The sequence below is a fragment of the Prunus avium genome, chromosome 5 (assembly GCF_965620075.1).
Source record: "Prunus avium chromosome 5, drPruAviu1.hap1.1, whole genome shotgun sequence".
In the NCBI taxonomy this organism is placed as follows: domain Eukaryota; kingdom Viridiplantae; phylum Streptophyta; class Magnoliopsida; order Rosales; family Rosaceae; genus Prunus; species Prunus avium.
Window position 1 is genome coordinate 10,566,323 of NC_142288.1, and position 144,179 is coordinate 10,710,501.

The following is a 144,179-nucleotide window of genomic DNA, read 5'->3' on the forward strand; positions in this document are numbered from 1 at the left end:
CCCCTTGAAGCGATTAGGTCGAGCATGGATGCACTTGGAGGTCGCGACTTCTCCCACTGCTCCACACTTCCCATTCTTATGATTGAGGTTGCCATCTCTCTCCATTTATTATTGAGCTATAATAAATTGCTAAAACAAACATAGAAAACTTGAAACGGAATTAAAGGATTACGAAATATAAAAAAAAAACTAAAAATGAAAGGGAAAAATCAACACAAGTCCAATTCCATGCTTCAAAGCAACAAGCACCAATGGGTTGTGTAAGCTGGGACTTAAACCCAGTTCTCTTGCTTGTTGGGCAATTGTCCTTTTCTGTTGGACTACAAACACAACTGGTCCATTAACGTCATTAACTTTAAAACAAGAAATTGTCTAGAAAAACATGAAAATGAAAAATAAAAATAAAACAAGTAGGGAAAAGAAATAGAACCAAACTATGTTGCCAATCCCCGGCAACGGCGCCAAAAACTTGTTGTGTAGATACAGCTGCACCAAAATGGATTCAGTTGAATCCTCAACTTGTGATACTCGCAAGTGCACGAGCCGTTGGTAGTTTAGCATATGTAAGTGCGAGGTCGATCCCACGAGGATTGGTGATTGAATGATCCAATTCATTTTCCCTACACAAAACAGAAATGAAAAAGAAATGAAATAAATAAAACAAGGAAGAAAGAAATAACTAACTCAAGCAGATAAGTTCCCAAGTTCAATTAGATTAATGGATTGATTCTAGCTAAAGTATGATTAAGCCATGGTGTGTGGTCATAACCTTGTGTTCCTAATTCCCTAATTTGATCATTTGTTGTCTAACCTAAAATTAAGCATTAGGAACCCATTAAGCATAGAAGAACAATTTAAACAACCAAGCATGTATCTAATCCCTGTTGTCGAATGTCCATACATACTCTTCCTATTCATAGTTCAATTCGAATTAAAGCATGGTGTCTACTCTTAATTCAAACCAAGATAGCTAACATGCAAGCCTAAATGGTGATCAATCATTCAAACTAGCATATTAACTTATAAGCATAATGAATAAGAACAAAAACCATAATTGAAACTTGGAAACTAATCAAACTTGAAACTAAAGAAAAGAATTTACATAATGAAAAGTAAAGTGGAACTAAGAAAAACTTAAGGAAAATTTCAACACAAAAGATTTCATTACAACAATTGAAAACTAGAAAGAGAAACTAAGAGAATTTGAGGGAGAGAAGGGAAGGGAGCTCTAGAGAAGTGTTTGAGAGCTCCCCCCCTTGGGGTGTGTTTACAAGCTTGGGAAACCTCACTATATATAGGCCTAAGGAAGCTGAAAATCTGAATTAAGTATGGCTAATGCATACAACACTTGTTTTATAAAATCTGAAATGGTTGATGCACTTCACTAATGCATACAACACTTGCATTATAAAATCTGAATTGGTTGATGCACTTCACTAATAAATCCCACCAGCAGCCCTAGCTCATCTTCATGTCACCATGACCAAGCTTCCAACCAGAAATAATAGCTCATCCTGAGGTCAGCATGACCAGCAACTTCAAGGGCTTACGAATTGGGCTTCCCTTAAGCAAATTAAGACTTTAAGCACTCAAACTTGAAGTTCAGAATGTCTTCTTTCCAGCCATATATCATTTGGGCCAATCCAAGGTCGGAGGAGGAAGTTAAGGGCAAAACAAATTGCTAACTCATTTTGCGCGCTGATAAAATCCATCCTGAGCATGGCTCTGTGTTTGCTAGGTAACAGACTCCACAATTATCCAATGGGGCTGAATTTCGGATATGTTATAGTATACAACCATTGGAACAACTTTCATGAAGAATGTGGCCTCATCCGAGCTATGTAGGTTGCTGAAACAAAGCTTGCAATATGACCTACGAAACTGGGCTGGCAGGGGACTGTAGCCAAAATTGAGTTTGTCTTTAAGCTCTTCATCCATTCATCCAAATTAGGCCCTAACATGCATGGATTGCATCATTTACTATCCAAAGCCATCATTATTACCTAAAGCTCAATGAACTGAAAGATAAACACAAAAAGGATTAAAAGCACAAGTTTAACTCAAAAACATAACCAAATCATAAGCTAGAAGGGTACAAAATGATATACAATTATGAACCGATCAAACTGGGGGCCCAACATCCTGTATTCTACACATCAAAAGCCCTCCTCGATGCATAGACTCGTTAACCGAAATTGGAGAAGCTCATTTTGGCATTTATAGTTTCCTCAAGGAAGCTGCGACCTTACTACCAAGCTCATTGGATCATCGTCATGACCGACTTCCCTTTGAGAACAATTCTCCACAGCCCTGATGCTTCTCAACGACTCATGAAATGGGCTATATAACTAAGCCAATACGACCTCTTCTACTAGCCGAAGACTGCAAAAAAATCTCAGGCTTTAGCAGACTTTGTTGCAGAATTCACTCCATCGGCCGAAGAAGAAAAGCTGGTCAACAAAAACAAGGAAAGTTCGTAAGTAGACAAGACCTTCTCCGCCGAACCTGACCAACTCAAAGATATGTGGCAGTTGCGCATAGATGGAGCATTGAACCAAAAGGGATCTGGAGCAGGCGTTGTCATAATCACCACTGATGGAACCTTGTTAGAGCAAGCTATCACGCTTGGCTTCCCGACCTCGAACAACGAGGCAAAGTATGAGGCATTGCTCGCTAGCTTGCGCTTGGCAAAGGAGCTATCAATCAAGAAGCTGTCTATCTACTCAGATTCCCAGCTGATCACGAATCAAGCCTCAGGTGAATACATGGCAAAGCACCAAAAGATGATCTTGTACCGTGACAAAGTCCAAGAGCTGTTGAAGGCATTTCCTACCTTCACCATCCAACAAGTGTCTCGAGCAAAGAACGTGCACACAGACGCATTGGCAAGCCTAGGATCAGCGCTGGATACCCAGTTCAGACACTCCATCCCAATCGAGCACCTTGACCAACCAAGCATAAAAGAGGCAGAGCATCCAGACTTGATGCAGATTGATGAGGATCCTAGCTAGCAAGATCGCATCATCGACTACCTGGTGAACGAGAACTTGCCGAGGGACAAATCCGACGCTTGAAAAATCAAGCAGAAAGCTACGAGATACATGAGGAACAACATTCTTGTTCGTAGATCGCTTAAGGTGCTTTGCAAAATACACGACGGTGAATGTGAGAATCACGCTGAGAGCAGATCACTTGCCTAAAAGGCTCTCAACATAGGCTATTTTTGGCCCACCATGCACCAAGACTCCACAGAGTATGCTTAAAGATGTGATCAATGCCAACGCTATAAACTAGTACCCGGCGTGCCAACCAAGGTGTACCATCCACAGAACAGTCCATGGCCATTCATGCAGTGGGCCATTAACTTGGTGGGACCTATGCCTCCGGTACCTGCCAAGAAAGACATGATGATCGTTGTCGTTGACTACATATTAAGTGGATCGAGGCTGAAGCTCTATCCTCGACCAAGGAAGCTGATGTCGAATGATTTATCTGGAGGAACACCATATGTCGATTCGGTTGCCCACAGTTGATAGTCACTAACAACGGCACACAGTTCGTGGGCAGGTATATCTCTGCATTTTTTACGAAATATGGCATCAAACAGCACCTGTCAACTCCAAGATATCCGCAAGGCAATAGCCAAGCAGAGGCATCCAACAAGATCGTGCTAGATTGCCTGAAGAAAAGACTGGAAGGCGCAAAAGGAAAATGGGTCGACGAGTTACTAAGAGTCCAATGGGCTTATCGCATGACCAAAAGGAGATCGACAGGCGAGACACCATTTTCCCTGGCCTGTGGGACCGAGGCAATCATCCCCTCACACATCACAGTTCCATCCATGAGCATTGAAGTGGATAGTCTTGACCAGAACTATAAGCAAATGAAAGTCAACCTTCATCTACTTGAAGAAGAACGAGAGAAGGCCATTGTTCAAGTTGCAGCTTACCAGTAGCAGCTAACATCTTACAACAACAAGAAGGCCAAGATCAGACAATTTCAACTTGAAGATCTTGTGCTCAGAAAAACTTTCATCAAAGCACCAAGGCAAGGGTCAAAGAAGATGAAGCCCAACTAGGAAGGCCCTTACATGATCAGCCAACCTGGGGGCAGAGAAAGCTACACCCTTAACACTCTAGAAGGGAAGGAAATTCTGAGACAATGGAATGCCCACCACCTTCAGAGGTACTATCCATGAAGCTCCTCACTTACTAGCTAAACTCCAAGCAGGTGACAAGCCTCCCTCACCTTCATTGAAGATAAGTTACTTTCGATGTTATCCTTGTTGTCCATCTCTTTTATTCAATAAAGCGATGTAATCACACCAACATCAATACAAGTTCGAGCTTTTTCAATGGAGTATCTTACGAGAGTTATCGACATGTCTTCGGACATAGGCCAAACAGGCCACTCTCATCTACATGTCTCTAGACACACACTTACGGGAGCTATCGACATGTCTCTGGACATAGGCCAAACGGGCCACTCTCATCTACATGTCTCGGGACATTCACTTACAAGAGCTATTGACATGTCTCTGGACATAGGCCAAACGGGCCACTCCTATGAGAGCTATCGACATGTCCCCAGACATAAGCCAAACGGGCCACTCTCATCTACATGTCTTCGAACACACACTTACGGGAGCTATTGACATGTCTCTGGACATAGGCCAAATGGGCCACTCCCACAAGAGCTATCGACATGTCTCCAGGACATAGACCAAACGGGCCACTCTCATCTACATGTCTCCAGACATACACTTACAAGATGCAATGCAAATTGAAGTTTGAAAAACAACTTAAAATTCCATAGCAAAACGGCCAACCGGCCAAGTTCAACAAGAAAAAAGATGGTCGACTAAAGACCACTTATAGAAAAAAAAAATTACAGAGTTCAAAAATGGGAAAGGAGACTACATCTACTAGGGGGCTTCAGCAGATGACCGAAGTCAAGGTAGAGCAGCTTAGCATCTTCATCTTTGATGGGACAACTGGGAGAAGCACCGTTCATGCAGTCCAAGTATCCCAACTTGTACACATTAGTAGCAATCTCATGCTTGGACGCCTCCGTGGCGTCAATATGGATGTCAAACTTGACCAGCAGCTTATCACAGTTTTGGGCTAGAGCGGCATACTTGTGTTCGATGCGGAAGTAGGCCTCCTTGCGTTTGAGCAGGGTAGCAACAAGAGACTTGAGCTCGCCATCTCTTTGGCCAAGAGAACTCTTCAGCGCAGACATACCCTCCTTCATCTTAGACATCCTGGCATCATGGCGAATCCGCTCTTTCGAAAGCTTGTCAGTCATATCAACATTCTTCTTCAACAGCAGATGAGTTTCACATGGCCCAGACAGCACAAACCGTCCCATTCTGAAGATGATACATGGCAATTTCTTCTTGCTTATCTAGGGAAAGGCTCAAGAACATGCCAAGATCGCCAGCCTGATGTATATGATCAACCAGCTTGGAACAAGCAGATGGACTTGACAGGAAGTTTGTTTTGAGTAAATCAAACACATGTTCATCCCCAGCAGAGCTATCACCAGCTCCCCGACCAGCAGTTTGCGAAACTGAAGGACTCTTTGCTCAAGCAGACAACTTTCTAGCCCTCTTAACTGTGTCCTGCAATATTGAATTAGCTCCGCGCTTGACTATTCGTGGCTTGGCAAACAAATCGTGATTGCTGGACAAAGGCACGGTCTTCTCAATTTGATCCATGGATCGGCGCAAACCACTCAAACCTTACTTCTCAGCAACCTCCTTACAGGGCAGATCATAGGTTTCGAGCAATTCGGGTGGAGACTTAAGCAGAATGTCCCGGACCTCTTGCATGCCATTAACCTTCTTGCTGTTCACACCGACGAGGCTCTTGATCCCAATAGATTAAGAATGAGCAATTCCCACGGGGACCTTCTTGGCAGATGAGACCCCTCTCGAGGAAGACTTGCTTGTGGCAAAAGGAGGTCTTGGTTTCTTTCTCTATGGAGACGCATCCCTTGATTGTAAGGTTGCGACTTCATCTCTAATGGATCTACTACTAGCATTCCTCTTCTTAGGGAGCTCAATCGAGGACTCCTCCCACTCAGCTGGCAGATCTTCTAGGTCCAAGCCATGCAACTTCCATCTTTCAACATCTTCGACAAGGGGGAGACCACCAGCCTCTTTCAGATGTTCGCTCAGCAACCAGTGCCACTCACTGAACCTAGAGGAGATGTTCTGAGCTTGCTGAACCTCGGTGACGTTTGGGCAGAGATCGAGCTTCTTGCGGATGTCATTTTTTGCAAGCAAAAGGTGGAAGTCAGTCAGGCATACAACAAAGAATTCCAGAAAGACTATAGTAGATCATAAGGGTACAACTTACCATCATAGAAGGTGAGAGAAATGAGCGGATCATCGCTAACCTCCCTCTCCCATCTGCCGCTGACTTCTAGCACGTCCGTATGCCATACATGATCGCCTTGACTTAGACTGTCAAACAGATTGGCATTGCACACACAAACCTAAGCATACTTCTCGTAGTGCCTCACCTCGAAGAAGTACAAGAATTCCAGCACAGTCAAATCTAACTTAAAAATGCGGCTTAGATTTTCAAAGCAGATTATCGCCCGATACACATTCGGAGTACACTGGCTTGGAACAAACTCCATGGCGCATAACACCTCCCTAACGAACTTCGACAACGGAATCGTAAAGCCTAACGAGAAGTAGAAGGGACGGAACATGATAATTCTAGCTCCTGGATTGTTCAGATCCACATGAGGTACATCGTCGGACAAGGGCTTCGCCAACTTGACATGCACGTCCTTCAAAATGGCAGAGTCAAAAATGGCACTCCATGTTTTGAATTGGGCCTCGGTGGTGACACAGTGCAGATTGGCCACAAATGTCTCCTTGTGTACTTTGGAGCCACCCCACAAGTACAAGGGCACTTGCGAGTTCGGTGATCGGCTTCACCCGTCAGAAAACATGATTGCTGAACAACTGTAAAAATAAAAAGAAAATCACAAGTCAAAATTCCTAGTTCGTGGCCCAACAAAAAAAAAACAATAGCAACAAAAAACAAAAAACAAAAGTCCAGCTCATGCACATGGCCCAAGCCAAGGAAGGCCCAACTCCTCTCCAGCTTCAACTTGCGCACCATTCCCACACCTGCCAGCTCGAGCACCCCTGCCCAACTTATGTCCCAGCCCAGCTCGCGCCTTGTCGCACTCTAGCCCGACCTACGCAGCGCACCAACTCCAAGCACTCCACGGGCTCCACCCACCAGGCAGCCACCGCTGGCAACTGTTGCCGCCGCCACTTCACTGCCAAATTCCACCGAGCTAGCCAAGGGGCTGAGATGGCGACAAGCAAGCTAGACCCGCCAGCTGGTCCTCCTTACTGCCAAAAATAAAATTAAAAAACACAGAAGGCTCGAATTAATCTACCTTGGGGTGCACTCTCCTCCTTGATAAGCAATGCGATCTTTCAAGAAATCTCTCACTGACAGAAAATAGAGGAAGTGTTTTTGCAATTTGAAAAGAAGAAAGGAGGAGCCATATATTTAAAGAAACTAAGGTTCCTTGACCTACTGGGAAGCCAACTTCAGAAAGTTAGCAAGTCAAAGACCTCCTATACTCAAGAGCCCAAGTCACAGAAGGAAGCCCAGTTGCAGTTGTTCAGCCCAATAATTAATTCACACCTCCTCCATGCCACCATGCGCCATGCAGAAGTTGGGGGAGCATTTGTGGAAGCAAATATTCACATATCCCAGGTCAAATAATTAATCCAATCAATTTGGGAATTATTTGACTCTTGCCATAATTGGGGATTTGATTAAAATCTAATCTAATCAAATCTCTAATTAACTCAATCTCTCCAAATTGGGGAAGAATAATATTTTTCCATTTGTGGAATTATTCTTCTGAAACCCTATCCTCCAAGGCTCCTATAAAACATGGTTGTACACAAGGCTTGAGGTAATTCTAACCCTACGTCTGAAAATCTGCAGAAATTCCCTCTCACAAACCCTAGCCACCACACCCTTTCTCTCTCACACACAAGGCTCCAACCATGACACACAGCTTCGACCACCCGGTTCTCCCCTAGAGAAATCTCCGTACACTTTGGTAGCTACTGTTTTTCCTACACACAGTCGACCTAACTTAGGCATCGGAGGGCATTTGGCCAACACCCCCGAGTGTGGTCTTTTCACTCCGTGTTGTTTTGCAAGGAGAAAGAGAAGCGAAGAGGAAGAAGGGATCTTCAAATGAATATTCTCTAGGGACGAAAATCACTCCCACACCTAACTTACAAAGGTGTTGGCATCTAAATATTTTTTAAGTATGTCAGCTTCATGGATCTGAAGATACTTGTGAACTCTCAGTCTTCTCACACCTATTGTCTTGGCTGCTCAGGTATCCCCTTGATCAACTTTCAATTTGTTGCAATTTGTTTTCCCCTTATTGTCTACATATGCATACTCCAGCCGAACCAAAGGTTGTTTTGTCCTTACCCTCATCCTCACAATCATACTGCGTTGTTCTAGTGACTCATGTTTCCCCTTTCCTTTTTGAAGCAAGGTAATTTCCATCTTCAACCTTTCATTTTCTGTAAAAAGAACATTGTTCTTCAAACATTCTGCATCCAACATGACAATGACCTCTCGCAATCTTCTTTGCATATCATCAATGTCCACCTTATTATTTGAAGGTCCTTCCTGGGTGTATTCCATCAATTGAGTAGCAACTGAAATGCCTTAATAGGATCAAAGTCATCAATAGAATTTGTGGGTGTCTCAGATGTCCTCCCACCACTATTTGTCATTATTTCCTCAATCTGTTTACCTTAAGTTTGCGTAGTGTTTCCTCTTTTGGCTTAATCTCCTACGTAATTTAAAATCAAATGTAATGACTCAGTTTTACATATACATAACTAGTACCCAAAAAAAAAAAAGGAATAAATACACGTACGTGTAAGGCATTTATTGGAATATATTTCATTCTTGCATATAGTTCCAATAAATTCCATTTCATGAAATTTGGGGAAGATTGTTCTCTTCCTTTTATGGGTTGAGTTAACTTTATAGGTTCGCATACCCAAAACTGTAAAAAATAAGACTACATTAATAAGCACCAATATATTATTTTATAGTAAGAGATTGCATGTTATTAAAGAAAGGAAAATATTCTTACCATGAAGCCAACTAAGCAACCACACGCACTTTTCACAGAGTTCATATTCAAAAGAGAGTTTTCTAAGTACTGTGCCGTAGTAGTCACCCATGCATATGCATGCATCCTGTCCAAATCCTCTACATACCCAATCATTTTTTTTCATCAGGTTGTTTCCACTATTACAAAAAAAAATAGTGTCACACAGAAATATAGACAGACTAGACGTAAAAATCACTTTCCTCCACACTACCATGCAACTTAACCAACCTCAATATTTGTTTCTCCAAAACCCTTGATGTATAATTTTACTACCTAAAAATTAGATAGTTAAATTCAAGAAATAAACTTACAAGCGCACAAGGTTAATGCAATATAGCCAAGGCAAGTACAAGGTCGTTCCCACAGAGACGGAATAAAGTCTCAAGTTGTTGTGAATTCTAAACTAATTTAAATCCTAAATTACTCTAGACACCCTAACTAATAAACTTAAAACTAATGACTCAACTAAAACTTAATAAAGGAGTTTTGAAAGTTGGTTTTGAAAGATTTCCTTTAAAACAACGTTGAAAACAAGAAAATAAAAAGACAAGATAATGAAGAAAAACGTGAACTAAATAAGTTTGTGAAAGAATTTAAAGAAGCTTACCAAGACAACAATTTCACCACAATTCCCCTTATCCAAACCTTAGCATGCATACTATCAAAATTTCCAAGTTATGTTGATGATTAGTTCTCCAAAATTATGATTAACTCTTTTTAAAGCAATTAACCACTTCTTCTTACACGCAATTTATCCTTGGTGTGAGGCATAAATATAAACATATAAAAAGACCTTAGGTTCAATGAGAACTTCACACAATCACACAAACCCCTAAAAGTATGGTGTTTACCTTAGGCGCATTTATGAATTTAATCACAAGAAGCAAAACTCATATTAGGCATGGTGTATACCCTAACATGCATCAAATTACTTAACCAAAAACCTAGATGGTAGCTAAGCATCAAGATCATTAGTTAAGAAAATAAGCACAGTGATTAAATTTCAACAACATGGAAATTCTAATAGCATGACGTGACTAAGCTTTGAATAATTAGTTACATTGTGTATTAGTAAAAGAAAATTAGTTACTCATAATCATGGTAACAAAGCAAAAATAAAACATGGAGAAAGAGATAAGAAAAACCCTTAGAGTTTAGAGGCACGGTCACTCTTCCTTGCTCCACAGTTGAATTCCGAAATTTTTGGTCTCTCCTCTGAGTCCCCATGACCTCCCCTCTTAAAAGAACCTAAAACCAAGTTAGAATGGGCCTAAACAAGTGGCCTTACATGAAGACTTCATTTCCAAGTCAATTCCTAACTAGAAAAGGTAATTAAAACTAAGTTTCCTAAAACCTCCAGGAAACTGCACGTGATCCTCATTGCGAATGCGATTTGAACACCATCCTGACCTCCAATTATTGCATACGACCACTCTTTGGAAAGCTCTGGATGTCTTCTTTTCAGTCATATGTCATGTGCCTCAATCCGATGTCGTTTGAGTGAGTTATGGCCAAAATACCCTTGCTGACTCAGTATTCTCCGGGAATTGGTTTATGCTGAGTTGTCTAATTACAAATGGCCACCTTAGCAGTCTTCAAAATTTATGAAAATATTCATGGACAAACTTCAAGATGCTGTCCTCCATCTCCAATTGGAATCATGTCAAACTCTATTACAAGGAATATTTGGCAAATTTATACATTTCATGGGTCATAAGCTGAAAAACCAGAAAATAACTAAACTCAGCATCTTTAGTCCAAATTAATTCACAAAACTAAGTAAAAAAAGATATAAAATCATGTGAAATTATGAACATATCAACCCATTTGCTCACATATTTGTAACCAGCAAGCCATCTTTGTAAGAAACCATTACCTACTATTTACTTATAGTGCTGAAAATTGATTTCTTCCCCTGCACATGGCAACCCAAACAATAAAGACATATCATTTTCTATTATCCGTTCAGTTCTTTCCCCAAACACAAAAGCCCTTTTTCCTTTGTTGAAACATTTCAAAATGGAAACAATATCATTATCCGATTTCATGCATGCATCTTCAATCATGAAACCATCCCAGTAACATCTAAACACCCCCAAAAAGGTGTTCTCCACATTAGCTCAATATGTGGCTCCCTCATGTTATCTCTCATTCGTTCCATTACACAATGAAACTTCAACAAGTCCGACCTGTATTCCAAGTTTCGAAACTCCTTCCTAGCCATAAGGAACTTGCAAAAAAGACCCAAATTGTCTATGTTCAATACCAAAAAAAAAACATACATATGCTATAACAATCAACACGCAAAATATACCTAAACCCTCATTCCCAATAGAAATACCCCCCACACACAACCTTATATGCTACCAAATAGAGCAGATGTGGCAAGCAGGCATGAAAGCTAACACAAAAACAGAAAGGGAAAAATACCAACAACAAAAAAAAAACCAAGCAAAGTACTAGCAAAGTAGCAAAAACCTGATTAAATAAACCATCCAAATAGATTATCCACATTGTTATAGTTGTGTCGTTCACAGGTAAACGTACATGTGCTATTCGTACCAATTCCAAATATTACATATGTGATGGGTTTTGTGATTCCAAATAAACAAACAAAACACTACAGAACCATTCACTTTGAACCCCCTTGAAAAATACTTGTCATACATAACAGAACCCTTGTTCAAAAATATTTTCGCACTACGACTAAAAATGCTACAAACACATTCCCTAAACACTAAGGTAGAAAGGCAAAAAAAAACCTCAAACTAGTAATAAACTAGTTCCACCATTTCAAGCAAAATAAACAATCGTCAAAGGTTTCTATATGTTCTTTGGTAAATATACAACATACTTGAAATACAAGCACTGCAACAAACGAAGATGCTGCAATTGATGAAGACGGAAACCCCAAATGACGGAAGATTCCAACCGCAGCAATTGACGGAGAAGCAAGGTTAAAAAGACCCCAATGGCAAATTCCTTCCATACTTACAACAATCAACCCTAAATTGAAATCCAAATATCTCTGCATTTAAGAAACATGAAATCAGCATAAATTGGTTTGACAGGAACATGATTGATTGTGGAAGACATGATTTTTTTCAATTTGTATCGTGTGCTTGTTGTCTGAGGGTTTATGCGTATTACTTACCTGATTTATGACTTAGGGGAAAAATCGAAACCACAACATAATTTTAAAAGTTAAGAAAATAAAATATATACGACAGAAAATTAATCCTACATGGCACAAAAGTCAAAGGACTTGGATTAATAGCAACAAGTGTGTGGATTGCACCCAACTTTTGTCATAAAAATTGGACTTATCCCGAATTTTCTATAATATTTAAGATGATCAGCATTCCAGGGGTGAGGAAGTGACTTGCCGTTAGAATCATGAAGTTGATAAGTACTGGGTTGGCAAACCTTAATGACTTCATAAGGTCCCTCCTAAGTGAGGCCAAGGGTACATTCGGTGGAGTTCTTAGTAGCCAAGGAAACCTTGTGCATGACCCAATCACCAAGTCTGAAGGCGCGAGGTTTCACATGGGAGTCATAGTATTTGGCCACACACTGCTTATAAGCAAAGTTCTGAATGTTCGCCTGCTCCTAAAGCTCCTCAATGAAGTCCAAGTTTAGAGTCAATTGTTCCTCATTTGCTTTGGCCCCATGCATTGATGTTTGGTAGGAGAATTAGCAAATCTCCACTTGAACTACAGCTTATGTCTCGAAGTGAAGGAGAATGGTGTCTCTCTAGTAGAGGTGTGAAAAGTGGTTCGGTAGGACCATAAGACTTCCACGAGTAAGTCATGCCAAGTACCATTTTCTTTATCAAGTTTCATCTTCAACGTCTTCTTGATGATCTTGTTAACAGCTTCTACCTGGCCATTGGATTGTGGATGGGCAGGAGAAGCGAAGAAAATATGAATCTTGAGATTGGAGAAAAATTGCTTGAACTTGGCAATGTCAAATTGCCTACCGTTCTCTGTGATGATGACATGAGGTATGCCGAAATGACATACAAAACTTTGCTAAACGAAATTTCCAATGCGACCCGCCGTTATAGTAGCCAAAGCTTTGGCTTTGGCCCATTTGGTAAAATAATCGACAACAGAAACGGCGTATTTGACCTTGCCTTTTCCCTCCGACATAGGACCAATGAGGTCAAGTCCCCGTTGGACAAAGGGCCATAAGCTAGCCAACATCATCAAGAGTTTGGCAGGAGCCTGAGATATAGTAGCGAACCGTTGGCACTTGTCACATTTTTTAGTGCAGGCCTAAGCATCAGAATGGATAGTTGGCCAAAAATACCCATGCCGAATTACCTTGTGAGCAAGGGATCGAGCGCCAAAATGATTGCCACAGATGCCTTCGTGGATTTCACGAAGAACATAGTTACCTTCTTATGGTGTAACACATGGAAGGTACGGTATGCTGAAACCACACTTGTACAAAGCTTCGTTGATGATCAATTACCAAGTAGAACAATAACGAACTCGTCGTGCTTCGACAGGGTTTGCATGCAGGGTTTGGTTTTTTAGGAATTGGAAGATTGGGTCCATCCAAGTGGCGATGTGGTCAATGTTGCGAACTACAAGCATTTGGGTGATGGGCGCATCCAAGAGCTTGACATGGATATTGCGACCAAGGCTACTGTCAACTGCCGAAGCCAACCGTTCCAAGGCATCAATGTGGCTATTCTTAGATCGGAGGATTTGGCTGATTCGGTAAGCACTGAAGGTCTGCATGAGTTGATAGGTATACCAAAGATAAGTTGTCATAGATGTGTCCTTGGCAAGAAAGTCATAATGGACTTGATGAATGAATAGATGTGAATCACTAAAGATTTGAATATGCAGAGCCCCAAGCTATCTGGCTAGCTGAAGGCCAACCAAGAGTGTTTCATATTCTGCCACGTTGTTTGAAGTTTGGAAGTTGAAACAAAGGGCATACTCCAGAACCACCTTATATGGGGAAGTGAGCACCAATCCTACAACACGACCTTGTGAGTTGGAGGATCCATCAACATGAAGAGTCCAAAGTGGCTCACTTATATCAAAGTTTCCTTCGGCAATATGGTGAACCAGGTTCGGTACAGGAGCAGATTTGTTGATAATCTCAGCATGTCCTGGAGGGTAGAGTCGGTAAATTCTAAAATGAAATCAGTGATGGCTTGACCCTTCTCAGTTGGTCGTTGCTTAGAGTGAATGTCAAATTTTTGGGTTTAGGGTAAAGCATAAGAACCTCGCCAGGTTCTAGCTTGGACAGGAGGGGCACATTTCTCATATACTCATTCAGTTCAGCAAAAGCTTTATCGCATTCAGGAGTTCAGATGATGTTGCATTTTTTATGATAGGACCCACCTCGGATTCCCCCTTGGAACCCGTGACGAACCTTATTCCCTTTCTTGGTTCTAGCTTGGACAGGAGGGGCACATTGCTCATATACTCATTCAGTTTAGCAAAAGCTTTATCGCATTCAGGAGTTCAGATGATGTTGCATTTTTTATGATAGGACCCGCCTCGGATTCCCCCTTGGAACCCGTGACGAACCCTATTCCCTTTCCACATCCAGCAGATGTCAAACTCATTTACTAAAACACCTTTTTCTCTTATTTTTCACCAAAAATAGATATTGACTTCTGCCGAGGATTCAGCAGAGCCTCCCTTGTAATTGGTACTTTTCCCCATTTACTTTCACTTGTAAAAACGAGTATAAAGATATCTCCCAACCTCCAGCATGCACGAGATAAAGGCACACACCATCAACTAATAGTTCTGTAGACCTCAAGCCTTATTAAAACTTCCAATAATAGGCACCCCATAGACAAAACTTAAATTTACAACTCAAGAGAACAGGGTAAGGGAAGAAACAAGAAAATTCATACGATAGAAGGTGGCGGAACGAACATGATCGGTGCATAATTACATATCATTTTGTATCCTTATAACTTATGATTTGGTTTTTTTTTATAGTTAAACTTGTGCTTTTAATAAATTTTGTGTTTGTTTCAGTGTAATAAGCTTGAGACTCATTAAATGCATTTTGGAGACAAGTTAGCTCAAAATAGTGTTTGTAGATCAGTCAACTTCACGGATTAGACTGTACTTGCTCAAGAAGAACTAGATAACGAGCCATATATCATTGGAAATATGCGGAAGTCTAGTTTCTGGAGAATTTCACGGTTCATGATTCCGAGTCTTCTAGAGAAAGTTATGCAAGTTTTGGCAGCTTAAGGTCAAATTCGGCAGTATCTGCGTTACTGGGCCAAAAATGACATTTGAAGGTCTTTCCGATGTTTTCTTGAGTTGTGCTGCATATGCTTAAAAAGATAATTCAAAGGGTTTGAAGATCCAGATTTTTCCAGATTTTTTAGGAGGGAATATCAAGCCCAAAACAAGCCACGAGCTGACTGCAATGCATTGTCAATTCCAGTCTATTTTCGGTAGTCAACTTGCAAGGCCCAAAACGTACACTTGTACTACTCAGATGGGAATACATTCTTCATAAAAGTTGTTCCGATGGGTGTCTATTATGACATATCCAAATGTGAGCCCAATTGGATACATATTGAAACCTCAGGCCTTCCTACACCAAGCCTGGTTCAGAAGAATCATTTCTTTTCAGCAACCAAAAGAAAACCACATGGGTTGGCAGCAAAAGGCAGCCACAATTGAACACCTTTGAAAACCCATGTGAAGAAAGCTTCAAGAGTAGCAAAAGAAGTATGGGATGGAATTGATTCCAACCACACTAACATAGACAAGATGAAGTGAGAGTTATGGGTTGTATTAAAAGAGGAATGGTGGTGTTGGAATTCATCATGATGTTCCTCCCTCTTAGCCCTATAAATAGAGAAGTCTTCAAGCTTCATAAAACACCCCCAAAGGGGGGAGCCTCCATCCCACACTAACATAGACAAGATGAAGTGAGAGTTATAGGTTGTATTAAAAGAGGAATGGTGGTGTTGGAATTCATCATGATGTTCCTCCCTCTTAGCCCTATAAATAGAGAAGTCTTCAAGCTTCATAAAACACCCCCAAAGGGGGGAGCTCTCAAACACTTATCTAGAGCTCCCCTCCCTTCTCTCCCTCAAATTCTCTTAGTTTCTCTTTCTATTTTTCAATTGTTGTAATGAAATCTTTGTGCTGAAATTCTCCTTAAGTTTTTCTTAGTTCCACTTTACTTTTCATTGTTATGTAAATTCTTTTCTTTAGTTTCAAGTTTGATTAGTTTCCAAGTTTCAATTATGGTTTTTGTTCTTATTCATTACGCTTATAAGTTAATATGCTAGTTTGAATGATTGATCACCATTTAGGCTTGCATGTTAGCTATCTTGGTTTGAATTAAGAGTAGACATCATGCTTTAATTCAAATTGAACTATGAATAGGAAGAGTATGTATGGACATTCGACAACAGGGATTAGATACATACTTGGTTGTTTAAAATGTTCTTCTATGCTTAATGGATTCCTAATGCTTAGTTTAGGTTAGACAACAGATGATCAAATTAGGGAATTAGGAATACAAGGTTAGGACCAAACACCATGGCTTAATCATACTTTAGCTAGAATCAATCCGTTAATCTAATTGAACTTGGGAACTCATCTGCTTGAGTTATTTTCTTTTCTTTCTTTCTTGTTTTATTTATTTTCTTTCTTGTTTTTCTGTTTTGTGTAGGAAAACTGAATTGGATTATTCAATCATCAATCCCTGTGGATTCGACCTCGCACTTACATATGCTATACTACCGAACGGCTCGTGCACTTGCGAGTAGCACAAGTTGAGGATGCAGCTGAATCGATGCAACAGAACACAGATGATGCCTCAATGAGGAGTGGTAGAACTCAGCTAACCATATCCTTGGGGGGCGCAAAATAGAGAAAATGTGAGTGGACAAAAATAAAGTTTTAACATAAGTTATATCTGAACATACTAACCCCACCGTAGTCAATTCAAACTTTTAAAACTCCATTCAAATTTGGATGTATTCAATCACGACTTTAAAAGACTTCATAAAAGTTTGGGTATATTCAAAAACTCATCGATTTTAAAGGAAATACAAAATGTGGTGGATTTTGTTTGATTAAAGACTAATTTTAGGCCACGACAAATCTTTGTTTCCCCTCAAAATATTTTTTTATAGATATATTATTTTTTTGGGAAATTTGCAAAAATACTACCTGATATATTAAAGAGGACCTTACAGGACCTCATTTTTAGGTCCTTAGGTGAGCGGGATTGTGGACTTATGAATGTTTTATCGAATGCTTTTACTTTCCAAGCATGTGTTTATAATTTATTACTCGGATTTCACTTCAGATTGTTTAAAAATGATTATGATTGTGCATAAATAATGAACGACTTGGAAAGTTGAGAAAGAAATTTGGAAACGGTTGTAGAACAGATTTAAGGAATGATTTTCAAACCCACTTATGTACCTTGGTTGCCTTCGGTTAGGTATATAAATAAAAAATCATAATATATAAAAAGGCTTAAAACATCATAATAAAATATATAAAACATTTAAACATTTTTTTAAAAAAATTAAAAACTTGTTTAAGAATTATATAAAAATGGAAACAAATAAGCTATGTTGCACGGGTACGGATACAAATACGAAAATACGATATGGTACGATACAAAAATCTCCAAAAACTAGAATACAACAATTAAAATAATATATTTTATTAATTTATATGAATTATTTTTAAATTAACATATTAGTTATATTCTATCAGTCAAATATGTTACATTTGCGGATGCTCTAAGGCCTAAAATGTCAAAAGGAGTTTTATTTATTTTGGGTATGGGCTGAAAAGGTATTATCTTTGTTTTGGGGATTGGGTTTGTTGCTGTGGGCTTAAGGGCCCAAGTGAACTTGTTTTTTTCCCTTCGCACGCATCAGCTTCTTCCTGACGCGCCGCCTCTGCAACTCCGAAGTTTTTCTTCATCTTCGCTCCAACTTCCGTCGTTTGCTGCTGCCGCTGCCGCCGTCGTCTACTGCCAATACGACACCCAAAGTCCGAATTCCTTATTTAACTTAGGTAATTTTATTTGCAAAGTCTTATATATTTTGCTGTGAAGATTGCACAATTTGTTACCTGCCTCTAGTGGATGGTAATATATTATTAGTGAAGTGATTATTCCATTAATTACTGAAATACACAGATGCAATCCACAAAGGAGCAAGTGGTCTAGGGTTTAGGGTTTATAAATTACGACTTATTTTTTAAAATTTCCTCGACGTCACGACGTCGTTCCACAGCTGCCCGACAACTCCCTCCCTGCTGCTGCCCGATAACTCCCTCCCCCAAATGAGTTTGAACACACAATTCAACCTTCAAACCCTAAATCCCCAACCCCTAATCCTACCCAACCTTCACCCAATCCGACGGAATTCCCTCTCTCTCTCTCTCTCTCCACTTTGTCTTGTACAAATACATACGACCGAATTGGTAAAACTAACTGAAGAAACTTTGACATCAGCAACCGCAGAAAATACGTCCTCTAATAATAATCGTTTTCTCTTTGCTGTTTAAAGGTCAGTCCCTTTGCTCTCTTTAGTGTTCTTTCTGCAATTCATTTCTTCGTTCTTCTTTGGGCCTTCTAATTTCTACAGTTCATTGTTACAAGGAACAAAATTTCTGTTCTTTGCATTATTATAAATGGACCAGTCTGATTTGGTGTTCATGTGTGATTAGTGGATTGATTGTTTCAATTTTTAGTTTTACTTACGTTCTTTTTGGTTTTCTATTTCAATTTTGGATTTGATGTTCATTAGTCATTTTAAGTTTGAGTTTGGTCATTGAGATTGTATGGTATGGACCTTTTTGTGCTCCACTATGAATGAACGTTTTGTTAATTAATATTTAAGATCTTTCTCTTTAAACTAAATGCTTTGCACTTCCACATTTCGCCCCTAAAACTAAAAATTCCTGGATGCACCACTGGTAGTGCATATCAACCATTGTATTTACTGTGCATTCATTCTTGACATACTGTAGACAAATATATTTAGTTTGGAATTCGGTTGGGAGGAAATTGGATTATATACCTATACTTAATCAAATTGGATTATATATATAGCTTTGTGAGACTCTGTTTCTTTCAGTTGATTGGTTTTACTTTTGTGAGGATGCAGCATATGCATCGTTTGCTTTTTCTTTAATCTGTTTTGTTTATAAAGTTAAGACTGAAAGGATTATCTCTGCTGCAGTAGGGTAGAAGGGTAGAATTATGAGAGTGAAAAAGCAGAGGAGGCACAGGAAGATAGTGCGGTTCTACACAGCATGCTATGGGTTGAGACAGCCGTACAAGGTGCTATGTGATGTGAATTTTGTGCATCACCTCGTCGTCAATCGCATTACGCCTGCTGACAAGGCCCTCTCTAATATCCTGGGTGCCCCTGTCATGCTTTTCACCACCAAATGCGCTATCAGTGAGTTGAAAAAGCAAGATCTAAGGCATGTTCCTTCCCATTCTCAGGCTCTTGAAGCTGCAGAGAGCCTCATTACTGCAAGGTATGCCTCTCTTTTTCTTTCTTTGGAGATTATTTCATTGTTTCTTACATGGAACTATGTTTATTTCTCAGGTGCGATCATGAGAGAGCCATGAGTGCTGATGATTGCATCATGGATATTATTGGGCAGAATAATCCCGAGCACTTCTTTGTTGCTACTCAGCAGGCTGATCTTCGTGAGAAAATTCTCAAGGTTATTGACTCACTTTATTTCTTACTATTATTTTGGCAGTTGTCATTGTTGGTGTTACTTTTTCCACTGTATATCAGTTGTTGCTCTCACATTTACCCTCATAAATGGCATCTTTGCGTTTGTTAAGCAATCTGGTTTGATGCACATTACATTTGTCATATTGTATATCCTTAAGCATGTATCCATGGAGACATTTTTTCACTTGCAGATACCAGGTGTCCCTGCTATATATGCTCTGAGAACCGCTCTTTTTCTTGAGTCACCATCTGCCGCCCAACGGCAATTTGTCAAAACTTCTGAAGAACAACGCTTGCATGTGACTGACTTGGAATATAAGATGTTGACAAAGGGGACAAAGAATATGTCGACTTCTCATCAAGAAAAGGATTGCTCTGATGAAGATGGTTTTGGAGATCAGAACTTGGAAGTGCAGGCTGTAGCAAAGAAGCATACTGCTAGGAAAGGATTGGGTGTGAAGGATAAAGTTCAGTTTAAGAGAAAGAAGGCAAAGGTATTACCAAACTCATTTCTTTCATTTTCCTGTATATTTATTACTTACTTTTTTTTTCTCTCCTTCTACATGTCTGCTTATACTTAATCTTATGTAAGGTGTTAGAGTTCACCCCATCTAACTTTTTTGATATGGACTGCACATAATATTAAGTAGAATGTTGGAAGGACATCTGTTGTGTTTTTATGGATTATGAAAACTCTTAGAATTTTTAGTATACACGGATCATTCTTTATGATGCAGTATATGTTTCAACTCTGTTCCCCATCTTGCTTACCAAGATATGTATCCCAGTTTTGGCTTGTTTAACTACATAATGCCTGTCTTATGTAGTTAAACAAGGCAAAACTGAGATATTTATATCAAGATATCATATTATGCAAGTAATCGCATGAAAAAATTATTTTTCACTAGGAAGATGCTTTGCTGGATCTACATAAAATTTTAATGCAATCTTATTCATGCACCTGATACTTGAAGGAAGATAATAATGTATGATCATAGTTAGAAGCCAATTTTGCTGATTACTATGCAAGTCTACAATGTTCACCCAATTCTATCTTCCTCACTTTCTATGCATATATATTTTCCTGGATGGGGAACTAGACTCTAATGAATGCTACAAAAGTGAGTAGTGTTAAAGAACTAAGATAAAATAAGAACTGTTTAATCGTACAGCCTGTAGTTACCTTATTCGGTGATTAGTTATTCATTTCTTGTTCTGTATTCAAATTTATTTTGATAGCTCTTTTGTAATGGACAATGTTGAATCAAAAGCATTTGCAAGCCAGATGTTTCTGAGCATGTAATCATTTAGCTGATGTTCAGTGTGTTGACATGTTATTTTTTTCAAATTTTTGGGGAAATTAAATAGAAAATGATTGGGATTAATACGTTGTCGATGCATATGCTAATACTGTTAGAAAATGGTTCCTTAAGATGCTGTTTCAATGTTTATGACTTTACCCTTTTTATTCCACCTTGCAGGGTCCAAATCCCCTTTCGTGTAAGAAGAAGAAGACTTTGAAAAACCCAGATCTTCATTCAGTACAGGTGAGCTTGCAAGTATTGTTTATAGCATTCCCCGCTACTGGCTAGTCATTAGTTGAGGCAATATTTTGATGTCTCACTATCCCTTATAAAAATTGCATGCCTAGAACTATTAGCACATGTGGCCCAAGATGAAACTGATTGATATCTCACATTAGTTTACAAAGCTCTAAACTACAATGTAGAGTCACCTGGAACATGGATAGAAACATGTTCTGATCTTTTGGAGAAGAGATGAGACATGATCACTTTCTCTTGCTTTGTGTGTCTTTTGATATTCTGAAGTTTCATGCAGGAAAGGAAGGATGGAGATGCTACTTTGAGGAGTCGTAAGAAGCGGAATAGGTCGCGGAAAGGCAAAAGGCCTGTCGAGGCAGATGGTTAATGTTCCTTGGCTAAAAGTTTTGAAATTTGGCTGGCTTTCACTGGATGACGGGTTGAATGAGCACGCTGTACTTTGGTCAATTTGGAGGGAGATGATATTTTGGGTTATATTAGCTTGTTTGTGTCTCCTTCAAAGTTGGGAGTTATTTTAGCTTATTCATGTTTCCTTCACAGCGAAAATGAAGGGAGCTGTTCACCAAAAAAAAAAAATGAAGGGAGCTCGCTCACACATGAAGCCAAAGTTATGATTTACATTAAACAAAATTCAAAAGCAAGTGTACCCGTTTTGTTTTGATTTTTTTATATTATTATTTATTAAACAAAGTAGACTCAAAATAAGTGCCACAGTAGAGGGAAAATTTAAAAAAGGTACCCTTTCAAAAACAGACACAAGGAAAAACGCTACCGTTGAAAAAGAAGCCTTTAGATATTCTTTACCTCTTATAACAATAATATCATTGTTTTAGATTTCAATTAAAACCCGAAAATCTGCTTTCTTAATTGAACATTTACAATACAAATGTATTGCCGCAATTTCAGTTTGAAGAACAGTAGCGTATCCAATAGAATAAGTGGAACTTGACATTTATTTTTGGGCTCGTCTGGTAATATTTTCAGAAATCATTTTCGCAGGATATTTTTAGAAAACAAAAATGAGAAAATGGAAATGCATTTTGGAGATTCGAGAATTTGGTAGTTAGTTTTAAAAACAGTGTCGAAGCACAAAAACAATGAAAACCGTATGGGAATAATTCGTGAAAATGATACATGCCTTGGGCTTGACCATTTTAAAATTCTGTTTTTGACATAATTTTTTCATGAATTTATATATATAATTATAAATAAATAAAATTCATTTTCTATTATGCATTAATAAACCAAACATATTTTCCTAAACTCAACTAGATAAAATTTGATAAGAAAAAATAGTAACAAGTAACCAAAACACAATTCCATGATCTATGTGTTCCTCCAAGTTATCATCTTAAAGACTAGCTGAAAAGGGTATTCATAGTCATACAAATCTCTGGACAAAATATTACAAAAACAATATAATGAATAGCCTTGGGTAAAATCACGCCACAAATCTACTGCAATCTTATCTCTAGTGGTCGCAATTTCACCATCAACAATCATGTCTTGTACTTGAAACTCTTCAAACATCCTATTATGAAATGCTTCCATTTGTTGAGGCCCAAAAAATCCAAGGCTATGCCCAAATATATTCTAGGCCCAGTACGATACCTTACTAAGAAGAAACCAGATTCGGGCATGCGAAAGTTCGTCATTCACGCTCGCACGAGTCACGATCCATGTGCCATGCCAAATAAATATGTAATTCGCCACGCTAGAGCCTATAAAATGCACTGGCTCTATAAGCCTATGCTAATTATCCTATCAAGCATCATGTCCCTTTTAAACGCGACAAAATTCAAGCACGCCAAGTGAAAATCATTATTATTACACCTAGCCACTCTACAAGCTTAAGTGGGCCCAAGCCACGCAAATGTCCGGGGCTTGCTTGAATGGGTTGTGGTATGGATGGTAATAAGTTCTCATGAGGCTCATTGATGGATCGAGAAATGGAGGTTCCGGGTCACTTGGGAGCCTCGGAACTCAGGCCCATTTCTTAGGCCCAAAAACATGGGTAAGCACAAGAGAGAAAATATCCCAACCAAAATGGCCCACTAAAATTAACCAAAATAGCCCATTACTTAATTAAAAATAGCCCATTACCTTAGATAGCCCACGAAGCCCAAATGTTTGGTGAATTTAGCCCACTTATTGTATAACTTGATTTTCCATATTAAAAAACCCATACAATTTGAATAAAGGGGATCCAAAGCCCTCAGCACTTGGCTGAAGAGGAGAGCCACAAAGAAGCCAAGGGATCCACACGTGAAGGGATGCTGGGAGGGAAGGAACAAGTTTTCAAGCAAAGCATCCAATGGACCAAAAGATATTGGGGCGCAAGGAGCTACCCTTCGAACCAGCATGTATGCCCAGTTCTTTCCCTCTTCATATCTGACCATGAAAAAGGGAGGGGAAGAGAGGAAGGGGATATCTGAAAATAGGAATGCTTCACAGAGACAGCCGCGGGAAAGGGGGCCTTGAGCTCCCAAAATCCCTGATTTTATGCAAAGGAGCAGAGTAGATTTCACCAAAAGAAGATGATTGAAAGGATGAGGAGAGAAAGGAAGGGAAAAACTTGGCAAAATAGGTTGGAAGTCATTTGGGTTTTTTGGAAACAGATGGCTTCCAGCGGCTATAAATAGGGCCTCTTCTACCCAACGAAAATCATCCACAACCAGAGAGCAAGCTTCCGCTTTTACTTTCAAAACCAACAATTTTCGTGCTTAGTTCATCTCCTTCCTCAGTTTTCCTTCTTGCCATGCTGTTCTAACATTTGACAGAGTCACTATCAAGCTGCCGGAAGAAACCTTAAACCACCCATTCCCATCTTTCTCCCCCTTTATCAAATCTTCTTAGAATCCCTTCCTCTTTCCCTTAGAACCCCTGTCTCTCATAAGAACTCACAGCTCTCTCTCTTTGAGTGCTAAATTCATGACAATTTTGCTCCCATGCCACAAGCCTCTCATGCCAAGCTAGAAATTTTATCTGTAAGTTGTTGCTATTTTCGTTGGTGAAGGTAACCATGGAGTTTCCTAAGGCTTCACTACCCTTTCGAGACATTCTTGGGGCTTGATTTTTGAACTTAGACACAGGGGGATAATTCCATCAGTTCGCTCCTTACAGCGGCCCAGCCCATTTGTAGCTTCCGGAAGAAAAAGTCCCCTACACCATTCTAATAAAATTATGTAACACACAACATGCAATAGGGATTTGTCGTTTCCTATGTGGACAATATTGTAATTAAAAAATAAAGAAAAATAAATAAATCAAAACAATAAATTAAGACCGATATTCGAGTTTAGGGAAAACCAGTAATTAAACCAAAATAATTTTCGGAGTAGTAGAATTTCTCTTAAAAAAAATTAGGAGTAGTAGATTCATGGTTGTGAGATATTCCAAGGAGAAAAATTAAGAATTAGTAATTTTCATTTTACTACGTTGAAGTTTACTGAGTTTTAGCTTTCGATACATCAAGTTTTTTCGTCTCAGCCGCATACATAACGTTTATTTTCATATCATTTTCATACCTCTGTTAGTTTGACCATCATGTTCTCCTTTAAATAATGACGTAGCAATTAGTGTTGCTATGTAGACTCACCCATACGTTTCCATGTGGACTAAATAATGTAAATATGTTTAATTAATTAATTAGAATAATAATTTTTTTTTAACTGTGCTATGTTCCCACTCTCTTCTTCGCCTTCACTCTCCTGTGCGTGCTCACTCTTTCTCTATTCTTCCTTTCCAATCCTCTTTCTTCTCCTTCTCCATCATCCTTAATTTACCAAAATGCCCTTCACTCTCCCCAAAATTCCATCCATGTCTTCCTAGCAAACCTCCCCAGTTCCCTCAACTATGGCCTCCAGGACAAGTATTGGGCTTTTGAGCCCGATTCCCGGCTTGGTAGCGACGCGGACCATGAAACCCCAAAGACCCATTTGCCCAAAAGCCTTGAACTTCTACCATATCCTAATAATGCATTGATCAAACAGTACATTGTCAAGTACTGGATTTTGAGGGACCTGATGACCTATTGGGAGCGAAGAACTAGGTTGCCTACCTAGAAGGTTTTCGGTCTTGTTGAAGCGGACATAGTTTTCATGCTGTTTTTGCAACTTTGAGTGCGGAATTACAGCTGACTATGGCTTAAGGAGCCTCGAGGAACAAGGCTAGGAATGATGACTATGAAAGGCATATGCAAGTAGTTGACTTTGTGAAGAACACCAAGACTGGATCAACTTCAATTTCTTTTTTGCGTCAAGCTGCATCACTTGGTTTGGTAAGTTTGTTTGTACCATATCTGATCCTCCACTCATCAATTGACACGTGGATCACTTAAACTCCCCAAGTGCCCAAGGCTCCGAACAATCAGCATCGGCTATGTTGTGAATTTTAGACAACCTGAAAAATTGAGATTATAAAGATTAGTCTAAACACAAATTATACTCGCAAGTGCACAAGGTCAATCATAATATAGCATGGCAAATACGAGGTCATTCCCACGAGGATTGAGTTCAACTTCCAATTAGTCTAACTTAATTTCCTTCACAAAATACTTTAACTACTCTAATTATATAAACAAGAAATTAAACACGTAGCATACTCACGTAAACACAAAAGGGGTTTTTGAAAGAATGATTTAATTAACAACGAAATTAGAAGACAAAATAAGTAGAAAATAACGAAACACAAGGATGAGAAATTCAAATTGATAAAAGCACTAGGACAATGAATTCACCACTAGTAATCCGATCTAGCCTCTTACTCACCTACCTATTTACTAACCATTTGATGTCGCCGCTTAGTTTTCCTTTTTCATGAATTACCTATGGTATTTAGGCTAACTCGTATATTCCTACATGCAATTCGCCTATGGTATTTAGGTCAAATATCAACACATAGAAACTCATTAAGATCAATGAAAACCTCGAACAAGCATGTAAACCCTAGGAGTATGGTATTTACCCTAGACGAATTACAAATCCTAATCACATGAAGCAAGCCTCAAATTAAGTATGGTATTTACTCTAATTTGCATCCGATTACTCAATTAAAAGTCTAGATGGTGATCAAGCATCAAGATAATCAACCAAGTTATTAAGCACAGTGATTAAGAATCCAACATCAAACGGCAATCAATAGATAGGTAAAATAAGAAAACTAGATTATCATACTAGGGCTACATCATGCCCTAGCAAAAGGAAATTAGTTACACATAATCTTAGAATTCGACATAAACAAAAACATAAGGAAGAAACAATAAAACTTAGCCAATGGCGGTACTCTTCCGGTGTCTCCAATTTCTCCTGGTCTTCTCCGTCCTCTCTAAGGAGTTGCTTCTCATGCTTAAATAGGACACCCCACGTCTATTCCTACCCTAGCTGGGCTTTTACAGTAGCCCAACAATAAAGAAAAACCTAATTAAAACATAAATCCAAAATGGGTAAGTACTTGACTCCTCTTCCTACTTGGACTGGGATAACATGTCAGTTACTTTGCTTGCACGTTTGGGGTTGTTCCTCCTCCAAGAGAAATCGGGAAAAATATGTAAATTGTAGATTTTTGTCTTATCTTTCCATCCATATATCGCACGCCTTCAGGAAAAATCAGGAAAGTCTTCAAATGGTCATTCTTCCACAGCAGCACAGTTTTGACGGGATTGCATCTTATGCTGACTTAACTTCAAAGACTGCTCTCATTGGCTGCTCCGAAAATTCTAGAAAAATTCCACAATCATCTTCAAGATCTTAGCTTTCATCTCCAATTGGTCTTGTGCTAAAACTCCACCAAAAAGTCATATTTCCGTTGAAAACAAATTACTTGCTCTAGAAACCTGAGAATTGAGAAAATAAAGTAATAAGTCCTTTTTAAACCAAATTCTCTTACAAAAACTAAGTATAAAGAGTATATAAATATGTAATTTTATGGACTTATCAGGCTACCGATTGTATTGTCTCAAAACAACAAAAGGTCGCTATAGGCCCAGCACAATCTACAATCAGTATTCCCTACCGATTCTGCAGAATCAACCTCGAAGCACCCGCCCGAAATATCTAAGGACTCGTGTCAACCTCATAGGGCCCTCCCATGAGTCCCACATCGAAATTAAGTACTAAGAGCATGCACAATCCCCTCTATAAATAGGCCCCTTCACTACAATACAGGGGTAAGACTTTTTCAGCTTGACTTTTATACTAATATATTGTCAACAGCGAAAGGTCTTAGAAAACAAACTTACCTTAGCATCGGAGGGTCTTAGGCTGGTTCCACACCGGTTCCATAGACTTCACGAATCTCGTCTTCCTTCCATTCAGGATCAGCATCTGAGGACAGGAAGAACCTGCATCCAACACTCAATCGATCTCTCGATCGTCCATATCACTTGTAAGTTGCACTCATCTCTATCTGTTCAGTTTTGGTGCCAACAGATTAGCGCCGTCTGTGGGAATCGCTTATCAATTAACCCATATCTCAAAAGCTCTGAGACCGAAAAATGAATCTATCATCGGCCCTTCCTATTGATGGCCCCATCCTCGGCATCGGTGGTGAGCCAAGTCTAGCTCCATTGCTTCAAACGCCACGAATAACAACGCCTGCCCAGCCAAACACTCTGGAGGCTCGCCTGGAGACTTTACAGCAGGAGATGGCGAGAATGCAGGAGCACAACAATATTCTCTCCTCTAAATTGGATGACACCCAGAGGCAACTGCATGATCAGCAAACGCACTCCACCCAGTTGCAGGACGGTCTGGAACGAACCATGCAGCTTCGGCAAGAGAAATCGTTTAAAAGCGTGCGGAAGCCCAATGCCCAGGATAGAGGGAAACAACAAGCCGCAGGCAGGCCATCTGCCTCCCGAAGACTGTTTGTGCCCTCCCCAGGAGAGCGTCGTCCGGAATATCAAGTTTACTCCGATTGCCGTGATAGGATCAACGATCGGCGCAAAGAGCGACAGCCTTCGCCCATCCCTATCCAGGTAAAACTCAAAGATCGACGCCTGGAGGCGCTTGGACCAAAATCCCCTGTACGCCGAAGGTACGGCGCGATCGGTCTGGAAGAAACGGACGAATCAGACTATGTTCCAACTTCAACAGGGACCACAATCTCCCGCCGATCGGCAGGACATTCAAAGGAGCGCCATTGAACGAATCGGGAAGACGATCAGCATACCGGAGGCTATGAGAGAAGCCCAAACCGAACGGCAGACCAGGATGTTCAGGGCCACCACACTGGCCGGGGCACAGGGAAGGAGGTAAGGGAACCCTTCGGTGATGATCTTCCCTTTACCGATCCTACCATCCGTCTCCTCCTCCAGAAGATGAACCGCATTGAGGAGGAACAGAACCAGGCTCGGACGCCAACGTGGGGGAAGGTACAACCAGGACCGTTCACCAGTCGCATCCGAATGTTCAGACACGACAAAAGAGGTCCAAGCACTCTGAATATCATTCTACTCAGGGGTGGAAGATCCAGTTACTCACATTCATACCTTCCAGTCAGCCTTGGGTTGCAAAGGGCTAACGGACGAAGGCCAATATTTACTATTCCCCTCCACCCTGACCGGAGCTGCTCTGAATTGGTTCTACCGATTGGAACCAGGTACGGTTGACTCTTTCGATCAGTTGAAGCAAACCTTCCCCAACCATTTCATGATTCAGACCGATCGCCTGTATTCTGCCGATGACCTGTATACCGTTCGACAGCAGGACGATGAGCCCCTGAGGGAATATGCGGCTAGGTTCAGCCACGAGTATTCTCGATGTCCAGAGACTGACGATAGGGCAGCCTTCGGTGCCTTCAAGAGCGGCCTTCGGTCGTCTCAGTTTCGCTATCTGGTCCACAGCAGCAACTGGACCACCTACGCCGAGCTAATGAAGCAGGCAGCTATCCATGTCAAGGCCGAACATTTCAATTCCAAAGGTTGGGCTTCGGCCCCACCAATCAAGGCAACAACGGCCGATCGGCCTTCGACGCAGAGCTATGACCGATTTCCGGCGAATCGGACCGTCGGTTAGGCCCCCTACCGAACGGTACCCCCAGCCTCTGCTCCTTACGAGACACGAAACAAACGGAAAGACCACTTCCGGGATCGGCAGGACAGCAATAAAAAGGGGAAGGACTCCGGTAGGCGAAGCGACTTCGAAGATCCGAAAAGGAATCGGCCGGAGGAAATTTTCACCTTACTCAACACCACTTACGAGCATGTCCTCCTAACAGAAGGTGAGATGATACCGAAGCCGAACAACCGAAAGCTTCCTCGGCAGAACGAGAAGGACACAGGGGTCTTCTGCCGATACCACCAGTAGAATGGCCACGATACAGAATCGTGCATTGCCCTTCGAAAAATTGTTGAACGCCTCATCAACGAAGGGAAGCTGGATCAGTACCTAAACACCAAAATGGCTTCGGATCAGCCCTCGAATCGGCAGATCAATATGATCAGTGGAGGGGTACCCATCGCCAAAACCAGCAACCGATCCGTCAAGAACTACGTTCGTGCCGTTCGGCACCCCCAAATCCTTAGCGTGGCGGAAGGACGCAACGACAAGATCCAACGAAATGGTTGGGAACCTATCACCTTTTCCGAGGAAGAGGAACGAGGCATCATTTTCCCCCACTCCGATCCCATGATCATACGAGCCGATATTTCGGATTTTGATGTGGGCCGAATCCTCATCGACACCGGTAGTTCTGTCAATGTACTATTCGCCGATGCTTTTAATGCCCTCGGCATAGATCCTCAGCATCTGAACAAAGATATCACCCCCCTCCTAAGCTTCTCGGGTGATGTGATCGAACCGATCGGCAGTGTCCTGCTTCCGTTCGCAGTCAGCACCATTCCCAGACGAACGGTCATCTATACCCACTTTCTGGGGGTCGATTGCCCAACAGCATATAACGCCATCATCGGCAGGACGGCGCTCACCAAGATGAAAGCCATGCTATCACCACACATGCTCCTCCTCAAGTTCCCCACCCACGTTGGCGTAGGCCAAGTGCGAGGAGATCAGTTGAGTGCACGGACATGTTACGTTTCGGCAACGAAGGAATCGGCAAGAGCTACTCTTCGCGAGGCATACTCAGTTTCTACTAATGTGACTATACCAAACGGCAAGGGGACGGACACACTGGATGATCCCCGAGATGAGGTCGTCACCCCACAAGTGCAACCTGTTGAAGATTTGGAATCGGTCATCCTTTCCGAGGAAAAGCCCGACCGACAGGTCCGAATCGGCACCACCTTGAGCTCAGCACTACGGGCCGATTTCATTGCATTTTTGCGCGCCAACACATAAGTCTTCACCTGGTCATACGATGACATGCCCCGCATCGCCCCAAACGTCATCAGTCACAAGCTTAGCATTTGTCCTACTTTCAAACCCATCAGACAGAAACGGTGGGCTTACGATGCCGAACGGTACGAAGCAATGAGAATCGAGGTGGAGAAACTACGAATAATCGGCTTCATCCGAGAGATCACTTACCCGATTTGTCTGGCAAATTCGGTCCTGATCAAAAAATCGAGCAGCGCCTGGAGAATGTGTCAGGACTATACCGACTTAAACCGGGCTTGCCTAAAAGACAGTTTTCCTCTGCCAAGGATCGATCAGATGGTGGACGCCACAGCAGGCCATGAACTTCTTAGCTTCATGGACGCATATTCAGGCTACAACCAGATATTCATGAGCCCTACCGACCGCGAACATACGGCATTCATCACTGACAAAGGACTTTACTGTTACAATGTCATGCCGTTCGGACTGAAGAACGCTTGGGCAACATACCAGTGCTTGGTCAACAAAATCTTCTCTGAACTCATCGGCACCTCAATGGAGGTTTATGTGGACGACATGCTAGTCAAAAGCAAAACAGCCGATTCTCATCTCCACAACCTCTCCCTTATGTTCAGCGTCTTAAAGAAGTACAACATGCGTCTCAACCCAAACAAATGTGCTTTCGGCTTCGGGCAAATTTCTTGGCTTCATAATCAGCCAAAGAGGCATTGAGGCCAACCCCGAAAAAATCAAGGCTTTGCTCGACATGCAGATACCGAAGACACAGAAGGATATTCAGAGTCTCACTGGGCGTGTCGCCGCTCTGGCCCGATTCATATCCAATGCTACCGATCGGTGTGCCCCTTTCTTTAAGGCCCTCAAGGGAAGCAAACGGCAGATTGTTTGAACTGCCGAATGCGACCAAGCTTTCCAGGACCTCAAGGCCTATATGAGCAGAGCACCCTTATTATCCACCCCTCTTCCTAGCGAAGAACTCATTCTATACCTCTTTGTTTCGGCAACAGCACTCAGTTCTGTGCTCATTCGCAAGCCGAACGGCATAGAGCTTCCAATTTTCTATACTAGCCATGCTTTGCAGGACGTCGAGCTTCGGTACCCCGAACTGGAAAAGCTCACCTATGCTCTCGTTTTCTCAGCTCGAAAGCTTCGGCCATATTTCCAGGCTCACAGTATTACCGTTCTCACCAATCAGCCTCTGCGCCAAATACTACAATGACCCGAGACGTCCGGTCGGCTAGTCAAATGAGCCATTGAACTCAGCGAATTCGACATCCGCTATCACCCTCACCCTGCTGAGCAGGGCCAGGCCGTAGCTGATTTCATCTCCGAGTTGACTACGTCCGAGGACGCAGATCCGAGGGATGTCGCCCCTAGTTCGGCTTCGGCAGTACCAGTCGCCCACCCGACCAAGGGGACTTTTCTTCCATCGATTCCCATATGGACTCTCTATGTAGACGGCTTGTCCAACCGACAAGGCAGCGGAGCCGGCTTAGTACTAAAAGCCCCTGATCAGACAACCATCGAATATGCCATCCGTTTTCAATTCCAGGCTTCCAACAATGAAGCAGAATACGAAGCTCTTCTGGCAGGCCTTCGACTCGCTAGGGAGATGGGAGCTCAACAACTAAAGATATGCAGCGACTCACAACTTGTTGTCAATCAGATACTGACTGAATTCGAAGCTAAGGATACTTCGATGGCTGCCTACTTGACACACGCTCGCCGATTGCTTCACCACTTTGCTGTGTATCAAGTTCAGCAGATCCGACAACAGCCACGCCGATGCTCTATCACGCCTTGCATCGGCAATCGACGACAATGTTGGTCGCCATGTGCCGATCGAAATTCTCGCTCGGCGCAGCACCTCTGACGCTGAGGTACACGCTGTTCGGCAGGATCCAAGCTGGATGGATTCAATCCATACTTACCTTACAAGCGGAATGCTACCAAGCGACAAAATCGAGGCCAAAACTCTCCGCCGCCGATAGGCACGATACTTAATTTTGAACCAGATTCTCTATCGGCGTGGTCACTCTTTACCGCTGCTTCGGTGCATGACTCTACAGCAAGGTAACTACGTTCTACGAGAAATCCACGAAGGAGCTTGAGGGGACCATTCTAGCGCCCGATCTCTAGCCTTCAAAACCATTCGCCAAGGGTACTATTGGCCGACTCTCCATGCCGATGCCACCAAACTTGTCCAAAGGTGTGATCATTGTTAGCGTTTCGGCTCTATCCCAAAACTACCTGCCGAACCGCTCACTCCGATTGTCAGCCCATAGCCCTTTGCTCAATGGGGTTTAGATCTCATCGGCCCCATGCCCCAAGGAAAGGGACAGCTTAAGTTCGCCATCGTCGCTGTCGACTACTTCACGAAGTGGACCGAAGCCGAAGCCTTGGCAACCATCACCGCAGCCAGGGTTGAGCATTTCGTATGGAAGAATATCATTTGTCGGTTCGCCCTCCCGAACGCAATCATCACCGACAACGGTAAACAATTCGACTCCTCTCAGTTTCGGCACCTATGCCACTAATTCAACATCAACTTGTTCTTCGCATCTCCGGCGCACCCACAATCAAACGGCCAGGTCGAAGCCATTAACAAGATCATCAAGAGGACACTGAAGAAGAAGCTTGGGGCAGCCAAGGGAGCCTGGCCAGATTTGCTCCCAAAAGCGTTATGGGCCATCAACACCTCCTACCGACGATCGACTGGCGAAACACCGTTTTCCCTTGCTTTCGGTACCGAAGCTGTTGTCCCAGTCGAAATCAACGCACCCACGTGCCGAACGACATCTTACACGCTAGAGAAAAATGAAACTCTTCTTGCACTCAACCTGGACCTCATTGACGAACACCGTTCCCTGGCTCAGCTTCGGAATGCTGCCAACAAATAGAGAACCTCCCGCTACTACGACTCGCACGTCAGACGCCGATCGTTCAAAGTGGGGGACTGGGTTTTACGCAAAGTCTCTCTCGCCACCAAGGACTCCAACGAGGGCACCTTTGGCCCTTCATGGGAAGGCCTTTATGAGGTCGTCACCATCTGCTGACCGGGAACTTACCGATTGCGCGGTATCGATGGCCAAACCCTCGGCCACCCTTGGAACGTAGAACATTTGAAATATTTCTACAAGTGACTGTACCTTCGGTCATCACTTTTTGTACAAGTGAACGTACCTTCGGTCATCACCTTTGTATTCGGCATCAATTTTCACAATTTCTATTCTATACATACGGCGTTACCATAAACAACAATATTTTATTCAAAATCAGCTACCTACGGCATGCACACATAAGAATACGAAAGTTGGCAAATTAAACCGAATCAAAATTAAACTTAGGATAAAAAGGCCACCAAGGAGCCATCTGTCTTAAACAATCGCCGTTCGGCATGTTCCAAAAATGTTACATCTCCAAAATATGAAATTAAAAATCAACAAGTCTACAAAGCGGGGGGCTCGACATCAGTAGACGCAGGCTCGGCAACGGTCGAAGCTTCGGCAATCGGTGCGCTGGTTGCGATCGGTGCAGGATGGCTCCCTTCCTCCTCGCTGCTCGAATCGGTGTCATCGGCTTCTTCGGCATCAGCATCCTCTCCTTTATATGCCTCCACCATCTCTTTGGTCACCCCTCCTGGCAGCGGCGGCGGATCCCGGAGGAAGTTCAGGTTCAGCTTCTTGTCAGCGTTGTACCTTTTGAATAGGTAGACAAGGTCGTCACATTGTTCCATGACTTCCTTGTCCACTAGCAGCGTGAACTCCTCCGTTCTTCAGTAGTCAGCAACGGCTTTCGCCTTAGCCTCCTCCACCACTTTGGCATGCGACCGCTCGGCCGCATCCATCGCCACCTCTACTGCCGCCTTGGCCTCATGGGCGGCCACCACCTCCAGTTCGGTCGCCGCAAGCTTCGACGCCAGCTCTGCAATCTTAGCAGCGTTCTCCTCAGCATGCCGATCAGCCTCTTGGAGCATCTTCCCAGCATCGGCTATCTTCGAACGGCCCTCTTCGAACTTCTTTTGGTACCGTTCGGTAGCATTAACGGCTCGCTTTGTGCAAAGCCACATCTCCATGTCAGCCTACAAAAATAAAGAATCCAGTAAGTGTCGATCCCACAAACACTTGGAAACAAAACAAAATTTCTACCACACTTACTGCAGCCTGAAGCCGGAACGCTCGTCCGGTCTGCTCACGCAACGTCTTCATTGACAGTTGCTCTATCTCGGAAAGCTCCATTTGGGCTCCATCAATCATGGAGTTGATGAACAGCACCCCCTTCCGAGGGCACGCTATGTTAACCGGACCCTCTTCTCCCTCCCCTTCGTTGTCAGGAATCAGTACAGAGGTCCCCTTGTTCGGCCCCCTAGGGTTCTTCGGCATCGGCATTGTATCGAGGGCACCCTCGATCTGCCTCTTGCCTGTCACCTGGAGATGGACCTCTCGGACGACCTCTGCTTCGGCCACCCTTTTCTCCCGACGACGATCGGCCACCGTCATCTCGTCCGCCGAAGCCCCTTCGGACGCCACTGCAGCCTTCTTCTTCTTCAGTCTGGGGAACTCGCCTTTCCTCTGCTTTGGCGCCCCGTGGCCCTCCAACCGCCTCCTGGTCACCTCACTCATGGGTCTCCCACCTGCCATTGCATACAAACTGAAGTTACATGGGAAACGGCACATAAAGACGAAGGAAACGGCACAACTGCCGAACGGCATCACTTACTCTGTCCTTTTTCTTCTTCCTCTTCCTCCCTTGACCTTCAGTCGTATTTTGCCTTACCCATCAAGTCCACTTTGAATAGGTTCCGAAAGTATAGCAACTCCCTGAAAAAGCGATCTTCTTCGGCAACCTTCACACGAACACGCTCGATCGCTTCCACTTCACGGATCGGAGCAGCAGGCCGTTTCAAGGACACTGAAACAAAAACACAAACGGTCAAAAAAAAAAAAAAAAAAAAAACACTACACTACTGCCGAACGGCAGGTTCTACCCTACCGACTGTCTGAAAGGTCGTAGGAATACTCCTCTCTACAATAACTCCCGGTGCCGATTCCCAATCACCGGAGACAATCACCCGACGCTTGCGCTAGGTCTTTTGGGAGCTCGGCACCCCAACAACGAAGTGCCCACGTTGCCCTGCCGATAGACAGTTGGACGGAACCCACCCCCCTTGATCGGCACTCTTCGCCCTCGTCACACTATACAGCTGGGCCCACTGTTCGTAGCTCGGCTCCCCCTCGCCAGTCAAGCTGAACGCCGTTATCGTCCTGAGCAACGTAATCCAAAATTTTGGATTATACTGCCCCGGCGCATACCCAATCGCCGCCAAAATCTTCTGCACCGAATGCCTCAACTGCAGCCGAAGCCCATGCTTGAAGACATCGGTGAAGAAGACCATGCCCTTGTCATTATCACTCAATGACTCCAACGGTGCTGGAATTCGCATCCCTACCGAATCAGGGATATTGTACTCTGCCTGAATCTTAGCCAGCTCAGATTCGGTCAGTGTGTTCGGCTCTAAGTGATCTACTCCGAACACCAGTTCCTTCGGCTTCGCCATCGGGATCCGTTGCCTGCCACTGACTACCCTCAGCACCCCCTCCCCTGGTGCAGTAACGGACACGCCACCCGCATCGGCCTCACGACTCGAAGTCGAAGGCTCGCTACCTTGGGGCAATCCACACGAAGTGCCACCAGCTTCGGTGCGCACTCCTGCCCCCTCCACTATTTCACAGCTCGAAGAGCTAGCAGATTCGGCACTCCCACTCTCTTCGGCAGAACTCCCCGAGGACGAATCGTCCTCGAATGTCCTCGGACTACGACTACGCTCGGATTCGGTATCTGACATCTACAAACAACACACGAAGGGAAACTAAGGGCCATGCTAGAATCAACAGTCCTATTCTACCTCCTAAATACTTATGTTCATACTTGTTCATGCTCGTTCATACTTTGTTCATACAAAATTCAACGACATCAACACTTTGATTCACAAAAAATCAAAAACACGGCAACATACCTTGTTTGCACGGTGGTTCAAGCACGCCGGAAATCGCCTGCTTAGCCTTCACACGGTCGCTGGAAATCGCCTCTCACAAGCTCTGATTGCTCTCAAAATCTTCAAGTATTCCAACTATCGTCCCTTCCTTACATTTATAGGACGAACCTAGCATCGGGAAGCGAAGCGACGCATCGGGATATGAAACGACACGACTCTTCATAGCCATGCCGACACGTGTCACGCATGCATAGGGGAGCCCAAGCGTTGTCATTCGAAACGTTTCCAATCCTCAGAGACGCTTCAACTTCCCGAACGTTGCAGCTCTAGCCACCTTCCAGCACAACTCCATTAGCGAACGGCAGGCGCACATTGATGAGTTCTCACTCACCTCTTGTGCCGAACGGCAGGCGCACATTGATGAGTTTTCACTCACCTCTCGTGCCGAACGACAGGCGCACATTGATGAGTTCTCACTCACCTCTTATGCCGAACGGCAGGCGCATATGGATGAGTTTTCACTCACCTCTCGTGCCGAATAGTAGGCGCACATTGATGAGTTTTCACTCACTTCTTGTGCCGAACGGTAGGCGCACATTGTTGAGTTTTCACCCACCTCTCGTGCTGAACGGCAGGTGTTCCTAAAACAAGACTTCCACCTCTCGGAACAATCGGTACATCATGCCGTCTCTTTTCCAAGCTCACTCGCTCGGGCACTTGGGGGACTACATGCCACCATCGGCAACAATGAGACCATCGAGTCCGGATCAGAATGCCGAAGACAGATTCAAGTCCCCAACCGAGAAGCTTCTCAATCGGTAACTTGGGGGACTACTGTTTGTACCATATCTGATCCTCCACTCATCAATTGACACGTGGATCACTTAAACTCCCCAAGTTCCCAAGGCTCCGAACAATCAGCATCGGCTACCGATGGTATTGTCTCAAAACAGCAAAAGGTCACTACAGGCCCAGCACAGTCTACAATCGGTATTCCCTACCGATTCTGCAGAATCAACCTCGAAGTACCTACCCGAAATATCTAAGGACTCGTGTCAACCTCATAGGGCCCTCCCACGAGTCCCACATCGAAATTAAGTACTAAGAGCATGCAAAATCCCCTCTATAAATAGGCCTATTCACTACAATACAAGGGTAAGACTTTTTCAGCTTGACTTTTATACTAATATATTGTCAATAGCGAAAGCTCTTAGAAAACAAACTTACTTTAGCATCGGAGGGTCTTAGGCTGGTTCCACACCGGTTCCATAGACCTCACGAATCTCGTCTTCCTTCCATTCAGGATCAGCATCTGAGGACAGGAAGAACCTGCATCCAACACTCAATCGATCTCTCGATCGTCCATATCACTTGTAAGTTGCACTCATCTCTATCTGTTCAGTTTTGGTGCCAACAAAGTTCACTTGGGAGTATACAATCAATTTGCTGCCACATAACATGGAATTTCTCATGGGACACATTCATGGGCTCACCATTTTGACATGTGGTCACAGATTGTCTTCGAAGTTGAAACAAACAAGAACTATTATGAGTAACAATATAGGTTTTCTGGGCAGGATCCCAGACATCACTAGCAATATGACCCTTGAAGTTAAAAGATATCTTAATGAAGATGGAAGATGGAAGATGCAATCTGTGTTTTTGAACTTGCAATATGGAATCTATGTTTTTGCACTTGCAATGTGTTTTGGAACTTGCAAATTGTATTTTGGAACATATGGTTTATGCTGTCTTGGAACTTAATGTACACACTTTGTTTTGGAAATTAATGGTTTGTACACATGTTTATTTTGTTTTGGAACTTAATTTGTGTTCTTAATGGATAAGTGTAATCTTTGTTTTGCCTAATTTGGTTCAGTAAATGCTAGCAGAGAAGTTACACTAATTTGCACCACTTCATAACATCATCAACACTAAATTACAAGGTAGAGAAGTTATATGACAAATTTCACTAAACAAACCTTCTAAAACACATTTCATAATTCAAACATGCTTCATCACAACAAACATAAACAAGAAAAACAACACAACCACACACATATTTCTTGATTTTTCTCGACTTTTTGTATTTTCCTTTTCCAATCTATCAATCTTTCTAAGCAACCAAAGTATCACCATCTTTGAACATTCAAAAATTTTAGGAGCATTCCTACCTTCAACTTTGGACAGACTAAATCTCCTTCCCGGGTTAGAATTAGTCCATGAAGTCTGAATCCTTGCCAACTGTAGGGGTCTTTTTATTCCAGTAGCCTGACGAATGAGCTTGGGCTGTCGTAAAGAAAGGACAAATAAGGTTGCCCCTGTATCTAAGTTCAAGGACCAAGCTCCAAGAGAGTTTTGAAAAGTTTGTGAAAACCTTAGAAAACACCTTGGATTCTTCTCACCAATAAACTAGATGAATGTGACAGATTAGCAATAGTATGACTTGGCTTGAGGAGCTTGTGGCATGGGAGCTAAGCCTTCACGAGTTTAGCAATTGAGAGAGACGAAAGCTTGAACTTCTTATAGAAACTAAGGTTCAAAATGGGGGAAGAAGAGAATTAGGAGGATTTCTGCCTAAGGAAGAGAGGAAGAGAGGAAGAGATGAAAGTAGAAGATAGGGTGTCTTGAGTAAATTCCCAGCCGCTTGAAAAAAGCTTGGTCGTGCTCTGGATGATCGTGTGTTTGCTGGGTAGAAGCAACTCCCTTTTATAAGCACTAGAACCCTCAATTTTATCACAACCTCCTTCTTCCTTTTCCTTCACTTCCTTCCATTCACTCTTATTTGGTGAAATTTCCCCAACCAGAGCGCATAGGTACCAAGTCCTTTGAGGTTCCAAGATCTTTACTTAGCTGGACTTCTTCATGTGGGTGAGGCACCGCCCACTTTTCTTCTTGGTTTTCCTATTAGAGCTTGCAAAGGAAAGGAGAATAGATAGAGCGTTTGCCTAACGGGTATTCCTCCTACACGTATGAATTTCCTTTGGTTTTTGCAATGGCTTCTATTTGACTCTGTTATAAAGCTTTGACAAGGGCTGAACATGATGCTAGATATTTTATTAGGTACTAAGTTGTGCTTTTCCTAAGGCATTGGGTCATTGACATCTTATTTCCAGCAGTCAGCTAAGTCTTCTATGGTTTCGTCAAGCTGTTGAAAGTAGCTTATTTGCTCTACTTTTTGACAAGATGTTGGATACCTTAGTTGATGTGGGGCTTTCCTAAATGTTGCAGACCATTACATATTCTCCTAAGGCATTGGGCCACCTTTTTTTTTTCTCTCTCTCTCTATTGCTTATCCATGTGTTTGGGCCCAAGAAATGGGCTTGAGTTTTGGTGCTCCCAAGTAGCCCAAAACTTCCATCCCTTGAACCCTCAATGGTCCTCGTGAGTGCTCGTACCCATCCATACCACAACCTTCTCAACAAGCCCCAGATATTCATGTGGCTTGGGCCCACTTGAGCCTGTAGCTTGGCATTAGAATAACGATCTTTTTGCTTGGCATTGCGTGTTTATTTGGCATGTTTATGCTTGAGTTCCATGGTGTGGTAATAGGTTGTGACCGGGCCAAATAGCACTTAACAGGTTAGTGAGTGTGGGTTTACGGAGCCGGTATGTTTTACTAGCTCATGTTGACCCCTCTGCGTGGCGGGTTTGCGTGTTTGCTTGGCGTGGCACATGACCCACAACTTGTACCAGCGCTTCTGACAAATTCTCATATATCCTAGTTGGGCTTCTCTCACAGTTAAATATTGCGCTAGGCTAGAATTAAGCCTGGGCCCAGCCTTGGATTTTTGGGCATTAACACCAACTTTCCACAATGACACCAATGCCTTCCTTTTCCAATCTCCATCTATTCTTCGATGAACTAGCGCGCCTTCAATATCAACTAATTAAACATGCGTAACTTCAATAGCAGCAATGAAGACCCAAATTTTGCTCCCCTTGTCGTCAATTGATGCCAACCTTCAATTCTTAGGGCATTGAATCAGCTACTTAGGGAAAAATTAGGGAAATATGGTCAACTTTTGCGGATATATAACCAAAGTACTTGAAATGTTGTAGTTAACAAATATACCCACATTTTTCTACCATGTGGCTACCACATAAGCAAAGATAACAATTTATGTGACGAAATGACAGAAAAGGGGAACGTTGGATGCAAAAGCAAGGCACATGGAGCATATCAATAACTAAGTCTTAGTGCATGTTTGGCATTGCTTATTTGGGATGATAAGTGATTTTTTAAAATTTTTGGGAAGCCTAGCTCGTTTGCTAAACCATGAGAAAATCACTTGTTAAAATTGCTGTGAGAAAAAGCTATAAGGGACATGGGGTGCTTTCATTTTTTGATTATGCGGGAATCAGTTTCGAAGAGGTGCTAGGTTTAATGATTATGCGAGAATTAGTATCAATAACACTTTTAACAAAAAGTTTACCAAATGCCAAACTACTTTCTCTCATAGCTGATTTCTCTCACAGCAAATTTGACAGCGATTATTTTCACAGCACAACAATGCCAAACTTTTATCTTCTATATTCTTCTTTTGTTTTCAAATTTTGAAATATTTTTGGTTAAAATATTCATGAAAGAAAATCATGATGGTATAAACGAAAATTAACTTAAGAAAAATTAGACACAAAAAAAACTTAAGAGTTGAATCATTCTTGAGGGAAAAAAACTGTTTGAGTTCGGGGTATATATGAATGGTTGTATTTTGGAGGGCGAAAATTTTAGCATCGGAGATTCGGAGATGGCAGCAAAAGTAAAATTCAAAATCTTTAGGGGTGGATACTGAAAACCGAACTTCATTCTAATTGTTATCCCGCGTAGGCGTAGCATATAAGCCAGTCTCGCAGATAATAAAGTGGGAGTGTAGTGTGACACATTACACAACAGAGACACTGCTACACCCGCTTTCTCTCTCTCTCTCTCTCTCTCTCTAAATTTTCTGCAAAATTTGGGGATCTAACGATGAATCGGCACCACGACCCCAACCCATTTGACGAAGAAGTGGTCGAGGTCGAGGTCAATCCCTTTTCGGTAATTACAGCCAACACCTTTTCTCTTTCTCCATTTTTAACTGTTTTGTTCTTCTTCTTCTTCCTGTTTAGATCTGCCCTCTATTTCAGTTGTAATTTGAATTCCTGGATGTTGGGTTTTTTTTCGGATCTGGATCTGAACCCTAGGTTTTCAATATTCCGACACTAAAGTGAATGTTTTTTTTTATAAAAAATTTGAAACAATTATATGTAACCTATAAAATGGAGTTGAGAATTTGAAATAACATGTGGGTTTGCAGTCTTACTCTCTTAATGACAGTAGAAACAGAGCCAATGCTCACTATGCAAGAGTCCCTAGCTTAGAGCAAATTTAATATGTTGAAATCCAGTCTTAATTTCGAGTTAAAATGCTTAAGAAATCTTAAATGAGTTAGGTTTTTACTTCTGTTAATTTGAATGAACATTGAAAATTTAATCAGAAGTTGAAAAGTTATACCTCATTCACTTCAAAGTCAGCTTTGCGGAAAAAAAAGAAGAAGATGAATTTGGGATACATTTCTCAACATATTCATTAAAATTAAAAATTATACAATGTCCTGGTCAATTTGGAAGAGAGGTATAATGTACAGCTTAGCGATTGATGTTTGGTTTTGAAGCTTTCTAACGTTTTCAGGCAGTAAGTTAATTAATTTTCAGTTAAAGAGTATTTTTTGTTTTATACTCTTGTGTTTTTTTCTTTTCTTTGAAAATTGTCTATCACTGAGTCCCCTTCCCCCTTTTACCAAATGTTGTCCCTTTACATTGTTCTGGCCTTCTCATTCTACTGTTTTAGTGTATTTAATCTTTTGCATTTTTCCCATAATGTATTTATTTAAGGGAGATTCACTATTATACCCATTATAGGAGCCCAAATTATAAAAATACCCTGTATGAAATCTTAGAAACACACCCAAAGCCCATTTACAACATAACAAAAAGACTTTTAACTTGTTTTAAATTACAAAAGTGCCATTAATTTCTTAAAACAAACCCAACCCCAAAACCTCATAAACAAGCCCAAAACACTCAACAGGGCATCAAAGTAATTTAATAATCAAAATTAAATTCAATAGGGCCAGCTGTCATTTTTTGGGTTTTTTTTGGGTTTGTTTATAGAAATTAAATGGTATAGGGTTTATTTATAGTTTTAGTGCTAAGAATGGGTATATGACTAAATATCTCTTTATTTAATAACCTAGTTATGATTTTTATTATTGACGGGAAAAACCTCCCAACCTTAATATCAACATAATAGTCTTCATGAATTATAGATTTGTACATATTCTGAGAGTTTAAAGAACGTTTCTCATTAACGTGTACAGAGTTCAAGCTATCTTGATTTTTTTTTATGTCATTTGATTTTGAACCTCTGCTAAACATTTATGAAACCATGATGGTTGACCATTTCAGTGATGCAACATGATATATTAATGGTGAATTGGAGTTGTTTAACTTGCTTCCAAAAGGTTAATTGGAATGGTGAGGGTTGCTAATGCAGTGCTTTGTGCGTCCCTCGCATCTTTATGAAGTCTCAGTTCTTTGTACATGGGCATTTTAGAAGTTATAAATCCTATTCCATGTCTTTGTGCATAAGCTATTTGATTGTCAGGCTGCTTTTAGATGCAAATAAGCAAAGTTAAAGTCATGTTGCCACTACATTGTGTGGTGCAATTTGCATTTTCTAGGATACCATACAAAATCACTTTTGGATTTTAAGCCATACGGCTTCATGGTTAAGGCATGCTTATCAAGACTAGTAAAAAGCTTAGTTGATATGTATTTTTCTTTTCCTTATAGAAATGTTCTAAATATGCCATAATTTGAGAACTTTGCAGAATGGTGCTGGTGCTCCCAAGTCAAAGTCACGTGTTCCACCATTGGCATCTGAACCTCTGGGTTTTGGGCAGAAGCATGATGCAACAGTCGATATACCATTGGATACAATGAATGTAATGTAGTTTCTTTTTCCTATACTATTTTTCTCTACTTATTTAGCTTGGTTACGTATTGTTCGGTATGTATCTACAGGATTCTAAGAAAAAGGCAAAAGAGCTTGCAACTTGGGAAGCAGATCTCAAGAGGAGAGAAAAGGTTAATTGTATAAATTTTATGAGTGATTACTTATCTATAGGTCTGCCTTTATTGTAAATCTTTTAAACTGGAGTTTATTGCATTACGAATCTATAAATTGCGCGCATATCTGAAATGTTTCCTGTAATAATCTCTCATTTGTGCTATTCCTTAGTATCTCTCAAGTGTGCTGCTTAATGTGTTCCTATATTTTGTTTTTAATAGTGTTTGTATTTACATTTAACTTTTACAGGATATTAAACGGAGAGAAGATTCTGTTGCAAAAGGTAAGCACTATGAATATGCAGCCTAAACTATTAGTAATTTGGGTTTTTTGTTGGCTTTTCTTAAATTATGAGTAATTACTTTTTCCTTCTACTTTGTGAATCAGCTGGTGTCCCCGCTGATGATAGAAATTGGCCTCCATTTTTTCCACTTATTCACCATGATATAGCTAATGAAATACCAGTACATGCTCAAAGGCTACAATATCTGGCTTTTGCAAGTTGGCTAGGTAATGGAAGTTTATTATGCAAATGTGTTGCTATGCAGTTTTACTTGTATTATTTCCAAGTGTTAAGGTTGCCTTCTTTCGGTGTGCCCATATGATTGCTTTTCATAACCAGCCTTTTGGTTCTTTTATTCAGAAAAATGGAAACTGATTGATCAAATGGATGTAGCATTAAATTTTTTCTACATGTATTTTCTGCCATCAGTTTCTACGTGTCGTGCCCAGAAATACATATCCTTCTGATCCAAATAGCACACTTTTTTTTTGTTGCAAGACTGATTATCACATTTTATTTGATCAAAATAAAGGGAAAGCTCAAGAATAATTTATTTGTTGGAAATTTTTTGACCTAATTATATAATTCTGATCTAAAGTTAAATTGTAAATAGAAATTGCACTCTTTTCTTCAAATAATTATATTTTAATAGAGTCAAAAAACGATATATGAAGAGACAGCTCCAAATTTGTTAACTGAAAGAATTCTTGTTAAGTTATTATTAATAAATAAGGTTATTAATGGATATTCTTACTTTTTAGAAGGATATTCTTTTGTTTTCATTGGAATTATATATAACAAAAGTATATTAGAATTATTTTCAATAGAGATGAGGAAAAGTTATTTAAAAAATCAGTGGAGATTAACTTAGGGCATTATGAATGTGGAAAAATATTTCAGATAGTCTGGTAAAATTTAGGACTTGTCTTGTTGAGAGGGAAATGGGCCATTGTGTACCAGGACACACCCTCATTTTTGGTTATGCTAACATGTTTTCATTATTAAGGACCTCATAGTTAGGGGTGGGCATCAATCTGGCCGAACCGATGAAACTGGCTGATCCAAACTGTAATTACCAGTTTGGTTTGGTTTTGACCAAGAAAAAGTCAAATGGTTTAAAAACCCAAATGGACCATATATGGTTTGGTTTTCACCTTTTGTAAACCGACCTAAACCAAACCGGACCGTTTATGTGTATATTCATTTATTTATATTTTATTTTACATGTGTAATACTCTAATTAGATAATAACTATATATGGATATTTGTATTAAGATTAGTTATGAAATTTAAAGTTTTATGGCATGTTGAGCTTTAGGATGGTTTTGTACTCTAGAAAATGATTGAAGTATGGAGCAAGTTGTGAATTTGTGGGGTTGTAATTGGGTTAACAATGTTGAAAAAATGCAAAAGAAAAGAGAATTGGGCTTAGGCCTAAACCGGCTGAACCAAACCAAACTATCTTAAATTGGTTTGGTTTCCTTCATGAATTTTGTCAAAGCCGAACCAAACCAAACCATTATATTGTAATTGGTTTGGCCGTGGCTTTGAGGTGAAACCGATCCAATTTGGACTGTGCCCACCCTACTCATATTAATGTTATATAGCAATATATTATGCCTTGTTTTTTGTTTTTAAATATATTTTGGTAATGCATGTAAATAGCAGGATGATATGCCCGTCTAATACTTAATAATATTTTCTTTGCAGGCATAGTTCTTTGCCTATCTTTTAACGCAATTGCTGTTATTGTTTGTTGGATTAGAGGCGGAGGTAAGCTTTTCAAAGCTTTACAAAGTGATGTTTCATTATTTGTAGATTATATGTAGGATTAGCTCTTTGTCTATGATGCTAATTAGAGCTTCTGATGATGTTCATAAACTGCAGGTGTTAAAATATTTTTGCTTGCAACGATCTATGCTCTACTTGGATGCCCTCTTTCATATGTTCTGTGGTACAGGCCTCTCTATCGTGCAATGAGGTAAATATTTAAAGAGGGATTTGTTTCTAGTTTCTAGATAAATATAGGATTTGTAGTTCATCCGGAGCTCACAGAGAAGCTGCTTGTTAGCATAGAACTTTTGGCACTACATAGAAATATTTGTCAGAAATATCATGGATCATAGGCATAGCTAAGACAAGCTAATAACCAGATATAAAAGAATAAGCATTTGCATGTCTCACAAAATTATCTTTGTCTTCACTGCTTGTGCTGATTGTTGAGGGGTATTTTTTCCAACTTGCAGGACAGATAGTGCCTTTAAGTTTGGTTGGTTTTTCCTGTTCTACATGGTATGTACTGATACTGTATCCTTTTGAATTCTTACTGCTTAGCTTATTGATCTGATTTGTAATCAATTTCATGAGGCAGCTCCATATTGGGTTTTGCATTTTTGCGGCGATAGCTCCTCCAATTGTCTTTAATGGGAGATCATTGACGTAAGTTCTTCCCTTTACTTTTTTGTTTGTGTCTTTGTTTCTTGAGTATAATTTTCTATAGTAAGATGGTTGGCAAATGATAATTTAGCATGGAACTTACTACCAAGTCAAAGTACATTTTGACAAGCCATCCGTAAAAGGAAATTTCTTGGCTCATTAGCTGCTGCATTAAACCCATGTTTAGCAATTGGAAGTGTAAAACTAATAACTTATGCATAGGTACATTTGCTAATGTATATTTTCTTTCAAATTTCATTTCCTGTTGTCATATTGTTGATTGATTTGAAGTAAGGGAAGAAAGTAACTTCTGCAGTTTGTCATTTGAAATTTGTTTGTAACCATTTTCATATTTAACTAAATATATTTTTTTGAATTTTTACCTTGGTGGAATGGCAAGCCTGGAGAGAAGTTACAACAGTTCAATTTCTGGTGGATTTTAAGTTATTAATAAGTTTCTTTTTCTTACTAAATTACATAGATTTGTTTCATTGAGTATGATTCTTTTCATGCTGTTTAACTGAACCAGTATATTTTCTTCCTTTATATTGATGTTGTTTCCTACTTTTTTGGTTTTTTTTTTCCAAAAAATACAGGGGCATTCTTCCGGCAATTGATGTCTTCTCAGACCATGTGGTGGTAGGGGTAAGTTTGTAAACATGCCTGTATCTGTCTTTCATCAGCTTCAAAAGTGTGCATGTTAACTTATATAATGCCTGCTAGAGGCTGAGTTGCCCTGAGAAGCGTGTGTGTGTTTTCTCCTGTTATTTTTTGTTCATTTGATTTTATAACTCTCTGCAGAGTATTAATAAATAACAGATTTTATGATTATGTTCTTAGAAGAATGTTGTTGGAAATATAGTGTTTCTTTTATTTTCATGCCCATCATCCTAGTATGTTTAGTTTTTATTACAACTTCTAAAGTTTAAGGAACAGAGTAGACAATATTAGTTAAAAGCTTGTTACATAATACATACGTAGAGCTGTTTATAATACATTCAAGATACGAAACAGCAAACTTTTATGAAGAATTTGGACTACATTTAATCAGGAAAAAAAGAAGAAAAAGGAACAAGCATGATCTAAATCATGAAGTAGGTCGAGAAAGAAATACAAAGATGTCTGCTGGTTTTTTGTGGAAATCAAAACTTAAGCTTGCTTTCGTATCTTTGGCGTGTCTTCACTTTTGACTCCAAATTAATGTGTCTTCTTCCCCAAAATACTCTTAACAAATGAACCAGTAACCACCTTCTCCGATGATCTAAACTGGAAGAAAAGATAAAAACAAGCGTGATACGTACAATGAACTTAACTCACTTCAAAAAGATTCCATTTTCAAAGTTCTCAATGCTATGCAAAGAATTCAGAATATCAGATTGTTGTAAAACCTTTGTTTGCTTAGCATGGCTGGATAGTCATAAATTTGTGCTATGCATTGACGAGGTACTGTAACAAGTTTGGTAAAAGAATATGTGCGCTTTTAATGTGGGATACATCCCTTGTGCCTCTTACTTACGTGTAGAAAGACTCTTAAGACAGAACAGTGAAGGTGTATTTGTTTGTCCAGAAAAAGGAAAAAAGGTTTATTAGTTGGTGAGGAGATATTCATCATGATTTGGATTTCAGATGACCAAATTGTGTGAATGTTTGGGTTATAATATTATAAGATTACTAATATTATTTTGCCTTTTTTTTTCTTTGTGCAGATATTCTACTTAGCTGGGTTTGCCTTGTTTTGCTTAGAAACCCTTCTAAGCTTTTGGGTACTTCAGGTGAGATACAGAGTTTGCTATACACTTTAAAATTTTAGTATTATCTTCTTTAGATGTGTAGGAAATGCTTTTGGTGGCTCACAAAGAGATGCACTTAAGTAATCTGTAGATTTGGAAACTACTCTTAGTTTATGGAGACCACAGTGATTGTTCCTTGAAAGTGGTTTGTGCCCTGATATTTTGCCTCCACCAAATTTAGTCTGTAGTTGGAAACTTGGAATCAGACAATTATTTTAAGCTAAATTGATACTTATTATTTCCCTTGATCTCTGCCACAACAAAGTGGTTGCTGAGATCACCTGAGGGTAATAATGAGTGAAAAGCAAATAACTTTCCTGTATTAAACTGATACTTGCAAGTTATAATTTATATGATTTGGATGAGATTTAGTAAATGGAAATAGATTATTTATTAATTATCTAGTTAACACAAGAAACACAATTTATCACTCACTTTCACCATATCGCCTTTTCAAAGATTGGAATTTCCTTACTAGTCTGAATGATTTTTTTTTCTTTTTGGGGCCTAGTCAGAATGAAGTCATTGTTTACATGGTATTTATCCTTAATATATATATGATTGTCTTTTTCCTCTTTGGTTTGTGCAGAAAGTATACATGTATTTCAGGGGGAACAAGTGAGATTTGATCCTGGGGTCGTGTCCAATTGGGATTCAGAGTTATGTTGTTCTTTTCGAGTGATTTTAGTATATTCTTCTGCGGCCTATTATTATGTTGCATTTCTTTGTGATAATTGCATTGCATGAGTAAGTAGAAGAATGATTTGTAAGATAAATATATATGACATAGGATGTATTGTTCTGCTCTAAACTCAAAGTCTGTCTATTCCCACCATTTCCTCATCAAACTACCTAGTCTTATAATTGCTTGCTTTGTTATATATTCATGTTCATCCAACTACCTGTGCAAAAGCCACAGCGAACATTATGAAAAATATATATTCTAGACACAAAAGCTCTTTGAGATGGGCAACTGCAGGCTCGTTTGGGACGGCTTCTACAAGTATTCATGCTGCTAAAAATCTGGTGCTTCCAGTTCTATAAAATCATTTATGCTCAAAAGCACTTTCAAAATCTGGAGCTTCCAGTTGATAAAGATGATGTCGAGTTTGATTCACCTCAATCATAACTTTGGGCTCTAACAACTGGAAGGCCAGCACCCTTTCATTTCGTTGGAGCTTTCTGAATGAAAAAGGATCTACACCCAAAATAACAAAAAAAAAAAAACACCTGCAAATGTGTTAAGAGCCAGGGGTTTGATGAATTAGAACTTCTTGGACATATAGCAGGAGTGGATTATTTTCTGTTCCAAAACCTTAAATCATGGTAACTTGTGATGTCACCTAAATAAAAATTAAATTGGGAAACTGGTTAAATGACCAGACCCAACAAACAAACAGTAGTGTTCATCAACGATCTTTTAAAAAAATAATAATAAAAGAACTGCAGAAAGTTTATGAATGGAAGGACTTTGTATAAGAGTGCTGTTAAACGAACCCTAAAATTAATTGAGTACACCTTACTATTAAACTATTTATTGAACTATTAATTTATCCTAATATAAAATGACCAAAAAGATAAAATAATATTGGTATTTATTATTTTGAATCCATGCCTTCAAACAAATTGACTTAATTTTTAACAAACAACACGGAATCCATGAGAAGTGTATTGATCCAAGTTGATTTTTTTATGCATAAAACTTAACAATCAATAACACAAACCAATTCATGCTGAAATATTGGAAACCCACACCCAAAGAGTTCTCCGCTGCAAGGTTGGAGGCTAGGACAGTCTGAGACTGCCATGGTTGAGGGAGAAGAAGCGTTCAAAATGCCTATTGATATTTTACATTATTTTCCATACGAGTTAACAGTGTTTGTGTATTGTTAAAGGTGGAGAGACGTGTCAAAATTTTAGATAAAGGACATGAGGAGACAAGGAATTTGGGGACATCAGATCTCAATTCCCCTGAGATCCTATTCTCTACGCCATCCCCCTTAACAACCCTAGTCACCATTTCTACTTCAACTCCAATGGCAACTCATTAAAACCCAATTTTCAAATGCAACAATCTAATCCCAATCCCAATTCAGATGTTTCCAAAAAACACATGGTGGTCGTGGTGGAGAACTGCAATTCCAGGTGGTGGTGGTCTCACATGAGAGAGAGAAAAGAAGAAGAAGAAGCAAGAGAGAGAGAGAGAGAGAGAGAGAGAGAGAGAGAGAGTATTTTGTCAAAATATTATTTTATTATTATTTTACTGTAATTTTTTATTTTAAATACTTTAAAAGATTAAAAATTAAAGGTGTACCATGGGAATTTTTGGTAGTTAAATAGGGTGTACTTAGTTAATTTTACATTTTAATTTAAATATTAGGGTGTACTTAGCTCATAGGGTGTACTCAGTTAATTTTAGGGTTCGTTTAGCAGCACTCTTGTATAATTAATGTATTTATTTTGGTTAATTTTCACACAATATTCCAATTGTTTACAAGGAACGCACACTTTATAAGAAATAGAAGTGTATATGTATGCTTGGTCAATTCATACGACACCAACATTATTTGAATATATATGCTCTCTGGCTTCAAATAACCTGGTGAGTTTATTAGTATATAATATTCATGCGAAAACAGTGTTATTTGAATGAGAATGTTAATTTCTTTTTTGCTAACTAATATTGTATGTTATATTGTCGTATTATCCATTGACTTATTTCTTAGGTTTATTTTTAATTTGAATGCATGATCCGAGTTGTTAGTTGGATGCCAAAGGATGTCAAATTGTCTAGCAAGACATCATATTATTTAGACTTGTTGATGCTCAAAAATGGTTCGACACTTAACTTAGTGATGTCTAAACCTTCGGTACTTTCTGGGCCTCGATAGAGCGATCGATCAGCAAGATAGAAAACGCTCAGTAAGCCTTTGGGCACCGGTGTGGTACCGGTCGAAGGCTCTCCAATGCTTAAGTGAGAATAAGTACAGAGTATATAGTAATATGGACAAAGTAATGATTGAATTGCCGAAAGTCTCAGTTACCTCCTTTTTGGGACTTGTGCCCACTTTTATAAGTCTTGAGAGGTGTGCAAATTGAGTGAAACTTCGATGTGGGACTATGGATATTGCCTGTGGTGGCTCCATGTGTCCCAACAAGAAATGACTGGCAAGGGGTCTTGTATTGCGTTCGGTAGTAACGGGTGCTGAACACTCCTTACAGATAGCGTCTTACTTTCCACGTGTGATCTTCTCATTGGTCGATTATATAGGGTATAAACAGGAGTCCCCCAAGTTCCCATATGAGAGAATCTTCTTAGTTGGGGACTTTCTTTTATCATCGGTACCCTAATCAACCGGAGTTTTGTTTAAGAGGCGTTGCTCGGTATAGGATGCTTCAACAATCCATGGTATTCCGTTTGGTGCCCTTTCCCCTTTGGGGTAGGCGTTTCATTGGCAGTGTTGGTGTTTTCGTATGAAATTGTATTCCTGGCCTTTCAAGGGCCATTAGAGTACGCGCTGTACGGTAAAAGTGATCTCCATAATGGTAAGGCGTATTGGGTCTGCGCTTTTGGCATGATGAATACCTTGTGCCAAACAGTAGTTTTTCAAAATCTTCCAAATGTTTACGTGGATAACAAGACCCTTAGCCTTCTGTGTGTGGCGTGCGCGTAGGGAAGCGGAATCGAGAGCATAGGATGACGCTTAGTCTTTTGTGCATGGTGTGCAAGTTGCTACCGCACATTATTGGTGCCACGTGTCGTGGGCACGCGTGCTGAACAAAATAATGATGGCCTCGGTTGCGTTATCGAGGTGAACCGGTTGGTTCCTTCAGTATAAAAGGGGGTGCGATTTCGGATTTGGAGGTCACTAGTGTTATGAGAGCCATTTGCAAATTTGTGAAGAGGCGATTTCCGGCGAGCATTCTTGGGCAAGAAGGCGATTTTCGGCGACTGTTCACACGGCAGAGCGATTTTCGATGACTTCATCAACCGGAAAAAACAAGGTACGCTGCTTTCTTAGCTTTCTTTTTCGATCAAATGAACCTTTTTGGCTTAAACTAGACTATGAGCACGTATGATCACGAAAAAACGTTCGGTAGTCTAGTTGCCACAGGTAGCGATAGCCATAGGACTCCATAGTTTGATCTTGCATGGCATTTAGTTTCCCTTTCATTTCTATTTGTAGATGTCCGATAGCGAGTCACCGTATGATAATGAAGCTAACGCGTTCGATGAAGAATCATCGGACGATAAGAGAGATACCGATAGTGAGGCAATGGGCTTTAAAAGTGCCGAGAGTGAAAATGCCAAAGTTAAGGTCATTGAGGAGAGGGCCAAGGCTGTGCCCTCGGTCGACAGAGAAAGTGTTCGTCCAACGAATGGGGCGATACCATTGCCTGTAGTAGCGTGCGGCGTCGGCTGCGCTAGCACAAGCCAATATTACGAATTCCTAATGAGGGATACGCTAGTGCCCGATCGGCATGTTAGCTATCATTCGAAGGCCTCCACAACTGGTCGTGGGGATGCCGCTGCCAAATCATCTTCTTGGCTAGTCGTCATCGTGGTTCAGCAAGGGAACCCTAGGGTGTCGATGAGTCAACCCAAGGAGCTTTTATTCAGGGTTGACTATTTAGAACTGAATAAAATTACCGAAGTAGAGCTAGCAAAGTATCATGCCGAATACCAGATCCCGGATTCGGTGAATTGGAGGATTCTTGGGCTCACCGAAAGGATGGTGAAATGGCTTCTTTATGGACATCCTCAAGTTAGGGGTTCGGTTGTTGTTGCAATCTCCCATTCAGAGGATCCTGGCCCATCTCGGGTATGCTCCTGGTTAGTATAACCCGAACTTTTGGGTTGCCTTGATGGGGACCATAACAACGTTCGGCCTTGTTGAGGAGTGGGAGCCGACCTATGAGTAATTCTCCTATAGCATCACCCAATCTAAGTGCACAGGCCATGGAGGATGGGTCCAAGCAAACTGCCTCCAGGCTTCTGTCTGAGGGCATTTCGTGAGGGCCGTACCGACTTCTCAAAAGTTATGGAGGAATTGGTGGGTGCTTCTATCCGGCGATTGGGAATCGCCTCCTGATAGGCCCGTTCGGTTTCATATCCCTACTACCATTCAGTTAGTTGATAGGTCATTAAGGTACCATTCGGTAGGTCATGTGCTTTTTAGTTTTTCTTGCCGAAAGTAATATGTGTTGTCTTCTTTTACAGGCAAATTGAAGCAGCTGATCCCTACCAAGGGGAACATCAGGAAGGTTGAGAGGGTGAAGACGAAAGTGCCGGCTTCCATTCAGATCTATCCAGACTCTTATTACCACCAATTTGGTGAAGGCCAACCTCGTCGGGGCAGAAGAGAGTAAGTGTTCCTCATCCCCATTCAGTTATGACTTTTAATATATGTGCCTTATCAAATGGTTTTTCTTCTTTGTAGTGACGGATGCCAGAGCTATGTCCGAGTCTTCTAAGAGACGGCTCACGCCTGGAAACAATGCTCGGCATCAGGGGCGCTAGCCGAAGGTCGGTGCTTCAGCCTAGAAAGTTGCGGCACCTTAGTTGTCGGAGTCTGAACTAGAGAATTAGACTCTAGGCGAGCGACTCAAGCAATTGGACAGCCATAATTGGAGGGTCGAAGAGCTAGCTACTGCCAAGGAAGCCTATTAGCAGGTCACCGGCAAGCGACCTGCTGTTATCGAGCTAGATGTGGCTTCGGTACCGAAGAAACCTTGGGTGCCGGACCATCTGAGGGTTGTCCTTGTTGCTGAGGACAACGACGATCTGGCTGTCGATTTTGTCACCATTGCATGTCCTCCAAAAATCGTCCAATTTGCAAAGTATATAATCGTTGGTTCGCAGATGGACTTGGCTGAGATCAAGGAGCTGCCGAAGAAGTTTCTTCGGGAAGAGGCTAGCCGTGCCTTCCTTCTCCAGGCCTCAGTAAGTCTAATCTTGCCGTTTCTATTCTACTCAGAATCATATATATGTTTGTTCATATATTATTTTGCAGGCATCTATGGACATGTGGCTATGCATGAAGCGGGTCATTACGGCTGCCGAGTGGGCCAAAATGATGTACGACGACTGAGGCTGGGAATGTGCTCCAGGATCAAGCCAACCTTATCAAGGACAAGGAGGCTGCCGAATGGCATGTGAAGGCAGCCGTTGAAAAACTTGCCGAGATGAGGGGGAACTTGGAGGCGTCAGTGCAGGTAGCCAGGGAGGCTGAGGTAGCAAAAGAAGAGGTTTGGGTGGTGCTGGAGAAGAGCAAGCGGTCCAAGGCTGCAGAGATCGAGGCTGCTGTGAAGGAAACGATTAGGCAGTACCGATCCTCAGAAGAGTTCATTGTCTTGCTAGATAAGGAGGTGAGCTTGGAGATGGTGGATCTAATATACCATTTTAAGCGCTTCAACCCCGGACAAAAGCTCAACCTCAATTTCACTGCCGACTTTCCTCTATTGCCGAAAGGGGTCACAGAGGAAATGGTGGAAGAGTATGATCGGTTCATAATTGTATATTATTTTGTACCCTTCTAGCTTATGATTTGGTTATGTTTTTGAGTTAAACTTGTGCTTTTAATCCTTTTTGTGTTTATCTTTCAGTTCATTGAGCTTTAGGTAATAATGATGGCTTTTGATAGTAAATGATGCAATTCATGCATATTAGGGCCTAATTTGGATGAATGGATGAAGAGCTTAAAGACAAACTCAATTTTGGCTACAGTCCCCTGCCAGCCCAGTTTCGTAGGGCATATTGCAAGCTTTGTTTCAGCAACCTACATAGCTCGGATGAGGCCACATTCTTCATGAAAGTTGTTCCAATGGGTGTATACTAGAACATATCCGAAATTCAGCCCCATTGGATAATTTTGGAGTCTGTTACCTAGCAAACACAGAGCCATGCTCAGGATGGATTTTATCAGCGCGCAAAATGAGTTAGCAATTTGTTTTGGCCTTAACTTCCTCCTCCGACCTTGGATTGGCCAAATGATATATGGCTGGAAAGAAGACATTCTGAACTTCAAGTTTGAGTGCTTAAAGTCTTAATTTGCTTAAGGGAAGCCCAATTCGTAAGCCCTTGAAGTTACTGGTCATGCTGACCTCAGGATGAGCTATTATTTCTGGTTGGAAGCTTGGTCATGGTGACATGAAGATGAGCTAGGGCTGCTGGTGGGATTTATTAGTGAAGTGCATCAACCATTTCAGATTTTATAATGCAAGTGTTGTATGCATTAGTGAAGTGCATCAACCATTTCAGATTTTATAAAACAAGTGTTGTATGCATTAGCCATACTTAATTCAGATTTTCAGCTTCCTTAGGCCTATATATAGTGAGGTTTCCCAAGCTTGTAAACACACCCCAAGGGGGGGAGCTCTCAAACACTTCTCTAGAGCTCCCTTCCCTTCTCTCCCTCAAATTCTCTTAGTTTCATTTTTTAGTTTTCAATTGTTGTAATGAAATATTTGTGCTGAAATTCTTCTTAAGTTTTCTTAGTTCCACTTAACTTTTCATTATGTAAATTCTTTTCTTTAGTTTCAAGTTTGATTAGTTTCCAAGTTTCAATTATGGTTCATGTTCTTATTCATTATGCTTATAAGTTAATATGCTAGTTTGAATGATTGATCACCATTTAGGCTTGCATGTTAGCTATCTTGGTTTGAATTAAGAGTATACACCATGCTTTAATTCGAATTGAACTATGAATAGGAAGAGTATGTATGGACATTCGACAACAGGGATTAGATACATGCTTGGTTGTTTAAATTGTTCTTCTATGCTTAATGGGTTCCTAATGCTTAATTTTAGGTTAGACAACAAATGATCAAATTAGGGAATTAGGAACACAAGGTTATGACCAAACACCATGGCTTAATCATACTTTAGCTAGAATCAATCCGTTAATCTAATTGAACTTGGGAACTTATCTACTTGAGTTAGTTATTTTCTTTCTTTCTTGTTTTATTTATTTCCTTTCTTTTTTCGTTTCTGTTTTGTGTAGGGAAAATGAATTGGATCATTCAATCACCAATCCTCGTGGGATCGACCTCGCACTTACATATGCTATACTACCAAACGGCTCGTGCACTTGCGAGTATCACAAGTTGAGGATGCAGCTTAATCCATTTTGGTGCAGCTGTATCTACACAACAGAGTACGAGGGCGAAGACGCTCCTCCCTAGCCCTCAGTTGAAGGTGCCTCCTCGGTTGGTGCTGAAGGCCCTGCCGATCCCGTCGTTTGATTTTACTCGTAATATATGCTATTTTTGTCCAACTGTGTTGCCATAAGGCAACTTATTTTGAACATCTCTGCCAAAAGGCATTTTATTATAAATCTAGTTTTTTTTTATTTTTATATTTGTTTTAATTTATGTATGTTCTAATGGTACTACAGAACAGTCAATAATTGGTTATTACCGAGGGTTCATAACCAATTATAAATAACAAACTATAAAAGAAGTGGCAAGCTCAATGGTAGTTTGAGGCTTGGACTAGTAGGAATACCGAAGGCATAATACCCCTTGATTATGTAACATCCTGATCTAAAATAATTATTAAATTAAAATTTTAATTGTGGAATTACATTTTCACCCTTAAAGGTAAGGTTAAATTGGTCACTTTTAATTTGGAAAAAATATTGGGTTGTGTCGGTGCGTAGACCTCGCCCTCAGGAGTTCGTAGATACGTAGTGGGCCCAAATCGGAGTTCTAACGAAGAAGTTCTATTTAAAAAATCTGATCTGCTCTCTATCCCTCACACGTCTTCTCTTTCTCCCCTAACTTTCTCTCTCCTCCCTCTTTCTCTCTGTCGCGATATTGCCATTTCAGACGGTGTTTTCGGCCCCATCTGGCCACCAAATCTGACACCACGACTTGCAAAACACTCCTCTCCACCCCCTCTACACGACCCACTGATTTTACAGACCCGATTTCGAGCCGTGAAGCGACTGGAACGAGGAGAAAAGTCGCAGCTTTTCAGTCGTCATTTTCGGCGATTCCAGCAACGGAATCTGTCGCGTAAGGTATGCTTCTTCATCCATTTTTCATGTTCTAGCTGTTTTGATAGTTGGTTTGGATCAATTTGAAGCCGTGAGTGTCCAATTAGAAACCTAGGGTTTGTCTGACTTTGGCAACATTTTTCGGCCACTTCCAAGCCAAATTGGAGGTTGGCCCAGTTGTATAAGTTGCTCCCCTAGTTGCCATGATCACGTAGGTGTAGGTATTGTTGGGTGAGTTGGGAAATTTTCGACGAAAATTTCTCAAGTCATGGGCCATGGTGTAGTGCCCCATTGTGTTTTGTTTTGATTCCCATGTCATCCTGAGCGCGACTGTATGCTCGGATTCGAATTTGGTTATCTTTTCACAGTCACACGGATTTACACCTATTAGGCGATATCCGGGTTCGATATGTTTGGACCGTTGGATCGGCTCCAATTCCAAGTGTTGAGGCCCAAAATGTTACGAGAAGCCCAAAGATGTCTTAAGCCCAATAAAACATACAATAATTGCCTCATGCTAACCCAAATGGTATTTTGGGAATTAATTCATTAAATAAATATACAAATAATGTACATGCCATGCCAAGCAAATAATACATTTTCTTATGCTAAACCACCCGACAAACTTAAGTGGGCCCAAGCCACATATATGCCTGGGGCTTGCTGAGCGGGTTGTGGTGTGGATGGTTACAGGATCCATGAGGCCCATTAAAGGTTCAAAAGAATGGAGGTTTTGGGTTGCTTGGGAGCCCCAAAATCCAAGCCCATTTTCTTGAGCCCGCTGAATGGGTAAGCAGAGAGATGAATTCGTTACTTCACCAGCACCCAACACCTACCCATATGTCTAGCACCTCTCCCATACGACACTAAACCAACCATGCGGCACCAAAACCTTATCTTCTCTCCCAAAAACCAACTACCCGGCTCTACATAGAAGAAAGGAGCCTCGTCATCTCAACTGGGAGACAAGAGTGCATAGCCGAGTAGCATGTGCGACCACCTTGATGTTGGAGCAGCATGCATGCATAGGGAGGAGAACTCCCAAGGCCTATAAAAAGGGGAAGAACAAAGGAGAGGGGACACAACCGGGGGGCGGCATGAGCAAGCATATTCTCATTGCTGCCGGAAAGCACCTAGCCTTAGCCATTACAAACCCAGAAATTAGCAAATCATTCTTTTGCTGCCGTAAACTCCATTTTGCTGCCGTAAACTCCATTTTGCTGCCGTAACCTTTCCTTTGCTGCCATACTCCAGCAAATTAGCAAATCATTCTTTTGCTGCCGTACTCTAACAAACCTCCATTTTGCTGCTGTAACCTCCATTTTGCTGCCGTGCTCTAGCTACAGTAAACAACACAGCAAACCATGCATTGCCATGCTCTAGATAAACACACAAAGCCCCAGCCTTCCTCCATCACGCTTCTCTTCTTCTATAAACCACTCCAAGCCATAAACATCATCCAAAAACTATCTCAAGCCATCCCAAAACCAACCAACATAGAACAAGCCATAGTCTCACCGCTCACTCAAGCTTAACCCAAAAACTATCATCTTCTTCTCCCGGCAACTAGAAACCATTTCAAGCCCTAAAATGTCTTTTACCCAGCATCCCATTTCAACTCAAGCAAACGCTCTATCTTGCTAAACTCATGGAGACTTAGCTCCCACACCACAAGCCTCTCATGCCAAGCCCTTCCATATTGATTCATTGAAACATGCTCTCATGCCAAGCTTGTATATTCTCTGTACAACATAACATGAACTCTTTCCGGAGCCATCTCACACCGTTCCATGAGCTGCCGTACGTTTTCCACCAGCTGCTGTATGCCATCCCAACTGCCATGAACTCAATCTTCTTCAACATCTTCCCCAACACTACTCCACCACCTGCAACACATACTCCACTTCAAGAAAAGCACTTCCAATACAACAAAATCAAGCAAAATCATTCAAGAACCTGTTATACATCAAAACCTGCAAGGAGCCATTGAAGATGACCAGAATATTCCCTAAGAATCAGCATTCTTTCGGGATATTTTGGGGCCTAGTCCTCGAACCCAGGCAAAGGGGCAATGTCACTCTCTCTTTACAGCGGCCCAAGAGCTGTTGTAACAAAAAGACCCCCACACCAAGTATGTTGTTTCCCGTACCTCTAGGATCGGGTAGGAATTCGCGGATCAGGAATTGGAGTCTCGTATACTTTGATTGAAAGAGTTTAGGGTCGGGTAATCGATAACTGTCCGATTGTGCGATCGAGAATAATTTGACCGCTCAATCGAGACCAAACCCTTGGGACATGTTGTTTATTTTGAGTTGGACCTTTGGGAACTCTTGGTTTGGAAATCAGAGGTCGTAGGCCTCGTGGGCCTAGGTTGACCAAAACGGGAAGTTGACCAAACCATTGACCTGGAACCTATCGAGACCATCTTAACAGGAACTACGCATTTAAATCCCGGGAATTAGGGTTTTCTTTCTAATTTAAAGTTTGTGTTCGAAATACAATTTTTAACATATCTCGATATTTCTTTAATATGTGCTCAGGCTCCAATTGGCCAGTAGGGGGGAACCCCACCGGGCCATACCAGTCTGGATTTTCTGTGAGTGAACTTTGTTTTAATTAAGTTTTTTTTTTTGAAAGTATGAATTTCATGCATAAAAGGGATTTTTTAATTTATATTTGTTTTTAGTTGGATATGCAAGCCCCTAAACCACTATTGTTCACCTCCATCTCCACCCTGAAACACTATCAGCAAGCCTAGAGCATCGCGAAAATCGCTTATGTTGTCCAAACAGAAAGCATGAAATTGATTATGTGGCTGAAGCAAGCAACAAATGAGTCGAAAACAGTCCAGCTAAAACTCCAGCAAGCAAATAAATCAAACACCCAATCTGCTGCTATCCACATCTACATCTACTCAAGACACCCACGGTGTGTGAATACCTTGGCCCCTGCGAACTCTCGCTCTCCTCTCACTCAGTCATGACACAACACACGAGAGAAGGAGAACAAGGGTAGAGAATGGCAAAGTAGCAGTCTGCTCTACCACCATCACCGCTTAGCGAAACTATCGACTCATGGATTTCTCAGTCCCCGTAGTCCATTTTTCGAACTACAATGGCTGGCCATCGTCATAATTTAATCACCTTCGTAGCAGCCCTCACCTCTCCAGAGTTGTAAAGACGCTGGGAGAGAAGAAGATGGTGCACTTGCTTAATGCTCTCAGACTCATCATCTATTATCGACCCAATCTCATCATTGGACTACAATATCACCAAGCAATGCGCTTCAACACCGCCAGACAATCACTGCCGTCTGGGATCAGCTCGAACTCCACGGCTCATATGCCACAAGATGGATTCCACCATTGCTCAACTAGGCCAACACCAGTTCTACTTCTGAGTTCCTCTCTCCCTCTCTTTCATCTAAGAACGCAGCTGCTGCCATGCACAGTTGATGGCGCTCCGAAAAATTTCTTTCGATCTCCGATTGCATCATTGGAACCAGAGGATTTGACTCTGTCAGTCTCTCCCACAAATGCAGCTTGATGCTAAGCTCTCCTCTCTGGCGGGACTTCAAGCAGATGTTGCACACTATGCTCAGCTTACTCACATGCCTACAGTTGGGAATAAAAAAAAAAAGTATTTTGTCATTATCATTTACACTTTTGGAGACACACCCATGTGAATAAAGGAAAAATCTCTCATGCAAAATACGCCAATGAAGCAATTTTGGAGACAAGCTAACAATAACTACTTTATATCATGCATGTCTGATGAACCAATCATGCAAGCAAGCAGTCAAAAAAAAAAGAAAAAAAAAAGAAAAAAAAAAAGAGGGAGACCGGTTGCTACTATTCATGCGACCGGTCCCTTTACAATCTGCTTCAAAACGACCGGTCGTCACTGCTCATGCGACCGGTCGTGTTCTGTTCTCCAGGTGATAGACATATGATAAACATGTGATAAACGGGTGATACAGTGGTGATAAACATGTGACAGAAATGGCTGTTTGTATCTGCTAAGGTGATAAACGGGTGATAGAAATGCCTGTTTGTATAGCCTCAATCGCTGCCGGGCTAGCCTAAGTTACTGCCGTGCCTAAGTTGCTGTGGGACTAGCCTAAATTGCTGCGGAGCTAGTGTACGACACCTGAATCGCTGCGGGGCTAGTGCACAGCACCTAAATTGTTTCCTACGCACGACACCTAAATTGCATTTTAATGCACATCACCCCATCAGCACCTCATCCGGGTACAAAGCACTTCCAAAACATGCAAGATACATGCAGGCCTACCAAACCAATTTAATCAAAGCTTCAAAGCGGATCGCTTCCAAGCCATGCTAGCCGAAGCTCGTATAGAGTGAACATGCCCATTCACTACGTTGCTGTAAACCAAGCTATACCTCGATTCCGAGAATTGTGTGATCCAACATGATTCAAATCTTCAAGCAAATCCAAGCTATATACTTTCATCCTTCACTATTTCCGGAAGAAGTGTAGTTGGTGCTGGAAAGGGGAAATTGATGCTGGAAAGAGGAAATTGGTGCTGGAAAGGGGAAATTGGTGCTGGAAAGGGAAATTGGTGCTGGAAAGAGGAAATTGATGCTGGCAAGGGGAAAATTAGTGCTGGCAAGAGGGAAGTTAGTGCCGGCAACAAAATTCATGCCCATAGAAAAAATTCCTAGCCATGCTAGCCGAAGCTCGTATTAAGTAAACATGCTGCCATTCATACTCATGCAATCTCATGCTGTAAGTGATGAAGCAGGACCTCTGCAACATGCCAAGCAAATCAATCAAGCCAAATTTACATGTGAAGTAAAAAAAAAAAATGTAGACCAACCACAAGCCAAGTATCACATAAACTACAAGAAACTTCAAGTTTTCTCATGCCAGACCAAGCTATACCTTGATTTCAAGGAACTATGTGACTCAACTTTATGCCAGACCAAGCTATATTCAACTCAGCCATTTTACATCCTCAGAGGAAGTCCAAGCTATATCATGTCAAACAAGGCTACAATCCTCCAACACCACTTCCAGCACCTACCTCTTCACGCACCTGCCTACTTTAAACATCCTTATGTGCTTCATAACCTCCATAGCCTCCACAGTTTCTTACCATAGAGTGCTCTGATGATACAAACTCAAGCGAAGCTCAATCCATCCTTACAACAGCCCAACAAGCTCATTGCATCTCTAAAAACATTCTTCAAGCACTTGCCTTATTTCAAACCTTTTCAGCACCTGCTCTCTTTCAAACATCTTGCCAATGTCTGTGCTCCTTAACCTCCAGAACTCAAAGCAACCTCAACAACTAGCTCGTTCTCTGTCTCACCCAAAAGTCCCCCTGTCAAGCAATTCAAATCCTCCATAAGCCCTTACATTGCAAGTCAAGGTGAAAGCAACCCAAAAACTAATTTTCATGCGGTCAAATCAGTAAGGAGATGACATTTCTCATGGAGCCTCTGAATCAAGCCTGACAAAGGAACAAGAGAATATGTTAGTAAAAAATTAGCCGCTGGAAAGGTACTCGGAGGCGCCGGAAGCATAATTCTCCCAAAAAAATTACAAGCAAGCGAAACTCACATTCATCAAACTCCTGGCGAATTAAACTTCTCAATGCTTTGGAGCTTCTCATCAAGTGCCAGAAAGGGACTCATAAACGAAAGGAGGCACCGGAAGCATAAATTTTACCAGTCAAGTCATAGTTTTCCCAGTCAAGTCAAGGTGCAAGCGACCAACACTCACCTTCATGCTATCAAGTTCATAGCAAATTCACAGGGCATAATTCCAATCCACATGCCAAGCAATTACATTTCATTAAGAAATATCCAGATCAGCACTCAATGCCAAGATAAAGGAGATGCTCAATTCCCATAATTCAAAGCAACATGCCAAGCAAGACAGATACATGAGGTCATTCGGTGGGGAAGAATTCCTTACTAAGAACTAGAGACAGCCCAAATTTCTGGAGTAGTAGCGGTTGTTTGTTACACTCTACAAGTTTCCAGCACCTTCAAGTCCTCCAGCTGTAAGAAAAGCATTTCAAGCAGTGTTACAAGCATTTCCAGCAGCTATGAACTATAAACATGCAATTTACTCACGAAAAGGCTAATCATGCACATATGGCTAGACATAAATGACCCAACCATGCCAAGTTCAAAGCAGCCATACAGACCAACTATCAGGATTATTCATATATGACCAAGACATGCCATTTCATCATATGTATTCACCATCATTCAAGCTGTTGTAGTGCCAAGGCAATCAAAGAAGGAGGCTCTCCCCATTTTGAAGCAAGCTACTGGAGAAAGAATAAATAAATGCAGGGCAGCCAGCAAGCAAGCAGAACAAACGCAATCAGCCTTGCAAAGATAAAAGAGACAAGCCTGCAGAGCAACTTCTTCAAATTCCAAAATTTGGAAATTCACATAAAGCAACCAAGCTAAATCCTACAATGGCGTAGGAAAGCAAATTAGTGAATGAGGCCAATGCTCAATGCAAAAACATGTCAAGCAAAAGTTATACACAAGCTTAGCCAATCGAGCAGAACTCCCATGCGTGTCAGTTGAGTTCATTTACAACATGCCAAGCTAACTGGTCAAGCCAAGAAAAGCCACTCAATGGGAAGATTCAAATCAAACATGCGAATACAAGCCAAGAAAAAAGAAGAAGTTGTGACATGCCACGCAAATCATCCAACTTGGAAATATCAAAGAAATTGGAGCATAAGAAAGTATAGACAAGTCCAAGCAAAGTCATGCTCCAGCTAGACAAGAAAGCATGCGAGACATCCAAAAGAATACTGCAACCAACATGCAACTTACCGTCGGAAGATCGGACAATATGGCTTGTCACAAGCTTATCCTAGCTATAGTGCTGAGAAATGAATATGGATGTCGAACCAAACTCAAGCTTCTGGTATCTGAAACATGCACACAAGGGTTATGCAAGCGATACTTAATTATTGTGAACACAATGGCTTATGTTGAATCTCACATATTCAAACTTACCCGCAAGAACGTTGCAAGCACAATCATAGAATTATTCCACAGCCGCAAGCAATACAAGCCCAAGTGTCCAGGAAATGATGCTAAAACACCGGGAGCAATTTAGCCTTGCTATTAACCTTGTCAAGGAGCATAAAGAGGTGCTGGAAAGAAGTAACACAGCAAGCCTTTTCAATAATACAATTATCCGACTATAATCTATGCCATATGCCAAGCAAGAAAGATGGATTTATAGCACACCAAGCAATCTCTATGATTCTAGCAAAACAAATTCAACAAGGCACAAGCATTCCAAGATCAAAATGCAAAAAAAAAAAAAACTAAAGTAAGCTCTTCAAGACTCAAGCAGGACATGTACAACAAGCCAAGTACTCTATTTCTCAACATTCCAAGCTCATTGACTAAGTGAATCAAATCCATGCAAAGGCTAAAAGAAACTCACAAGTCAATCATGGCATGCCAAGCATATTCATTAGCCCAAACTACATGCCAAGCAATTACGTTTCATTCAAGCTATCCGAGCAATTCAAGCATTTCAAGCAAATTGAGCCGCATTGGAAAACTCATGCTCTCACGGCAATATCTCTCAACATCACGCTACCACAATGATTTTGCTCAAAATGATGCTATAGCAGTACCCATAGCATTACCAAGATCAGCGCCCAATGCCAAGATAAAGGACATGCTCAATTCTCAAAATTCAAAGCAACATACCAAGCAAAAACAAGCACAAGCTTTCCAACCATTCTAGCTGGAACATCCAAACTTTGGAAAATCACTAGAAATCAAGCTTACAGCCAAAAAAAAAAAAAAAAAAAAATCCCAAACTTTCCAAATCAAAACTAGACACATCAAGCTTCATTTTCGCAAAATTTCATCGCATTTGGTACTAGGGAAGCATGCCAAACAGATTCCCAAAACAAGCCATGCAGCAGAAACTGCACCATTTCAGCAGCTTAGTCCTTACTTTGATATTGCACCAAGAAATTCATTTTTGCTTCAAATGACACAAGACCAGTTCCAGAACTACCATCAAGAAGTCTATTTTCATGTGTCAAAAGCTCCAACTCGGATTCGAAGAGAAAATTTTCGAATGTTCAAAAAACAGCCAGCAAGCTACTATAAGTTATTTATCACAAACACTTGGCATGCATTATTCAAGTGAGCTTGTCTAAGTCTTGTTTATCACCAAGCTAAAGCCCTAAATCACAAGCTCAACCTCAGAATTCAGTGCCTAATTCACAAAGTTTTGAGAAATACAAAGGAACTCAAGCTTCAAGAAAACAAGCATGCATCAATGGCATCAACATCAATCCATGAACACACTTCATAAAAATGAGGGCAGGGAACACTACAACGGTTGGATGATCCTCAATTTTGGATATGTTGTAAACAACACAATTTCAAGCAAATTTCATGAAGCAAGCATAATCATCAGGGCAGCAGATACTAAAAACAAGTGCAGAAACTGAATCTGCAGAAACTCACCAGCCATTAATGAACACAGAAGCTGCAAACCTTTTTTGAAGCATCAGGAAAATTCAGAAAATTCTCAAAATTTCACAGACTTTAGTTCTCAAGCAGATGAACAACTTTCATGAAGGAAGTTTTCTGATCGGAGCTTCCTAAATGCGACTCCTGGATTGCTGAACAGTACGCACGAGTTTGGCTCTTGAAGAAGAAGAAGCAGAAGGAGAAGAAGAGAAAATCAGAAAACAAAGCATGTGCCAAATCAAAGGAAAAGAAAGCACCCGCTTGCAAATAGTAAAAGAACTTCAGGCTGAAGGGGCAACACAACTTTGCCCACTTGAAGGCCAAGCCGGTCAAGGAGACAATGCGGAACTCTCTTATGCTATCTCAAGCCCGTATCTCTCCTTCAAACCACCATGCATCAGTACAAGCATTTGTGGATCAATCCACATGTCAACTCAAGCAAAATCACGCCGTGCACAAGAAAAAGAAATTATTTTCTTTGCCAAGCTTCCAAGCCAACAACAAGCAACATGCCAAGCAAGCGCTACACAACATGCCAAACAAGGCTCTTGCTGATGAAACAGGCCCCTGCCAACTCTCACATTCTGTTCTCTTGGTTGCGATAGAAAGCAAGAATAAAAGAAAATAAATACTGGGGGCTTGGATATGCTAGTCCTGAGTGACCTCAGTCTTATGCTACCCGGATCCGCCTCAAGCATTGCTGGCGATTCTTTGGACCTTGCTGCATTGCTCTGGGGAAAACCCAAGGGAAGTTTACAAACTGCCAAAAGAGACCAGCCACCTTCATTAAATGTCTTTGGGATGGGAAGCCATGCACTTGGAGCTATAACAACATGCTGTTAGTCACTCCTAGAGCTGTTACAAATCAGTTCCCCTTTTTCCCAAACTAATTCCTAACCCCTAAAATAACTCACAACCTTCCAAGTGAACTCAGTGGCATAATCATAAATTCAGACAAGATGGGGAAGCAATTCTTGGCGGTCCGAAGCGATTTCTGCAAAACACCAAAAACAATCCAGATTGTGAAGTTTAGAAAATCAAAAAAAATCATCAGCAATAATGCAGAAGTAAAGAACCAGTGGCATGATCGTGAAGAAAAATCATGCTACCATTGCAACAAAGGTATAGCCCAAGCCACATCATGCAGTGATCAAAGCGAAAGTTTATATCATTTTCACAAAATATCACAAGCACAACATACCAAGCATACAAGAAAAAGCCGAGCATACACACCAATGCCAAGCATACATTTCAATTCTAAGCATGCAAGCCAATATCAAGCATACGAGCCATTGTCAAGAATGCAAGGCAATACAAAAGCCATAACCATGCTAAATCAAGCATCTCTAGTCCCTCAAGCAAATGAATCATGCAAGCTAAGCTCATCAGAGAAAATTCAACCAAGCATCATCCTCTATGTCAAGCCAACTCTTGGTAACTCCAGTCAGTGATCTCTAAAATTACAGTGCCTAGGAAAGTTCTTCAAGGCAACACTTTCGGTGTCTAAGAAGATTGGGTTTTAAGCGGGACCATTGTGACCCCTCCAACCTTCCCGGAAAAGACCTGGCTGTGATTTCAGAAACTATTAACTGGAAAGAACCAACCATGCCATGCCACTGCCATTCATTTTGGGCTAGAAATTGATTATTCGGACCATTTCAAAGCTCTTTCATGGCCCCAATAATCAAGGGGGCTAATGTTGAGGCCCAAAATGTTACGAGAAGCCCAAAGATGTCTTAAGCCCAATAAAACATACAATAATTGCCTCATGCTAACCCAAATGGTATTTTGGGAATTAATTCATTAAATAAATATACAAATAATGTACATGCCATGCCAAGCAAATAATACATTTTCTTATGCTAAACCACCCGACAAGCTTAAGTGGGCCCAAGCCACATATATGCATGGGGCTTGCTGAGCGGGTTGTGGTGTGGATGGTTACAGGATCCATGAGGCCCATTAAAGGTTCAAAAGAATGGAGGTTTTGGGCTGCTTGGGAGCCCCAAAATCCAAGCCCATTTTCTTGAGCCCACTGAATGGGTAAGCAGAGAGATGAATTCGTCACTTCACCAGCACCCAACACCTACCCATATGTCTAGCACCTCTCCCATACGACACTAAACCAACCATGCGGCACCAAAACCTTATCTTCTCTCCCAAAAACCAACTACCCGGCACTACATAGAAGAAAGGAGCCTCGTCATCTCAACTGGGAGACAAGAGTGCATAGCCGAGTAGCATGTGCGACCACCTTGATGTTGGAGCAGCATGCATGCATAGGGAGGAGAACTCCCAAGGCCTATGAAAAGGGGAAGAACAAAGGAGAGGGGACACAACCGGGGGGCGGCATGAGCAAGCATATTCTCATTGCTGCCGGAAAGCACCTAGCCTTAGCCATTCCAAACCCAGAAATTAGCAAATCATTCTTTTGCTGCCGTAAACTCCATTTTGTTGCCGTAAGCTTTCCTTTGCTGCCGTAAGCTTTCCTTTGCTGCCATACTCCAGCAAATTAGCAAATCATTCTTTTGCTGCCGTACTCTAACAAACCTCCATTTTGCTGCTGTAACCTCCATTTTGCTGCCGTGCTCTAGCTACAGTAAACAACACAGCAAACCATGCATTGCCATGCTCTAGATAAACACACAAAGCCCCAGCCTTCCTCCATCACGCTTCTCTTCTTCTATAAACCACTCCAAGCCATAAACATCATCCAAAAACTATCTCAAGCCATCCCAAAACCAACCAACATAGAACAAGCCATAGTCTCACCGCTCACTCAAGCTTAACCCAAAAACTATCATCTTCTTCTCCCGGCAACTAGAAACCATTTCAAGCCCTAAAATGTCTTTTACCCAGCATCCCATTTCAACTCAAGCAAACGCTCTATCTTGCTAAACTCATGGAGACTTAGCTCCCACACCACAAGCCTCTCATGCCAAGCCCTTCCATATTGATTCATTGAAACATGCTCTCATGCCAAGCTTGTATATTCTCTGTACAACATAACATGAACTCTTTCCGGAGCCATCTCACACCGTTCCATGAGCTGCCGTACGTTTTCCACCAGCTGCTGTATGCCATCCCAACTGCCATGAACTCAATCTTCTTCAACATCTTCCCCAACACTACTCCACCACCTGCAACACATACTCCACTTCAAGAAAAGCACTTCCAATACAACAAAATCAAGCAAAATCATTCAAGAACCTGTTATACATCAAAACCTGCAAGGAGCCATTGAAGATGACCAGAATATTCCCTAAGAATCAGCATTCTTTCGGGATATTTTGGGGCCTAGTCCTCGAACCCAGGCAAAGGGGCAATGTCACTCTCTCTTTACAGCGGCCCAAGAGCTGTTGTAACAAAAAGACCCCCACACCAAGTATGTTGTTTCCCGTACCTCTAGGATCGGGTAGGAATTCGTGGATCAGGAATTGGAGTCTCGTATACTTTGATTGAAAGAGTTTAGGGTCGGGTAATCGATAACTGTTCGATTGTGCGATCGAGAATAATTTGACCGCTCAATCGAGACCAAACCCTTGGGACATGTTGTTTATTTTGAGTTGGACCTTTGGGAACTCTTGGTTTGGAAATCAGAGGTCGTAGGCCTCGTGGGCCTAGGTTGACCAAAACGGGAAGTTGACCAAACCATTGACCTGGAACCTATCGAGATCATCTTAACAGGAACTACGCATTTAAATCCCGGGAATTAGGGTTTTCTTTCTAATTTAAAGTTTGTGTTCGAAATACAATTTTTAACATATCTCGATATTTCTTTAATATGTGCTCAGGCTCCAATTAGCCAGTAGGGGGGAACCCCACCGGGCCATACCAGTTTGGATTTTCTGTGAGTGAACTTTGTTTTAATTAAGTTTTTTTTTTTGAAAGTATGAATTTCATGCATAAAAGGGATTTTTTAATTTATATTTGTTTTTACTTGGATATGAGAAATATTGGAAATTTATACATATTTGCATGGGTTATTCGTAGCAATGGTCCCTCAACTATACCCGTAGTTACACTTTGGTACCTCAATTCAATTATTAGTTGCATGGGTCACTCAACTAGGTGCTATGTTGCACCAGTAGTCCCTCCGTCAAACTCTGTTAAATTTTCTGTCAAAAGTGAGGGTAAGTTTGGAAATTCATCAACAACCCCTCCCTCTCCTCCACAACAATCCCTTTCTCTCTCTCTGCGATCAATCTAGGCCGTCTATTCTCATCAACGACCTTTCATTCAACCCTTAGTAGAGTCGAGCCTATAACTCGCGTCGCCATCAACTCAGTGAGTCGACTCTTGTGTTCATCTTCTACGCAGTCTCAATCCCAGCACGAAAACCCCAGCAAGGAACAAAGAGAGCCCACCGACGAAAAACTTGAAAGCACTGAAAATCAAGCTGATGACGGCGAAGAAGAAGAAGAAGATGATGATGATGAAGACGATGGGTATATGAATAAAGAGACGGGTGAGATCGGCGAGCCCAAAGGGCCAGAGCCCACTCGATTCGGCGATTGGGAGCGAAACGGTCGGTGCTCTGATTTTTGAGTTTCTTTGGGGTCCAGATTTGATGAAATAATAATTGCAATATGTTATGCAAATTTTGTTACTTTTATGGATGGTTTAATTGTTTAGTGAAATTGTGCGAAGTGAAGTGGTTGTTTTTAAGTTTGAAATTGGATCAGTGAAATAATCTCTGACTTTCAAAGATCTGGGTCACTTGACTTTCAAAGCTCCTCCAAAGATCTGGGTCACCTGACTTTCACCCTCTTGCTGGAGTAATCTCTGATTGCAGAAAGTTTATAACTCAACTTGAAAACTGTGGTGTGAACCATGTCTACCGTGAGCAAAATTGTGTGGCTGATAGTCTAGCCCAGGCAAACTTCAACCGTGATCTGGGCATTTGGCCCCTTGACTCTCCTCCTAATTGGATTGGCAACTTACTAGCTGAGGATGCGATGGGGACCTCTAAGTCCCGCTGGCTTTGCTTGGATTTTGGTTAGTTTTGTTTCTTTTGTTGGGGCCCTGCCCCCCCTACTCACCAAAAAAAAAAAGAGAGAGAGGAGAAGCAAGGATTGGGTTGCGACAATGGAGGGGTGTGGATGAATTTCCAATTTTACCCTCATTTTTGACAGAAAATTTAACAGAGTTTGACGGAGGGACTACTGGTGCAACATAGCACCTAGTTGAGTGACCCCTGCAACTAATAATTGAATTGAGGTACCAAAGTGTAACTACGGGTATAGTTGAGGGACCATTGCTGCGAATAACCCTATTTGCATGTAGGAATTATAAGGGGTTTTGTGGCACTATATGAAAGTAAAAAGGAATTTCAATATTGATTTGTGCATGCGATGTGTATTTATATGTATATATATATAATGATGACGGTTTGAATTGTGTATATGCTTACCATAGTGTGTACCTCCTCCATTACTGTTACTCTGGATATTTATTTTTGACACGCGATAACTCTTCAGAGGCGTGTCGGGAACCGGGCACCCTTGACCGGGTGTACCGAAGGCCTTGACGGGCTGTCAGCACGCATATGACTTATTTCAGCCACTCTTGTATTAAGGATTCTACCATGCATGTCTGTGGAGCAATAGTCCCCCGGTTGGAGTGCTCATTCCTTAGCCACATTAGCATTGAGGATTCTACCATGTGATCTAGTAAAACAATCCTCACGTTGGATTGTTTTCCTCTGGTACATAGCTATGGATATATGTGCGTTTATTTGTATAAAAGGGATTTTTGAGATCAAATAGGTTTTTTAAATCAAGCACACATTAAAAAGTTTTACATGCATGACTTTCGGGCTAATGTTTTCGAAAAAGCGAGGTTTGTATTGTTTGCTTTATTTATGTTTAAACTTACTTTTTGTCCATTCACATCTTTATGGTTTTGCGCCCCTAGGCCGTGACTTAAGGAGCTTAACAACCAAGACAAGAAACTCCTCCTCCGCATGACCGTCGTCATCGTAGGATTTTCTTTTAGTGACTTTTTTTTTTTTTTTTTTTTTTTTTTCTGTTTTCGACTTGTAAACTAATGAAATTCTTAGTGTGCTTTGATTACACCAATGTAGAGTTGGATTTGTGGTCAAAGGCCATTTGTAAATTGTTGTGTGTTTTAAATTGTGTGTGTTGGTGCTTGGGTACTTTATTTGTGTTTTCTTGCAGGTGAAAATTTTGGGAATGTTCGTTTTATAGGGGAGACTCTGTCAAAATTTCGGCAGAAGTCTTGACCCTTTTATGCTTTTGTAGCGGAAAAAAGGGTTACTTTTAGTAAATGGGCCCGACATCTTTTGGGTGTCAGAAGGGATGTAGGATTTGACATGGATTCCAAGGGGAATTCGAGTCGGGTCCTGTTAGATTATTACTGAAGGTTAATACCGATAACCAATGGTTAACACCGATAACCAATGGTTAACAACAAATTATAAACGAAGTAACAAGCCTAACGATAGTTTAAGGCTTATACTTGAATAAATACTAAATGTATAATATATTTGGATATTACTGAGGGCTAATACCGATAATCAATGGTTAACAAAAAATTATAAATGAACATAGCTGCCTCGATGGGCCTTTCATTTAATCATGTGCCGAATTGCGGAGATACATAGATGACTTGGGTACCGATGGTACACTACAAGGATGTTTGAAAAACTTAACTTGCCATTGGCCAAGGTACTACTTGTAATAATGTTTAAGATGTTCGATATTCTAGAGATGACCGAGGGTCTTGCCGTTAGTATCCCGCAATTGGCATGTTCCGGATCGTCATATCCCTATGATTTCATATGGACCTTCCCAAGATGCGCTGAGGGTTCCTTCTGTTTGGTTTTTGGTTGCAAGCGAAACCTTGATCATGACCCAATTGCCGATTTGGAAAGAGTGAGGTTTCACTTTTGAATCATAGTATCAAGAGATACGCTTCTTGTATGCTTCATTTCAAAGGTTCACTTGCGTTCGGCGCTCTTCGACTAAGGTTCAAAGCAAGGTGAGCTTCATCGGCCTTGGGGTCCAAGTTCTCCGTTTGGTAGGATGCCTTATCGATCTCGACTGGCACAACGACCTCTGAACCAAAGGCGAGAGAGAAAGGAGTTTTCCTTATGGATGTTCGGAAGGATGTTCGAACGGCCTATAATGCTTCTAGAAGCTTCTCCGGCCATGCACCTTTGGCGTTGTCTAATTGTCGTTTCATGATTTTCTTGATTATTTTGTTTATGGCTTTGACTTGACCGTTTGATTGAGGATGGGTTGGTGAGGCAAAGAAGAGATTGATTTTTAGGCGATTGTAGAACTGTCGAAAGAGGTTTGAATCAAATTGCTTGCCGTTGTTAGTGATGATTGCGTATGGGATGCCGAATCGGCAGCATATGTGAGTCTAGATAAAATCTTCTATTCTTGTTGCAATGATGATCGGTAGTGCTTCGGCTTCTACCAACTTGGTGAAGTAGTCCACGGCTACAACGACGTATTTGACCTGCCTCTTTCCTTACAGCATTGGGCCAATGAGATCAAGTCCCCACTGGGACCATGGGCTTATGATCGGTGTTAACGGTTTGGTAGGTACGTAGGGTATGTTGGCATTTGTATCATTTCTTTACTAGAGTAATTGCATCGCGATGCATGGTTGGCCAGAAATAGCACTGTCGAAATGCCCTGTGAGCCAGCGAATGGGAACTAGAGTGATCACCGCAGACGCCCTCGTGGATCTCTCGAAGGATGTAGTCCCCTTGTTCGGGAGTGATACACTTAAGATAGGGGGTAGTGTAATCGCGTTTGTAGAGGACGTCATTGATGGCTGTATACCTTACCGATTGGTATAGTATCTTCCATGCCTGGGCCTTATTGTCTGGTACGATTCTATTTGTCAAGTAAGAGAAGATGGGGGACATCCATGTAGCATACCATACGGCACACACCGCGGAGTCTACCGCGCTTGGTTGAGTTAGGATTTCCACAGGAACTTGCCTACCAATTTTATTGTCTATGACCGAAGCTAATGTTGTCAAAGCATCGACGTGACTATTCTCGGCTCTTGGTATTTGCCGAATCTCATAGGTAGAGAATTTTTGAAGTTGTTGATGTGCTGCCGATCGGTAGGCTAACATTGACGCATCTCTGGCGGCAAAATCGGTTCTCACTTGGTTCACAATGAGTTGGGAGACACCGTGTATGCTGATTTGTCTAGCGCCCATATCCTTGGCTAGCCAAAGGCCGGTTAAGAGGGTCTCATATTTGGCTTCGTTATTGGAAGTTCTGAAGTTGAAATAGAGGGCATTCAATCTTGACCCCATCGGGCATGGTTAAGACAACCGGCACTGACCCTTGTTGATTGGTCGACCCGTCAACATGAAAGACCTAGATTGGGATTGCAGGATTGAAGCATCTATAGTTTGGTATGGTTTGTCCTGTCGATGCCGTTATGGCATCTGAGCGTGTTGGTGCTGCCAAAGGTTTTAACTCGGATATGAAATCTGCAACGGCTCGGCCTTTCTCTGTCGGCCTAAGTTTGAACTGGACGTCAAACTCCCCCAACTCAATTGCCCATTTGGCCAATCGGCCAGATGTTTCAGGCTTCTGAAAGACCTGTCGTAGCGGTTGATTGGTCAAGACGATGATGGTATAGGCTTGAAAATAGGGACGGAGCTTACACGCTGAAATGATAAGAGCTAGGGCCAGCTGTTCGAGGGGAGGGTACCTAAGCTCAACGTTCTGGAATGCTCGGCTGACATAAAAGATCAGTAGTTCCGCCTTTTCTAGCTTTCGTATCAACACTAAGCTTACGTAGTGTGTGATAAAGAAAGAGGATCTCCCTGGGAAGGGGTTTCGATAGCAATGGTGCTTTGCTCTTGTAGTCCTTTAGTTCTTGGAATGCCACGTTACATTCGGCCGTCCAAGTTATGTGTTGCTTGCTTCCCTTTAAAGCTTTGAAGAAGAGTGCACACTTATCGGTAGCTTTTGAAATGAATCGTGTTAAGGCTGCAACACACCCAGTGAGGCTCTGAATGTCCTTCTATGTTTTCGGCCTTTCCATATCTATCAGAGCTTTGATTTTTTCAGGGTTTGCTTCAATTTCCCTTTGGCTGATCATGCAGCCGAGAAATTTTCCAGAAGATACACTGAAGGCTCATTTCGTTGGGTTTAATCTCATTCGGTAGTCCTTCAGAATGCCGAACATTAGAGATAAGTTGTGGAGGTGCTGATCGGCAGTCTAGCTTTTTACCAACATGTCATGAACATAGACTTCCATATTGCTGCCGATATGCTTGGCGAAGATTCGATTAACCAGTCGTTAGTATGTTGCCCCTGCATTCTTCAGGCCGAACGGCATAACGTTGTAACAGTATAGGCCTTTTTCCATTATGAATGCCGTATGTTCATTGTCAGCTGGGTGCATGAAAATTTGGTTGTAGAGGCATCTATAAAGCTAAGTAGCTTGTGACCGGTAGTGGCGTCAACAAGCTGATCTATTCGTGGCAATGGGAAACTGTCCTTCGGGCAAGCCTTGTTGAGATCTATGTAGTCTTGGCACATTCACCATCCACCTTTTGCCTTCCAAACCATTACAGAGTTTGCTAGCCATACCAGATAGGTAGCCTCTCGGATAAAGCTGATGGCTCGAAGCTTGTCGACTTCAATCTTCATGGCTTCATACCGTTTGGAGTTATACAATCGTCGCTTCTAGCGCACATGCTCATAAGCGCGGGAGATACTAAATTTGTGATGGATGACTTCATGAGAAATACCGAGCATGTCATCGTATGACCAAGCAAATACTTCAGAATGGTGGCGCAACAATTGGATAAACTCAGATCGGAGGTTTGCTGTTAGCGTAGTATCGATCTTCACACATCGTTTGGGATGGTTCTCGTGTAAGACCACTGTCTCCAGATCCTCAACCCGTTGAGCATTTGGCATCGGTGTCTTGTCCCTTGGATCGTTTAGCGGTTCGGTGCCGTTCGACATTCTTACTATAGAGAGTGCTTCCTTGGGGGGTTTGGGAGCTGCTGACTTGAGTGTCGTTGCATAGCTGGTCCGTGCACTGAGCTGATCTCTCCTAATTACCCCCGTGCCGTAACAAGTCAAAAATTTCATAAGCAACATATGGGGGGAGAGATGCCCCTTGATTCCAGTGAGTGTCGTTCGGCTGATAATGACGTTGTATGCTATTGGGCAATCGACAATGAGAAATTGATCATACACCATGATTTTTCTTGGGGCTACGCCAAAAGCGATAGGTAAGCTGATGCTGCCGACTGGATGGACTAGATCTCTCAAAGAACTAAGGAGGGGGTGAGTTGTCGATTGACATGCCTATCATTTATCCCCAACTCTCCAATACATCGGCGAAAATGACGTTGACCGAACTGCCTATGTCAACTAGGATTCACCCCACGTCGAAATCGGATGATCATGGGATCGTCATGTGGGTAGAGGATCCCTTCTTCTTCTTCTTCGTAGAAGGTGATGGGCTCCCATTGAATCTTCTGCACCTTCTGGTGTCAGTTGCTTTCGATGCTGAAGACCTGGGGGTATTGCGTCCCACATACATACTGTTTTCTAGGGCGATTGGATAGGCCAGCTAGAGAACTCGTGGTTGAACCGTGCAACATATTCTCGTAGAGGCTCGTCATCCCATTGTCGAATGGTATACAACCGTGTATAAACGGTCCTTCTAGATCATGAGATGGTTAAGGAAAATCTGTTTCAATTCATCACAGGAATCCACCGTACCTGGCTCCAATCGATAAAACCAATTGAGGGCTGCTCCGGTGAGTGCAGACGGGAACATAAGACATTGCCCTTCGTCGATGAGTCCCTTGCATCCTAGGGTTGATTGACACGTGTGGAGATGGGTCAGGGGGTCCTCTACCCTTGTGTAGAACGGTATGCGCATGGTTTGCACATCTTTGTCATGTTTGGAGTTTTTAATGCGTTCGGTGAACGATCCCGGCTGAAGCTTACCCCACCCCTATTCTTAGGAACGGGTTTTGTCATCCTCCATTTTCTGAACCTTTTATAAGAGAAGGCAGATGGCGAGATCTCAACTAGGGATTTCTTCTATTCCGTAGTCTTTCGAACGGCATGGCGACTTCCTCGAGTGGATTTCTGAGTATTATGTAGGCTTTGCTGAACGGTAGGTGGTCCTATGAGTTCCAGATGGGATGTACTCGGGATCCGAGTGCCCAGTGGATTCCAGACCTTGCACTCGCCGAATGGTTGATTTGTTGCCCAAAACCCTCATTCGAGAATCGTTGAGGCGTGCCTCAATCCAGATCAGTGACCAGTCTCTCTTCTCTTGTCGATTCGTCAGACGGTGGCGACAATCTGAGTAAACCTTCAGCGGAAGATGGGGCATATTCCTGGGAGCTGGAATGACTAAGCGCTTAGAAGGTGCGGGTGCTGCTTTCGCCTCACTTTTTCCCTTCTTCTATCGATTAGGGGTTTGCAAGCTCTGGGAAGGTTGATTAGTTTGAATATTCTCAATCTGCTGCTGATTGAGCTGTTGCTGTGTTTCGTCCACTTTGGACGAGAGAATGTTGTTGTGTTCTTGCAGTTTTGCCATGTCTTGCCGAAGTGCCGTGACCTAGGCTAAGAGTTTGGCTTCGGTAGTGGTTTGGTGTGTCGACGAATTACCAACCGGAGTGCATAGGGGCAGCGCTAGGCTTGCTTCGCTTTGTTTGGTAGTAACGATGGTATTGATGCAGTCCCCATATGAGAGAGGTAGTGGATTGTCCCACAGACGGCGCCAAACTGTTGATACTCAAAAATGGTTCAGCACTTTTGGGCCCAACTTAGTGATGTCTTGACCTTCGGTACCTTCTGGGCCTCGATAGAACGATCGATCTGCAAGATAGAAAACGCTCGGTAAGCCCTTAGGCACCGGTGTGGTACAACCGAAGGCTCTCCAATACTTAAATGAGAATAAGTACGAAGTGTATAGTAATATGAACAGAGTAATGACTAAATTGCCGAAAGTTTCAGTTACCTCCTTTTTAGGACTTGTGCCCACTTTTATAAGTCTTGGGAGGTGTGCATGTTGAGTGAAACTTCGATGTGGGACTATAGATATTGCATGTGGTGGCTCCACGTGTCCCAGCAAGAAATGACTGGCAAGGGGTCTTGTATTGTGTTAAGTAGTAATGGGTGCCGAACACTCCTTACCGATGGCGTCTTACTTTCCACGTGTAATCTTCTCATTGGTCGATTATATAAGGTATAAACAAGACTATTAGTTTAACAATATCCCTCAAGCGCTAAGTAGTTTGTAAGTTAATATAGAACTAACCAAATATTTTGACCCACACCACAATCTATCTCATGATTGCGAACAATTTACTTTTTAAATCATCATTGAAAGATCATTCTAATAAAAATTCACTCAGATCGAAAAGCATTTAATCATCTAGAAATAAATAAATGAATACAAAATTATCACGACAATAATCAAGTGGCTAAATGTTCTTTGATTTAGATGAAATTTTGCACGAATGATTTTTTAACGATGAAACTTATTATCTGGTTAACGCTTAAACGCTACTGATTAATCTCAATATGCATATGACGTCGCTCATTGTAACTCGTCCTTGCTGACTTGTACGACGTCTCCTAATGCTCGTCTAGTAACAAAGAAGAAAATGAAATTCTATGCATGCTTCATTGTACATGTCATGACTATTTTCTTTGAAAAAAATAATTTAGTTTCTAAAATATATATATATATATATACATTCACTTTCTTAATATTATCATATCATGTGTGTGTCGCTGCTGAATCAAGGCAGCAGGTTTTACCAAACTGTGAAAACTTTATAATAAAATATTAATAATAGAAGCAAGGCACAGTCCAAGATTAAAGTGTATGGCCACATACTCTATCTATCTAACTCTCTCTCTCTCTCTCTCTCTCTCCCCTCCATATCTCTTCCATCCCTCACCCTTCACCCCTAATCTTCAACCAGCCACCACTGCCATGCCGCGTGGCACATCAAATATCCAAACTAAAACAAATGACCACCAAGCCTTCTTCTTCTCTCCATCTCTCAGGTTATCACAATTCTATTCGCATAATGCCATCACCCCATCATCAAGAACTTCATCTTTTCTAAATAAAAAAACAAAAGTTTTTTTTATTTTTTGCAAGTGGAAAAAACAAAGGTGTAAAATGACAATTATACCCATTGCCCACTGGTTTAAGCCCATCCTACAGCCTTAGAATTAGCTCCAAGGTTGTCCGAAACCAGGGGTACTCAGAGAAACCCACAAACCAGAAGACGCGTCAGCAAGCGGCCTTGGCATATCACCAAGACAGCACAACCTCCTGTCAGCAGCAACCTCTCATTTATGTGTTCCAAATTTTTCAATTTTCTTTGCAACCCAAAAACAAACAAAAAAAGAAAAAGATTCAAAACCCATAAAACTTTTGTGTCTTCTTCACAAAACCAAGCCATAACAGAAGAGGAGAGAGAGAGAGAGAGAGTATAGTGCTCCAAAATGGCAATTTGCGCAGTTTACACGACAACCCAACTGAACCCAACATGTTCATTTTCCACACCAGCATCAAAAACCCAAACCCAGCTGGGATTTGGATTTGGATTCTGCCAGAAGCAGCAGGTGGTGTTTTACAAGAGAAGTCAGAGTAGTAGCAGGAGATCAAGTGTGAGTTTGATAACATGCTCCGCGGGTGGCCAGGAGACGGTGGTGATTGGTCTAGCAGCAGACTCAGGGTGTGGGAAGAGCACATTCATGAGGAGGCTGACGAGCGTGTTCGGAGGAGCCGCGGAGCCACCCAAGGGAGGCAACCCGGACTCGAACACGCTCATCAGCGACACTACGACAGTCATATGCTTGGATGATTACCACTCTCTGGATAGAACAGGGAGGAAGGAGAAAGGGGTGACTGCTCTTGACCCAAGAGCCAACGACTTTGATCTCATGTATGAGCAGGTCAAGGCAATCAAGGAAGGGAAAGCTGTTGATAAGCCCATTTACAACCATGTCTCTGGTCTCTTGGACCCTCCTGAGCTCATCAAGCCCCCCAAGATTCTTGTCATTGAAGGCTTGCACCCAATGTAAGTATATTTATTTACTGAAAAATCTTGGCTCCTTAAAATTGAGAAGGAGCTCGGAACAAATAATTATGGACACTTGTCTAATTTCTCCAACATTATTTTTTTTTTTTCTCAATGTCACTTTGTTATAAATTTTCACTTTTACTGATAATATATATATTTTTGGGTACAAATTATAATGCAATCCACTTTTTTCCTACTTATTCATGAAATCCTGAAATGTTGTTCTATATTTTTGCTTTTTTTTTTTAATAAAAAAAAAAGACATTTAGAGAACGATGATTTCAGACAAATTTTTTTTTTATGTTGCGGAATAAAAATTCTTCATATATATATATATATATATATATATATATAAATGTTATCGTTACCTATTTACACACGTGTGTATGGTACTATTTTAATTTGCTCCAAGAATGGGCCCTGAACAAATACTGAGAATTTGGCCGTACCGTGAATTTGAACCACACCTTTTGATGATGATAATCTTATTCAACAGTGTAAATTAATACTTTTATATATATATATATAAATGAGAATGCTTTTGAAGAATTCTATTTTTATTTATTTATAAAAACTCTCTTCTCTTGTAATGGGAATATCAATGTTTTGCTATTTACGGTCAATAATGCAATGACAAGTGAAAAAGTTATTCCTCGTGTCATTATGCTATTATCAAAAATAGCAAGTCTCTCAAATTAAAAGAATTTATTAACTAACCTCAATAAAAAACAAAACAAAGCAGAAAGAAGATTGATAGAGTCATGAAGGCTGGTAAAGGTGGATGGTTTTCAAGGGTTCTTTGTTGGTGGAGCTTGGTTTTCTATTTAAATATTAAAAAAGCTGATGCTGATCAAATTGTGTCAAACATGAGGCAATAAGTCTGGGTTCAAAACCAAGGCGAAAGCCACTAATAAAAAAATAAATAAAAGCATTTGAAGAAAAACAAAAACAATGGTTTTTTTTACAAGTGGAGGGTTATTAGTTTACAAGTGGGCTTCATTTATATATATATTTTACTATTGCCTTTGATTGTTCAATGATTCATTAATGCCACCAAAGCAAACACCTACATAGTACATACTAATTAATTCCAAGCTACTGGGCATCACTTTCAAATCTTTAAAAATACAAATTTGCGGTAAGGGGTTTGTAGCTCAAGTCTAGAACAGTTATACTTACATCCGAGTTCGTGCGTTCGAACATGTTTACTTTTGGTGTCTGAAATTAATTGGCTATCCAGGTATGATCAGCGAGTTAGGGACCTGTTGGACTTCAGCATCTACTTGGACATCAGCAATGAGGTCAAGTTTGCATGGAAAATTCAGGTGATTAGCCTTAATCTTAACCTTAACCCTATTTAATTATAAATTTAATTTCGTGTGTTCAATTGGAGTGATGCAATTAAATTAACCATTGGATTTGAACAGAGGGACATGGCGGAGCGTGGTCATAGTCTTGAGAGCATCAAAGCCAGTATTGAAGCCCGGAAGCCTGATTTCGATGCTTATATTGGTACACCAACGTAGTTAAACTTTGATTTTATTTAATTAAATAAGTGAGAAAAATTAATTAATCCTAATTTATTTAATTAATTAAATTTGTTATTTTTTGGTTGAATTGCAGATCCACAAAAGCAGTATGCTGATGCAGTGATTGAAGTGTTGCCAACCCAATTGATTCCAGGGGATAATGAGGGGAAGGTATTGAGAGTGAGGTTGATCATGAAAGAAGGTGTCAAATTTTTCAACCCAGTCTACTTGTTTGATGAGGGCTCCACCATCTCCTGGATACCATGTGGAAGGAAGCTCACCTGCTCTTACCCTGGAATCAAGTTCACCTATGGCCCTGACACTTACTTTGGCCACGAGGTACTAATTTTATTTCCAGTTTGTTTACTTATCAGGAATGGGTATTGGAATTGTTGCTTTCCTGTGTTTACTAACACACGGAATTTAAATTATTCCAATTCTCGACTTCCCATGTGTTTATTAACATATAAGGAATCAAAAAATTTGTGAGTTCTATGATAAAATTCAATACCCTCAAAATCCGGAATCGGATCAACTAGGAGGGAGTAGTTGATCTGACTTCAATTCCTTAATTCCCGAGTTCATAACTTCCCTTATTCTTAGTAAGTAAATTACTAGTCTAAACTGCTAATTATTATTGGTAACAATTTTTCTTCAATATTTAGTGTCTCAGTATCAATATTTGTATCCTACTTTTTAATGTTTTGCTTGTTATGGTCATATTATTAGGTGTCTGTGTTGGAGATGGATGGGCAATTTGACAGATTAGATGAGCTGATCTATGTAGAAAGCCATCTGAGCAACATCTCCACCAAGTTCTATGGAGAAGTCACCCAACAAATGTTGAAGCTTTCGGACTTCCCCGGCAGCAGCAACGGCACTGGTCTCTTCCAAACCATAGTTGGATTAAAGATCCGAGACCTCTTTGAGCAGCTCATTGCAAGCAAGGCCAAAACTCCAGTAGAGGCAACTAAAGCTTAAATTAAAACTATGCCTTATCTTTCTATCTACTGTCTACGTACTTTAAGGCAACGCAGGCCACTCTAGAAAAGCTTATCTTCTTTCAGTTTTCCATTTTTCCACTCTCTCTCTCTCTCTCTCTCTCTCTCTCTCTCTCTCTCTAGTGTTTCTGTTAGTGTTAGGCTATTCCTAGCAAGAACAATGACACTTTGTAATATCTTCATGTTGTAATTCTAGGGAACATTTGTATTATAGAGAAACAAATTTTTTAAAAAAAGAGAAGAATACAAAATTCAGTTGTGAGGTTCACATCCATTGATCACTTCCCAATGCTGCATGGCATTCCATTTCATCCCTGATATAAGCAACCACATTTATGATGGTCCCCTTTGTCCTTTACTGTATTTGCTTCTTTTTCTGTTTTCTGTTCTAGTTCATTTATAGGGACTGACCTTAGCATGACACTTCGCTTCTATCTTCGACTATTGAGGCTTCTACCTCATCAAATTAACATCTCATGCTAATTCAGAATCAAAGATTAGAGACCCTTGTAAAAAGAAAGCACTTTCACGTACCAATTGCAACTACCTCATGGTCTATAGCACTCCCATATCATGGGGGTGTATATCCATTTCTTTCTATCTCTCGCCTCATATGAGGATAGAGATAGATAGAAAAGGGATAGACACCCCGGGAAATGTAAGTTTTTCTTCTTGATCTAGTAATATTTCTCTTCTCAATGTTGGGAAGGGGTCTCAAGCTGAAATCTCCTTCCATGTTAATGAAAAAAATTAAAAGTCTAGCTTAATATAAATTGTTTAATCGGGCCTGAATCTTGGCAGTCAAGTTATATAGGGAGAAATGGAAACATAAAATTGCCCCAAAATGTTCTCCACTTCGTCATCTGTTTGAAACCTGCTAAACTCGTTTATGTTAATTTCTTCAATTCCTCAAGACATCAAATTCAAGGTTGTTAGGTGCAAGATAAATTTTGTTCTTTATAGTTCAGAATAAAATGAACGTTTAGATTTAAATTCTATGTTTTTCGTAGTGTGTTTTTAATAAGAATATACGTACTAAGGCAGAATTTCTTGTGTACATGTATACGGATACGGTTAACAAAATACAGTGATTTCGAAGCAGTAGCTAATTGTGAGAGCAACTAAGCAGCTGATAATCTCATCCAACTACAGCAAGCAAGCTTTGCCTAACTGCTGGAATTGAACAAAGCAAAGAGCCAAATATACCATTCAGGGCATAAGCAATGGCACAAAATGGGAGAGCCTCGGGTTCCTTGGCTGACAATGCTGCTGTTCCCAATCCATGAGCACTAAAGCAACAAAACAAAAACAAAACACACAGTTCATTGAATCATAGTTTTCAAAACTGATTGTGATGAGTAATGCTCTGAATCTTGTCAATAGCACCTATGTTTGAGTATAAATAACAATAAATCATAGGATTAAAAAGGTTTTCTGGCACAAAGGTAAAATCTTCATTATTTAATATATCTAAGAAAGAACTTTTAACCACAAAATTTTCCTGCAATAATTCAGATGCTTTAACGAATTCCTTTTAATTGTTTAAAGTTTGGTCCACTATACTTTCGCATTTATAATTGACCGTTTCATGTAGAGGGTTCAGCACAGATGCATACCTAGATGCAGTAGCTATTCCTCGAGCTATAGGATCACGGAATTTTAGTTTATCAAGTGTTGCTTGCACAAAATTAGCTCCAACCAGACCAGTTACTACAACCACAGCGGCTGTGAGGGATGGATTGGTACCTACAAAAAGTAAAAAATAAATATTATAGAGATGTACATGCATAAGTGTATTTCAAGGATACAAGATAAATATGTACTGCGTGCAATAATTTGTTCCTAAGTATTACTTAGTTGTAGGGTGTTGAAAGAAAGAAAAAAGAGGGGAATAGGTTGAGGAAGAATAGTCTCCAATTCATTATTCTAATATTTTTTAAACTCATGCCAAACTTAGCACATGTTTATCAGGTGAGAAATTTGCTTGTCTACAACTCCAAAGTATGAACTAGTACCTTCAAACAAAGACACAATGCTGAGTGCTAATGCCACAGTTATACATCGTGGTAGAATTGAGACAGTCAAACCCGGTTCCAACCCAACAAGACGTCCAACAAGAGCAGTTGAATACAACGAGAATATGGTTGACAGGATGACGGATGTGAAAATCTCAGCTGCGTGCCTCTTGACGAGCTGAAAATTTGTAGTTCAGCAATAATCTTCATCAAATGGTTGTAATATGTATTAAAAAAATGTGACAGCTAAGTTGGTTTTAACATCAAATAGAATTTGGGGGAAAATTATGACACCAATTGGGTGAATGCACAGAGTTGAATCAGGTTCAAACTGTAATGAAGTATGTAGGCATAAAAGGCAAACCAAAATTCTTTGATTTGAACAACCATATCTCTTTAAAAAAAAATTAAATCAATAAAGCTGTTCTAAGGCCTTTTGCAATCAGTTCTCAACTTTTTGCTATGTTCCCTATGAGCTATTTCAGAATACCAATTAAAGAAAGAAGATTATCATGAAATATTGTAATTAAATATGAAGAAAGAACTATCCTAGTTAAAGCATTGAAGAGTGATAATCTCCCAGTTATATTTACTCCACAGGTTGGAACGCAATGTTCTTTAGAAGAAATATATTTCCAATGGATAGTCCATAAAATTCAGTCCACCTACTCAATTATGCTTTTCAACTCACCATAGAATAAAAAATAAAAAACTAAAGATGACACAAAATGGGAAAACCTGGGCTCTTCAAATGTTATTTACCTTCCTCTGTTTGAACATTGAGAAGGCAAATGAGAGTATAACAGACCCCAAGAATCCCATCAGAACATCACCAGCTCCAGGATTAGATGAAACCTTTGTAAGGTAAGATCCTGTGCATATCATCAAGAATGACGATCTACATACTAAAAGCACTACTGGTCCATTTGGATGGAAAGATTAAAAATGAGGGATTTGTATTGGAGTTTTTATTGGAAATTGCTTAGTTGGACTAACGACATATTCATTCCTTTGCAAGAAAATCCACATATAAAACTGAGAAATCCGAAATATTATGTTCCTATTTAAGGGGGGAGAGAGTTGCAAACAGAATTTCAGTTAAAGCAATGCAGAGAGGCTCTTTCTTATCAATGACTTGCCAATTTTAAAGTGAAGAACCTAAGAAACTAAGACAAAACCAGAAGAGTATCCTGGACCATCATATATTCTCACACTTGCAATGCTAACCTTTTTCTCCTTGTAAGGGCCTTGAAAAAATTAATTCTGATGCTATTGATGTATTATGCATCCTAATAGATTAGTTCTGTGGTCATACGACATCTAAAGTTTTTCTATAAGTTGTTGAAGCCTCAAAACTTTGTGACGTGAAATTCCTTAGTATATTATAATCCAAGTATATATTCTTCCACCCTGCCATTTGTTTCTAAATCTTGTAGCCATTTGCTTTCTAATGGTGAAGAATTTAGAGTCCCAAGTAATACCTTTCAGGATGGTCGGTACACAGTTTCTATCTGTTATAAAGGCAATACGAAACTAGCAATAGGTTCTCCTTGGATCAATGAAATTACAGACTAGTTGTAAGAAAATCAGATAGCCTGATGCAGGGCACCTCTATGGAGCATTGGGATGAAAAGAAATATTGACTGACATCAATGGCACTTAAGGGCTGGCTTCAGTAACATTAAGAGTGGCAATAAATCCACATGCATGTTAGGGATTAAATGCGCGTCTTTTCTGTTTTCTAGGTTTATCTGATTTTCAGTCTTTTAAAAGTTTCTGCAGGTTTATTTTGTAGAACTTTTATTAATCATCTTTTAATTTTTCTGAGTTTATCTTGTAAGCCTATAAATAATACTTCTTGCTGGAAGTAGAGGATAATTTATCTGGTTCAGAGGTGGTTGGCTTTCATTTTTCTAGTTGTCCGCAATTGTAGGGTGGTACTAGAAATAGGTAGGTAGGCGACAGAGATGTCAAAAGAAAAATCTTGAGAAGCAAGACTAGAGGAAAATTTTGAGATCGAATGATGAAAAACTAACAGTATATCTAACATGAGGTGACAATGAAGAGTGATATGAGAATTTAAACATCTATTTTTCTTTTATTTTTAAGAAAGACGGATGAAGAGAGAGAATGAGAAAATCTGCTGGGAGGTGGTTACCAAAAACAAAAAATTGTTTTGACCTGAATTTTATAAGAATTTTTCGTCCAAAAAAAAGAATTTTATAAGAATTATCTTCATTTTATAATTTTTGTTTCAAGAATCATAGAGATAAATTGGATTTTTGGGCCAAATATCCTCGTTACAAACTAGCTTAGCATTGTTATGTTCTACCATAAATTTTGAAAACCTAATAAACATGCAGACTTCTACTAACGTACCAGGGTGGCAGAAACTCCTGACTTTCATATTACTTAGGAAAACACTCAAAATTTATAATCCTGATTCCTGACATTTGAATTATCTAAGTTTCTGTCCTACAAGTTTGTTTAGTACCTGTCCTTGTTTTTTGTACGTGAGTCAAATGTTTATATCAAAACTATCTTTGTTTTAAGAATATAATTATATTCATGAACATGATACAGAGCATAAAATGATTCCCTCATGACCCATTTTCAGTAATTCTTTAACTTGATCTAATAACAGGATGTACATCAAGTCCCCTTGATGGTATGTCAGGTCATTTTGTAGTTATATAAGATTTATGGAGGAAAAAAGAAAAAGAAAGAAAACAGAAATTAATAGACTGGTGAAAGAGACCACATCCAAAAAGAAAATGAATGAAGAAAATAGATAAGATGGAAAAGCTAACTTTGAATCTATGAAGTATTTGTCATTGGGTGATTGTTGCAAGTTGTTAAAAGTCTGCCCTTTGTTTTAATCTTATTGCTCAGCAATCAAAAGGGGCATAGTGTACTAGCCAGAACCAAGAATGTGGTTTCAGAAGTGTACCAAGAACAGAGTCAAGCCCAGACTTAGAGAAGTATCCAAAAGCCAATGCTGCCAATTCTGCAGATAGTGCACAGCATATAATTGGGTGGAAAACCTTCTTCACATCTGATGGCAATCTGAAAATTAGAAGTCAACAAATGAGTGAGACCTTCAAAAGGGAAAAAATATAGCTGGAGAATTTGAGTAACTTGTATTAAAATGAAAACCTTTATTTGGCCTACATATTTGTTTAGTTTTCATAATAATATTCTTGTGAAGGCAGAACTAAATTGAGGAAAATAAGTTTTACCCAGAACCAACTATATAGCCCAACACAGTTGACGCAAGTAGGAATGGAAGGCATGTTCGAGCACTTGTCCCCAGGGCTGTTGGATATAATAATGCAGAAACAAATGATATCAGGAGGATCCCACTCCAAGACCACACTTCAACCGCAGAAAATGGAGAGGGTTTTCCCATAGGCTCAGCATCTGTCATTTCTGTCTTTACCATTCTTCTAACAGCTATTGCTGTATATCCTGCAACAGCAAGTGAAGCCAGCCAGCCTCCAACTGCAGAAAACCATTAAGCAGTACTATGTAATTGTACTAAAAAAGTTAAGATTTGAAAAAAAGAAGAAAAAACCATGCACACAATGCACTTATATGTATAAGAAAACAGACTCAAGAAGGAAGAAGGAAGATGAGAGATAGAAATATAGATCAATTGAACTGACCAAGATGATTTTGGTCTTTGTATTACAGCCGTATATATCATGTACAGGAGGTAGACTTTCTCAAGTCTATTTACAGAAAATAAGCAATACAAGGTAAGTAGCATTAATCTTATATATGTCAGAATAAATTACAAATCAATCTTTAGCTAATATACCGCTGATCTTGTGATATCGAGTCTGTCAATACTGATTCGGGGGAATTGACTGATTTCATGGGATTAGCTGTGGTGGTATTCTCTTTCCCCTCTCTCAATCATAATGGAGCAACGCGGAGATTAAGCTTGGATTTAAGAAGAGAAAACCGATCACGACTGAGACCTTTAGTAAATATGTCAGCAAGCTGATGTGAGGAGGGAACATAGGAGGTACGAAGAGCTCTCCGAGCAACTAATTCAAGCACAAAGTGATAGTCAATCTCGATATGTCGAGTGTGAGCATGGAAAATGTTTGTGCAAAAATCCTCGTGCGAGAATATTCGCTTTGTGATTCTTCAACCTTTGATCTTCTTTCTCTCTCTTCCTCGATTCCTGTAAAAAGACCGGAGTAAATAGACCACACCTGGAGGGTGTTGGCCAAACGCCCTCCGATGCCTAAGTTAGTTCGATTGAATGTAGGTGAAACAATAGCTAAAAAAGGGTATGGAGATTTCTCTAGGGTGAGAACTGGGTGGCCGGAGCCGTGTGTGGTGGCCGGAGCCGTGTATGTAATATATGGAGAGAGGAGAGATGTGTGGTCGGCGGCGGCGGTGGTGTCACTTGTGGCTAGGGAGAGAGAGATGGAGAGTGAGATGGAGAGTTTTCTCGGGTTTTCTAAGTAGGTTTAGATGTACCTTGAATGATGAATGAAGCCATCTATTTATAGGAGCCTCGGAGGCTAAGGTTTCGTAGAGTATTATCTTATTAGGATAATATCTAAATTATGATGATTGAGATCCAAATCTCCTAATTTGATGATGATTATATCTCCTTATTAGGATAATATCTAAATTAATAGTATTATCTTATTAAATAAAGATATTATCCCTATTAATTAATTGACCAAATAAATTGGTTTAACTAATTAATTTAAGGGATATTCTTCTTTGCCACGTGGAGTGCCATAATTGAAGACGAAAATATTTGCTCCCACATAAAATAGGATTGGCAGCCATGTAGAGTGCGGAAAGGTTGTCAACATAGATGCATGGGGCAGAGCGAAGGGGAATGCCAAGTTCATGAAACAAGTAACCAAACCATCGAATTTTGGCGGCAGTATGGGCAAGAACTCTATATTCAGCTTCAATACTAGAGAGAGAGACAGTAGATTGTTTCTTGGCAGTCCATGTAAGGAGGTTAGGACCGAAGAAAATACAAGCACCAGTGCTGGATCGTTGATCATCAACGGAACCAACCCAATCAGCATCAGAGAAACTCCATAAGGAAAAATCATTGGATTGATGAAAGATAAGACCTTGCTCAAGTGTACCTTTAATGTACTGAAAAATGCACTTGACAACCTGAAGGGGGAAGTGCGAGGGTTGTGCATAAACTAGCACACTTGGTTGACAACAAAGGAAATATCAGGCCTGGACAAGGTAAGATACTGGAGGCCACCCACCATACTTCGATAGGTGGATGGATCAGGCAAGGGATCACCATCTAGACAAGAGAGCCGAGTGTCAGAGCGCAATGGTGTGGGACATGGTTTGCACTCAGTTAAATTAAATCGTTTCAATAAATCAACTGCATAGCGTGTCTGAGAAAGAAAGAAATGGTCAGAGAACTAATTAATTTTCATTCCAAGGAAAAAATTGAGCTCACCCATCCGTCAGCTGTCGAAGGTCGAACATAACTGATCAATGAAATTGTGGACACTTTGTGGTTGAGAGCCAATGACAATTATATCATCCACATATACTAGAACATACACCGTGCAGGAAGAGGAGCGACAAATGAAGAGCGACGCATCAGAGTGACTGTGAACAAATTGCTGAGCAAGAAGAAAGGTACTGAGACATTGGAACCAAGCTCGTGGTGCCTGCTTAAGGCCATAAAGATCCTTGTGGAGCAGACAAACATACTGAGCTCGTGAGTGATCATGAAAACTAAGGGGTTGTTTCATGTATACTTCTTCTTGCAAGTACCCATTCAGAAAAGCATTGCGAACATCCAATTGCTGAATTGACCAATTATAAGAAATAGCCAGAGATAAAATAGTGCGAATGGTAGCCGGTTTGACCATTGGACTAAATGTTTCTTCATAATCAACTTTCTGATTGAATCCCTTAGCAACAAGGCGAGCCTTGTATCGATCAACTGAGCCATCTGCATTCTATTTAACTTTGAAGACCCATTTGCACCCCACAATATTCATGTGTGAAGTTGCAGGGACTAAAGACCAGGTATGGTGCTGCATGAGTGCAAAATAGTCATCCTGCATTGCATCTCGCCAATGGCTGCGTTTGGAGGCATGGGTGAAGCTTGTGGGTTCAATGGTCATGGGATCAGAAACCTTAGTAGAAAGAGCATGGAGTAAGGGATGAGTGTCATGTCCCGGATCGGCTCCGCCGTAGCACGATATTGTCCGCTTTGGGCCCCCTCTCTGCCCTCACGGTTTTGTTTCAAGGAACTCACGAACAACTTCTCAGTGGGTCACCCATCCTGGGATTGCTCTAGCCCTAACTCACTTAACTTCGGAGTTCCCATGAATCCGAAGCCAGTGAGCTCCCAAAAGGCCTCGTGCTAGATGGAGGCGTGTATGTACATATAATGCACATCACCCCTTCTTCGTTGGTCGATGTGGGATGTTACAATGAGGGCTGATCTTAGAGTAGAGGGGTTTTGTTTATAGACCGAACGAGATGATGGAGTGGAGACTTTTGAAGTTTTTGGGAGGATTTAGGGTATCAAGAGAATTGGGAAAAATGAAGGGGTCAATAGGTGAAGAAGAGGGAGGCGAGGTAGGGAATGAGGTGGTGTCGTCGAAATATGAGGATTGGTTTCCGTCGAAATATGAGGTTGGGGTGGCGGAAGGTGGTGGCGATGGGGTTGTGATGTCGAGTGCCCTGGAAGGATCGGCTTGATGCGTGGCCTGTGATGATGATGATGCGGAAGGATATTGAGGCACAGGAAGTGGGGTTTCTAATGGAGAAGGAAAGGTTGGGCCTATGGTGATAGTATAGAGTGATGGGCCTATGGTGGAGTTAAGTTGGGTAGAATCTGGAATGAGAGTGGGTGAGGGATAAGGGCTGGTCATGATATCAGGGAAACCAACAGGTATGGGTTGGTCGGCAGGAGAGAGATTGAAGCCCAGTTGAGTGCAAAGGAGAGGTAATTTGGGGCTGCTTATAAGGAAACCTTGTCTCATCAAAAGTCACGTTCCGAGATATATAAATGCGACCAGAAAAAGGATCAAGACAACAATAACCCTTATAATGATCATCATAACCAAGAAACACACATGGAATAGACTTAAAGGATAAGTTAGGCTTGTTGTATGGCACCATGTGAGGAAAGCAGGCACATCTAAAGCTTTTGAGAAATTTATAATCCAGCAGACGGTGAAGGAGCTTCTCATAAGGAGACATGTTATGAAGCTAAGGTGTTGGCAAGCGATTGATCAGAAAAATTGCAGTGGAGAAGGCTTCAACCCAAAAGCTAAGAGGCACCGAGATTGGGCTAGCAGGCAGAGCCCTATTGCAACAATATGTCGATGCTTCCTTTTCACCACTCCATTTTGTTGGGGAGTGTATGGACAGGAAATTTGATGCAATATGCCTTGATCACTTAAAAATGCAAGGAATAATTTGCTAGTAAATTCACCACCACCATCAATGTGCAACTGCTTGATTATGGAACTAAAATGATTTTCAACTATCTTTTTTAATGTAATAAATGTAGGAACAACATTTGATTTCTTAGCCAAGGGAAATAACCAAGTGAACCGAGTGTTATCATCAACAATGGACAAATAATAACGATATCCAAAATTTGAGGAAACCGGTGCAGGGCCCCATAAGTCAAAATGTAAAAGTCCTAATGGAAATTGAGCATGAAGCTTTCTGTATTCAAAGGGCAGTCGACAAGATTTTCCCAATGGGCAAATATGGCAATTTTTATTCGATATAATTGTACCATCAATGGGTAAATGGTACTTATTCAACAAGGTAGTAAAGACTGAATGAGATGGGTGTCCAAGTCGTGCATGCCACACGTCCTGTGTCGTGTGCTCTCCATAGAATGCAAACTAATGAGCAATGTGTGGGGCTGCCTGAATGTGATAAAGGCCATCGGAACTACTGCCAATAAGGAGTACTGTCCCCGTCTTGATGTCCTTTACATGAAAACCATTAGCATCCAACTCAAAGAAGGAGAGGCTGTATTGGCTGTCATGTGATGAGTAGCGACAAAGTCAAGACACCAATTAAGATTTGCCACATCAATAGTAGAAGGAGATTGGTTTGCTGTATTTTCTGCCGTGTATGCAAGAGGCCTACGGTTTGGATAGAAACGGGCTATGTGGCCGGGCCTATCACATCTAAAGCATATTACCTCTGGTCGTTGGGGATTTGGAGAATTGCTAGGTGGCGTTGGAAGAAGCGGTGGGCGTCCATCAGTCAGAGTTGCGTGAGAGGATGCTATTAGTGCAGATTGATCACCATGTTTGTAAGGCCAATCGCCTTGGTTCGAAACCCACTGATCTGTTCGCCCTTGTCCTCGCCCACTATGCCCTTGATGCCAATTTCTGCCACACCCACGACCTCTTCCAGAGCTGTAATAGTGGTTGTGATTGTGACCAGTAGAATTTGAATTTGGATTGCACTCGTTAGCCATAGCAGCACCCGAAGCCACAGTATGTGGCATGCGTTTCTATAAGTGTTCTTCTTGTAAAGCAAGGTCATAAAATTGGTTGAAACCAATATCTGGATGCAAGTGAAGTGTGGTGGCTAACTCCTTGTATGCAAGCCCAAGTCCATCCAGAACATAACTGACGAATTCATCATCATCCATTGTTGCACCAGCTTGTGTGAGGGAACCAAGGAGTGATTTGACATGGTTGAGATAATCAATCACTGTTGTGTTGTTATCCTTTCTGAGGGTGTGAATTTGATCTCGAAGAATCCACACACGGGTACTAACAAGAGGTGAGAGATGCTTGCCCAACAGGTTCCAAGCTTGATGAGCGGTGGTACACGGGATGAGAAGAGTCTTGATGGAAGGAGAGGAAGTCGCCTTAATCCAACTCAGGACCAGTTTATCCCTGGCTAATTCAGGATGCACAGAACCATCTTCTTGCACTTTGGGTGGATCTGTGGTTTTCTTGATGACCCCTGCAAGGCCATGCATCTCCAATACATCTTCAAATTGAGATTTCCAACTCAAGTAGTTGGTTCTGTCCATAGGAATTGGAAATAGAGATGAGATGTTGAATGAGGTGGGCAAGGAAAGGGATGAGAATGAAGGTGAGGCAAGTTTTGACATTTCAGAAATCAGCCTTGTCATATCAATATTACTTGATTCTATAAATTTGGGTGTGTTTGCCATTTGATTGGGTAGGATCGAAATTCTTGAGCTTTGGCTCCGAAGAGCTCTGGCTCCGAAGAGCTCTGATACCATATAAGAAAACAGACTCAAGAAGGAAGAAGGAAGAAGGAAGATGAGAGATAGAAGTATAGAGCAATTGAACTGACCAAGATGATTTTGGTCTCTGTATTACAGCCGTATATATCATGTACAGGAGGTAGACTTTCTCAAGTCTATTTACAGAAAATAAGCAATACAAGGTAAGTAGCATTAATCTTATATATGTCAGAATTATGCACATGTACACCAGAAGGGAGAGCGAGAGAGGTAACTGCTCCTACTACATAATTATTTGCTCAGAGAAAGTTATGGTTGCCATCCGAAGACACCACTCTCTAATTCTTAAAGTATTCAAGAAAGACAGTTTCTAGATTGTGAAAAATGAATAACGACTTTAAGATTTTCCCCAAAACAACAAAGATAACAGTTTAAGCGTTTTTTTTTTTTTTGGCATGCTTCATTAGGATGGTATAGGCCAAAAAAGTTAGTCATTCCCAGTGATAACCAAAACAAACAATCACCATAGGGAAATTTAAATACTCTATAGCTTCACCAGAGAAAGTTATGTTAGAGTAGCAAAAACTTGCGTACCTATAATGAAGCAGATCTTGATGCCGGAAGCAGCGGGAATACTTTTTACAGAAAGTGGCAAAACAACCAAAGAAGGAACATAGAACAATGGCAGCCATCTCTGGATGAACAGTAGTGCCGGCTCAAAGAAGTTCATCAAGCTTGTTGCCACAGCAGGAACAGTGGAATCAAGAATAATTAGAATGGAGAATATACAAAACATCCCAAAAAGCGCACTGGGGAACTTAATGGAAGCCGCCACAAATGCTTGCTTCAAAAATTTGTCCATTGCAAGAATAATACCAACTGAAACAATCAGATGCAAAATCCCAAGCACCTGCAGTGCATCAAACTAAAGCTAAGAACTTTTGACAAAAAAATCATTGAAATAACACAAAATACATAAACCCAAGAAATTTAAATGTCCAAACATTCATTTACTCACACTTTGAGACACAGAGGAACCGCCAGCACTCTCTGCACCAGTTGATTTCACTAAAAAATGTCTACTAGAGGAGCTTTCCTCAGAGCCCATTTGCAAGAACCTGGAATTCAGCACCCCAGGAACTGTTTTTTGGACATTAACCCGCTTATGTTGTAACCTGACGCCATTGAAAGCAACAGGTGCAGTTTTGGGATGGCTTCCCTGAATGTTTGAAAGTGAAGGCAGGCAACTTGGAAAATAGAATAATGAATTGTGGTGGTTCAGAAGAGAGGTATTGTTGGGTGTGGCTGAGAAGGTAGACATCGAAAGAGAGTAAGGGAGTGAGTGAGAGAAAGGTGAAAGCTGCTGCTGCTAGTGTGTTGATGCAACAGGAAAACCATTGAAATTGTGCGGACTGGAGCCCAGCTAACGTTTTTAACGCGAGGATGATGAGGTTTTTCACCCCACCCAATCATATTTTGCCCCGATACCACAAGAAGCAACTTTTCCCGGGACGTTCAAAAGCAACTTTTCCCGTGTGTTTTAAAATTTTCTTTACCTAAAATGATATCTGAGTAAAAAAAAGTGTTTCTATTTCTTTTCGGTTGGAAAAAGTGTTTATATTTGAACCCCACATTTGTGTAATCTAAAGGACAAGAGGTGTTTCTATTTGAACCCCATATTTGTGTAATTTGGTTACTCCTGACAATTTGAAGTCTTAAGTACATTTTTCTTGGAGAGCCAATAAAGACATTTGGAGGAAAAAACAACTTGGAAAAGATGTTATGCTTTATTTGATAAACCATCAAATTTTGTTTCACCACAAAGAGCCAAATACAAGAAATAAAGCACAAAAGGGGTCCTTACAAAGCAAATAATCACAAATTAAGCAAATTGATTACAAAAAACTTAAACTTGGCTCACTAAAAATTGACCAAAATTCTAAAAATGTTTTACCCCCGGTACCGCAATAACAATAGTACGGGACACTTCTTTGCTATTATTGAAACTTGAAACAGAGGAGAGAGCGATATACAAAATTGGAGTGTTAAAAGGGTGCTCACCTAAAAAAGTGTGATTACGTATTCTAGCACTTTGGTATTGTTTTAAAGTTATTTGGACCCTAGAATGTGCTCAAATAAATTGTGTACATTGTTGTTATCGAGAATTCTATAATAAGGGCCTCATTTGAGGACTAGAAGCATAGCCGCATATTTTGAAGATTTTGGTTGATAAGTTTTTGTTAGAAGGGCAAAAATGAAAAACAGAAGACGACAGCAAGAAGAAAACATAAGTATTTCCTTCCTAGCACAACAGCAATGGCCTCTTCCTATAGCACTTTCGACCAGTACAACAAGGATTTTGTGATTTAGTGTCAGCAGTTCAATAATTTAGATTCCTATATAATTTTCCATTTGTGCCCTTGTAGGTAATACTTTTAGAAGGGAATTTCATGTAATCTTAGTGTCCTCTCTAGCCTATACATATGTAAAATCATGCATTATGTAAGCACGTCTGAGAATACAAACTCAGTGCCTTTCAAGCTTAATAAAAATTCCCTCTTTGTTCAATACTCTCCAACTTTCATGTTCATACTTATTTTCTAGTTTGAAGTTCTAAGTCCAGTAAGCATAAGCATTTATCAGGTAGAAGTTCCATTTCCTTTTTCTATATAAGTCCCTAACAAGGCTTCATCTCCAGAATAGTGAAACAGTAGCTTAGCATATTGAACCTAGATAATCTTGATCATGTTATTGCGGATTGCACATGGATGGTGGATATGAAACCGTTGAAACAACAAGAGCAAAATATGAAATACAGAAATCCAAACGACACAAGGATTTATACTGGTTCGGCCCGTGTGTAGCCTACATCCAGTTCGAAGACAGCAAGAAATTCCACTAGTATTCCAAAAGAGATTACAACCAAAGGAGATTAACCCTCTCACCTATCCTAGGAATTACAGAGTTTAACTCTCACAACCTAAATCCCAAATACACCCAAGTCACTCACACATCGATACCAAAAAAAGAGAACAAATAGTGCCACACCCAAAGACCAGTAGAGAAATGGATTTTTCTCTCACTGATCAGACAAGGAAACTGTCTTCAAATGTGCAGCCACAACAAAGAGGAGCAGCAGCTCCTTTATCTCTCTCTCTCTCTCACACATGGTGCAAACGGCACCTCCAAGATGGTGAGGCACACTGCCCACACCCCCCGCTCTATTGCATGCTCCATTTCTCCCTTTTATAAACCCATGCAGCAACTCTCCAAATGAGAGCAACTGCATGCCAAGGGAGCCACGTGATGGTCAGTCAAAAAAGCCTTGAGACATGCACCATTAGCAGCCCATAAAGATGCCTCGAGCCATGCTCCTTGTTTCCTCTATTTGACAAAAGACCATCCCTTTAATAGCATGCCCACGTGAGTTGCTGCACTCCAATTGCTTTAGGTGCAAATCACTCAAGTGTTGGCTCCCACTTCATCTCTTTGTCTCTAGCCTTTCAACAAAGATGGCATGTGCCATCATTTCCCATTTGAAAAGCCACGGCATGACAAATGAAGAAAGCTAGCAAACAACAATAAAGTGGCCCTTGCACAATTAATTAATCAATACAATTTGGGCCAATTTTTAACAGTTATCTTGTTTCCAAACAATGTGTCTCTCTATAGTAATTTGGTAGAAGTCCCTGACTTCACCGGTCTCTGAGTTCCAACTGCTATATAGCCTGTAATTGCTGAAGTTGCAGTGTTCCTACAAGTGTTCCATACACTACACCAAGTCTACGCCATAGGTACAACTAATATTAAACTTAGAAAAACTAAGATTAATCCTTTGATAATAGCAAATGGATTTATTTAAAAGAAAAGGAAATATAGTAGTTAGAGCAGAAGATATTTATTTAAGTGAAATAGAAGCACAAGAATTCCTTAGGAAAGATTTTGAAAGAACACAGAAAAATAGGATCAGCTTGTATCAGCTAGGTAGATTTGAAAATAAAAATAGCGTAGTAAGCAGCATAAGCTAGGATGAAGTACGTTGTATAGATAAAGAAGTTACTCTTAATCTATTATGCCAAGCAACAATAGAACAATTTAGGTAGTTATATTATAGGTAGATCCATATAGGAACCATAATGATTGGAAAAGAAGGACTAACTAGAGCACAAGTAGGAACTAAAGCACTAGTATATATATATGATGATAGTGATAGATGGGATCATTTGAAGGAAACATTTTGCATATCATGACTTGGAATGAATTTAGCCACAACATATAACACATAAACATTCATAATGACGGATAAATTATGCTTATTCTAGTTGAGCTAAGCCTTTTTCATTTTAACTCAAGCATCTTATGATCTAGTCTCTTTGAGCACAAAATAGAGAAAAAATGTTAAGCTTTTACCGTTGTAGACTTTTCTTGGAGAACCAAGAATGATAAACTTGTTGGAAAGGCCTTCAATCACCTCTTAGAATGTAGATTGCTCAACCAAGAGGCTCCAAAGCAGAAGACCTTTACCTCACCACACCAAAATGGACAAGAGATGAAGAGAAGATCAACCAAGAGGCTTGAGATGCTAGACTACCTCTTAGTTGGTCCGATTTTTGGCTAAGAAATATGAGAGGGAGGTTGTCTCTCCTACACATCAAGAACTCCAAGTTGAAATGCCAAAAATCCTAACTAGGTTTTGAGTCAAGTTTGGCTTTTATCGGAAAAAAACATATAAAGGGAGAGAGATAATTTCTCTCACCAAATTTTGGCCAAATGGGAAGATGGGCCTCACTTGAGTCCTTTAGATTTGTGTTGTCATACAACACTTATCCATGTGCCCAATTGGCTTTTGGATATTTTGTCATTCTTCTTTTAAATCATATTTAAAGCTGAATCCAATTCTTTATGTCAAAGTTAATTTCATAATTAACTTTGAATTATGAATTAAAACTTAACCATTAAGTTACACTTATAGTCTTACTATTTGACTCGGTGAATTATTTCGGTCAAACATGTTTTCTATGACCTTTGACTTTCGGCCTTTGACTTTTGACTCTTAGTTTCTTTTCTCTTCATTTGTTCTTCTGATCTCATTTCTCGGTGTGAGATCCATAGGTTCCTTTCAGCAAGCTAGTGGGTAGACTCAACTTCTCTGAGTTGACTTGTGAATTACATTCCACCATTAAATTCTTCCTGTTAATGAAGGTCAATTATGATTGAACCTTTCAGGACTTCCACAAACCATGGTTGAAGCCCAACAGCATGTCATGGTTATCCGAGCTAAATAGGGTGTATGGGAGAACCTATTCAAATTGGAAATGATTGTGCAATTGAATCTTTCTCTTATACAATACTCCTTATTCACATTATTAGATAATAGAATCCAATGTCTTATATCCTAATGTGAATTATTCCTTTATATGATTATCCTAATAACATTTGAAGACCTCTTCTTTCAAATCTTATATATTACTCTGCGCAGAGATTTGATTAATCATATCCTTGGAGTATTTTCTCTTCTTACTGAAAGTAGAGATCCCTTGTTGTACGGCACGCCGAGCCTCATATAGCCTCACCCGACATGCCTCAAATAGCCTCGCTTGCCTTGAATATACCAAGTCATGGCATGCAATGGAAGCACAAGGCTCAAATAGCCTTACTTGAATTGAATATGGCCTAAAGCAAGGCATGCCTCACATAGCCTCAGTTGACTTTAATATGGTACCATGCCATGGCACACCAAGCCTCACATACCCTCGATTGACAAACCTCAAATAGCCTTGTTTGACAAGCCATAAACCCTAAACCCTAAAACCTTGATTGAGTGAAAAGCCTATAGACAATGCTTGGGTAAGGTCAGAAGAGGATAAAAGTATGGCACCATCTCTGTCATATGCTTTATTTTTTTTGAACCCACGTCTATACGGCGAGTGCCTTTGCTTTTTCATCTAAAAAAATAGCCAATTTGTCATCCCGTGACATTAAGGAAATTAACTTTACAGTGTGGATTTCCCGGATGCTGACAAAATTGTTTTGCAGGTTTGTCCTTTTCTCTTTGCTAGGTTGATTGTTTTGCGATTTGTATTGGCTTCAAGTCCAACATAGAAATCCAATCTCCTTGCTAGTAGCTTGAGGTCATGAAGGTGAGTTCTTAAATGATCATCAATCCTTTTGCTCACAAGTGATTTTTTTTGTTTTTTTGTTTTTGTTTTTTTTACAATACCCCTGAAGCTTTGCTTGATTTTGTACAAGCTTGATTGGAGAATATCAAATGCTCCATTTTTTTTTTCATCGGCTGCACAACCCCGATCCCCATTGCAAGTATGAGCTTGGTAGCAGTGCGTGAAATTGGTAGGAATATGCTTGTGTGTGTGTTTTTTTATAGATTGGGAATGCCACACACGGCGCAGAGGACACGCTTCCTGCACCTCCCCTCCTTGAAATGCCCGACACAGCTACTGACATGGTGCTTGCGGTGCCACCTCAACCCATAATGTGAGCAACCCTCCAAGAAGAGACATTTATACTTCAAGGGGTGTCCTTTCTTCCGCCAAACATTCGGTCCCTTCTTCGGAGGAGCCTTGAGCCTTCCATTTTACCACCTTTTCTAGCAGCTTTGCCCTGTGGCAAGGTTACTGACAATGACGGTTGGGTTGGTGATACCTCTACCAAGAATGCTTTCGTGGAGCACTTATCGAAGAAGAGCTTGTCCTGGCTGGAGTGGGAAGACTCTTTTACTGCATTCAAGGCTTTCTTCGACGGTGGTGTCAAGGTCCTCATGTCCATCAACGAACTTCTTCCCCTTTGCTATAGGTTTGAAGGTTATGTGACATTCCAGGGTGCTCTTGTGTATCCAGAAACAGTTGAAGCTTTGAGCAGATTCGTTGATAGGTATGGGGTCTTTATGGAGAGCACGCATACCCTCTCTGCTTGCTCAAGGAGTGTGGCTTTTCAAGCTCTTGACTTGGTGCTTTCTAGGATGGATAACATGCAGCTCTTGAACATTACAGATCATAGACTTCTTTGCTGGCGAGACGCAATCTGCGAAGCCATCCCTTGGGGTTTCACATGGATTTTCTTCTTAACTTGCTGAAGAATTTAGCGCGTGTTGTCTTTGGGGCAGGGGCCATCTATAGCATGAAGTCGTTGAAGGGAATATTGTGCGAATGGTGTTGTGTAGAGATTTGTAAAAACTCTACAACCAAACTTTGAGAGTATAAATCACCTAGCATGCCATATCTAATATGAAATCAAAGTAAGAGCGGAAGCATTAAATAAACTACGGATTCATGCAAGTCTCATTTGGTCCCAATCTTTATAAGTCTATGAAAGTGTGTACCAAAGACTCTCTAAATCCTATTTGAGAGAAAGATAAGATGTTCATACCATTAGAGCGAATCTTGAAACCAAGAATGGTGTTCAAGTAGAGGGAGTGGTCGCTTTATTGTTGGCTCTCTCTTTGATGTTGATTCTCCACCTTGTAGCTCTCCAAATAGGTACAAAGATATGCACCTCCCCAAAGCTCTTCACCAAGGATTGAATGGGATGAGAGAATGAGTAGACAACAAGTGAAGAGTGGTGCTAACACCTTCACTTGATGTGATAGATTCAAGGGGTTAGGGAGAGAGAGCTTGATGTTTTCTCTCTTCCAATTTCACCAACTTGAAAAACCCTAGGATGATAGGATTCCATAGCTACACACTTATAGGATAAAAAATGTCACAAGAGTGACAAAAATGCCCCCAGGCCCTAGTGTAGCCACACCCCCTTTTGTGCGTGTCATCTTTTGCTATCTTGGTCCAACACATTAATCCTATAATGTGTCACATATGTGCCTAAGTCCACATGGTCAAATCTCTTTTGAATTTCCAAGTCATATGGGACCTTTAATTAAAGTTTCATAACTTTAATTGAATAATTAAATTAATCTAATCAATTTAATTACTCTAGTGACTTAACTAATTTAATCACTCACTTGTCTAATGAGTGCTGGTCCCAGTCATCCTTAGTTGACCGTGTCAAGTGTCGGGTCAATCGTTTGACCTTTGACTTTTGACTTTGACCTTGGATTTTCACATTGACTTTGACCAAGTCACAAAATCATTTATTCTCTTCATAATTTCCCAATCGATTCCTTTTCGGTGTGCGATCTTATAGGTTCTAATTAGCGAGGTAGTGGGTATGAATGATTCACTCTGAATCAAGTGTGAATTGTATCCCTCCATACAATTCTTCCTATTGGCAAAGGCTAATTATAATTAGTCCTTACAGGGCTTCCACAAGCCATGAGTGACACCTAGCAGTATGTCATGGCTACCCAAGCTAAAAAGAATTCATTTAGAGAACCTAGTCAGTTTGTGATTACAATGCAATTCAATTCTTCTCTAATTCAATACTCTACGTCATATTCTCGGGACATGGTAAACTTGTGTCAAAATCCCTAATATGACATCTCTTGATTATATGATTCAATTGGATGAAATTGCAAACATTCTTGTTTCAATTTCCATCCAATACTTTGGCCAAAGATTCACGAATCATATCTTTAGAGTATTCTCTCTTCTTACTAAGAGCATAGATTCCTTGTTGTACATTCAACTGTCTCGGCGTACACGCTGAGAATCCTGAGGAACACCTTTAAGTCACATCATTTTGAAACGACCGTATAGAGCTTTCAAAGAGAAACAACATATACACAAGACAACTGTGATGTCTCAGGTCTAAGGATTAATTTGCATTATCACAACTTAGAATTCTTTGTTTGACACTTGTGAGTAAGACTTCCATACAAGAATTCTAGAGTTTATCGCGTTCAGTGGACTCCATCTTTTATAGAGCACCTACACATCTGTCTCAGTGTCTTCGAATGACTTGAGACTAGTCATCCTCCCAATTGAGCAGACATAATGTGTACCAGTCTTTGCAGGTCACCATTGTCCAATTGGTGATCCTATGACTAGGAACTGTTGCGTCGATTCAGCTGCACCAAAATGGATTTAGTTGCATCCTCAACTTGTGATACTCGCAAGTGCACGAGCTGTTCGGTAGTATAGCATATGTAAGTGCGAGGTCGATTCCACAGGGATTGGTGATTGAATAATCCAATTCAGTTGTCCTACACAAAACAGAAAAACAAGAAAGAAAATAAATAAAACAAGAAAGAAAGAAAAGAAAATAACTCAAGCAGATAAGTTCCCAAGTTCAATTAGATTAACGGATTGATTCTAGCTAAAGTATGATTAAGCCATGGTGTTTGGTCCTAACCTTGTATTTCTAATTCCCTAATTTGATTATCTGTTGTCTAACCTAAACTAAGCATTAGGAATCCATTAAGCATAGAAGAACATTTTAAACAACCAAGTATGTATCTAATCCTTGTTGTCGAATGTCCATACATACTCTTCCTATTCATAGTTCAATTCGAATTAAAGCATGGTGTCTACTCTTAATTCAAACCAAGATAGCTAACATGCAAGCCTAAATGGTGATTAATCATTCAAACTAGCATATTAACTTATAAGCATAATGAATAAGAACAAAAACCATAATTGAAACTTGGAAACTAATCAAACTTGAAACTAAAGAAAAGAATTTACATAACAATGAAAAGTAAAGTGAAACTAAGAAAAACTTAAAGAGAAATTCAGCACAAAGATTTCATTACAACAATTGAAAACTAGAAAGAGAAACTAAGAGAATTTGAAGGAGAGAAGGGAGGGGAGCTCTAGAGAAGTGTTTGAGAGCTCCCCCCTTTTGGGGGTGTGTTTTGAAGCTTGAAGACTTCTCTATTTATAGGGCTAAGAGGGAGGAACATCATGATGAATTCCAACACCACCATTCCTCTTTTAATACAATCTATAACTCCCACTTCATCTTGTCTATGTTAGTGTGGTTGGAATCAATTCCATCACATACTTCTTTTGCTGCTCTTGAAGCTTTCTTCACATGGGTTTTCAAAGGTGTTCAATTGTGGCTGCCTTTTGCTGCGAACCCATGTGGTTTTCTTTTGGTTGTTGAAAAGAAATGATTCTTCTGAACCAGGCTTGGTGTAGGAAGGCCTGAGGTTTCAATATGCATCCAATGAGGCTAAAATTTGGATATGTCATAATAGACACCCACTGGAACAACGCTTATCAAGAATGTATTCCCATCTGAGCAGTACAAGTGTACGTTTTGGGCCTTGCAAGTTGACTGCCGAAAATAGACTGGAATTGACAATGCATTGCAGTCAGCTTGTGGGCTTGTTTTGGGCTTGATCTTCCCTCCTAAAAAATCTGGAAAAATCTGGATCTTCAAAACCTTTGAATTAACTTTCCAAGAATATGCAGCCCAACTCAAGAAAAAATCGAAAAGACCTTCAAATGTCATTTTTGGCCCAGTAACGCAGATGCTGCCAAATTTGACCTTAAGCTGCCAAAACTTGCATAACTTCCTCTATGGGACTCGGAATCATGAACTATAAAATTCTCCAGAAACTAGACTTCCGTATCTTTCCAATGATTTATGACTCATCATCTGGTTCTTCTTGAGGAAGTACAGTCCAATTCGTGAAGTTGATTGATCTGCAGACACCGTTTTGAGCTAACTTGTCTCCAAAATGCATTTAATGAGTCTCAAGCTTATTACACTGAAACAAACACAAAATTTATTAAAAGCACAAGTTTAACTCAAAAACATAATCAAATCATAAGTTAGAAGGGTACAAAATGATATATAAATATGCACCGATCAGGAACATTTTAGGATACGATATTTATATGTATGGAAAGGTCTCATGCATCTAACTTCTTTAGACCACTTTCCATTTATATCTTAATCCATGGACTTGTTACTTTGTGTACGTTATTGATCGGTGCATAATTACATATCATTTTGTTCCCTTCTAGCTTTTGATTTGGTTATGTTTTTGAGTTAAACTTGTACTTTTAATCTCTTTTGTGTTTGTTTCAGTGCATTAAGCATTATGACTCATTTAATGCATTTTGGAGTCAAGCTAGCTCAAAACTATGTCAGCAAATTAGTCAACTTCACGGATTGGATTGTACGTGCTCAGGAAGAACCAGATAATGAGCCATACCTCATTGGAAAAATGTGGAAGTCTAGTTTCTGCAGAATTTTACGTTTCATGATTCCGAGTCTTCTAGAGGAAGTTATGCAAGTTTTGACAGCTTAAGGTCAAATTCGGCAGTATTTGTGTTACTATGCCAAAATTGACATTTGAAGACTTTTTCGATTTTTCCTTGAGCTGTGCTGCATATGGTTGGAAAGATAAGACAAAGAGCTTCAAGATCCATATTTTTCCAGATTTTTCAGAATGGAGGAACAAGCCCAAACGAGCCCAAACGAAGACTGCAATGCATAGTCATGCATGACATATGCATGAGCTAATTATTCATTGTGGGGAAGTTAGGTGAAGTAGATTCATTACTTATAATTAGAGTGGTGTTTTACAGCAGCCAAAGGAAATAAAAGAAGATGAAGTGGGAGCTGTAGCACTAAGCCTAAAGAGAAGAGGACATGTTTTCAAATGCAATTGTGTGTTAGGTGAAGTGAGTGTGGTTAGTGAACTCAATTGTATAATTAGATTTTTACTTCCCCTAGGCCTATAAATAGTGAGGTTCTCCAAGCTTTCAAATACACCCCAAGGAGGGGAGCTCTCAAACACCTCTAGAACTCCTCTCCCTTCTCTTCTTCTCCATTCTCTTCTTCTCCCTTCTCTTTCTCAAATACTTTCTCCCCCTTTTCTTCTTCTAAATTCTTCAAACACCTCTCTCTTCTCTTCCAAAATTCTCCATGTTCTCAAACACCTTTCCTTTCTCTTCCAAAATTCTCCATGTTCTCAAACATCTTTCCTTTCTCTTCTAAAATTCTCCAAGTTTTCAAACACCTCTCTCTTCCCTTCCAAAAATTCTCCATGTTCTCAAACACCTTTCCTTTCTCTTCCTCAAATTCTCTAAGTTTTTCTTTAATGTTCTCAATTGTTGTACAAAACCCTTTTGCTTCTTAGTTGTAATTTATTTTTCATTGTAATGTAAATTCTTTTTTTAAGTTTTCAAGTTTGATTAGTTTCCAGGTTTCAATTACAGTTCTTGTTCTTATTCATTATGTTTATAAGTTAATATGCTTGTTTCAATGATTGATCACCATTAAAACTTGTATGTTAGCTATCTTGGTTTGAATTAAGAGTAGACACCATGCTTTAATTCGAACTGAACTATGAATAGGAAGAGTATGTATGGACATTCGACAACAGGGATTAGATACATGCTTGGTTGTTTAAAACATTCTTCTATGCTTAATGGATTTCTAATGCTTAATTTTAGGTTAGACAACAAATGATGAAATTAGGGAATTAGGAATACAAGGTTAGGACCATACACCATGGCTTAATCATACTTTAGCTAGAATCAATCTGTGAATCTAAATTGAACTTGGGAACTTATATTTGCTTCTTTTATTTATTTTCTTTCTTATTTTCTATTTTGTGCAGGGAATCAAATTGAATCAATCTATCATCAATCCTCGTGGGATCGACCTCGCACTTACATATGCTATACTACTGAACGGCTCGTGCACTTGCAAGTATCACAAGTTGAGGATGCAGCTGAATCCATTTTGGTGCAGCTGAATCAACGCAACAAGTTTTTGGCGTCGTTGCCTGGGATTGGTAACATAGCTTGATTCTATTTGGTTTTCCTACTTTATTTTTCATAACTAGACAGTTTCATGTTTTTAAGTTGATGATGTTAATTGATAAGTTGTGTTTGTAGTCCAACGAAAAGGATGATTGCCTCCAAGCAAGAGAATTGGGTTTGAGTCCCAACTTACACAACACAAAAGAGGTTCAAGTAGCATGTTGGTTATTTCTAGTTTATGGTTTCATTCACTTGCTCTTAATTAAATATCTTGTTCAAGTTTGCATAAACACCATATGAATCTTGGACTGATTAGTGAATGAAAGGGTAGATGTTGAAGACAAACTCCATGCTTAAATTCTACTTGGTTCTCTATTGTTCTTCTTGTTCCTAATGGGCTCAGAATTTGTGTTTCGACTAAACACCATAGCTAAATTGTTTTTTTCTGAATGCTTGATTAAAACCACACACCATATGGATAATCATATTTGAGAAAGAACGAACTCCATAGGCTAGTTTGATTTACTTTGATGCTTGTTACTTTGAAGCATGGAATTGGATGTGTGTTGATTTTCCTTTTTATTTTAGTTTTTATTTCCTAATCCTTTTAATTCTGTTTTAAGTTTTCTATGTTTGTTTTAGCAATTTAGGATAGCTCAATAAAAAGGGAGAGAGAAGACAACTTCAATCATAAGGATAGGAAGTGTGGAGTAGTAGGAGAAGTCGCGACCTCCAAATGCATCCATGCTCAACCTAATTGCTTCAAGGGGGAGTATTCCGATCCTTTCTCTTTACTTGTTTTGTTATTATTTTAGTAATTTTAATTTTCTATTTCTTTAAAAACAAAAAATTAAAAAATAATAATAATTAAGCATTTTAGTTTGTCATATAAGCTGACTTTTGGTAACCCCAGTGAGCAACCTCCGTCTATACAATGTCTAGGAGTTCTTTAGGAGTTCGGGTTTTAAGTAGGACCATTGTGACCCTTCCAACCTTCCCGGAACCCCTGGCTGTGTTTTCAGAGGTCCTTAACTGGTCATCCTTGAGTTGTTTGTATATTTGTGTGTTCTTAAAATAAATTAAAATTTTTATTAAAAAGAGTTTAACTTAAATAAAACTTGAAGTTTGGGTTTTTTTTTTTCTTGTAAAAAAATTGCAGTTTGGAACTTCTTTGTTTTCTTTTCTGTTTAGTTGTTTTTTTTTAATTTTAATTTTAATGTTTTGGTGTGGTTAGTTAGTATCTTTCTGAGTGTTAAAATAAAAAAATTTAGTTCACTTTAAATAAGGTTGCATCACTAAAAACTTAAAAACAGTAAAAAAGTAAAAACAAAAACAAAAACACAACAACAACAACATCATCATCATCATCATCATCATCATCATCATCATCATCATGGCGCACTTCCTAATTCCACAATAGGAGCCTTTAGTTTGGCCTTCTTGATATCCTCTCTCGGGTTTCACGCACCGCTTCTTGGGGCTCATCCCTCGGCTCTCCAAGGCCTCCAGCTATTTTTACATGTCTTTAGAATAAAAATCTACCATCTTTGATAGCTTTTCATTCTCTTCCTGTAATATTTCAAGCTAGCGTCGGTTCTCCTCTGCCTTCTTTGCTCTATCCTTTTTCAATCTTTTGATGTCATGCTGATATTCATCAGCCCAATTTTGCTCTACCATCTACTGAGCTCTCAGTACTTGCACCTCATGAGACTTCGCAATGAGGCGATGCCCCACACTTGCGATAGATACCGCACTTTGCATGCTCAGTGCCACAACGTCGCTTACTAACCGGTTGTCATCCCTCGTTCCCAATATGCACACATCCCTAGGAGTCACCAAACTCCTCACAACTCCAGTGGAAACTTCGTTCTCAAGGAGTAACAAGTTGTTTACTGTCACTGGTCCTCGTGAGGAAGCAACGTAGGGCATCCAGACCGGTGCAACTCCTTGCCCCCATGTCTGTGTTGGCGGAGCTAGGTTAAGATCTAGAGAAGAAGGGAAGGAATACGACATTTTCTTTTTGCTTTCTTTTTCTTTCTTTTTCTTTCTTTTTCTCTCTTTTCTCTTTCTTCCTTCCTCTCTATTTTCTTCTTTCTTTTCTCTCTTCTGCATGGTTGTAATTTTTTTTCTCCCCTCATTTCCTTTTATAGACGTCAATTATGACAAACCCTAGCCATTGCAGCATCTAAGCATTTTCTTATTTTCCCGTGTTCCTCGAGCTTCACAGCCTTTTGGCTTCCCAACCGTCCCCAACTAATTTGTAGCCACGTGCCCTTTCTGAACGAACGTGTTTAGAAAAGTCGTCCCGACTTTCCATGGCTCCCGTAATTTCCGCTTCGGAATCTACGGTGCCTCTATTTGTCGACACGTGGCTACTGCTTGTTGCCCGTGACTTACCAGGAGACGACATTAGGACCCATGTTTCAAAATCCAATTCACGTTTCATCTCAATTAAGAAAAAAAAAAACGTGTGGGCTTCAGAATTCATTATGGGTCAGGTTTCAGCGTTGTTTGGGTTTCAAAGTGGGTTAATTTCATAGTGGGTTGGGCTTAAAAAATGGTTTGGGTTTCAGTTTGCGTAAGCCTGTGTGATTAGGGGTTACTATTTTGTTTTTTGTTTGTTTGTTTGTTTGTTTTCGTAATTTTTATTTTATTTTAATTATTGTATTTATTGTATTTTGTGATATATATTTACTTTAGTACCTTCCATTTGTGGTTATGACATTACTTGTTCCTAAGTTTTAAACATTGAGGACAATGTTCATTTCTAGGTTTTGGGGTATTGGAGTTTAACAAGTAAATTTGGTTTTTCTTAATTTTTTTATATAGTATTTTTGCTTGTTTTTGTTTTTTTATTTGAATTTTGTTTTGTTTTGTTTTTGTTTTTGAGTCACTTTCCGAACACATATGATGGGATTGTGATAAATGTTTGCATGACTTAAATGAAAATTGGATTTTATTTTATTTTATTACTTTTTAAAAAAAGAAAATATTAAATAAAAAATTAAAAATTTAGAAAAAAATTAAAACAAAATTAAAACAAAATTTGGCACCGTTCAAGCATGATATGTTTGAAACCTTCTTTACATTTGCCATTTGTTTCATAATTTTCCAATTAAAGGGTTTGCATGATCCAAAGAATTGTATCAAACATAAATTAGACTTATATAACCATATAATGTGAGCTTTTGAGCCTTGTGCTTCATTTCATGAGTGTTATACACATACTCATATTTTCTTGTCATAAAAGTTGTTGTTTGATCTCATTATTCATTGATTTGGTTGAATGCTTAAAAGTCATTCATTCTTATGCTATTTGATTTCATGACATTTAAGAAATGATATTATTTCATGACATTTAAGAAATGATATTAAGGCCCTCTTTGGATCGTTTGTGCCTTTCAAGCTAACCTTATGCATGATTTTCCATTGTTTACCATTTTGAGCCTACATGTAAACCTTTTCTTTCATTTAACCAATTATATTTCCTCGCCTTAGCCTGAAAAACAAATATTTACCTTTCTAAGGAACTCATGAGCTTTAATTGGGATGTGTTTTTCATACTAAGTTTGGGAAGGGGTGTTACATTTCAAGTTTCAAAAAAAAAAAAAAAATCACACTTTTGGTGAAAGAAAAGAGAAAAGTTGTGATTAAATGGTGGTTGACTGAAAATTCATTTTTTGGTTTCTTTATTGGCCTTCAAAATAAATTGGCGGTTGTTCAATTAAAAGAAAGGAGTGTGAATCAAATTAAATGGAAGTATAAGGAGTTTTGATCATGTAAAAGAGAAAAATCTAATCGTGATGATTCGAAGTCTTGAAAACAATTGTTTTATACTCTTACATTGTGAGTTCCTTGGACTTTGTGTTATCCATACCTTTCATTTCTCACTCACCTTACACCTTGGCCCCATTACAACCTATGTTAAAGACCTAAATTGATCTTAAATGTCATGTGGTTGAATTGCATTCATTTTCCTACTTTTAAGTGTTTAGCATCCTTCTTGAGATCACATTAATGCAAGTTCTTCTTCTTTCTATTGCGAGTTAAGTCCCTTATGGTTTAACTCTAATATCATGTTTATAACTGAGTGATGCATTGTAGCCCTCTTCTGAGTGATTCATTTGTGAGAGGACAACTTTGGTGAGATTTGAAGTTGAATTTGCTTTGTATGATTTTCGAAATTGTGTGAAAACTGAGATTAGGGAATTTGTTGCATTTGGCTATCACACTACTACACTTTGCGCATGTTGTGTTTTGAACTTTGCCGCCTTGTGAATAATGTCTAAAACTGAGCTTTTATTGTTAAAACTTTTGAGTCATGTGCATGAGTCATTTCTCTTCAGAAAATGTTCGGAAAGATTGTTTTGAGTGTTTTTTTTGTTTGTTTTTTGTTGTTGTTTTGCTTAAGGACTAACAAAATCTAATAAGTTTTCTAACCACTTTGTTTTGTAGAGTCAGTAAAATGTTTGTGGGTATCGTATTTGTTAAACCCCAAGGAGACACAACTCCTCCTACTAGGGATGCCTAGAGGTTTAAAGGCTTGTTGCATTCACTCAATGCAATCGAGTTACCTGCGAAAGTGGTCTAGTTAATTTCTTGTTTTGTTTTTCTCTTTGTTTTCCTTTTGTTCTGTTTGAGGACTAGCAAAATCTAGGTTTGGGGGTATTTGATCGGTGCATAATTAAATATCATTTTGTACCCATCTAGCTTATGATTTGGTTCACTAAAGCAACGTTCTCTAAAATTGCAAATATTCCCCTAGGCCTATAAACAGTTATGTATCTAAAGCAACGTTCTTGCCCCTTTACTATTATATATTATTTCCTTATAATTATCCATTCTATATTGGCTTCTAGGGTATATATCTAACAGTCGTTGCTTGGTTTTGATTGGGTAAAAGCTGCAGTTGATACTTTGAACCTTAAGCAATGAGAATATTGGAGGATCAGCGCCATGAACCGCATGCCCTTCTTCTTGCCAAAGGAGTTTCTGCCGATGGCATTGAATGTGTGGTGGAGGCAGTGGCTAGGTTGTCTCATAAGGCTTCGTCTATTCTCTTTAGACATATCCCGTAATTTTGAGGTCTGTAACTTTTCATCCTTCTCTGCTTCTTCTGCTTCTTCTGCTTCTCAATTTTTTTTCTTTTGTTTTTTTAGTGAGGTCACATCTTCCAGCACCATCACGTTCTAATATTTATCCTTATTTTGCCTTGCAGGTCACATTTCTTTGGTTTGATGGGCTGGATAGCTCAGCGTGTAGTAGCTTTTCCTTTTGAAACCACAGGGTGTATCGATCTTTAGCACAGTTGACTACATTTGGGCTTGAGTTGTACCTTTTTTTTTTTTTGAGAGCCTAAAGCTCATGTTGTTGGAACCTTGAAACATAGCATTGTTACATACTTTCTACCTTGTTTTGTACGCTTTGCTTGGTTGGAAATGATGAATTGCTTGACATTTTAACAGGTTGGATTGTGGTAGGTGCAAGGTACATGCTACCGAAATTTTGGCAAAATCCTTAAACAAAGCCTTGATGCACTGCTTTAATGCTTCTGCAAGACCTCCTTAGGTACTTAATCCTACATACCACTCTTATCATGCTTTAGAGAAGCCAAGTCGGCGCATGCTTTTGAAGAGGTTCTCGTGAAATCCAAGACTTTAGCTGCCATAAAGCTTTGAGCACCCAGTGATTTTCTTGTTCTAGCACCTCAAAACATACACATTTTGTTGCACGTTTCTTCCTAATAGCTTGGCCTTGCGCACCCCATGTAATTTTTCTTAGGCATGTGCTTGTTAACAGTTTGGGATCCCATTTGAGTGACTTCGCTTGGTATACTTACTGCTGAGCGACATTTTTCTTCTTTTTTTGCTTTTTTTGAAAATTTTCTTACGATTTTTTTCTTATACATATACACACATATACTCTCTTTTTTCAATGCAAAGGAAGTTCAAAATAAAGAAAGGAAAAAGCTTTAGGGACTGATTTTTTTTCAAAACACTCTTTCATTTCCAATGCAAAATCCATTTTACACCTTGGCATGCTACCATGATGGTGTTTTTTACAAAGTTTTCCAAAAGCATAAGGTAAGAATAAAGGAGTTCATATCTAAAACAGAAAGAAAAGCAATAACAAAAGGATAGAAGGCAAGGTTAATTTAGCAGTAGTAAGGCCTGAGCCACTTCCCATTGATGGGATCCGTTAGCGTGCCTTCCTTGATAGAGGCCAAGTGGTAGTAGCCACTGTTGTAAGCTTCTTCAATTGCGAACGGGCCTTCCCATTGCGGGGCAAATTTGGAAGGCCCTGATATCTGCCTTACACGTGTTCAACAACTCTTAGCATGAGGTCTCCCTGCTTGAAGGTTCGAGACTTGACTGTCTTGTTATAAGCTTGGGCAACAGCTTTGTGGTAAAGTGCCATCTTCTTTTCGACTTCTACTCTTTTTTCTTCCAAGGCTTCAAGGTCTATCTAGCGCCAGCTTGAGCATGATTTTGCATCCCATGCAAGGTCATTGACGGCTGATACTCTAGGAGTAGGGATGGTGATCTCGACAAGTGAGTAAGGAGAGAAACCTGTTGCGCTTTTTAGAGAGGTGCGGTAAGCCCACAAAACATTCGGCACGTGAATACTGACAGGACCCGACCCAAATTCCACTTTGAAATTTGAGCCGAACCCTGTGCGTGTCCGACACCTGGCAAGTGCCGGCCACAAATGACCTAATTGCCCTTCTAGTCAAGCTTCACTTAAAATTGGGGTTTGACTTTTGCCGAAAAACTCAGCAGAGTCTCCCCTGAAACGGACCAATCCCAAGATTACACCTGTCAAATATGCATATAAAAATATACACCAACTGCCAGCATACAAAAATTTACATACTAACAGTTAGACAAGTGTTCTAGGGCAATATCAGAGCTCTACACAGATTAGATTACAGGTATAAAATAATTAAACAAGACCCTACATTGTCAAGGAAGGTGGCGGAAGACGGACTTGGCCCGGTGGTGGCTCACTTTGCACGCTTTAAATCATTGAAAGCATTGAAATCAACTTTTAATCTACCACCAGGTGTACCCATTTATAATTCTGTCAATTCCTTTAGTTTCCGTCAATTCCTTATAATCCGTCAATTCCATATAATCCGTTAATTCCATCCTTGTGCCACCGGAGTGACACGTCCTAGCAGACCTCGGGAAACACAAGGTCACCCAAGCATCAATCCTAGCAGAATTCAGGGGACACTTGGTCGGCCTGATCCGCAATCCTAGCACCACACAGTTCGAGCGTCCCCGAGACTCGTGGGGCTGTGTCAAGCATGCTGAACTACCCGAAGGCAACTGGATGTCCGTCGACATCAATAATACCGAAGGCAACATAATTTTATTTCGAAGGCAACTTTATTTCCGAGGCAACATTAATTATACTGAAGGCAACCTTGGGTACCTATGGTGGCTTAAAATAAATGTCTATATATATATATATATATATATATATATATATATATATATATATAATTCTGAAAAAGATTAAAGTTTATAAAACTACTTATAAAACTATTCCTTAAATCCTGCTGCCATTTAATCTGATAATACCTCAGTTCTAACTTTCCAAATCCCTTTTTAAATGTTCCACTAGGCAGCACATAAATAAACAGAAATATTTAAATGTATCAAGTCATGCTAGGAAAGCCGTATTCAGTAAAACTTATTCAAGATCAAATAATGAAAATAAAATGCATAAAACGTTTATAAAACAAACAGTCCACTCACAGATACTCTGTGCTAGCTAGACCCTTCGAAGGTCCCTCCTGCGGGTCACCTGGTGCCCGGGTGCCTTACTCGCTTGATTTGGTGGTCGGAGGAGAGAGAACGAGAGGCTTGAAATTCGGAGAAAAACCAGCCAAATCTGAGCTGTTTCCGGCGAACCCAGGGCGGCTGGAGGTTGGGGAAGACGTCGGACGGGCTGCGGGGGTAATGTGGGTCAAGTCTTGACCTGTCCGGCGCGATGTGGTGGTGGCTGGAGGTGGCTGGGTGCTCGGCTGGAGCAAGAAGAAAAACAAGGGGGGTTTGATCGTGAGGAAGAAGAGAGTGAGGAGAGAGAGAAAGGGAAATCAGATTTTAAAAATCAGATTTTCCAAAATTACAATTTTGTCCATTTGCGTAAAATACTCGTATTTTCTTCAATACGTCTCGGAATTGAGCCCATTACGTGTCTACGGACTCGTTTCGTCGCGCTCTACGCAATGGTACAAGCAGATTTTCCAAATTCTTTCCGGGTCAAAAAGTCAACTTAAAACCTAATAAATTATTCCGAGGGTAGTTTAGTCTTTTCCTTCATTAAATTATTAATTAAATATTAATTAAGGTTTGGGTTGTTACAAATACGCCAACCCTCTTCGTACTCATACACCATCTTGCTCAGAATTCTCAAAGTTTTGTTTGTGGCTTTAGCTTGACCATTTCCTTGCGGGTAGTAAGGTACTTGCTTGTTAACAAAAGGCGTGCCATTGTTGGTGACGATTTTGTATGGGATTCCAAACTTGCTCACAATGTATTCACGGACGAAATTTGAGACAGCGGCCCCCGTGGCTTTCCGGAGGGGAATTGCTTCGACCCACTTCGTAAAGTACTCAGTGGCAGTAAGGATCCATAAATAGCCGTCGGAAGGTGGATGTATAGTTCCAATTACTGGCACCAAACTATGTGTATTTCCTGCAGCCTCTTTTGTGCCTCTGTTATTCCTATGCAACGGGTCAAAAGACCTCATTGGAGACGTCTGTAGAATTCCCCAAAAATGATTGCATAGTCCTTCAAGTCTCTGATGTCACCTCCTTTATCGAGCTTCTTCTTCACAGGCTTTCTCCAATCACTTTCTTTCAACGGCTCCTCTTGAGGCATTGCTTCGACTGCTGGCATGTCCTTCTTAAAGGAAACATGCATCTAATGCTTATGAATTGAATTTTAGCCACAACCTATACAACAAAAACATTCTAAATGACGGATTCATTTTGTTTATACTAGTTGAGCTAAACCTTTTTCATTTAAACCAAGTATCTTAGCCTAGTCTCTTTGAACAGAAATAGAAAAAGGAAAAAGGGAATAGATATTTACCCTTGATGACCTTTTCTTGATTTCTCAAGAATGAACACCATTGTTGGAAAGGCCTTTCGTTTCTCTTGATTTTGACTCCTTCACCTTAAGGCTCCAAGATTGGAGTCCTCTACCTCACCACACCAAATGCTCCTAGAGATGAAGAGAAGGCAATCAAGAAGTATGGATGCTAGTCTACTTCTTGATTGGACCAATTTTTGGTTTATGGAAGATGAGATACAAAGATAATCACTCATCAACCAAAGTAGGAAAACCAAAAACCCTAGCTAGGTTTTCTCCAACACTTAGCTTATATAGGACAACACAAAAGGCAATTGGTGGATATTTGGGGCTCCATTTGGTCCATGGGTCATGTCATCTTATGCCACTTATCCCTTGGGCCCAATAGCCTTTTGGGCTATTTTGTCCATTTCCTTTTAAATCATATTTAAAAGCCCAATCCAATATTTCTATATGTCAATATTAATTCCATAATTAATCTTTTAATTATAATTTAACTATTAAATTATAATTATAGTCTTACTTAATTGACCCGGTCGAACTATTTGACTTTGATCAATTGCTCCGGTCAACATGTTGACTTTTGACCATTGACTTTGACATTTGATTATCAATCATTGACACATTTCGTTTCTCCTCATTTGTACCTCTAATCACATTCTTTAGGTGTACAGATCCGTAGGTTCCCTTTAGCAAGATAGTGGGTTGACTCAACTCCTCAGAGATGATATACGAATTAAATTCCACAATTAAATTCTTCCTATTAATAAAGGTTAATTGAAACCTTTTAGGACATCCACAAACCATGGTTGTCGCCGAGCAACAAGTCACGATTATTCGAGCTAAATGAGACGTTGTGAAAGAACCTATTCAAATTGGAATGATCGTGCGATTGAATCCTTTTCTTATGTCAATACTCCTTATTCACATTATTAGATCATTGAATCCGATTGTTGTGGGGGCTTTTTCATTCCAGCAATTACAGATGGGCCTGGACTGCTGTAAAGAGCAAATGGGTGAAATTGCCCCTTGTGTTTGAGTTCAAGAATCAGACCTCAAGAGTGCCTCGAAAGGTTCGTTGAGCCTTAGGAAACACCTTGGTCACCTTCACCAATAAAACCAACAGTGGCTTACAGATAAATATATGGCTTGGCTTGAGAAGCTTGTGGCATGGATGTAGGAAATTCAAAACATTTTTCCAAAGTTCATTTGAATATTAAACATGCATTTAATCAAATTAATCGCAGCGGAAGTCTATAGTGGTTGTTTAAATTCAAAAACAAAACTTCTTCCAAGTATCTTAAGCCATGAACATTGATATGTTTTTCATAAATGAAAATTCAAGAGAAAGGATAAGATCTAATTACCCTTGAAGCAATTATATGAACCAATTTGTGTTTGGTCTTCTCTTGATGATTTCCTCTTTGTTGATCTCCTCTTTGATCTTTGATCTTTGCTCCTTGATCTTTCTCCTCCATGTGAGCCACAAAAGTATATGGCCTCTAAGTCTCCACACCAATGGAACCTTGAGATGAGAATAAGTATCTTGAGAATACTTGGATGCTAGTGCAAGATTCTCAAGATTGGTTTCAATCTAAACCACTTTGAAAGATGAAAGTGTTTCACTCTTGAAAACTCTCTTTTTTTCTCTCTTTGATCTCCCAAACCCATTTGGTTGATGTTGGATTGTGTTTGTATGTTAATGAGCTTATGGAAACAATTCCCATACACATTCACTTAAGCATTTTCGGCCAAACCCCATTGGGCTTCCAAACTTGGGCCTTATGACACTTAAACCATAATATTTAGGTGTCTTAAGCCCTTGGGCTTGATACCCAACCATTTGGGCTTCCCGTTAACTATTACCGAGGCCCAAATACGTTTTTACACGTAGTAAATCATCCACATCAAATCAATCAAATTGATTTCCTCATTCTCATTTGTATTACTCAAAGTTAACCATTTAAGGTGTGCGATCCATTAGGTTCTAATTAGCAAGGCAGTGGGAAAATATTAGAACTCTTTCTAACCAACTGGAATTAAAACCCCTTTTTAATTCTTCCTTTATTTGGATCGATCACAATCAATCCTAGGACTTCCACAAGCCAAGAGTGACATCTAGCAATATATCAAGTCTACCCAAGCTAACCAGAATAGATGAAGAACCTATTCAGTTGGAATTGCAATGCAATACGGTCCTTCTCTTATACAATGTTTCAAATCATATTATTAGGGTACGGATTGTTTATGTCAAACCCCTAATATGATTTATAACCTCAGGTGATTCAAAAGAACATGATTAAGAACAACTTTCTAAATCAAGCTCAAAATACTTTGGCCAAAGATTTACTGAATCACATCTTGAAACATTCTCCTTCTTTATCGAAAGTAGAGATTCCTTATTGTACATTCACATGCCCCTATGATGAATTAAGAGATCCCAACAACACTTAAGACAAATCTTTTACGGCTTGCCTTCAAGAGCTATCAAAGATCAATAACGCATCACAAGACAACCATGATGCCTCAGGTCTAAGGACTAATTTGCATTATTGCAACTATGAGTTCTCATTTGACATGTAGATAAATACTCCATATGAGAACTACGGTTGATCGCGTTCAGTGTACTCATTCACTAATGAGCACCCACATACTTGTATTAGTGTCAACTACACAAATGGTTTGAGACTAACCATCCTCCCAATTGAGCATACATAATATGCGCTAATCTTGACGGTTTATCAATGCCCATTTGATAACCTATGATTAGGAACATTTTGGGATACTACAATTAGAGATTAAAGGTCTCATGAATCTAATCTTCTTTAGATTACTTTATCTCTTATTTAGCATACCCTGGACATTTGTTTCTTTACACGATGTAAAAGATAACAAATTAAGTTTGCCCTTTATATATCATATACGAAATGTATTCTAAGGAGATTACATCAAATGTATTGGCTCTTAGGGCACATTTCTAACAATCTCCCACTTGCACTAGAGCCACATAGCCATGTATCTCATACCCATTATCTCTGTATGTCTATCCAGTTGTGACTGTGACATAGGCTTAGTGCGTGGATCTGTTACGTTGTTTGCAGATGCCCCATCTAATGGTAACATTTTTCTATGTGTTTGGATCTCTGATGAGACCTAGGTTCCTTGGCTTGAGCTATCGCCCCATTGTCATCCCACAGTAAAGGTACTTGTGACATTATGGTTAGAACCTCATTTAGTTCGGTAATGAACCTTTTTATCCAAACAGATTTTATTGTAGCTTCTAAAGCGACAATGTAATCAACTTTAGTTGTTCTCCAACAACTACGTGTTCATTCAAAATGAAGACGTACCCTTAGGTGGATTTGCAATAATTGATAATAGATATATTACCCAAATCAGTAAATGCTTCCACTTGCTACTCTGATGTTTCTCTCAGATGAGGAACATGTCCTTAGTCCTTCTTAAGTATTTAAGAACATACTTGACTGCTCCCAATTGATCCCATCATGGGCTTGATTTATATCTTCTAGTTATACTCGTATAATCGATATCATGTCTTGTACATGCTATGACATATATGAGAATCCCAATTGCATATGCATAAGAGATTTTTACTCATCTACTGTATCTCATAATGAGTTTTTGGACACATGCTCTTAGAAAAGTGAAGTCCATGTCATACTGGAAGTAAACTTTTCTTAGACTGTTCCATATGAAATCTCCTTAGCATCTTATCAACATACAAGGATTGAGATAATCCAATTATTCTCTTAGATCTATCAGGATAAATCTTTATCTCAAGTATGTAAGATGCTTCTTTAAAATCTTTCATTAAGAATGATTTTAATGAGTCACAGATTCATTGAAGATATCATTCCTATATCGTTTCCGATAAGTAGTATGTCATCTACATACATCACTAGGAATGCTACCAAACTCCCACTGACCTTTTGTACACTCATTAGTCATCCATGTTTTGTATGAAGTCAAATGTTTTGACAACTTCATCAAATAGGATGTTTCAACTCCAAGAACCTTGCATCAACCCATAAATGGATCTATGTAGCTTGCATACCTTATGCTTATCAACTTTAGAAATGAAGCCTTCAGGTCGATCTATATATAGTTCTTCCTGAAGGTGGCCATTCAGAAAAGCCGCCTTCACATCCATTTTGACAAATCCCATAATCATGGTATGCAGCTATTGCAAGCCAAATCCGAATAGACTTTGTCATAGTGACAGGAGAGAAGGTTTCTTCATAGTCAATCCCTTCTCTTTGCTTGTAGCACTTTGCTACTAGCCTTGCTTTGTAGGTTTCTACTATCCCATCTGAGCCTATCTTCCTCTTAAAGATCCATTTATTCCCTATTGGTACAATATCAGGAGGAGGATCAACTAGAGTCTAGACTTTGTTGGTATACGTAGAATCCATTTCGGATTTCATGGTTCCAAGCCATTTCTATGAGTCAATGTCTGACATTGTCTCATTGTAGTTCGAAGGGTCTTCGATATCCTTACAATCACTTAGGAGATTCAACTCTCCTTTGTTGTCATGAAGGAAACCATAATACCTTTTAGGCATTCTGCTAACCCTTCTTGAACTACGTGGAGTCTGTGTTACAACAAGTTTGTGGATCTGGGATTGCACTTAGTTCAGTGTTGATTTCTAGCTCATTGGACAATTCCTTGAGTTCTATCTCATGTCCCCCTTTTCCCATCAAGAGTGTATTCCCTTTTAGGAAGGTAGCTGACCTTGTGACAAACAACTCTTGCTCGTCGATGTGATAGAAGTGATATCCCATAGTTTCCTTTTGGATACCCTATAAATCTACACTTCACTAACCTTGCATTTAGTTTATCCGCATATTGCCTTTACATATGCTGGACAACCCCAAATCTTGATCTAATCAAGACTTGGTTTCTTCCCAAAACACATTTCAAATGGAGTTTGTGGAATGGATTTGGAAGGCACTCTATTTAGCAAATGAATTGCAGTTTCAAGTGCATATCCCTAAAAGGATATAGGTAAATTAGTACAGCTCATGGAACTCATTTTAGAAACTCCATTATGTTGTGGAATTCCTGGTGGAGTCCATCGTGATAAGATGCCGTGTTCCTTGAGGTAATCAAGAAACTATGTGCTTAAGTATTCACATCCTAGATCGAATCTAAGGATTTTAATACTCTTGCTTGTTTGGTTTTCAACTTCATTTCTGAATTCCTGAAACTTTTCAAAAAACATATTTATGCTTCATTAAGTATAAATACCCTAACCGTGAATGATCATCGGTAAAGGTAATGAAGTATGAATAACCGCATCTGTGTTTGTATACAAAAATCCACAAACATCTTAGTGAATTAATCCCAACAGTTCTGTAACTCTTTCTCCTTTACCAGTGAAAGGAGACTTGGTCATTTTACCATGTAGACAAGATTCACAAGTAGGCATATGAACATGATCAAATGATCCAAAAGGTTCCATCTTTTGCCATCCGGTGAATTCTATCTTGGCTAATGCCTCCAAGTTTAAGGTGTCACAATTTAGTTGATGTATCCACATCTCTAGGCCTCTCAGGTCTAGTTGCATCTTTATCCATATACAGTTAATGCTACCATTCATTTCTTAAATGAAAAGAGACCATCAATCAAAATTGCATAAGCAACGATATGATTGATATGTGAAATAGAACAAAGAATTTTGTCAAACAAAACATTAACTCCATCTCTTAAAATATAGAGACGGATATTAAGTTCTTTACACATCCAGAAATGAAATAACAATTATTTCAAATTCAGGTCTTCTTCAGAGGGTAGTCTGAGATGTTAGGTGCCTATTGCATTAGCAACTACATTAGTGCTACTTCCCACAGTCAGCACCATTTCTTATTTTTCCAAGTCTTCTACTCCCACTAGTCCATGCACACAATTGCATATATGTTGACTAGCTCCTGAATCAACTATTCAGTTTAGAAGCTTTAACTGTAATTACTAATTTTAGAACAAGAGAGTGACCTTCCGAAGGTTTTTTTTTCTTGAGGCTTGCAAGGCATCTCTTGCAATTTCTCTTCCAATGTCCATCCTTGCCTCAGTGAAAACAAGTACCTTTAAGTTACTTGTCTTTCTTTTGTATTCTTTCTTCCTTGGGTTTTTAGAAAACTTTTCTTCTTCTTTCCTTTATCCTTACCTTTTGTTTGGATTTGGAAGAAGAAGAACCCTTCTAAAATTGCAACTATCCTTTTAACCCTTTATCTTTTGAGATATTCATTTAAGCTACTATAGCCATATTGAGTAGCTCATATAGGGTATCATTCATCTTTCCCATATTATAGTTCATAACATATTGGGATTAACTAATGATAGGGATGAAAGAAAGAATCTTGTTGAACTTCAACATCAAAGAAAAATCCATATTTTCCAATATCTTATGTAATGATATTACATTGAGATCATGTTGATTAACCGGGAACCCACTTACCATTCTTGTCACAACAAGTTCACATATGGTATTGTAAGCTAGGAGTAGCTTCACCTTTTCATGGATGCCAACATGTAACTTTTACCTCGGTTGTCATCTGACACATGCTTCTTATAAGCCTTTGTCTCATCCTTAATGGCATATGGACCAAGAGGGATATGTGGTGGGGTTTTTCTTATACACAACCAATCGCATCCAATTATAGGACAACTTGGTGTTTGTGCAATCAAACCGGATAGTTCGTGTCATCTTGGACGTTTGAGTCAAGTATCTTTGAGATTGGGTTTGTGATGGTTAATTTAAAATTCTGCAAAACATAAATAGATTTTAATTTAGATTAATCTTCTACCAAGGACTTAGGGTCTTTAAGTCATGATGGTAGCTCCCACTATTTTTGGCAAATTTCATATCCCTCCTGAAATCCGAGAGTTTCCGTTGAAACTCTTAGTGGGGATGAGAGTCTCACTTTCACATAGTTTTCCTCAACCTAACAGTTTGTTGGATTGCTATGATACTAATGAGAGGATACTCTTATCCAATCACATCATTAATGTGAATACCCATCACTATGGCCTCTAGAGAACTAGACCTCAACCTAACAGTTTGTTGGTTTCGTTCATCTTAGTTAAGTTATTCCCACCATGCTTGTGGGTATAGGGTTTCAAGTATGACCTCAACCTAACAGTTTGTTGGCCACACTCGTTATCTATCCGCACTACATCAAGTATGTGTAATAGGCTTCCCTTGGATGGTTACAAGTACTGGATGTTGCCTCACTGAGGTACAACAAGGTGTAAATGTGCCACCCAATAAGAGACTACCACGGTGGAAGGCCACAAAATAGCATTCAAAGTGCCATTTCGCTTATCAACTTAATATTGCTTTGAGGGTAGTTAAATTGGTCTCATTTTAATCCAATTTTAATCCTGTTAAAATTACCTATCTAATCTCATTAAATGGTTCCCATTGCAATATATTAGTAGCACATAATACTCCCACTAAATGTTTTAGAAACCATTTGCTTGAGATAGTGGAAATACATGATACTACTAATTGATTAATTATCATCATTACCGAACATTCCAATTGCATTGGGCTTGTAGGATGATTATGGGCTTTCTTGTTGATCCAACACGAGCCACCATGTTGGATCATGGTCTTGGATGGTGATTCATTTTAATTACGCGCGCATAAAAATAAATTAGGCATGAAAGCCATCTCATTATTACATAGCCAATCAAAATCGAATACATATCCAATAAGCGGCCAATCACATAGCTCAATTGTTTGGTCTAAGTCCATAACCATCCTTTAATTATTTAAACGCTTTAAACAATTAAACTAGCAATGTAAAAACATGCTCTTGGGTTGCATACATATATATGGGTTTAATTCAAGTGGTAACCATATTCAAATAAAATAAATTTACCATGGAGTGAAAACATTTTACTACAATAGTAAATGTAATTGTAGAAACCTTTTAGGCATAGTTACATTTATCATATATTGCAACTAGGTCTAAAACTATTCAACAATTAATAATGGATCCAAAGTTGATCCACTAGGGTGTGGGGTTAAAGCATGCATTTGTATAATACAAAGTGGTGATCATAATTTTTTCAACTAAGTGAATAATCATGAATGTGACTAGGTAGGCCAACCACACTCACCAAAGTAATCAAAATTAATTTTAGTGTGGTAGGTAAAGAATTAGTTATATGAATAAATTGATCAACTTTTGCATTTTATATCAAATCACCAACATTTATACCTAGAAAGCCCCACACACTCACCAAAGTAATCTTATTAATTTTAGTGTGGTGGGTAAATGTTTATTGAGTGGAAACATTTTTGAAAAACTTTTAATTTTATAATAAAACACCATCATCAACTTTTGACCTATTTTGGTGGAAAATTCCACTAAACAAAATCATCAAGATTAGCCACCTAACTTATGGATCAAAAAGATCCCATAACAAGAACATCAAGAACACCAAGAACATGCATATGAACTTATATGAATGTTCATGCTATTTCCGGAAAAATCCATATTCCATTTTAACCATCTCATGCTCTTAATATCATATATTTCATGAAGTTAAAATCATGGGAGTTTTAATGCAACTATGCTCTAATATTCATATACATATATGAACACAAAGAGAGCATCAATCATCAAAACACAAATCCGGAAATCCAAAATCCCAAACAACCCCTTTCACTCCATTTGATTTTTATTCAATCATATCAAAATAAATCAAGTATAACTATTATACTTTTAAATGAATTCACAACCCATATATGCATCTCTAAACCCCAAAAACATATCAAGTTCATGACCTATGGCTCTGATACCAATTGTAGGAAATTCAAAAATATTTTTCCAAAGTTCATTTGAATATTAAACATGCATTTAATCAAATTAATCGCAGCGGAAGTCTAAGGTGGTTGTTTAAATTCAAAAACAAAACTTCTTCCAAGTATCTTAAGCCATGAACATTGATATGTTTTTCATAAATGAAAATTCAAGAGAAAGGATAAGATCTAATTACCCTTGAAGCAATTATATGAACCAATTTGTGTTTGGTCTTCTCTTGATGATTTCCTCTTTGTTGATCTCCTCTTTGATCTTTGATCTTTGCTCCTTGATCTTTCTCCTCCATGTGAGCCACAAAAGTATATGGCCTCTAAGTCTCCACACCAATGGAACCTTGAGATGAGAATAAGTATCTTGAGAATACTTGGATGCTAGTGCAAGATTCTCAAGATTGGTTTCAATCTAAACCACTTTGAAAGATGAAAGTGTTTCACTCTTGAAAACTCTCTTTTTTTCTCTCTTTGATCTCCCAAACCCATTTGGTTGATGTTGGATTGTGTTTGTATGTTAATGAGCTTATGGAAACAATTCCCATACACATTCACTTAAGCATTTTCGGCCAAACCCCATTGGGCTTCCAAACTTGGGCCTTATGACACTTAAACCATAATATTTAGGTGTCTTAAGCCCTTGGGCTTGATACCCAACCATTTGGGCTTCCCGTTAACTATTACCGAGGCCCAAATACGTTTTTACACGTAGTAAATCATCCACATCAAATCAATCAAATTGATTTCCTCATTCTCATTTGTATTACTCAAAGTTAACCATTTAAGGTGTGCGATCCATTAGGTTCTAATTAGCAAGGCAGTGGGAAAATATTAGAACTCTTTCTAACCAACTGGAATTAAAACCCCTTTTTAATTCTTCCTTTATTTGGATCGATCACAATCAATCCTAGGACTTCCACAAGCCAAGAGTGACATCTAGCAATATATCAAGTCTACCCAAGCTAACCAGAATAGATGAAGAACCTATTCAGTTGGAATTGCAATGCAATACGGTCCTTCTCTTATACAATGTTTCAAATCATATTATTAGGGTACGGATTGTTTATGTCAAACCCCTAATATGATTTATAACCTCAGGTGATTCAAAAGAACATGATTAAGAACAACTTTCTAAATCAAGCTCAAAATACTTTGGCCAAAGATTTACTGAATCACATCTTGAAACATTCTCCTTCTTTATCGAAAGTAGAGATTCCTTATTGTACATTCACATGCCCCTATGATGAATTAAGAGATCCCAACAACACTTAAGACAAATCTTTTACGGCTTGCCTTCAAGAGCTATCAAAGATCAATAACGCATCACAAGACAACCATGATGCCTCAGGTCTAAGGACTAATTTGCATTATTGCAACTATGAGTTCTCATTTGACATGTAGATAAATACTCCATATGAGAACTACGGTTGATCGCGTTCAGTGTACTCATTCACTAATGAGCACCCACATACTTGTATTAGTGTCAACTACACAAATGGTTTGAGACTAACCATCCTCCCAATTGAGCATACATAATATGCGCTAATCTTGACGGTTTATCAATGCCCATTTGATAACCTATGATTAGGAACATTTTGGGATACTACAATTAGAGATTAAAGGTCTCATGAATCTAATCTTCTTTAGATTACTTTATCTCTTATTTAGCATACCCTGGACATTTGTTTCTTTACACGATGTAAAAGATAACAAATTAAGTTTGCCCTTTATATATCATATACGAAATGTATTCTAAGGAGATTACATCAAATGTATTGGCTCTTAGGGCACATTTCTAACAATCTCCCACTTGCACTAGAGCCACATAGCCATGTATCTCATACCCATTATCTCTGTATGTCTATCCAGTTGTGACTGTGACATAGGCTTAGTGCGTGGATCTGTTACGTTGTTTGCAGATGCCCCATCTAATGGTAACATTTTTCTATGTGTTTGGATCTCTGATGAGACCTAGGTTCCTTGGCTTGAGCTATCGCCCCATTGTCATCCCACAGTAAAGGTACTTGTGACATTATGGTTAGAACCTCATTTAGTTCGGTAATGAACCTTTTTATCCAAACAGATTTTATTGTAGCTTCTAAAGCGACAATGTAATCAACTTTAGTTGTTCTCCAACAACTACGTGTTCATTCAAAATGAAGACGTACCCTTAGGTGGATTTGCAATAATTGATAATAGATATATTACCCAAATCAGTAAATGCTTCCACTTGCTACTCTGATGTTTCTCTCAGATGAGGAACATGTCCTTAGTCCTTCTTAAGTATTTAAGAACATACTTGACTGCTCCCAATTGATCCCATCATGGGCTTGATTTATATCTTCTAGTTATACTCGTATAATCGATATCATGTCTTGTACATGCTATGACATATATGAGAATCCCAATTGCATATGCATAAGAGATTTTTACTCATCTACTGTATCTCATAATGAGTTTTTGGACACATGCTCTTAGAAAAGTGAAGTCCATGTCATACTGGAAGTAAACTTTTCTTAGACTGTTCCATATGAAATCTCCTTAGCATCTTATCAACATACAAGGATTGAGATAATCCAATTATTCTCTTAGATCTATCAGGATAAATCTTTATCTCAAGTATGTAAGATGCTTCTTTAAAATCTTTCATTAAGAATGATTTTAATGAGTCACAGATTCATTGAAGATATCATTCCTATATCGTTTCCGATAAGTAGTATGTCATCTACATACATCACTAGGAATGCTACCAAACTCCCACTGACCTTTTGTACACTCATTAGTCATCCATGTTTTGTATGAAGTCAAATGTTTTGACAACTTCATCAAATAGGATGTTTCAACTCCAAGAACCTTGCATCAACCCATAAATGGATCTATGTAGCTTGCATACCTTATGCTTATCAACTTTAGAAATGAAGCCTTCAGGTCGATCTATATATAGTTCTTCCTGAAGGTGGCCATTCAGAAAAGCCGCCTTCACATCCATTTTGACAAATCCCATAATCATGGTATGCAGCTATTGCAAGCCAAATCCGAATAGACTTTGTCATAGTGACAGGAGAGAAGGTTTCTTCATAGTCAATCCCTTCTCTTTGCTTGTAGCACTTTGCTACTAGCCTTGCTTTGTAGGTTTCTACTATCCCATCTGAGCCTATCTTCCTCTTAAAGATCCATTTATTCCCTATTGGTACAATATCAGGAGGAGGATCAACTAGAGTCTAGACTTTGTTGGTATACGTAGAATCCATTTCGGATTTCATGGTTCCAAGCCATTTCTATGAGTCAATGTCTGACATTGTCTCATTGTAGTTCGAAGGGTCTTCGATATCCTTACAATCACTTAGGAGATTCAACTCTCCTTTGTTGTCATGAAGGAAACCATAATACCTTTTAGGCATTCTGCTAACCCTTCTTGAACTACGTGGAGTCTGTGTTACAACAAGTTTGTGGATCTGGGATTGCACTTAGTTCAGTGTTGATTTCTAGCTCATTGGACAATTCCTTGAGTTCTATCTCATGTCCCCCTTTTCCCATCAAGAGTGTATTCCCTTTTAGGAAGGTAGCTGACCTTGTGACAAACAACTCTTGCTCGTCGATGTGATAGAAGTGATATCCCATAGTTTCCTTTTGGATACCCTATAAATCTACACTTCACTAACCTTGCATTTAGTTTATCCGCATATTGCCTTTACATATGCTGGACAACCCCAAATCTTGATCTAATCAAGACTTGGTTTCTTCCCAAAACACATTTCAAATGGAGTTTGTGGAATGGATTTGGAAGGCACTCTATTTAGCAAATGAATTGCAGTTTCAAGTGCATATCCCTAAAAGGATATAGGTAAATTAGTACAGCTCATGGAACTCATTTTAGAAACTCCATTATGTTGTGGAATTCCTGGTGGAGTCCATCGTGATAAGATGCCGTGTTCCTTGAGGTAATCAAGAAACTATGTGCTTAAGTATTCACATCCTAGATCGAATCTAAGGATTTTAATACTCTTGCTTGTTTGGTTTTCAACTTCATTTCTGAATTCCTGAAACTTTTCAAAAAACATATTTATGCTTCATTAAGTATAAATACCCTAACCGTGAATGATCATCGGTAAAGGTAATGAAGTATGAATAACCGCATCTGTGTTTGTATACAAAAATCCACAAACATCTTAGTGAATTAATCCCAACAGTTCTGTAACTCTTTCTCCTTTACCAGTGAAAGGAGACTTGGTCATTTTACCATGTAGACAAGATTCACAAGTAGGCATATGAACATGATCAAATGATCCAAAAGGTTCCATCTTTTGCCATCCGGTGAATTCTATCTTGGCTAATGCCTCCAAGTTTAAGGTGTCACAATTTAGTTGATGTATCCACATCTCTAGGCCTCTCAGGTCTAGTTGCATCTTTATCCATATACAGTTAATGCTACCATTCATTTCTTAAATGAAAAGAGACCATCAATCAAAATTGCATAAGCAACGATATGATTGATATGTGAAATAGAACAAAGAATTTTGTCAAACAAAACATTAACTCCATCTCTTAAAATATAGAGACGGATATTAAGTTCTTTACACATCCAGAAATGAAATAACAATTATTTCAAATTCAGGTCTTCTTCAGAGGGTAGTCTGAGATGTTAGGTGCCTATTGCATTAGCAACTACATTAGTGCTACTTCCCACAGTCAGCACCATTTCTTATTTTTCCAAGTCTTCTACTCCCACTAGTCCATGCACACAATTGCATATATGTTGACTAGCTCCTGAATCAACTATTCAGTTTAGAAGCTTTAACTGTAATTACTAATTTTAGAACAAGAGAGTGACCTTCCGAAGGTTTTTTTTTCTTGAGGCTTGCAAGGCATCTCTTGCAATTTCTCTTCCAATGTCCATCCTTGCCTCAGTGAAAACAAGTACCTTTAAGTTACTTGTCTTTCTTTTGTATTCTTTCTTCCTTGGGTTTTTAGAAAACTTTTCTTCTTCTTTCCTTTATCCTTACCTTTTGTTTGGATTTGGAAGAAGAAGAACCCTTCTAAAATTGCAACTATCCTTTTAACCCTTTATCTTTTGAGATATTCATTTAAGCTACTATAGCCATATTGAGTAGCTCATATAGGGTATCATTCATCTTTCCCATATTATAGTTCATAACATATTGGGATTAACTAATGATAGGGATGAAAGAAAGAATCTTGTTGAACTTCAACATCAAAGAAAAATCCATATTTTCCAATATCTTATGTAATGATATTACATTGAGATCATGTTGATTAACCGGGAACCCACTTACCATTCTTGTCACAACAAGTTCACATATGGTATTGTAAGCTAGGAGTAGCTTCACCTTTTCATGGATGCCAACATGTAACTTTTACCTCGGTTGTCATCTGACACATGCTTCTTATAAGCCTTTGTCTCATCCTTAATGGCATATGGACCAAGAGGGATATGTGGTGGGGTTTTTCTTATACACAACCAATCGCATCCAATTATAGGACAACTTGGTGTTTGTGCAATCAAACCGGATAGTTCGTGTCATCTTGGACGTTTGAGTCAAGTATCTTTGAGATTGGGTTTGTGATGGTTAATTTAAAATTCTGCAAAACATAAATAGATTTTAATTTAGATTAATCTTCTACCAAGGACTTAGGGTCTTTAAGTCATGATGGTAGCTCCCACTATTTTTGGCAAATTTCATATCCCTCCTGAAATCCGAGAGTTTCCGTTGAAACTCTTAGTGGGGATGAGAGTCTCACTTTCACATAGTTTTCCTCAACCTAACAGTTTGTTGGATTGCTATGATACTAATGAGAGGATACTCTTATCCAATCACATCATTAATGTGAATACCCATCACTATGGCCTCTAGAGAACTAGACCTCAACCTAACAGTTTGTTGGTTTCGTTCATCTTAGTTAAGTTATTCCCACCATGCTTGTGGGTATAGGGTTTCAAGTATGACCTCAACCTAACAGTTTGTTGGCCACACTCGTTATCTATCCGCACTACATCAAGTATGTGTAATAGGCTTCCCTTGGATGGTTACAAGTACTGGATGTTGCCTCACTGAGGTACAACAAGGTGTAAATGTGCCACCCAATAAGAGACTACCACGGTGGAAGGCCACAAAATAGCATTCAAAGTGCCATTTCGCTTATCAACTTAATATTGCTTTGAGGGTAGTTAAATTGGTCTCATTTTAATCCAATTTTAATCCTGTTAAAATTACCTATCTAATCTCATTAAATGGTTCCCATTGCAATATATTAGTAGCACATAATACTCCCACTAAATGTTTTAGAAACCATTTGCTTGAGATAGTGGAAATACATGATACTACTAATTGATTAATTATCATCATTACCGAACATTCCAATTGCATTGGGCTTGTAGGATGATTATGGGCTTTCTTGTTGATCCAACACGAGCCACCATGTTGGATCATGGTCTTGGATGGTGATTCATTTTAATTACGCGCGCATAAAAATAAATTAGGCATGAAAGCCATCTCATTATTACATAGCCAATCAAAATCGAATACATATCCAATAAGCGGCCAATCACATAGCTCAATTGTTTGGTCTAAGTCCATAACCATCCTTTAATTATTTAAACGCTTTAAACAATTAAACTAGCAATGTAAAAACATGCTCTTGGGTTGCATACATATATATGGGTTTAATTCAAGTGGTAACCATATTCAAATAAAATAAATTTACCATGGAGTGAAAACATTTTACTACAATAGTAAATGTAATTGTAGAAACCTTTTAGGCATAGTTACATTTATCATATATTGCAACTAGGTCTAAAACTATTCAACAATTAATAATGGATCCAAAGTTGATCCACTAGGGTGTGGGGTTAAAGCATGCATTTGTATAATACAAAGTGGTGATCATAATTTTTTCAACTAAGTGAATAATCATGAATGTGACTAGGTAGGCCAACCACACTCACCAAAGTAATCAAAATTAATTTTAGTGTGGTAGGTAAAGAATTAGTTATATGAATAAATTGATCAACTTTTGCATTTTATATCAAATCACCAACATTTATACCTAGAAAGCCCCACACACTCACCAAAGTAATCTTATTAATTTTAGTGTGGTGGGTAAATGTTTATTGAGTGGAAACATTTTTGAAAAACTTTTAATTTTATAATAAAACACCATCATCAACTTTTGACCTATTTTGGTGGAAAATTCCACTAAACAAAATCATCAAGATTAGCCACCTAACTTATGGATCAAAAAGATCCCATAACAAGAACATCAAGAACACCAAGAACATGCATATGAACTTATATGAATGTTCATGCTATTTCCGGAAAAATCCATATTCCATTTTAACCATCTCATGCTCTTAATATCATATATTTCATGAAGTTAAAATCATGGGAGTTTTAATGCAACTATGCTCTAATATTCATATACATATATGAACACAAAGAGAGCATCAATCATCAAAACACAAATCCGGAAATCCAAAATCCCAAACAACCCCTTTCACTCCATTTGATTTTTATTCAATCATATCAAAATAAATCAAGTATAACTATTATACTTTTAAATGAATTCACAACCCATATATGCATCTCTAAACCCCAAAAACATATCAAGTTCATGACCTATGGCTCTGATACCAATTGTAGGAAATTCAAAAATATTTTTCCAAAGTTCATTTGAATATTAAACATGCATTTAATCAAATTAATCGCAGCGGAAGTCTAAGGTGGTTGTTTAAATTCAAAAACAAAACTTCTTCCAAGTATCTTAAGCCATGAACATTGATATGTTTTTCATAAATGAAAATTCAAGAGAAAGGATAAGATCTAATTACCCTTGAAGCAATTATATGAACCAATTTGTGTTTGGTCTTCTCTTGATGATTTCCTCTTTGTTGATCTCCTCTTTGATCTTTGATCTTTGCTCCTTGATCTTTCTCCTCCATGTGAGCCACAAAAGTATATGGCCTCTAAGTCTCCACACCAATGGAACCTTGAGATGAGAATAAGTATCTTGAGAATACTTGGATGCTAGTGCAAGATTCTCAAGATTGGTTTCAATCTAAACCACTTTGAAAGATGAAAGTGTTTCACTCTTGAAAACTCTCTTTTTTCTCTCTTTGATCTCCCAAACCCATTTGGTTGATGTTGGATTGTGTTTGTATGTTAATGAGCTTATGGAAACAATTCCCATACACATTCACTTAAGCATTTTCGGCCAAACCCCATTGGGCTTCCAAACTTGGGCCTTATGACACTTAAACCATAATATTTAGGTGTCTTAAGCCCTTGGGCTTGATACCCAACCATTTGGGCTTCCCGTTAACTATTACCGAGGCCCAAATACGTTTTTACACGTAGTAAATCATCCACATCAAATCAATCAAATTGATTTCCTCATTCTCATTTGTATTACTCAAAGTTAACCATTTAAGGTGTGCGATCCATTAGGTTCTAATTAGCAAGGCAGTGGGAAAATATTAGAACTCTTTCTAACCAACTGGAATTAAAACCCCTTTTTAATTCTTCCTTTATTTGGATCGATCACAATCAATCCTAGGACTTCCACAAGCCAAGAGTGACATCTAGCAATATATCAAGTCTACCCAAGCTAACCAGAATAGATGAAGAACCTATTCAGTTGGAATTGCAATGCAATACGGTCCTTCTCTTATACAATGTTTCAAATCATATTATTAGGGTACGGATTGTTTATGTCAAACCCCTAATATGATTTATAACCTCAGGTGATTCAAAAGAACATGATTAAGAACAACTTTCTAAATCAAGCTCAAAATACTTTGGCCAAAGATTTACTGAATCACATCTTGAAACATTCTCCTTCTTTATCGAAAGTAGAGATTCCTTATTGTACATTCACATGCCCCTATGATGAATTAAGAGATCCCAACAACACTTAAGACAAATCTTTTACGGCTTGCCTTCAAGAGCTATCAAAGATCAATAACGCATCACAAGACAACCATGATGCCTCAGGTCTAAGGACTAATTTGCATTATTGCAACTATGAGTTCTCATTTGACATGTAGATAAATACTCCATATGAGAACTACGGTTGATCGCGTTCAGTGTACTCATTCACTAATGAGCACCCACATACTTGTATTAGTGTCAACTACACAAATGGTTTGAGACTAACCATCCTCCCAATTGAGCATACATAATATGCGCTAATCTTGACGGTTTATCAATGCCCATTTGATAACCTATGATTAGGAACATTTTGGGATACTACAATTAGAGATTAAAGGTCTCATGAATCTAATCTTCTTTAGATTACTTTATCTCTTATTTAGCATACCCTGGACATTTGTTTCTTTACACGATGTAAAAGATAACAAATTAAGTTTGCCCTTTATATATCATATACGAAATGTATTCTAAGGAGATTACATCAAATGTATTGGCTCTTAGGGCACATTTCTAACAATGGAAGCTAAGCATTCATGAGTTTAGCATTAAAGAGAGAGAGGGCTGTGATTTCCTATGAGAAACAAGGTTTTAAAGTAAGGGGAGAAGGAATTTTGAGAGAATTTGTTGAGGGGAGAGAGGAAGAGATGAGGGGGGAGAAGTGGGTGGTTTGAGCAATTTTCTGGCAGCTTGACGAAAGCTTCGTCAGCCTCTGGAATGGCTTGCCATAAGAGAAAATGGGAAGAGATGGAGGAATAGGGCTCGAAATTGAAGGGTACTAGGGATGAGAGGTGATGCTTGCCCTCTCTGGATGTAGTTGAGATAATGGGTAGGAGATACCCCCCTTTTATAGCCATTGGAAGTTCCTTTCTTCCCAAGAAACCCTAATGGGTTCTCTTCAATTTTGCCAAGTCTCCCCTTTCATTTCTCTTCTCTCCCTTTGATTCATCCCCATTTTGTGAAATCCTCCTCTATCCAAACACATAGAGACAAGATTTTTGGGAGCTCAAAAGTCTTCCAGCAGCCGTTCCAGTGGAAATCTCCTATCTTTGGTTATCACCTCTCCTTCTTTCCTCCCCTATTTCATGGTAAGAGCTGGTAAGGGAAGGAAATAGGTAATAACGTTGGTCTAAATGATGCTTTTTCTCTTAGCGACCTGTGTGCTCTAATACCCTTTGGTTTTTTGAATGGTTTGCCTTGAGGTTTGCCTTTGGCCACGTGTTGGAGCCTCCCAGCAGCCTGCATATATGAGTAACCCTTTGGCTTTTGTCGTGGTTTTGTCTCTAGCCATGTGCTGGAGACTTTCAGATATTTTTCTTGGTCATTTGGGCCTTTCTCTAATGTGATGGGTTAGTCTACTAAGGTGATGGGCCAATTTTCTAAGGTAATGGGCTACATCTTTCTCTCTTTCATGCTTACCCACATATTTGGGCTCAAGAAATGGGCTCGAGTTTTGGGACTCCCAAGCAGCCCAAAACTTCCACTTCTTGGGCCATCAATGGGCCCTGTGAATGCTCGTAACTGTCCATACCACAACCCACTCAACAAGTCTCGAGTATTTGCGTGGCTTGGGCCCACTTAAGCTTGTAGCGTGGCTAGGTGCAAAATAACAATTTTTTACTTGGCATTGCATGTCGATTGGTGTGTTCGTGCTCGAATTTTATCACTTTTGGAATAGGCTATGACGCTTGACGGGATAATTAGCATGGGTTCATAGAGCCAATGCATTTTATAGGCTCATTTCAATTCTTAGCGCGATAGATTACATATTTATTTTGGCATGGCACGTGGATTGTGACTCGTGCAAGCGTGTATAACGAACTTTCGCGTGCTCCAAATTGGGTCTCTTCTTAATAAGGTATTGCACTGGGCCAAGAATTTACTTGGGCCCAAACTTGGATTTTTTGGGCCTCAACAATTGTCAATATCCTAATGTGAATCATTCCTTTTATATGATTATCCTGGTAAGATTTGAAGACTTCTTCTTTCAGGTCTTATCCATTACCCTGCGTAGAGATTTGACCGATCATATCTTGGAGTACTCTCTCTCCTTTACTGAGAGTAGAGATTCCTTGTTGTACATTCATTTGCTTCCATTACTCTATTGAGAATCTTGATGAGCACCTTTAAGCTATGCCTAATTCAGCATGACCGTATAGTGCCCTCAAAGATTAACAACACAGCTACAAAACATCTATGATGCCTCACGTCTAAGGATTAGTTTGCACCATTGCAATTTATGAGTTCTAGCTTGACATGTGAGTAAAAACTTCCATGCTGTAACTCATGTGTTAGATCGCGTTTAGTGTACTTGTTCTTCTACAAGCACCTACAAACATATCGATGTGTCTCCACACTTAATGACTTGAGACCTTGCCATTCCCTATATATAGAGACAATATTGTGTGTACTGGTCTTTGCGGAATATTGACGCCCAATCAATATTCCTATGAATTGGAACATATTCAGGATTTAGGGATGATGAGAAGTCTCCATGTATGCAATCTCATTACATAGCTCTCATATCCACTTGTGTATTCCTTGGACTATGGTTGTTCTACATATTGAAAGATAATATAGGATGATTTAATGTATAAAACAACCCTTCTTGCCCATTGATAACATAATATGTCTTTTATCAAATATGTCCTTAACTCTAACTATTACATCATTAGTATGCTTTAAGGGCATATTTATAACACTTCTTTATTATTATAATATTGGGTTGCTCCTTGACAAATGAGAGCTTTGATCCCAATGTAGCTAAAGCATCATCATACCTATTGGTGACCCTTGGCATGTGTTCCAGCACAACTTGCATGAAAGAACTGAGAAGCCTTTCAACGGCTGTACGATACGTGGCCAAGGTTGCCTCTTTCACAGCAAAGTTCCCTTGCAATTGACTTAGCACCAGGTTTGAATCGCCAATGACTTTAATCTTCTATATGTTTGTGCCTGATAAATCACGGCCATAAGCTGGCCGAATGAGCCCCTTCTCTCGGCCCTGGCACTTGTTCGTAAAAACTGAAACGCAGCGTTTCGCCAGGGTACTTCGCCTTCCTAAAGACAAAAGAAGAAATGCTAAGGCATGATCATCTCGGCCTCGAGCGCAGGCTGAGGCCGAGGCCGAACAAAATCACGGCCAAGGCATTAAAGGCAAATCATCACGTGACAGCAGGGTCCCAGGCTTCATTTAATGAAGTAGTGCATGTTTAATGCAGCAAACCCACTGGCCACAAAGAAGCATTTAATGCATGAGGGAAGGTGGGAAGTGACTGAAGTCAGGATTTGGTGATGAGGATTAGAGTGATTAGACGTGGAAATTCTCACAAGAATTCTGACAGCCTGAGATATTGGTTCACCAGCTATCCAGGCCATAAATGCATCTCCACGGCCAGAAGCTCAGAACCCACGATCAAGAGCGGCGGCCGAGATTCACCGGGATTTCTGGGGTCACACCACCATACTTCACGATCCCAAATGTCGATTGGACTGCCCACTTGCTCCAATCAGGCTCCACCATGCAGATTTTTAGCCTCGATTACTCCTCCAGAGACTCTTCCTATAAATACAAGACTCGAGCTACATTCAAAGGGTTCAACACCAAAACAAAGCCTCCCACGGAGCAACTTATTTTTTCCTGTAATGCACTTTCAATATCTTTACTTGCTTTCCTAGGAGTAGTGTTAGATTGTAAGGAAAATCCATTCATCAATATATCATACGACCCTTGATTTTCAAGGCGCCGGAGCACCATCCTTGTTGTTCGTTCACTCACCCCATATATCACACGACCGTCGCTCCCTGAGCAGCGCGCCGGAGCACCACCCAAAACCCACCACCAACACCATCACTCAACGGCCTTGTAGTTCAGGCCGTGAACCTAACAGCCGAGACTAGTTCCTCTCTCGGCTACAATCGTTTGATTAGGAAGACGAGTTCAAACAGGCGCACCACTTATCCATCCAACACTCATCAACACATCGACGCACGGTAGACCGTGCTGGCACGCCCGCGCACAACCGCACCGCACCCAAAAGCAGGAAACCGCGTGTTAACGCATATCCCCTCGGCCCGGAACTCCATGCCGTGAGATTTGCGCGGCAGACACTATATGCCCATTTCATTTGCCGTAGACAATCCCATAACCAAAGCTTCATACTTGGCCACATTATTTATGCATGGGAAATTCAGCTTGAATGAGAGGGTCGTGGACTGTCCCTCGTGACTAATGAGTACCACACCTCCTCCCCCGCCATTCGATGTAGAAGAACCGTCAAAGTAGAGAGTTCATGGTTCCTCCTATGTAGCAGTGGTAGCTATTTCCAACAGCTCCCCTAGAACTTCTTCAGAAAGAGTGGATTCTTCAACTTCAAGAAATAGTGCCAACATATCAATCACGGCTTGTCCCTTGATGGCTCTAGAAGTTGTACATGTGATATCAAACTAGAATAGTTGTAACAATCAATGTGCAAGGCGTCCCAACAACATGAGTCTTATGACCAAATACCTTATCGAGTTGGACTTCACTATGAGCTGCAATTTGTGAGCAAGGAAGTAATGTTGTAGCCGCTGTGCAAATTAAACAAGGGCAAGGCATAAGAGCTCGGTCTTCAGATATCGCGTTTCGACTCCCCTTAATTGTCTGCTCACATAATAAATAGGGCTTTCCTTCTTGTCATGGTTATCCTGGGCAAACAAAGCTTCAACTGCGGCGTTCGTTGCAGCTGAATAAAACTTGAGTGGAAGTCCCAAAATGGGCGCCTTCATGGTGGGTAGATTGGTAACCAGTCGTTGCACTTGTTGGTAAGCTTCTTGACACTCCTTGCTTCCTTGCTCCACTCAAATGGCTTGTCTTTCTTGAGTGAATGAGTAAAAATACGCATTATAGCAGCAAGGTTGGGGATAAAGCACCGGATATTTGATAATCTTCCCATGAAGCTTTTCAATTCTTTTGGATTTTTAGGCGGTGTGAGGGTGCTTATGGCTTTGGTTTTTTCAGGATCCACATTTATGCCGCGTTAGTGTACTTGGAACCCCAAAAACTTGCCGTATGAAACATCAAATGCGCACTTTTTTGGGTTCATCTTCAATCTGTACAGCCAACACCTTTCCAGTACCCTTCTTAGAACTTCTCGATGGCTTTCTCTAGTTTTTGATTTTACTACAAGATCATCCACATAGTCCTACACTTCTTTCCCTATCATATCATGGAACATGACCATCATAGCCCGTTGGTAAGTAGCACCGGTGTTTTTAAGACCGAAAGGTTGTCTTCTCAACATCTCTAGGAGACATCTTTATTTGATTGTAGCCACTGAATCCATCCATGAAGGATAGTAAGCCTTGCCCAGAGGTTGAGTCGATCAAAATATCCATGTTAGGCAGTGGGAATTCATCCTTCAGGTAGGCTCTGTTGAGGTCTTGGTAGTAAACGCATACCCTTAACAAGCCAATCTTCTTTTTCACAAGAACTATGTTTGCTAGCCAAGTTGGATGTTTGATTGGCTTGATAAATCCGGCGGCTAAAAGCTTCTCAATTTCCACCTTGATCTGTATTTCAACTTCGAGATGGAAGTTCCTCCTTGGCTGCACAACAGGTTTGGTACCAGGCTCAACATTCAAAGAGTGACATACTAAGTTTTGATCCAAACCGGGCATCTCCTAGTAGCTCCAAGCGAACACATCTCTGAACTCTTTTAACAGACAAACCAAACCCTCCTTTTCTTTGGTTGTTAAGTGGATACTGATGGAAATGGGCCTTTGAACAGAGGGATCATCACTTAAGTCAATTGTTTCCAGCTGCTTAGCTACTACCGTCGAACTATCCTGCATATGCCTAGGTGCCGTCATTGGCTCCAAGAAGGTAGATACGTTCCAAAAAAACTTTGGATGGGTTGCTTCCAACACCTGTGCACTCGGTGTAGAATTCTACTTTCGAATAATGGGCTTTTTTTTATTGAATGGCACCTAATTTCCTGGTATGCGAATTGGCCTCAGCCTAATCCTTCCCTTCACACATTGGTGGTAGGTGGAGACTACAAGCTTGTGCTTGTTGAGCCATGGCCTCCCAAGCAGAGCATGGTAAGCTACATCCACATCTACTACATAGAACTTAGTAAGCGACCGGATTGGCCCTACCTTCAGTTTATCTGTATGTAGTTGACTGTAACCTCACTTTTATTCCCGAAACCACTGATGCTTGTTTGAGATTGCACTATTTTTTATAGTGGGATGTTCGCTGCCATAAGCACAGACAGAGACAATATGTTGACAGACGAGCCTGTGTCTACCAAAGCTCTGCTTATGAATACGTCGTTGATTTGACCCTCCAAGTAAAGTGGCCTCCTGTGATATGGATACGAGACTTCCATGTCTTTGTTAGTGAAGACAATAGCATTGTCATTTTCCAAAAATGACCTCTGTGGTTGGGCAGTGAAGCAATGAAGACCATACTCTACGGAGATGTTTATAAGGGCTATGGTAGCTGCTTCTCTTGCTTGTGGTCCAAATCCAAGTTGGTCGAAGAGTGACTTGAACTTTGGATTCCTTTGGAGAACCTGTGAAGCGGTAAGCCCTTACTTCAGACCTAGGTAACGCTTCATCACACTCGTTTCAGCTTCTGTGATTTTATGGAATGTTACTGCGGCTGTTTCTTGATAATCTTGCTGGCCAAACGGGGCCCCTAGGTGGCGTTCTTCCGACATATCCAATGTGAATACTTCACTTCTGGAACCATCTCCCATCCATCAACAAGTGGCCATGGAGTGTTATAGCTCGAGGGTTTTGAATATTTACGCCAGTAGGTTTTCTCCATGTTTCCACAAGGCTCTCAAATAGCCTATGGTGACCTTTGAGTCATTCTTCCATGGGTGGCACAATTCATCGTCGAAGCATGTAATAACGACAGCCATCTCCTTTCCCCTTCATTTTGGCGATGGTAGCTCAAGAGTTCCGTCGTGCAAGATCTTCCTCAACGTTTGACAGGCAGTGATTGGATGCCCCACAAACTGGTGATAACGGCAGAATCTCGAATCACCATTTTCTTCCATGGTAGGGACCTTATAAGGCCTGGGGGGTTAGATTGTACCATCAGCAAACATTGTATCAAGAATGACATGGAACTCATCATCTTTGCACGGTAGTGGCAAGTACGTCTCCTTATCTTTTCTTTTGCATGAATTGTAGTCACTGGATGATTTGTCATCCACAGCTAATGTCTGGTGTGCTTCCTTCTTTTCACTCCTCCAAGCTTTCTTCCTAGTTGGTTTGACTGACCTTCCTCATCTTTCTCATCATAACAATCCAAAGCCAAGTTTCGAAATTAGCGCATGAAGTCCACAGGGTCCTCCCCTTGCCTTTGACGAATGTTGTTGAGTTGAGTCGTATTGACTCTTTCTTCATGCTGGAAGTACTTCTTACAGAACATGCTTGCCAAGTCCTCCCAAGAGCGGACAGAGCTTGATGCCAGTGTTGTGTACCACGTATAGGCACGGTCAGTAAGGCTTTTTGAAAATTCCTGGAGACGGAGATTATGATAACCGATGTGTGGTCCCAAAACGTCAATGAAGCGGCTGACATGCTTTTTCGGTCTTCCTTGCCTTCCATTGAAAGGGACAAAGCTTGGTGTCTCATAGCCTTTGGGGTACGACTGCTGGAGTAGATTTGATGGATATGGTGGCTGAGGGACATATTTCCAATCTCCATGGCTTCGATTTAATTCCTTTTCCAACATGGCAAGGACATCCTCCTGGAGCGGTCTCTCGTGTCCTTCCCCTGGCTTGGAGACTGAACTTTTTAGTTCCTTGATTGTGTTCACAACCTCCTTCTGGGTTTGCCCCATAGCATGAATGGCTACTATGAGATCTGTGAGGGTATAAGCTTCCTCGCTTGTAGGCTTCTACGGGGAGGCATTTTACCTTGAGTGCAAGTCACTGTGGTCCGGCTCATCTTAGGAAGCCATGGTATTGCTTCTAGTCTTCTTCTTTGGAGGCATTGGTGAAGATTGTAGCCTGATCCCTAGTTATGTAGGGGCTTTTTTTTTCAGCAGCTGTAAATGGGCCTGGGCTACCATAAAGAGTGAATGGATGAAGTTGCTCATGTGCCTGAGTTCAAGAACCAAGCCCCAAGAGTGCTTCGAAAGGTTTCTTGGAGCCTTAGGAAGCACTTCGGTTCCTTTCACCAACAAAGCAATCAACTATTACATATTAGTATTATAGCTTGGCCTAAGAAGCTTGTGGCATGTGAGCTAAGCCTCCATTTAGCAATAAAGAGAGAAAGATTGAATTTGTTATGGGAAACAGAGGTTCAAAGCAAGGGTAGAGGGAAATTTGGGGAGATTTTGATGAGGGAAGACAGGGAGATATGGAGATAAAGGGATGGGTGACTTAAGTAGATCTTCTAGCAGCTTGACGAATGCTTGGTCGCGCTTTTTGGATGGTTGTTTTGCTGGGTAGGAGGTGCCTTCTTTTATAGGCGCTGGAACCCCCGATTTTATAAAGTTTTCTCCTCCATTTTTCTACATTTTCTTCCATTCAATCTTTTTTGGTGAAATCTCCCCAACCTAAGCACATAAGAGCAGAGCTTTTTGGGGTTCCAAGACTTTCCTATAGCTGGACTCCTTCATCTAGGTGAAGCGCCTCTTGCTTTTCTTTTTTATTTTCCCACTAGAATTTGCAAAGGAAAGAATGGGTGAGGGTGCTGGTCCAAAAGGTGATTTACTTCCATCAACACATGGGTTTGCTTGGTTTTTACGATGTTTTGGCTTCGATTTGGTTTTAATAGGGATATGGGATATTTTCTGAGGTGCTGGACAATTTCTCTAAGGTGCTGGACATTTTCTCTCTCATGCTTGCCCATGTGATTGGGCTCAAGAAATGGACTTGAGTTAGGGTGCTCCCAAGCAGCCTAAAACTTCCATTTCTTGGATCATCAATGGGCCTCATGAACACTCATAATCATCCATACCACAACCCACTCAGCAAGCCCCAGGCATTTGCGTGGCTTAGGCCCACTTAAGCTCGTAGTGTGGCTTGGTGCCAAAATAAAGGTTTTTTCACTCGGCATTAGGTGTTATTTGGCGTGTTTGTGCTCAAGCTTTTCCTGTATTGTAAGAGGCTATGGCCGGGCTAAATGGTGTTTGACGGGACAATAAGCACAGGTTCATGGAACTAGTACATTTGACAGGCTTGTTACAACCTCCTTGCGTGGCAGGTTGCATTTTTGCTTGGCGCAGCACGTGGACCATGACTTGTGCAAGCACATACGACAAATTCCTGCGTACTCCAGTCGGGCTCCTTTCTCGGCTAAGTGTTGTACTCGGCTAGAAATAAATTTCAGCCTCAACATATTTTTATCATTATCTTCTAGGTGAGATGTTATATAATCTAAAATTTGTCTAATAGTTGTATCAGACCACCTTATGTTACAAAAGCTATTAAAAAGTAGTAAACAGGTTAAAGTGATTACTTTATGGCGAAAAGATTCTAAAACATTCCAAAACAGTCGTCCTCATTGGCAAAGGGATCTTCTTCCATCTGTTGTTAAGAAGATGCTGAAGTCATGGTTTCACCATTAAAGTCCAATAATTGAAGAATTTTCTTTTTTAGCTCTTCTTTAGACGAGCTTGTTTTATAGATTACAGCTTTCATCTTCTGAGAAAGATCGGATTCACTGACCACAGAGAGAGGAAATGGAGTGTCGCTTGCTAATTCTTTCAGAATTAATTTTAGGATGAAGGTGGAAGTTTGGAGATGATCCTTGACAAACGGATCCCACCGTCAAGTATCATCTCCAAATCAGTTTTCGATTCTAACACGTGACCAGCTGAAAGTATAGGATTTCAATTTCAGTTGGTAAATACAAAGACGAGCTGGACTGTATCTATAATGGAAACTGCTGGGAAAGGGTGTTGAAATATTACTTGGGAGTGCAAAAGGATTATTATGATCCCTAAAGGGTAAGAAAGGTCGCAGTGTGACACTCTTCGATGGTATGGCCCGCGTATCACAAACTCATCCACATGATGCCGATCTTCTGGGACCATAGAAAGGCACTTGTACAAAACCTCTACATCTTTGAAATATTTCTTATACCTTCAGCCAAAAATCAGATTCAGAATATTTTCACAACGCAACTACACTTGCATTAATGAAACAATAATTACAATTAGAAGGCTCCTGAGAACTCAACAGATAACATCAACTAGAAAATAAGCTAGATAACATAGTTAGAGAAGGTCTTGTAAGCATACTAGCAAGTTAATGGTCAAGGTTCTTCGTTGTAATAGGCATAATGTGGTGGGTAGGTTGAATGATACTCATAACTGGGAGGAGAGTTTGAATTATAGACGTATTGGGGTGGAGATGATTGATAATGGGCATATTGGGGAGGAGATGGGGGTGTCTGATGGACGTAATGGGGCGGCGAGGGGGAACTGAGTTCGCTTGTTATGGGAGTGGCAGCATGAGTTTGATGCTTGTCTACTCTAACTTCAACCAACTCCTGTTCCTCGAATGACCGGAAAATGGGGTGCAAGTAGGCGTCGGCCAAGTATGACTTCAAATTTAGGTCAGGTTCCGCAGTTCGCTCCATTGTGTCTTTTGCCATTGCTTCCTGAGGAAGTAACAAGGAAATAATTTCCATCAGAAATTTGAAGAGAAAAATTACACGCTCCTGTGAAATTGTATAACAGTCAAATGACCTCGAAGAAAGTTTATAGCTCATAGCATACTGATCCAGCACAAGAATGGTACACTAACAATATCGATTCAACTTAGGCACATCAGAAGGGACCTTGATTAAATAAGTCATAGCTTCTACCATAAAGTGCATTGCAAACATCTCACTTGGTCACACAAACAAATAACCAAGGGAGACATTGTAGAAATTATAAAATTAGGG

The 144,179-nt window shown here is 39.9% G+C and overlaps 6 protein-coding genes and 1 long non-coding RNA gene across 8 annotated transcripts in view; 3 read left to right on the forward strand and 4 right to left on the reverse strand.

Moving 5' to 3' along the window:
- Positions 1-18,061: 18,061 nt before the first annotated feature.
- Positions 18,062-22,179, forward strand: MEE21 (PIN domain-like family protein). 2 transcript variants are annotated; one of them, XM_088252883.1, is made up of 7 exons: positions 18,062-18,242; positions 18,367-18,739; positions 19,415-19,718; positions 19,790-19,910; positions 20,119-20,421; positions 21,409-21,474; positions 21,767-22,179. In XM_088252883.1, the coding sequence occupies exons 3-7, from the start codon at positions 19,435-19,437 to the stop codon at positions 21,854-21,856; spliced, it is 864 nt and encodes a 287-aa protein (XP_088109009.1). In that variant the 5' UTR covers positions 18,062-18,242; positions 18,367-18,739; positions 19,415-19,434; the 3' UTR covers positions 21,857-22,179. The 2 variants fall into 2 exon arrangements, with proteins under 2 accessions (XP_088109009.1, XP_021830287.1); XM_021974595.2 differs by lacking the exon at positions 18,367-18,739.
- Positions 22,180-41,629: 19,450 nt separating this feature from the next.
- Positions 41,630-49,248, forward strand: SCAMP5 (SCAMP family protein). The gene is made up of 12 exons (XM_021974594.2): positions 41,630-41,818; positions 43,653-43,766; positions 43,846-43,908; positions 44,141-44,174; positions 44,279-44,401; positions 45,885-45,947; positions 46,062-46,155; positions 46,421-46,466; positions 46,546-46,613; positions 47,207-47,255; positions 48,317-48,382; positions 48,990-49,248. The coding sequence occupies exons 1-12, from the start codon at positions 41,750-41,752 to the stop codon at positions 49,020-49,022; spliced, it is 822 nt and encodes a 273-aa protein (XP_021830286.1). The 5' UTR covers positions 41,630-41,749; the 3' UTR covers positions 49,023-49,248.
- Positions 49,249-61,357: 12,109 nt separating this feature from the next.
- LOC148294269 (uncharacterized) lies at positions 61,358-64,782 on the reverse strand. Its single transcript, XR_015836110.1, has 4 exons — positions 64,412-64,782; positions 64,226-64,323; positions 62,985-63,427; positions 61,358-62,874 (listed from the first exon to the last, which is right to left on the reverse strand). It is a non-coding gene; the product is annotated as an uncharacterized LOC148294269 (long non-coding RNA).
- Positions 64,783-73,502: 8,720 nt separating this feature from the next.
- Positions 73,503-74,207, reverse strand: LOC148294270 (uncharacterized). The gene has a single exon (XM_088253349.1). It carries the CDS (start codon positions 74,205-74,207, stop codon positions 73,503-73,505), a length of 705 nt encoding a protein of 234 aa, XP_088109475.1.
- A 4,853-nt stretch (positions 74,208-79,060) lies between these two features.
- PRK (phosphoribulokinase) lies at positions 79,061-82,792 on the forward strand. The gene is made up of 5 exons (XM_021974590.2): positions 79,061-79,985; positions 81,229-81,313; positions 81,416-81,500; positions 81,612-81,856; positions 82,247-82,792. The coding sequence occupies exons 1-5, from the start codon at positions 79,408-79,410 to the stop codon at positions 82,496-82,498; spliced, it is 1,245 nt and encodes a 414-aa protein (XP_021830282.1). The 5' UTR covers positions 79,061-79,407; the 3' UTR covers positions 82,499-82,792.
- A 663-nt stretch (positions 82,793-83,455) lies between these two features.
- Positions 83,456-95,185, reverse strand: LOC110770455 (plastidal glycolate/glycerate translocator 1, chloroplastic). The gene is made up of 8 exons (XM_021974593.2): positions 94,775-95,185; positions 94,351-94,666; positions 87,773-88,034; positions 87,484-87,599; positions 85,296-85,405; positions 84,534-84,711; positions 84,135-84,264; positions 83,456-83,807 (listed from the first exon to the last, which is right to left on the reverse strand). The coding sequence occupies exons 1-8, from the start codon at positions 95,075-95,077 to the stop codon at positions 83,657-83,659; spliced, it is 1,566 nt and encodes a 521-aa protein (XP_021830285.1). The 5' UTR covers positions 95,078-95,185; the 3' UTR covers positions 83,456-83,656.
- Positions 95,186-143,346: 48,161 nt separating this feature from the next.
- The window catches only part of LOC110770453 (early-responsive to dehydration stress protein (ERD4)), a 9,483-nt gene continuing 8,650 nt past the window's right edge, over positions 143,347-144,179 (reverse strand). The window contains exon 11 of the mRNA XM_021974591.2: positions 143,347-143,891. Within this exon, the coding sequence (XP_021830283.1) occupies positions 143,544-143,891 (348 nt within the window). The 3' untranslated portion in view covers positions 143,347-143,543. The remainder of the gene's footprint in view (positions 143,892-144,179) is intronic.

Bases quoted from the DNA above. Each gene is read 5' to 3' on its own strand.
- MEE21 (XM_088252883.1), top strand. From the start codon at position 19,435: ATGAGAGTGAAAAAGCAGAGGAGGCACAGGAAGATAGTGCGGTTCTAC. The intron at 19,719-19,789 runs GTATGCCTCTCT...TTTATTTCTCAG, and splicing joins GAGAGCCTCATTACTGCAAG to GTGCGATCATGAGAGAGCCA. The intron at 19,911-20,118 runs GTTATTGACTCA...TTTCACTTGCAG, and splicing joins TTCGTGAGAAAATTCTCAAG to ATACCAGGTGTCCCTGCTAT.
- SCAMP5 (XM_021974594.2), top strand. From the start codon at position 41,750: ATGAATCGGCACCACGACCCCAACCCATTTGACGAAGAAGTGGTCGAG. The intron at 41,819-43,652 runs GTAATTACAGCC...AGAACTTTGCAG, and splicing joins TCGAGGTCAATCCCTTTTCG to AATGGTGCTGGTGCTCCCAA. The intron at 45,948-46,061 runs GTAAGCTTTTCA...CATAAACTGCAG, and splicing joins TTGTTGGATTAGAGGCGGAG to GTGTTAAAATATTTTTGCTT.
- LOC148294270 (XM_088253349.1), bottom strand. From the start codon at position 74,207: ATGGGGTCAAGATTGAATGCCCTCTATTTCAACTTCAGAACTTCCAAT.
- PRK (XM_021974590.2), top strand. From the start codon at position 79,408: ATGGCAATTTGCGCAGTTTACACGACAACCCAACTGAACCCAACATGT. The intron at 81,314-81,415 runs GTGATTAGCCTT...GGATTTGAACAG, and splicing joins AGTTTGCATGGAAAATTCAG to AGGGACATGGCGGAGCGTGG. The intron at 81,857-82,246 runs GTACTAATTTTA...TCATATTATTAG, and splicing joins ACACTTACTTTGGCCACGAG to GTGTCTGTGTTGGAGATGGA.
- LOC110770455 (XM_021974593.2), bottom strand. From the start codon at position 95,077: ATGTCTACCTTCTCAGCCACACCCAACAATACCTCTCTTCTGAACCAC. The intron at 94,667-94,774 runs GTGAGTAAATGA...GATGCACTGCAG, and splicing joins GTTCCTCTGTGTCTCAAAGT to GTGCTTGGGATTTTGCATCT. The intron at 87,600-87,772 runs GTAAAACTTATT...TCTAATTTTCAG, and splicing joins GGCTATATAGTTGGTTCTGG to ATTGCCATCAGATGTGAAGA.